The 140,358-nt window shown below is 49.6% G+C and overlaps 3 protein-coding genes across 7 annotated transcripts; 2 read left to right on the top strand and 1 right to left on the bottom strand.

The window, feature by feature from the left end:
- Positions 1 to 4,689: 4,689 nt before the first annotated feature.
- ARL3 (ADP ribosylation factor like GTPase 3) lies at positions 4,690 to 40,949 on the bottom strand. Of its 2 annotated transcripts, none has more exons than XM_062215291.1 (6): positions 40,741 to 40,779; positions 34,088 to 34,231; positions 27,439 to 27,555; positions 16,008 to 16,058; positions 14,013 to 14,198; positions 4,690 to 4,989 (listed from the first exon to the last, which is right to left on the bottom strand). In XM_062215291.1, exons 1-6 carry the CDS (start codon positions 40,762 to 40,764, stop codon positions 4,942 to 4,944), a joined length of 570 nt encoding a protein of 189 aa, XP_062071275.1. In that variant the 5' UTR covers positions 40,765 to 40,779; the 3' UTR covers positions 4,690 to 4,941. The 2 variants fall into 2 exon arrangements, with proteins under 2 accessions (XP_062071275.1, XP_062071276.1); XM_062215292.1 differs by lacking the exon at positions 40,741 to 40,779 and adding an exon at positions 40,862 to 40,949 and having other exon boundaries at positions 4,691 to 4,989.
- A 257-nt stretch (positions 40,950 to 41,206) lies between these two features.
- SFXN2 (sideroflexin 2) lies at positions 41,207 to 62,723 on the top strand. 3 transcript variants are annotated; one of them, XM_062215290.1, is made up of 12 exons: positions 41,207 to 41,291; positions 53,656 to 53,833; positions 53,993 to 54,163; positions 54,927 to 55,025; positions 55,595 to 55,670; positions 55,915 to 56,000; positions 57,087 to 57,147; positions 57,481 to 57,547; positions 58,061 to 58,110; positions 58,438 to 58,487; positions 60,165 to 60,212; positions 60,976 to 62,723. In XM_062215290.1, the coding sequence occupies exons 2-12, from the start codon at positions 53,673 to 53,675 to the stop codon at positions 61,073 to 61,075; spliced, it is 969 nt and encodes a 322-aa protein (XP_062071274.1). In that variant the 5' UTR covers positions 41,207 to 41,291; positions 53,656 to 53,672; the 3' UTR covers positions 61,076 to 62,723. The 3 variants fall into 3 exon arrangements, with proteins under 3 accessions (XP_062071274.1, XP_062071273.1, XP_062071272.1); XM_062215288.1 differs by lacking the exon at positions 41,207 to 41,291 and adding an exon at positions 41,848 to 42,034; XM_062215289.1 differs by lacking the exons at positions 41,207 to 41,291; positions 60,165 to 60,212 and adding an exon at positions 41,843 to 42,034.
- A 3,372-nt stretch (positions 62,724 to 66,095) lies between these two features.
- On the top strand, positions 66,096 to 139,668 carry WBP1L (WW domain binding protein 1 like). 2 transcript variants are annotated; one of them, XM_062214492.1, is made up of 4 exons: positions 66,096 to 66,295; positions 125,497 to 125,599; positions 136,053 to 136,214; positions 137,494 to 139,668. In XM_062214492.1, exons 1-4 carry the CDS (start codon positions 66,206 to 66,208, stop codon positions 138,234 to 138,236), a joined length of 1,098 nt encoding a protein of 365 aa, XP_062070476.1. In that variant the 5' UTR covers positions 66,096 to 66,205; the 3' UTR covers positions 138,237 to 139,668. The 2 variants fall into 2 exon arrangements, with proteins under 2 accessions (XP_062070476.1, XP_062070478.1); XM_062214494.1 differs by lacking the exon at positions 66,096 to 66,295 and adding an exon at positions 100,386 to 100,515.
- Positions 139,669 to 140,358: the final 690 nt, after the last annotated feature.

Raw genomic sequence — 140,358 nt, 5'->3', positions numbered from 1 at the left:
CAGCGCTGGCTCCTATACATAATCTTATCTGTTCCTCTGACAACTCCACGAGATGGTTATTAGCTCATTTTACAGGTCAGAGAAGGAGAACAGAGTGTTCCTACTATATGCTAGATACTGCCCTAGATTGGGGTAGTTTGTTTACATCTCTCTCTTACCTCACCCATTTCACAGATGAAAAGGTAGGACTCAGAGAGGGTAAGTGGCTTGCCCGCTGTCACAGAGCAGGGTTAGGGATGAGCAGGGATTGAACCCCAGATCTCTCTGGCTCCTAAGAAAACACTTCCTAATAGTGTTGTAGCATCCCTTAATTGAGCAGGGAGTCCTGGGTAGGGTTGTCAGATTTAGTGAAACAAAGAAGAACTAGGATGGCAAGTTAAATCTGAATTTCAGATAAACAATTGCTTAAAAAAAGATTTAGTTATTTGAAAGGCAAAGAGAGAGAGAGAATCTTCTGTCCTCTAGTTCACTCCCCAAATGTCTGTAACTATGGCATTGGGCTGGTCAAAGCCGGGAGCCAGGAACTCCAGAACTTCATCCGAGTCTCCCACGTGGGCGGCAGGAACCCAAGTACGTTCTGGGGACGCTATCTTCTGCCTCCCATGCACATTAGCAGGAAGCTGGAGTAGCTGGACATGGACTGGGCTCTCCAGCGTGGCATGCGGGCACCCGAAGCAGCTGCTTAACCCACTGGGCCACAATGTCCACCGTGAGGTTTTATTTATTTAGTTAGTATTATTAAGGATGTCCCAAATAATGCAGGGAATACGGTTGATTAAAACCTGCCGTTTATCTGAAATCCGAGGTAAGTGAATACTCTGCCACTTACCTGACCGGCCCAGACCTTCTTTCTCCTCCTGCCTGTAGCCTCCTCCAGCTCTGCCGATGGCTCTCGCCTTCAAGGTGGGCCTTGGTGCCGGCGGGCTGTTGTCTGTGCTCAGCCCAAGGGAGGCTGCTGTTGGGAGGAGGTTGCAATCTTCTGCTCCAGAGGGCAGAGCCGTGGGCTGCTGCCAACTCTGTCACCCACCGTGTGACCCTGGGTGAGTCTTTTCCCTCTCCAGCCAGAGGACCCGGTGTTAGGTGCCAGGTAACACGAGTCTCTCTGCCCGTCCCAACTTTTCCATCACGTCCTCCCCCATTTTCCCATCTGCGGGGCTGGCCCTGTGCCAAGGCTGGTACAAAAATCTACCGCTGCCCTGCTGGGAGGACAGAACACCCAGCTCTGGGACAGGGAGCCAGTGACGGTCAGAGGAGACCCCAGGCCAGAGGGGCGTAGCAGCAGGCCAGGCACTGCGTCTTGTTCAGAGACGAAGACCTGGGGTCCAGGCCCCAGCTGTGCTGACTAGTCCTGTGATCTTTTTTTTTGAAAGGCAGAGTAAATAGTGAGAGAGAAAAGTCTTCCTTTTTGCCATTGGTTCACCCTCCAATGGCCGCTGTGGCCAGCACATCATGCTGATCCGAAGGCAGGAGCCAGGTGCTTCTCCTGGTCTCCCATGCGGGTGCAGGGCCCAAGCACTTGGGCCATCCTCCACTGCACTCCCAGGCCATATCAGAGAGCTGGCCTGGAAGAGGGGCAACCAGGATAGAATCTGGCGTCCCAACCGGGACTAGAACCTGGGGTGCTGGCGCCGCAAGGCTGAGGATTAGCCTGTTAAGCCATGGCGCCGGCCTAGTCCTGTGATCTTCACCAAAGCCAAAGCCTCAGTTTCCCCACCTGCACAGTGGAGACAGCGTTGCCCCATGAGCACGCAGGGCGGGCGAGTAGGCGGGGCCTCAGAAAGGGTGACTGTCAGCGTGGCTGGTGGAGCCTTCCTGGAGGAAGCTGGCCCCTGCAGGCCCCTGGGAGCCTGGCCGGGCGCGCACACATTCCAGGCAGCCTTCGTCTCGGCTACATTTTATTTGTCGGGTTTTTGACAGACGGCTAAATTATACATTGAGTTTTCCACATGACCAAACACCACGTCCCTTCCTTTGATTATCATTTTCAAAAGGGACGATAAAAAAAGAACCTTTCGATGGATCACTCTGAACCCTGAAACCACATGGAGTGCAGAGCTAAAAATAAAAGGGAGTGAGGATGGGTCCCTGAGGAGAAAGGACAGCAGAATCGAGACAAACTCTGCCTGGCCTGGAGGGCCGAGCCTGGCCCGGTGACGTGGTGTCGCCCTCCAGGCCAGGCCGGATAAGGAGCGGCCAACAGGGAGGGTGGGGCGCCGAGCAGCACAAAAATAGCCAGCACTTCAGTCCAGAGGGGAATACAGAGATCTGTCCAGAGCCAGGAGCACGCGAAGGGGGCTGGAGGGAGGCCGGGGCTCCCAGCAGCCGAGGGGGCTGCGGGCTGCCGGACCTCGCACGCTGCTCACCGCCGGCATAATCGCCGGCTCTCAGCTGTGCACCGACATGTTCCCCCGCTCAGCCCACATCAATGACACCCTTGTTTCCATAGCAACCAAGGGAGAGTGAAGGGGAAAGGGTGCATCGCACTGGGCGTGCGGAATCCAGCCAAAAGCGGCCACACGGGGCGGGCCGGAGTTTTCCCACAAGTGCAGCTTGTTCCCATCGCGCCCGCCCTCCCCAGCCAGTGCCTGCCCTCTGCACCCCCCCACCCCGCACTTTCCGATGTGGTGGGCAGGGAGCCTCAGGCCAGCGGGAGGAGGGCCGAAGGGTTCTCCCCTGTCTAGCTTCAAATTCCGGCTTCTGGTCGTGGCCACAACGGGTAGGGGTGGCACTGGGGAGACCAAAGAGGACTTTGGAAGCATTTTGTTTTGACAAATGGGAGCTTTCAAATGCTGTGTTTTTCAGGCTTCTCTCTCTCTCTACCCCAAGCCTCCGGAGGGTCCCACAGGGCTCAAAGGGAAGATGACAGTGTGTGACTGTGATGTCCTCAGTGTCTCTGTCCCTTCAGCTGACACAAATGTGCACAACGTTTACAGAGGCAGTGGCTAGCAGAGGGCAGGTGGCTTCTGCCTGGGGACGGAGCCTTCCCCCTCAGAGCGGTTCTCTAAGTTGGTGGTAAAAAAAAACAAAAAACAAAAAACAAAAAACCTTTCGCAGACCACACACTGCCGGAGTCAGGGTCCCCTGCTGCAGGGATCCGGAACTGCCGTCCCCAAGGCAAGCATCCTGCCCTTCGGATAACACCCGCGGTGCCGATCTGGAAGGAAAAAAGATTTTCCAAGTTCGGAAGCCACACTTCCAGGCTGGAAGAAGGGTGGGCTCAGTGCCTCCTTCCCAGTCAGCTTTGCTGCTGTTCAAAGTCGGAGAGGCGCTTGGGGGAGCCAGAGCTGACAGTTGCACAGAGCAACCAGTTCAATGGTTTAAAGAAAGAAAGAAAAAACAAAAAGCCCTCACCTTCTTTTGTTTTGCAAGTCCTTACAGGCCTGTGCTCAGCAACCCCAGGGCACCTTTTTCCGGCTGGCTTTGTTAATGACTTTCACCCCAACCCGTCTTTGAAACAGGCCAGGCTGCAGTCTCTCCGTCGTAACTCTGGGCCAGAAAGCAGCTGGGCACTGAGTGGGCCCTTCTGCGGGCTCACAGCCGCCGTGGCGGGTCTGGGAAGGCCGCCTCCGAGGACCTACCAGGCACTGCACAGTCTTAGTCATTCCCTGAAAACCCCGGAGCTCAGGCACCGGAACAGAGTTTAATTCAGGAGTCAGGCGGGGCTCTGGCCTGCTTTAGCCATGTTTGAAGCTGGGGATTTCTTTCTGAAGGCTTAGGGAAGCCAGCTCTTTCTGGAATGTGGGGCAGGAGGAGGCTTCTGCCATCCCCCTCGGGTGAGTCCACGGAGGACACCTTGTGCCAGAGAGGCAGGGGTGAGTGGCTTTCCTGGCACGACTCCGGCCATCGCCCCCTCTCCCCCAACGAGCATCCCACCCCACCCCCGTTGCTGGCACTGTAAAAATTGATCTCTTCTAAAAATCGATCCGCCTGGCTTTTCTCAGTGGAGCAGCTTCACGGCAAAGCTGCATTTATTTTTAAAATCTGATAGCAGCAGCCTATTGTGATCATTTAAACACGGAATTCTTTGGGCTTTAGCAACCTCTTCCCTAGGACAGCTCGGGAGAAGCCAGCTAATCTCAGAGCCGGCTGCTCCCTGCTCCGCTGAGCTGGAGAAAGGCTGCACACCAGCCCGAGCCCTCGTGTGAGGGCTTTTTAAGGACCTTGTAATTTTTCTGGAATTAAACCTCCCACTTCTCCTTGCATTCCAGATGTCATTACAGTCAAAAGTCATAAGAATCTGCTTTCCCGTGTGGCGGGCTGAGGGGGCTGGGGAAGGGGTATGTTTCTGTAGCGACTTGTTTGCAAGAAAGGATTTTCTCCCCCTGTCCAAAGGGTGAGGATTACACACACAGTCTCCTACCTGCATGACAAGACAGTTTAATCATCTCCTATCCCTCTCCCCTCCCCCACTGGCCGCTTCCTGCCTCGCAGCCCGCGCTGAGCCTCAGTTGGTGATGGTAAAAGTCACTGACCAGCACCACCAGCACAGCTGCCTGTGGTTTCCAAGCCGTGGAGGGAACGTAAGGGGCAGGTCAGTAGAGGAATGAACTCAGCATATGCGGCTGCTTCCTCGTTTTCTTTTCTTCCTTTTTTTTTTTTTTTTTAAAACAAGAGCCCACTGGAATTGTCTAAACTGCAATGCAATCTCTTCCTCATTTAAAAGATCTCATTTGCTAATCATGTGCTTTGAGACATTTAATACTATTTCAATTATGCAGAGGAAATAATATAATTCCTTTATTTGAAAAATGATACTGAACCTCAGAGATCAGTTGAACCTACTGCTGGGACGGGTATTCTTTTTGAGCTGTGTTGTTCCCTCTCTTCTAACAGCTGTAGCTGTACACAGATGGAAAAACATTTGGTCAGAAAGCAGCAAATTAGTGTTTTCCAGGACCGAATTCGGCTCCCGCAGCTCCTGCGCCTCCATTCGTCTCGATTTTATTTCTTCTTTGCGTTGACATTTTTGCAGACCCAGTTCATGCCATCCTGGAGGGAAATGGGCAGAGAAAGGTGCTGTTAGCTGTAGGAAAGGCACACGGGCTCCAGCTGGGGTCGGGAGTGGGGGTGGGGGTGGGGTAGAGTCCTGGGTCTTCCTTCCCGCACCAGCAGCTCAGGGAAGTCGGCTAGCCTGGGGGCGGGGGGCACCTGGGTGACCAGGGCTGGTGACCTCCTGGGGGGGAAGGGGAGTGCCCAGAGCCTTGTCTGAACTTGAGATGGGTCCTCAGGAACTCCCTCTGAAAAAAGGAACACCTCTGGCTGCACCCAAGGCCGGACGCAAGGGCTATCAGGAAAGGGCCCAGCCAGCTCTGGCTTTTCCTGAGCTGACCTTTGCTAGGGCATTGCATGCAGTCAGCCACCCTTCTGCCGCCCCATTGTGTGTGCGGCGTGACCGTGGACACTCGGGTTAAGTTCAATTTCTTTTCGGAAAAACAAACCGACTGTTACTTGACACACACAAGGGCAATGTGCCTTTCTTTCCTGTCCTGCAGCACCACGGATAGATAGCCGTAGAAGGGACTGGCTGCTTCTCTTAGCCGTAAGCCCTACCAGCTACCAGGGACTGGGGAGAAGTTTCCCTTAAAAGCACAGTGACCTTGAAAGTGTCCTCTCTTAGAAGGCTGGAGGGAGGTACAGACCACACAGCCTTCCAGCCACCTGGCAGGTGGCATGCTTCCTCCCGGGTGCCAGGCCTGTCAGCCCCGACCTCCTTCCCAATCCCCTTTGGTGCCGTATCTGGATGCTCCCCCGGCACCACCACAGTCTCTGCGACCTTCAGGTGTGTGCACAGTGCCCTTGGAGGCCCAGAACAGACCCCACCAGAATCCATGCACAGTGACTCCCTTTCCCTGCCACGATGACCCCGCACTTCCTGTGGCTGTGGGTCTGGCTGCCGACCCCGAACAGCTGAGATGGCTTACAGTAATAAATATCAGCTGACTCCCTGGGCCACTCGGAACATTAATCCCACAAACAATACAGTGCTGCAGAACCGCCAGCAGGCACCTGAGTTCCCAGGGATTACAACCCCACCAGTTGCCATCACAGTGCTTGGGCAGGGGAACGTGCTAATCTGACATTGTCGGGGCAAACCTCACAGCCTCCGCCACGCCACGCCACGCCACGCCACGCCACGCCACGCCACGCCACGTCGAGGGCCAAGAGCCCCCAGGTGGAACACACCTGGCAGCAGCGGGGGCCGGGTGCGAGGTGCTGGAGTGGGCTGAGGGGGACTCCACACGCCTCCCCCAATACAACTGGGTCAGCGATGCACTCAGAAGAGCCAAGGCCAATTTTAAGACCATTTTATGAAAAGGATTAATTTAAGGAGAAGCATGTTTAATTTTAGCAGCTAATTGGTTTCCAAGAAAAAAAAAACATCACCTGTCAGTAGACAAAAAAGATTTTACAAATAAAAGAGGGATGAATAAGATAAGCATCTCTGCCTTCAGCTCAACAGCTCAGCACTTGTGTGGCTTCCCAGCTCCAGGAGCCCGCACAGCCACTCCGAGGGGCCGTCCCTGCCCGCCCTCCTCCGCACACTCGGGATGTTTCAGCAAACCGTCCACTCTGACGGCGGCTGGTTCTCACACCGTGCCAGCACCACTTGGTCTTTTTCCTTATTTTATGGCTGATTCAAGAGGGCTGTTCTTCCAGTACATGAAAGGGAACACAAATGCAGACGAGGAGATAGGGAAAATATTTACTCAGCTGCAGGATCCCAAAGCAGAGGGCAGCTTCTCCCTGGGTAGCTGGTATGGAGGCAGAGGGGGGCTGCAGGCTGAGGCCCTGCTGAGGGGCAGTGTCCTCCGATGTCTGAGGGCCCGCCCAGCCACTCACAGTCCTGCCGACAGAGGGCGCTCTGATGCCAGCACCCACCAGCTCAGCCCCAGCCTCGGCCCAGAGGGCTCATAGCTGGGCCTGCAACCTGAAGGTGCAGGAGAGCCTTAACGGGCATGGAGGCAAAGTCCTGGGCTGGGCCGCCTCGGACCCAAAGCATCTGGGGGGCTGGAGCCCTCTTGCTACCAAGAGGAGGACCTGAGCTGGAGGTGGGTGGGGGAAGCAACAGGACATGGTGTCAGTGGCACCTATATCTAATCACAGGCAGGCTTCGGCAGGCTTCCCTGGGAGGGAAAGAGGACGGTGTCAGCCAAGACCCCTGAGAGGAAGGCCCACGTTGGGCTTGTTCCTCCAGTCACAGAACCCAGCAGCACTACAGTCGATGCCATGGGTGTGGTTGTCTTTTACATCATTCCTGCTGGCGGCCCCGTGAACTGGGTACTGTTATCATTGCCATCTTACGAGGAAATGAAGGCAGAGTGGTGTGTAGTAGGCCATGAGGCCACGCAGCCCAGCTCCCGCATCGGTGCCCTTGACCCATTGGCCATTCCATGCACAAGGGCAGTGGCCAGGAAGGAGCTCAGCCTCCACTGAGAGCAGAGCCTGGGATCTCCCTGATGTCAGGAAAGGGAGCAATTCCAGTTGACTTCCTTATAATTTTTAAATTTTAAATGTTCCCTTGTCCTCTTCTTTTATTAAAAAACATTTTTTGAAAGGCAGAGAGAGGGAGTGCCCCTATCCACTGGGTTCACCTCCCAAATGCCTGAAGCTGGGAGCCAGGAACTCAGTCCAGGTCTCCCACGTGGGTGGCTGGGTCCCAGCTACTTAAGCCATCACCTGCTGCCTCCCAGGGTGTGCGTTAACAGGAAATTGGAACCAGGAGTTGAGCTGAGCCTGGAACCCGGGCATTCTGACACAGGACCCAAGTGTCCCAAGCAGCATCTTCATGGCTACGCTAAATGCCTGTCCCCAGTTCCAGTTAATTCGTCATGAGCAGCTCCCAGCCAAGTACCCTGCATGGCTCTGCCACAGCTCTGAAGGCGCCAGAGATTGTTTTTGGCTGGGCGCTCTCAAGATTCCTGGGCTGCCAGGTAGCCATGTGGAAGCTGCATGGTCCTGGCACATTAATGCTCCTCCAAGACACCACCTCCAGGGGCAAGCGTGGGAGGGGCAACCTCCTGCCTCCTCTGAGTGTGAGTGCCGCTCTACACACTCGCTGCTGTCTGGCAAGGCTCTGTTTTCTTAAAACACACAATGGAGACAAGGTGATCACTTACTCCAAGTACGTTGCTGCCCTGCCTCTAGACAAGGAAATGAACTCACAGGTTTGTTTAACGGTTGAACCTTTATTGTTAAGAACTGGTTTGACCAATTTTCTGCACATCTGATCTTCACTGCGGGAATGACAATCTTATGGTTTGTTCCTACTTTGTTCCTCCACTGCACCTCCCCCCGCCCATCTTGCTGAAACTGAATTGGAAGTGATTAGTTTCTGTTCAATAATAGAGACCGAAGAGAGAGACATGCACCCTCAAATACTGAGCTTTCTTTGGCCTTGTGCAGCACAAATACATTCCACCAGGTCCCTACCCTCACCACTGGGGGAGATCCATCCCCTCCCCACCGACACGCCTGGAAGCCTGCTGATCACAGAGCTCCATGCAGCAGGATTTAAGGTGCATGGAGTCTTTCTCTGGGAGGAGTGGTCTTTGGCTAAACTGTTCTTTTTAATCTGATCCCTGTCCAATGCACTCATCACTGCTCCATGCTCAGAAGAAAGCTGGTGGCAGCCATGCTTGGGCGGCCTTGGTGTTTAAAGCCATGTCGACTACGCAGCTCCTTCACTCATTGTTCTTTTTTTTTGACAGGCAGAGTTAGACAGTGAAAGAGATAGAGAGAAAGGTCTTCCTTCCGTTGGTTCACCCCCTAAATGGCTGCCACGGCCGGCGCGCAGCGCCGATCCAAAGCCAGGAGCCAGATGCTTCCTCCTGGTCTCCCATGTGGGTGCAGGGCCCAGTGACTTGGGCTATCCTCCACTGCCTTGCCGGGCCATAGCAGAGAGCTGGCCTGGAAGAGGAGCAACCGGGACAGAATCCGGTGCCCCGACCGGGACTAGAACCGTGGGTGCCGGCGCCGCAGGCAGAGGATTAGCCTAGTGAGCTGTGGCACCGGCCCATTCATTGTTCTAAGATGCTGTGGAACTCAGATCCTTGCTGAGCAATGTAGCCACTGGCCCCCGGGGTCAAGGAGCAGCTGGGTACGGGCTACATAAAATAGTGCTTGCGATGAACATTTCTCAGGTGACAAAGGCCACTGCAGCACACAGGGAGCCAAATCTGCATGTCCTGAGTTTGCTTTCTTAGTCCCAGGAAGGTTTGAACATTTAAAAATAAACTTGAGGACTGATTCACAAGTATGCAATTCCGTGTGTACCTGGAGTCAATAACAACTGGTACCAGGCCTCAGAACAAGTGGTAAATGACATTTAAAACATGTATTGAAATTCTATTGGCATACTCAGGCAAACTCCCAGGACAGAAGAAAATGAAGCAAAAGCTTAAGGAGCTGGGCTAGTGGTGTGCAGCTGCAAGGCTGATGCTCAAGTTCAGCTCACACCCCCACATTCAGACCACTGAAGGGAGGCAGCTACGTGACTGGACAAGGGAAGAGGGGCCACGTGGGATGGATGGAAGAGAAATTGGGGGGCATGAGATGGCGGCCTGGAGAGCAACAACCGGGGGACATCCTGGAAGCTCAAGGCACTGGTGCAGGCGGGTCTCTGTGAAGCCCAAGGCTAGAAGTCAGGTTAAAACTACCCATACTGGGGCCGGCTATGGCATCCCATATGGATGCCAGTTAGGTTCCAGCTGCTCCACTTCCCTTCCACCTCCCTGGTAATGTGCCTGAAAAAGCAGCAGATCAGATGGCCTAAGTCCTTGGACCCCTGCACCCACATGGGAGACTTGGAAGAAGCTCCAGGTTCTTGGTTTTGGTCTGGCCCAGTCCTGGTTATTGCAGCCATTAGGGGAGTGAAGCAGTGGATGGAGGATCTCTGTCTCTCCATCTCTCTAACTCTGACTTTCAAGTAAATAAATAAAACTTCAAAAACTGTCCATCTCTGCTTTGAATGGAAACCCACAGCTAGTGTAATTTTAACCACGCACACACCCCACACTATTTTAGGGAGGGGCAGGTATTTGTTAAGACGCGAGGCTGGGACACCCACACCCCTTATCGCAGAGCCTGGATTCGCGTCCTGGCTCTGCTCCTGATTCCAGCTTCCTGGGAGGCAGCCCGTGACCAAGTAGCTGGGGCCCTGCCACCCACGCGGGAGATGGAGATTGAGTTCACATCTCCTGGCTTCAGCTGCCCAGCACAGGCCCTGTGGGCGGGCCTTTGGGGGAGTGAACCAGCAGATGGCAGCTCTGTCTGTCTCTGTTTCCCAAGGAAATAAGCCAATCAAAGCAGAATATCAGAAGCTGCAACAAGCAGGAGAGCTATGGTCCGGGGCTCAGCCCTGCGTCTGTACCTTTCTCTGGCGCTAAGCCTGTTCTCTAGACACTCAAGGGAAAAGAACAGAACCAGGGTCCCAGTGCCATTGCTATGCCCTAGGAGAGGCCCAGCACCAGGCCCATCCCAGGGGCTCAGGGGCGGCTTCCGCCGTGCTTGTCGGGGGAGCTTTGGGCTGTCTCTCCCAGACAGTCTTCAGTTCCCGTCTGCCTTCATCCACTTGACATAACCGGGACTCCTGCGCTCCATCCGCACGGCGGCCTCTCGGCAATGGGGGTTTTCAAGCCTGCCATGCTCCTTCGGCTTCTCATGCCCCTTCCCTCTTCTCTGCTCCTCAGCTTCCCATGAAACCTGCTTTAACTGCAGGATGTGCTGGCCTCCTGGTCACCAGCGATCAGGGCGGAGGGATGTGGCCCAGTGCCCCCAAGCCCCTCGGAAGTCACCCTGCACACCCGTGGCCGTGGCTGCTAAACAACCCAGGGACTTAGTGGCTGTCCTGAAAGGACCACACAAAAGACCAGGTGCCACAGGCCCTGAAATCCACCGGCAGCCGCCAGCTCCCAGGAGCCGCCCTTCTGCTCTGGGGGAGTGACATGCCTGCCCTAGGTGGCCCACCCCGGGCGCGGGGCACAAACCAGCAGATCCGCGGAGGCTCCCCCAGCTCACCCACTTGGGGTGCCTGCTGTCCATGGGCACGAGACCAGTTTCTCAAACACAGTTTGATTAAACACAAGTCACAAGCATACTGCACAGAGGTGCTGTCTTCAGAGACCTGCCACGGGGACAGAAATCCCAGCTCTTTTTCTTTTTTAACCTTTGCGCATGTTCTCTCAGGGCCATTGGAGCTGTGCTGCCATGTTAGCTGGCCAACTCATTGAGCGCCTGATCATTCCGGTAGCTCTGCCTATCACTGGCCAGATTCTTGGGTGGGGTTAGGGGAGGGGGGGGTCAGGCTGGGGAGGGGAGGGTAAAGTAGGAATTCAGGGAATTGAAGCAATTATTACACAATATCCGTGTCTGAAAGTGAACCCCAAACACTTAGATCTTATTTGTGGACATTTTTTTCTGGTGAAGTCTTTCATTTTTAGGACTATGCTTAAGCCTTAATTAACATGAATCGTTAAAGGCCTGCCCTTCAACTAAGCAACTGTGGGAAGGAATTCTACACAGGTGAGTGTTCTTTAGGGCGAACACCAAGAAGCTGGCTGAGTGGACAGGAGCTCGGCCACACGGGTTCCCCGAGGGAGGGCCCTGGTCAACGAGGCCTCACGTGGGAAGTGTTTCCCCAGAGAAGCTCCGCGACCTTTTTCCCGTCCCCAAAGGTTACCACGAAAGGACAATAGGCAGCAGATTCTCTTCGTAATTAACATTTTTATTAAATAACCCATTTCAAATAATGGTTAAATTCTCTAAATTTATATCATTCTATTAACCATAATCTAATCTCATTAACCTTGAAATCCCAGTCTTAACTACCCAATTCTGTACACCATGGTACTATCTACTCAACTAATTAAGTGACCTTCAAACTATTTCTCCTCTATAGAAAATCATTTTTTTGCTCATGGGTTCTTTGCTAGCTTCCTCTCCCTGTCACTCGCCGTGGGTCTGGCTGCTGCAGCCCCCGCTCTGAGCTGTCCTACCGAAGGCCGCCACGCAGAAGCACCTCGCTCTGCTGAAACTGGCCTCTTCTGCAGCTGTCCCCTGGGTCCCCTCCCTGATGCGCTGCCTGCCTCTCTCGTGGCCTCAGCACCCTGCCTGTCACAGCTCACTCCTCACATCTCCCTCAGCGCGAGCTGGCGGGGTGCGTGTGTGCGTGTGCGTGTGTGTGGCGGGGCAGGGAAGACAATGACAGGCGCTCCTTCCGGCCCAGCATGCAGTGCGCTTGGCTTTGCCACCACTGCTACTGAGCTGACTCCAGGTCCCACGCTCCGCCCCAGCTTTCGCATCCCCGAGGCTCCTGAAGACACCAGACCCTGGCTGTTAGCTGGGCTTGGCTTTCCCTTCCTTTCAAAGTACTGGCCGAGTGGAAGAGGAGGGCGGAGCTGCGCTCCCACTTTCTCCTGAGTTTCTTTCCTCTAGCTCCGCCTCACGCCCCCATCCCGCCTCGGGGCGCTCTCCATTTCCCGAGTTTGCTGTGCGACCCCTCTGAAGGCTCCCACGGCACCCAGAGCCCTCCTGCTGCGGGGCTTGGTTTAAACCCAGGCCTTCTCCCGGGCCTCATGCACATCACGTGATAGGAAAAACCTATCGTTTAAAGAGTAGATTAGAACTAGAGAAAGCGAACAAAATAGCTGGAGTTCACCTCAGAAACACCAGGCTGTGCCGTGCGTGACGTGGGAGCAGTCTGTGAAGCGGGCTAGAAAACGCAGGTAAGGTGGCTCCCACAGAACAAGCACCACGCGATATCTCACGGCAGGCTCTCTAGAACAACAGAACTCCGCATGGGAGCCAGTGCAGTGTGGAATGGGGCTGGGGGAGAGGAAACAAGGTTTCACTTAGGATATGTCTATACAATTGTTTTATAAGCAGAATCGAGGAAGGAAGGAAATAAATACAACTTAAAACAACAACAAAACTTCCTTAAACCTAAACCTCAGAGACCCACAGGGCTCCTGAGGTCGCCGTGGAGCTGCAGCCAAGGCCACCTGTGGCTACTTAGGACGCCCACCACATACCCTTGCGGGCAGCAGTCCGAGGAAGGCCATCCTGCCGCCCTTAGCTCAGAGGCAGACACAGCAGCAGGCGCAGGCTGTTTGTGCAATGCGGAGGCAAACCCTGACAATTCCAGGAAGTGGTTATTTGCCCGGGGTAAGAGCAGTAAGGCCATTTGCAGAGAATGTCTCGGAAGAGAGGGAAGCCCAATACTAGAAGGGAGATGGAAAGAGGCCGCGAGACACTGACCCAGAATCCAACCTCAGGTCCACATCCTCATGTGCCAAGCTCAGAGGCAAGCAAGCCGGCTGTGCCATCAGAGACGCGAGCCATCTGGCAGCGAGGGTGCCCACCCCCTCAGTGGCCCTGGGTCCCAGCTCTGGCAGGTGCACCTGACATCTGAAACAAGGCAGGCGGAGAACGTTGGGGTACAGAGTGCCAAGTGGTCTCGGGGGATGCGGACCGGAGCTGAAACTGCTCATCGTTCTCGGAGCTGGCCTCCCGAGAGCCAGAGAGACAACCGTTTTCTGCCCTGAATGAATATTAAATGAGCGGCTCCTCTGACAGCAGCAGCTTCCCCGTGGGAAACCAGGAAACAGACACCACCCCGGAGGGCAGGGGAGATAGCGGAGACCTGGTATGTACCTAGCATGGTTAGTGATGGCTGTCACCTTGAGGGGACAGGTATTTAGCCGTCCCGACACCCAACCCAATCATCAAAGAATCCCAGAGTCAGCAGCAACATTCAGAGCCTTCTGCTCTGGCCCCCGCCCTAGCGGGGCCAGCACGCTGCCTGCATGGGGTGGTTCACCTGTGGCTTTGCTGGGACACTTCATGGTATCTGACTGGTTGCTAATTAGGAGAGAGCCAGACTCCTCCTCCGTGCCCTTCACGTCCTGCAGCAGGTCATCTGCCAATCAAAGGCTATCTGTTGTGTATCTTTTTTCCTACCCAGATCAGCCCGAACAAGGAGACAGGCAGGTGACCGGGCCTTCCTGTAGTCTCACCTGAATGCCCTCTCCTGTGAGAGCTGAGCAGGACTGGATCTGCCAGACTCGGTCACGGATGGTGTGCAGGTTCAGTCCCTCTGCAATTTCAGAGGCTGGGGCCGCCGTGAGCAGGTCCTGCTTGTTAGCGAAGATGAGCACTGGCACACAGCTTAGCTTTTCTTCTTCCAGTAATTCAGCTAGTTCCTGGATGGGGGGCAGGGGCAGGGGGAAAGCGCCGATACTGAACCATGTGCGTCTGATTAGAGAAAACAGTTACAGGATCAATTAGCAAGCTCCAGGAGTCTCATGCCCCAGCCTAGGGAAGAATCCCCTTGGCAGATTCTTGGGCCCAGCTCAGGGAAGCTGCTTTGAGAAGGCTGAGCCAGGGCTCAGCAATCTGCATTTCTGACACTCTTGGGAGAGTCTGCCATAGGTGACCCATAGATCACACTTTGAGAACCAGCCCAAGGGAGAATCTAAGCAGCAGCTAGAGATTTTACATTTACTCAAGGTTATTATCTGCATCTAACTTTTAATGCATATATATATATGCAGGTGTATATATATAATTTAAACTGAAAATGACAATTACTTTGAGACTATAACTCTGCTTTGTCTCTCTAAAACATGCATGTATATGGATTATATTTCATCAAACTATATCCTAAAATAAGTTTATAGTCCATCTGACAAGGTCTTTGATCTTTTTAAAAATATATATATATTTTTTGAGAGACAGGAAGAGCTCCCATCTACTGGTTCACTAGCCACATGCCTACCATCAAAGGCTGGCGCTGGGCCAGGCTGGACAGGAACTGGAAAGTGAATGTGGGTCTCGCACGCAGGTAGCAGGAACCCAGTTACTTGAATCATCACTGCTGTCTCCCAGGTCTGCATTAGCAGGCAGCTGGGCAGGAGCTGGAGCTGGGATTGAACTCGGGCACTCTGATGTGGCAGGGGGCTCTGAACCAGCATCTTGACTTGGAGGCTAAATGCCTGCACCAAGGTCCTTGAATTTTATGTTACGGGCTGAGGTCAAAACTGAATGCTGACTTTGTCTGCAGTAAGAGGTGGTTCACATGTAGAAATGATAGGCCCCACCTGTTCCACCATTAAGTCTATATTTTAGCTACTTAATACACTTGTGTTCTCAAAGACAGCTGTAAGTTTCAGGAGGCAGACTATTTACGACCTTCTCTACCTCCCAAGGTCATGGTTAGCACTGGTTCACACAGGCAATGATCTCAGAACCATCAGGCATAGAAAGGAGATGGGTTGTCTCCAGGGCCCTGGAGTTCTCAACCTAATTTCCAAGAAAAAGCAACATAAACTAGGGGATTGCTACTCTTAGAAGACCACCTGTGGCAGTAGTCTAGGACACAGGCCAAGGACTCTGCCCTGAGAGCTAAGCCCACACCACCCTGGCTGCTTCCATCGGCGATCTACTCTGGCTAAGATGGCTATGCCCACTGCTCCTGTATGTAAGACCGTGTACACAAATCACATCATGTAATATGTTGACATATACCCTGCATCTGAAACCAAATTTGGATATTGGGTATATTTAATCTTCTGTCTTACAAATAAGAGGGGCTTAGCTTGGCTTGCACATTTCTTCCCATTCTGTCAAATTTGTCAGAGTTACCCCTCGGTCAGTAAAGTAGGTGTTGAGAAATACTACTAGAAATGGTAAGCGAATTGTTCCTCCGGGTTTACTTCTACAAGGCCTGGGAAGAAACTGGAGGAGTTTCTGGGTATGGTACAAAGTTGCATTTGCTGGAATAGTGTATACTCAATCTGATTAAAGCTAAAAGGCTTTAATCACAAAATTATTTAAAGGAGTCTCAACTAATTTCTTTTTTGACATCTGATATTTTTGCCTTCTTACCAGAATGACTATCTGGTTTGAACTGTAAAGGTTAAACTAAAAAATACCTGACCCTCACACATTTACAGGGTGGATTAATGAATACCCGAGTATGTGGAAACTGTCTCAACAGAAAAATTATTTACCTGACCCGTCTCTTCAAACCTTTTTCTGTCTGCACTGTCAATCACATATATCTGTAGGGGAAGAGAAGGAGGTTACTACAACAAGCAGCGTGCGTGAAGGCAGCAGGCGGGCAACCCCGGTCAGCAGACTTCGGATTAGCACTGGACCCCAAAAGTGACCTTGTCGATGGAGGCAAAATGAACATATAAACTAATTAATTAAATAAACAGGGGATGCCCCAAAAACACCTCCAAAGTCCCGGAAGTCAGGAAAGCCTCAAGTGGGATAAAAACGGTTACGTTTCACAGGCACTTGATGGGTCACTATGCATCCCTACGAGGCTTCTCTGTGAACCTGCGCTACAACTTGCTGGGACAGACTTCATTATTGTCCTGCTTTACACATGAATAGAAGTCCAAAGCTAAGTAACCGGCCCAGGCCACATCTGGAATTTGACAAAGCTGGGGTTTAGACTCAAGCCTACCAGACAGTTAAGGCCATGGCTGCACTTAACCATGTTGCCAGCGGCATCCCAAACTGCCAGAATGGAAGGGCTGGGCTGTGGGGCACTGCACTTGGGATCCCATGTTCTCCGAATGCTGTCACCCTGGAAGTAGGCAGCATTAACTACATGCTGACTTCAGGGGCTGAGGCATGAGGCACCGTGATCTCCTCCCAATCCCACCTTCCCTGGAGGCTTGAAGGTCAAGATCAAATACTGGAAACAGAAGGGCAAGGGCTTTGCCAGAAGAGAAATCTTGAGATTCAGCATAAATTATAAATCTCAAGCTTTCTCCCCCACCCCTGAATTTCAATTAATGAATAAACAACTTTCCATGACAATAAGAGAAATAAGGTAAGAAAAAAAGAAAAATCACCAAGTTATAGCATCCAAACACAATAACTACAATAATTTCCTGTGCAAAGTTCCTTTCTAGTCCTCCTTAAAATGAAAAAAAGAGAAAACTATAGAGATAATTTTATAGTTGTTTTCATTAAAAGTTATAGTAAATGTTTTCCCAGTTACTAATCTAAAATTATCAATTTTTAAACTTTCTTTAAATAATTTTAAATTGTTATTAAGTAGTCTAATAGAAATGCCACCTTCATTTAATATAGATGCAAAGATTTGTAAAATATTTATTTATTTGAAAGGCAGTGTTGTGTATGTGGGGGGAGAGCGAATATCTTCCATTAGCTGGTTCACTCCCTAAGTGCTTACAACAGTAGGGGCTGGGCCAGACTGAAGTCAGGAGCCAGGAACTCCACCTGGGTCTCCCATGAATGTGGCAGGGACCCAAGTACTTGGGCTACCATCTGCTGCTCCCAAGGCTCTTTAGCAGGAAAGCTGGATCAGAAGCTCAGACTTCTTTCTTTTTCATTTCTTTTTTTTAATATTTTTATTTATTTATTTGAAAGTCAGAGTTGTATAGAGGAAACAGAGAGAGACCTCCTATCCACTGGTTCACTCTTCAAAAGACTGCAACAACCAGGCTGGGGCCAGGATGAAGCCAGGAGCCAGGAGCTTCTTCTGAGTCTTCCACATGGGTGCAGGGGACAAGCACTTGGGCCATCCTCTGCTGCTTTGCCAGGCACATTAGCAGGGAGTTGGATCAGAAGTGGAGCAGCTGGGACTCGAACCAGAGCTCATGTGGGATACAGGCATGGCAAGCCATGGCTTTAAAAAAAAAAAAGATTTATTTATTTTATTTAAAAGAGTTGCAAAGAGAGAGAAGGAGAAGCAGAGAAAAGAGGTTTTTCCATCTGCTGGGTCACTCCTCAATTGGCTGCAATGGCCAGAGCCACGCCCATCTGAAGCCAGGAGCCAGGAGCTTCCTCCAGGTCTCCCATGTGGGTGCAGGGGCCCAAGACTTGGGCCATCTTCTACTGTTTTCCCAGACATAGCAGAGAGCTGGATTGGAAATAGAGCAGCCAGGACTTGAACCTGTGCCCCTATGGGATGCTGGCACTGCAGGTGGTGGCTTTACCTGCTATGCCACAGTGCCAGTCCCAGAGTTGAATCAGACTCTCCAAATGGGATATGGGTGATCCCATTGGTGGCTCAACCCATCGTTCCACAATGCCTACCTCACAAATATTCTCTTTTAAAAGAGCATATTCAATTGAAAACAAAGTTACAAGAAAACCCTTCACTGTACTCATTGTATATCTTAATCATAGAAGCTGATACACTGTGAAGCACAGAGGCATTTCTGGATGCAGGTCAAATTCTGTTACACTGAAAACTTGCTGTCTTGTGGAAAAAAATTAAACTGTATTTGCTTAATGCTTTGTATCTAGAGTCATTAGTGCTAAACATGGTACCAAGAACCACGGTCAGCTTTTTCTCTCAAGAATATCCTATGTTAGAGCGCCTGGGTTAAGTCCAGCTCTGCTCCGAATTCCAGCTTCCTGCTAGTGGAACCCTGGGAGACAGCTCAAATTAGCTTGGGTCCCTGCCACGGGGGAGACACAGATGAAGCTCCTTTCTCCTGACTTCAGCCTGGCCCAGCCCTGGCCACTGTGGGTATCTAAACAGAGAACTGGCAGATGGGAGCTCTTTCTTTGTGTCTCTCTGTGTACCACTCCGTTAAAGTAAAATTTTTTTACATTGAAAATTATTTTAATCTAAGAACAAGCTAATCAATCAAAAAAATTCTGGTCTTCAGTCAGAACGTATCAGAGACCAGTTAACATTTATTGAGCTTTTGATTGATCTTAAAACAGTGCAGACTTTCAAAAACCAAGTCATAAAATCCGCGACACTCAGAATGACGCTTTAGGCAAAGCCAATTCTGTTATCTGGCAGTTACTTTGAAATTCTTGTTTGGCAATAGAGGGAGGACTTGGAACAGCAGCTTTTTCTCGAGGGTGCTCTGGCCTCTGCCCCCAGACTGCTGTCCAGGGTGCACCAGGACTCTTTGTCTCTCGGCTTGCTGCTGCTCCCTCCTGCTGCCACCTTTTGGCCATTTCATTCCTAAGTATTTCTCCGTCAGATGGTAGGCAGCAGGGAGAGGACAGGACATTCAAGTGTGGCTTTTTACCCATGGCTTGAACAAAATTCTAAGAGGGACATGTAAGTGTTGGGATAACATGCAGTTTTCCAGTACATGTGCTCTCTCAATCCCCTTGCAGTATTGCTGCCAAGGGCTCAGCGACGCCGGGGAGAGAATACAGGACCACGCTGCCTTCTTTCCAGGGTTTGAGATCTATGTCACCTGATGTCCTACACTTTAGCTATGGGTGCGATAACAAAGTTATTTTGTTTAAATTCTGTTAAGTTCAAACACAAAGCTAATAATAAATAGAGTAACAGGAATATACCTTGAAAAACATTACATATTATTAAAAATTTATTTGAAAGGCAGAGAGAGAGAGAAAAGAGGGATTGGTAGGAAAGGGGGCGGGGAGGAGGAGACAGGAGAGAAGAGAGGGGAGGGGAGGAGACAGAAAGCTCCCATCTCCTGGTGGGGCTGGACCCGCAGCCAAAGTTGGGAGCCAGGACTTCAATGCAGGTCTCCCATGCAGGTGGGAGGAACTTTAGTGACTTGAGCCACAGGGTCCATGTTCGCAGGAAGCTGGAGTCAGGAACTGGAGCTGGGAGTTGAACCCAGGCCCTCTGACGGGGTGTGAAGGTGTCTTAACTGACACCAACTGCAAGGTACAGAGCCCTCCCCTGTGATATTTAACTTATCAAAAGGCTGTTCTTATTTCCTGCTCTGAAGAGAGCTGGAAGACGCACTGTCTCTATCACACTTCAGGTTTTCTTTCTTAGCCCCTTCCCTCAAACGAACAGAGCTGAAGTCAGATGCTCTCAGCATCGTCCTCTGTGAGAATAACCCTGGCCCTTTCCACTGCACCCTCTTTCCGCGCTCTGAAGCAAGGGCAGGGAGACGTCCTCTCGAAGGGGTCAGTGGTCAACGTCATAGGCTGCAGGCCCAGGCCAGCTCTTCCACAGTTGCTGACCTGTGCTGACAGGAAGAAAGCCCCCACCGAGAGCCTGCACACCAATGCGCACGGCTGTGCCCCCCCAGGACCTCACTCAAGGACACTGAAAGCTGGATTTCATATCATTTGCGCATTATGAAATATTCTTTTGATTTTTTTCCAACCACTCGGGAATGTAAAAGCCACTCTGAGCTCACAGGCTGCCTGGGAACAGGAGGCAGCTGGCTCAGGGTCGCCCGTGCTCTGAAGCAGTATTTACTGCGGCACTCTAGAGGTAATGAGAAGAGTTAACCAGGCAACTGTGTGTGCGGAGCCTCAAGCCCACTCTTCCAGGCAGCACCCAGTCTAGGGCAATAGGTCTTTTTCAACCAATAATGGAAGACTATTAAGCACAGACATACAAATATAGCCCATCAACCACTGCAGCCAAGCTGCTACAGAACAGGTGGACAGGGCCTTAGACTCTAACCCTGGGGACTCAGCTGCTTCCCCAAACTTGTTTGATCTCCAATGGCACTGGAAAATAATGAACAGCTGACTTTCAACCCAAAACGCTGTCTTGTGCTAGTGTCTGGCGTTGCTGGACAAACCTTCCTTAGAGCTGCTCTGGAACGATTTCTGCTGCATTGTTCATTAATTCCTGGGCGCTCTCACCTAGTGGGCGTGCAGAAGCCAGGGTCATATTACTGCCACCTTGCAGTCTGTCCTCAAGGTGGCAGGGCTTGGGACTTAAAGTCACCCTCACCTGTAGACCAGTTTCTGAGACCCCCTTTTGGCACCTCACAATCAATATCCTTGAAGATGGCTCCTCTGGGAGTTCTTCCGGGCACCTTAATCCAGCAGGTGAGCACACGGAAATGTTACTGCTCTCAGCCGCCTGCTTTTTCCCAACTCTTGGTTGAAAAAGGAAAAGGGAATCTAGAGCTTTTAAAAATTAATACACTTTTCTTTAGGTGTCGGTGCTGTGGCATAGTGGTCTAAGCCGCCATCTGCAGCCGGCATCCCATATGGGCACCAGTTCGAGTCCTGTTAGGTTTACAGAATAATTGCATGTATGGCACAGAGTTGCACATACTTACCCTACTCTCAACACCAACCCCTACATTATACCCCTAGTAATCTTGCTTTAGTGTGTGGTACATCTGTTAATAACAAGCTAATATTAATACACAAAGTTCATTCATTTAAGTTCTAAAGTTTAAAATAATTTTTTTAGATTTGAGAGGCAGAAAGACAGATGGACAGGGCTCCCACCCACTGTGACAACTGAGGAGCTGAAGTTCAGAGAACTCATCCAGGTCTCCCATATGGGTGGCAGGAACCCCTCTATCTTTTATTTTTTTAATTAATTTATTTGACAGAGTTATAGACGGTGAGAGAGACAGAGAGAAAGGTCTTCCTTCCGTTGGTTCATTTCCCTAATGGCTGCTACGGCCGGCGTGCTTCCTCCTGGTCTCCCATGCAGGTGCAGGGACCAAAGCACTCGGGCCATCCTCCCCTGCCTTCCCGGGCCACAGCAGAGAGCTGGACTGGAAGAGGAGCAACCGGGACTAGAACCTGGTACCCATATGGGATGCCAGCGCTGCAGGAGGAGGATTAACCGAGTGAGCCATGGCACCAGCCCCAGGGACCCCTCTATCTTAACCACCAAAACTACCTCCCAGGCTCTGCATCAGGAGGAAGCTAGAAGCAAGAGCTAGAGCTGGGTATCAAACACAGGTTCTCTGATGTGGGACCTGGCCTCCCAAATGGCATCTTAACCACCAGGCAAACGCCTGCCCCTTACAGTTTTGGGTTTTATATTTATGTCCAGGGCACATTTTGAGCTGATTTTTGTGAAAGGGGTACAGACTATGTCGAGATTTTTTTTTTTCTTTTTTAAGATTTAAAAGTAAGATTTATTTAAGTCAGAGACCTCCAGCCGGAGTGGCATGGAGGGGGGCTCCAAGAGAGACAACACTGCTACTTCTATTTTTTACATGTGAGTATCCCATTATTCCAGCATCATCTGCTGAAAAGATTATTCTTCATCCACGGAATTGTTTTACTTCTTTGTCATGTGGATTTGTTTTGGGGCTGTCAGTTCTGTTTGTTGATCAGTTTGTTTGTTCTTTGACAGCGGCCATCTTGGTTAGCTGAACAGTAAATCCGGAAGTTGGGAAGTGTCAATTCTTTGTCTTGTTCTCCATCAGTTCTGTTTGGCTACCTGGATCTCCTGCCTTTCCACACAAAATTTAGAACTAGTTTGTCAACATTCCCAAAATAATGTGCTGGGATTATACTCAATCTGTACACCACACTGGGTATAACTGCCATCGGAACAATATCGAGTCTTCCTCCTATTCATGAACATAGACTAATATCTCTCCATTTATTTAGATTTTCTTTGATATCTTCGATCAGCTTCTTTTAAATATTTCTTTCTTCTTTTGGAAGGTAGAGGGACACAGAGAGGGAGAAATGATGAGGGAGGAAGGGACTAAGGAGGGAAGGAAGGAGGGAGAGAATCTTCTATCTACTGCTTCATTCTCCAAATGGCTACAACAGCCAGGTTTGGGCTAGACCAAAGCCAGGAGCCAGGAACACCATCCTGGTCTCCCACATATATGGCAGGAGCCCAAATACTAGACTCATTTTCTGCTGCCTTCCCAGGCACATTGGCAGGAAGCTGGACTGGAAGTGGAGCAGCCAGGACTTAAATTGGTGCTGTGATACGGGATACTAGTGTTGACAGTGATAGCTTAACCCACTGTGCCACCAACAATGGCCCCTCTCTGATCAGTTTTTTTTTTTTTTTTAAGATTTTATTTATTTATTTGAGAGAGAGAGTTACAGAGAGAGAGGTCTTCCATCTGCAGGTTCACTCCCCAGATAGCTTTGGGCCAATCTGAAGCCAGGAGCCAGAGCTTTTTCTGGGTCCCTCACATGGGAGCAGGAGCCCAAGTACTCTGGCCATCTTCCACTGCTTTCCCAGGCCATAGCAGAGAGCTGGATTGGAAGAGGAGCAGCCAGGACATGAAACGGTGCCCATATAGGATGCCAGCATTCCAGGCAGAGGCTTAGCCTACTATGCCACAGTGCTGGCCCCTCTGATCAGTTCTGTATTTTTCTCAAACAGATCCTGTATATATTTTATTGAGTTTATGCTAGTTTTTTTTCTGGGGAGTTACATAGTATTTTTCTTCTAATTTTAAATTCCAGTTGTTCATTGCTAGCTTATATAAAGGAAAGCAATTGACTTTAAATAAAGATTTATTTTGAAAGGCAGAGTTGGGGCCGGCGCTGTGGTGTAGTGGGTAAAGCCGCTGCCTGCAGTGCCGGCATCCCTTATGGGTGCTGGTTTGAGTCTTGGCTGCTCCATTTCTGATCCAGCTCTCTACTGTGGCCTGAGCAAGCAGTGGAGGATGGCCCAGGTCCTTGGGCCTCTGAGCCCGTGTGAGAGGCCTGGAAGAAGCTCCTGGCTCCTGGCTTTGGATCGGCCCAGCTCCAGCCGTTGTCATTTGGGGAGTGAACCAGCGGATGGAAGATACCTCTCTCTCTCTCTCTGCCTCTCTGTAACTCTGCTTTTCAAATAAATAAATCTTAAAAAACATATATATAATATAATGCCTGGGATTTGCTTTAAAATACTCCAAAGAAAAGAATGGTGATAGAGAAAATTAAACTAGATTGCCAAAACAAATTAAGAAAACTGGGAGATCTGGAATTTCATACTATTTTTCTGACCTTTGTGTAAATATGAAATATCTAAAATTGGAAGTTTATATCTGTAGCATGGATACAGTAGCTGATATTCCAGAAGCTTCTTTCTGTCTTGGAGGGAAAATTTTTCTTTCTCCCCAGCACTTCTTGTCTGTTCTCCTAGAAGGTATATTGCAGAGTCTGAAGGAATGACTGGTGGAAAAGAGAAGTAAATGGATGGAAACGTGTATCTCATCATTTTCTTCTCATCTAATTAAATCCTGAAGCTGGCACCAGGAATAGACTGGAATTTACCTTCTCAGAGGGCCAGAAGTATGAGATGTGACCCACATCCCAGTCCCTCACAGGTGTTGGTTAATGACAGTATGATTTTATGTTTTGGTATTGTGGTCCATTTAAGGGTGATAGTGAGTAAATGAATTATCCTGCTTCTCACATAACTCCCTCCCCACAAAGTAAATGATCTCTCCATCTTATAGAAGGAACTGGCATACCCTGGGACTTGGCCACAACAATGCAGCATCGTCGAACCTCTGAGTTAGAAGGGAATGTAGAAGTTAGGAAATTCTACATTCTACCTAATGTTAGGATCCAACCATGACAATAATCAACTTCTTTCATTGGGTACTTTTCTAGCCAATGGAGACACAACAATTTGAAAAAATGTAAAGCTCCTATTTCTATGGGGCTTACATCCTAGGGGGGAGACTGGTAAGAAATAAAAATATGTCTGATGGGCATTGTGTTGTGACACAGTGGGACATCTGCTTCCTATATCAGAGTGCTGGGTTTGAGTCCAGGCTCCTCTCCTTCTTTTTTTTTTTTTTTTTTTTTTGGACAGAGTGGACAGTGAGAGAGAGAGAGAGAGACAGAGAGAAAGGTCATCCTTTGCCGTTGGTTCACCCTCCAATGGCCACTGCGGCCAGCACACCGCGCCGATGCAAAGGCAGGAGCCAGGTGCTTCTCCTGGTCTCCCATGGGGTGCAGGGCCCAAGCACTTGGACCATCCTCCACTGCCTTCCCGGGCCACAGCAGAGAGCTGGCCTGGAAGAGGGGCAACTGGGACAGAATCCGATGCCCCGACCAGGACTAGAACCCAGTGTGCCGGCGCCGCAAGGCGGAGGATTAGCCTATTGAGCCGTGGCGCCGGCCTCTCCTTCTGATCCAGCTTCCTGCTAATGTACTAGGTCTTGTCATCCACATGGGAGATCTAGATGAAGTTTCAGGCTCCTGGCTTTAGCCTGGCCCAGGCTGGCTGTTGTAGGCATTCGAGCAAGGAGCCAGGAATGGGAGACCTCTCTCTCTTTCAAATAAATGAAAATACATAAAATAACATAAAAATATATGCCTGGTGATACTAGATATTGATAGATCTGATGGAGGGAAAAAAGAACAGTAGGGAACAATCAGTGTCAGAAGTGTGCAGACAGTGGCTATGAACTTAAAATACATGGAACAGGGAAAGTCTCAGCGCGCAGACTTGAAGGAGGCGAAGGAGTAAGCCATGAGGCTCTCTCTAAGGAAGAGGGCATCTAGCAGTAGAAATAGCAACGGCAAGGCCCTGAGGTGGGATCTGCCTGTGTTCCAGGAACAGCAAAGAGGCTGGTGTGGTTGGAACCAAGTTAGAGAAGGGGGAGAGAAGTCAGAGGGTGAATGAGAATGTAGGGGACCGTGCAGGCCACTGTGAGAACCTTGACTTTGATTCTGACATGTGAAGCATTTGTACATTTTTAACATTTTATTTGAAAGGCTGAGTGACAGAGAAAGAGAGATCTTTCACCAGCTGGTTCACTTCCCAAATGCCTATAATAGCTGAGGTTGGGCCAGGCTGACGCCAGGAGCCCAGAATTCTACCCAGGTCTCTCAAGTGAATGGTTGGGACCCAAGCACTTGAACCATCACCTGCTGCCTCCCAGGGTGCACATTATCAGGGACGCTGGGATGGAGAGCGGAGCCAGGACTTGAACCCAGGCACTCTGATATGGGAGTACAGGTGTCCCAAGTGGTGGCTTAGCTGCTGCACCAAATCCTCACCTTGGAAAACTTATGTTTTAATGGGATTACTGCAGCTACAGGGTTGAGAGGAAACTTCAAAGAGACAGGGTGGAAGTTAGCCGACTAGTTAGGAGACCAGTTACGGGGCTACTGCAGACATCAAGGCAAGGTAGCAGGGGAGGTGGAGAGGAGCAGTCAGGAGCTAGAAGTATTTTGAAGGTAGACACAACAGGATTTGCTGGTGGATCAGATGTGGGGAGTGAGAGAAAAAGGAGCCAAGGATGACTCTAATATTTGGGGTGAATGGGATTGACATTTACTGAGGAGACTGTGGGAGGAGGTTAGGGTAGAAGTGGCTGAAGACAGGTTTTGGAGCCGGTGAGGCTGAGGGGCAATGTCAGCATGGAAGTGATGCTCTGAGGAGGACCTCCAGGCCAGTGATAACAGACTGGGACGCACCAGTGTGGAGGCGGTGACCAACGGCTGGAAACCAGATGAGGTTACCCACCCAGGGACTCAGAGAAGCTAAACACCAGGACTGAACTCAGGGGCACCCCAGGCTGGGAGGCTGGGAGGTAAGCAGGGGAGGAAAGGGAAGCCAGACAGTATCCCGGAAGCCACGGGAAGGCAGTATGGCAGCCACGCAAGTGTGCTGACGGGTGAAGGCAGCCCACCGTGCAGACCTGGGACTCAGCTTGGGGCAACACTGCCAAGCCTGACAGAGAACAGGCCGTGGAGACAGCAGCAGGCAAAACCCTGAAGGAGCCGTGCTGTACGGGGAAGCGAGAGGGGACGGGATCCGGAGGGGCAGCACCGTAAAGAGAAGAGGCTCCTTGTGTGTGTTTCTCCTTTCTGAACAACAGACTACAGGATGAATGCCTGCTGACAGCAACAGCTCAGGAGAGAGACACCCAGGAAGCTCTGTGACACGCGAGCTGATGCCTGTTGTGGGTGCTGCTACGGATTACGCTCTCTGGTCACGTTAGAGGTTAGTGAAAATAATAGGCCACTGCTTTCTCCATCCAAGTTTTAGGGCAGGATCAGGAGCGTGTGTGGCTGAGGCAGGGGAGCTGGGCCATCCGAAGAACGTGGGGGTGGGGGCAGACGGTGACGTCCCGAGCGTGCTGAAGCAGCCTTCGGAAAGCAACAGGGAGCTGCGGGCAGAAGTCCTGGCCTCTGCCCAAATGAACCACCGCGTGGGGAATCCCCCACCCACGTGGCAGCTTCTCCTGGACAATGAGAATGAGAGGAAACTTCTTCCTGACTCTGCGGTCCGTCCTGCCACCCTCACGCTCCCTGCGCTGCTCCTAGCTCAGCCCCTCAGAACTCTGCGGGGCGCGGTCACTCTGTGGATGGAAGTTCTGAGAGCAGAGGCTCCCGGGCCGCGCCCTCTTCCTAGGGAGAGCACCTTCAGCTGGTCGGCGGCTCCCGGGCTCATGCTCTCCCGCCTCTCACTCTCGCTTTCTCTTTGGGGTACGCACCTTACGTGGCCTTCCTTGGGGTGACAGACAGTGACACGCTCTTCTGCCTTCCCTTCTGCTATCCAAATCACTATGGTAATTCATAAACACTTTATTTCTCCAAGGTGGGTGAGGGCACAACACTGTTACTGGGCGACAGCAAAACATCATCTCTGAGTCATGGGGAGTCCCTTCTGTGCCTGTGCAGCCTCCCACGAGGCCTGCTGCATCCACAGTGATTCCCACTATGGCAATGCGACTGCTGACAGGAGGCACGGCACAGTGTCCCTGTTCCTGACACGTGGCAAAGAGGACTGTGAGTCAGTGCATCAGAAAAAGTACTTACGAGAATATCAGTATTTTCAAAATAATTCCTCCAGTATGGTCTGATTTTCCTCTGCCCACCGATGTCCCATACATTCAGTTTAAAACCTTGTGATTGTACACTTTTGATGTTAAAACCCTGAAACAGGCAAAAACATCAAGTTTTAGAAAGCTACAAGATCATAATTCTGACAATGTTACATGAAATATGCATATTTTTAAGTTCTGAGATACCCTGCCACATTGTTAATACTGAAAAAGGCTTGCTGTGACATGGAAGACACACATTTATTCATGCTTATTTCATTCGGGCCACACAGTCAGTGTTCCCAGAGTCTGGGTTAACATGACTTTTCCCATAAAAGAATAAAGTGCCCACCTAATCACTGAGGTAGCTTACTATGGGGATCATGCTGGTAATCAACAAACAGCACACCCTCCGATGAGTCCCCACGTCGGTAAAATTTAACAGAGCAGCACATGTAATGAACAGAGAACAAATGCTAAGTTTAAAAAGAGGCGAGAGCTACAAACCTGGGGGGTTAGATTCTCTGAAAATAAATATCTGCATCTGGAATAAGCAGGAAAAAGAGGGAGCCAAACTGAGGACAAGGTGGAGGGGGCTGAGGGCCTGGTCAAATTCTGACACAAAGCCTTCAGTTCTCCACAATGAAGGAGACGCTTAAACAGGTGCGCACCTGCCCCTGCTTTAACAGGTGTCTCTGATGAACCCCAAAAGTAGGTATTCATTGTTAAGGCAGTTACTTGAGGTGCTGCTTCAGGGCCAGGCAGAACTGCCAGCTGGGAGTTAGTGAGGAGGGAGAAACAAATTAACAAGGCCACTGGGGATTTGGAGAGAATGCATTTCATGAACAAGAATTAAAAAAAAAAAAAAAAAAAAGCTTGCAAGAATGATCTAGGGGAACCAGGAATGGAAAACTCCAATCAACCACTTGCTACCAGAGAAGAGACATTTCATCCTGAACACCTGGAGTAATGCGGGTCTGCCTCATCGGGCAGCCGGTAAGGACTCCTGCCCAGTGCAGGACGAGGCACTGTGCTATGCACAGGAACACGGCCACCCAACTGCCACTGGGAATAAGCCACTGGAGGACGCTGGGGGATAATGCTGACTACCACTCTGCCAGAACACCAATGACTGTAGAGTTCAAGAACTCTACAGGGAGACTAGCATTGTGGCACAGCAGGAGAAGCTGTCCCTTGTGACACAGGCATCTAATATCGGAGGGCTGGCTCAAGTCTGATCCAGCCCCCTGCTAATGGCATGGTGAGGCAGTGGATGATGACCCAAGAGCTTGAACCCCTGCCCCCTATGTGGGAGACCCAGATGGAGTTTGGGCTCCTGACTTCAGCCTAGCCAAACACCAGCCACAGCAGCCATTCAGGGAATTAACCAGTGGATGCAAGGTCTCTCTCTGTTACTCTGCCTTCCAAATATATAAATCTTAAGGAAAAGAAAAAAGGCAACTTCACTGGGACACACTGACAAAACTGCTTATGTGTATTTAAAAATTCAACACTCAAAAATGATATTACAAAGGAGCATTTATTCTGGGGGTTGAGACATCTGGGTCCCACTCCAGCTTCTTACCAGTGAAGACCCTGGGAAGCAGTGGTAATGGCTCAAGTGACTGGATTCCTGCCACCTTGTGGGAAAACTAGATTGTGTTCCTGGCTCCTGGCTCTGGCCCTGGACTAGCCTCAGCCATTGTGGGCTTTTGGGGAGTAAGCCAGCAGATGGGAGCTCTCTGTCTCCATGCCTCTCAAATAAAAAAATAATAATTTTTAAAAATTTACTTATTTATTTTGTAAGGCAGAGTACTGGGAGGGAGAGAGAGAGAGAGGAAAAGAGAGAGAGAAACCTTCCATTCTCTGGTTCACTCCTGAAATGGCCACAAGGCCCGGGGCTGGGCCAGGCTGAAGCTAGGAGCCTAGTACTCCATGTAGGTCTCCCCCATAGATTGCAGGGGCCAAGCACTTGGACCATCTTCTGCTGTCTTTTTTTTTAATTTTTAAAATTGTTTTTTAATAATTTATTTGAAAGAGTTAGAGAGAGAGGCAGAGCCAGAGCGAGAGAGAGAGAGAGAGAGAGAGAGAGCACTTCCATCCACCGGTCCACTCCCCAGACGGCCGCAATGGCAGGAGTTGCGCTGATCAGGAGCCAGGAGCTTCTTCCGGGTCTCCCACGCAGGTGCAGGGGCCCAAGGGGTTCGGCCATCTTCTACTGCTTTCCCAGGCCACAGCAGAGAGCTGGATTGGGAGAGGAGTAGCTGGGACTTGAACCAGCACCCACATGGGATGCTGGCACTGCAGGCTAGGGCTTTACCCACTGTGCCACAGCACCAGCCCCTCTTCTGCTGTCTTACCAGGCACATCAGCAGGGAGTTGGATCAAAACTGGAGTAGTCAGGACTTTTGAACCGGCCTTCATATGGGATGCTAGTATCACAGGCAGTGGTTTAACCTGCAGTGTCACAACACTGGTCCTCACTCCCCCCAAAAAACTTTTTTAAATGATGTTAAATGTCATACCCAATAATATCTGGTATTTTCTGGAATGAAGCAGGGAATAAATAGCAGTAAATTGTTTAAAGGGACCATGTGTATCAACTGCCTTGAACTTCTATGAGTTATCAGATCAAACAAATCTAGTAGGAAATTATTCTAGGGAGATACTACTATCATGTAGAGATACATTACACAACACATAGTGTAGGAAGAGGTTCATGACATGTTATTAAGTAAGCAAAAAGCTGATACAATACAGTGTATCTTTATGAGCCATTAAAATTTTTTAAATATACCCATCATAAAAATGCAAAGAAAATAAACCTGAATGGATAAATTCCTAAATGCAACAGCGGTTATGTCTGACGGGGCATTGTGATTTCTAGGTGGTTTTTTTTTTTTTTTTTTTTTTTTTTTTTTAATAGGCAGAGTGGACAGTGAGAGAGAGAGAGAGACAGAGAGAAAGGTCTTCCTTTACCATTGGTTCACCCTCCAATGGCCGCTGTGGCTGGCGCGCTACAGCCGGCGCACTACAGCCGACATACCACGCTGATCTGAAGCCAGGAGCCAGGTGCTTCTCCTGGTCTCCCATGCAGGCGCAGGGCCCAAGGACTTGGGCCATCCTCCACTGCACTCCCGGGCCACAGCAGAGAGCTGGACTGGAAGAGGAGCAACTGGAACAGAATCCGGCACCCCGACTGGGACTAGAACCTGGGGTGCCGGCACCGCAGGCGGAGGATTAGCCTAGTGGCTATGGCGCCGGCCTCTAGTTTTTCAATTTATTCATTTATGATTTCTAAATTTACTATAATGAACATCTATTACTTTTCTAATACAAAACAGAAACACAATACAGTGTGTTTTTAAAGAATAAACACAGGGGCGAGCGTTGTGGCACAGCAGGTTAAGCCACCTCCTTCAACACTGGGCTCCCATGTGGGTGCCACCAGTTGGAGTCCTGGCTGCTCCACTTCTGATCCAGTTCCTTGCTAATGTGTCTGGGAAAGCAGCAGGAGATGGCCCAAGTGCTTGGGCCCTTGCATCCACGTGGGAGACCTGGAAGAAGCTCCGGGCTCCTAGCCTTGGCCTTGCCCAACTCTGGCCGTTGTAGCCATCTGGGAATGGAACCAGCGGATGCAAGATCTCTCTCACTCTCTCTCTGCAACTCTGATTTCCAAATAAATAAATAAATCTTTAAAAAAAAAAGAATAAATATAAAACCCTGATATGAGTCACCAACATACATCCACAATAAAATTGGAACTTTGAGTTCATTCCTTGTCTATAGTGTGGAAATCTTCATTTTAGCATGCCTGAGACATGCAGGCCATTGCTAATACTAAAAACAAACAAAAAAAAAACTAACCCTTCTTTTTCTGGCAGAAATCCTGACACACTAATATGTGTTTTCAGCCCTTCTAGGCTAGACGGCTGTAATTTGCTCTTCCTTGGGCTATACATGAAATTTGTTCAGAAGCTGTAAAATTGCTCATTTGGTAGGAGTTGAAATGACTTTCCTACAAAGAGCTGAGAATCGGTACGATGCATAGGCCATGAAGTATACATACCCGCCGGGTTCAAACCTGACACTGAGGTCTCATTACGGTACAGCAACAGAAAATGCTAAATAACTCTGGTTTTGCTAAAACTTGTAACGCTCAAACACTTTCAAGTGACCAAGACCGATAGGCTATCCCTCCTGGCTTGGGCAAAGGCCACGCTTTCTCAGGATTCCCTAGTGGGAATGAGGTCCAAAGAAGCCTGCTGGGGTTCTTCCAATCACAGTCCATCTTTACCCCTCCTACTGGGAGCACAGCCACTGCTTTATCCTTTGTGTTTTGCTTGCATGGCCTTAGGAAAGAAGAATGTTGATGAAGCTATATTTTATAAGACAGTAATTGTTTTATATTTAAAAAATGGACAGGTATTTGTAAGTCTGAAAAAATATGCACTAAATATTGATTGTGCTTTTTATCAGAGTACTCTTTGGCTTTTTCCTTTCTACTTTCTCTGAATTTTCCCCAATACTAATTCAATAGTCAGAGAAGATAAAGCTATTTTTTGAAAGAATATATAGGTAATTACTTAGATCTGAATGAACTGTTTTTGCAACACACACACACACACGCATATGTATTCTCATTTATGGTGTTTTAAAAAGATTTATTTATTTATTTGAAAGGCAGAGTTACAGACAGAGACTGAGAGATAGAGCATCCATCTGCTGATTAACTCTCCAAATGGCCACAATGGCAAGGGCTGAGCAAAGCCAAAGCCAGAGACCTGGAACTCCACCTGGGTCTCCCACATGGGTGGCAGAGGTCTAAGCACTTGGGCCATTTTTTTTAGCTATTTTATGAAAAAAGGATTTATTTTATTTATTTGAAAGGCAGTTACAGAGAGGCAGAGGTGGAGAGAGAAGTCCTCCATCTGCTGGTTTATTCCCCAGTTGGCCAAAATGGCTGGAGATGGGCCTATCCGAAGCCAGGAGCCTGGAGCTTCTTCTGGGTCTCCCATGTGCATGCAGGGGCCCAAGGGCTTTGGCCATCCTCCACTGTTTTCCCAGGCACATTACAGGGAGCTGGATGGGAATGGAAAGAGTACTCATATGGGATGCCAGTATTGCAGGTGGCCACTTAACCCAATGTGCCACAATGCTGGCCCCTGAATTCTGATTTATGTATGAGGGTACTTCAAAGACTTTGTGAGGACCCAGCACAGTGGCGTAGCGGGTAAAGCCACCACCTGCAGTGCCAGCATCCCATATGGGTGCCAGTTTGAGTCTCAGTTGCTCCAGTTCCAATCTAGCTCTCTGCTTTGGCCTGGGAAAGCAGTAGAAGATGGCCCAAGTCCTTGGGCCTCTGCACCCATGTGGGAAACCCAGAAGAAGCTCTTGGCTCCTGGCTTCAGATTGGCTCAGCTCCAACCATTGAGGTCAAGTGGGGAGTAAACCAGTGGATGGAAAACCTCTCTCTCTGCTTTTCCTTCTCTCTGTGTAACTCTGCCTTTCAAATAAATAAATACATCTTTAAAAAAAGAAAACTTTGTGAAAAATGGAACTAAAAGGTAAGTTTGTTTTAGTGCAAAAGACCTCAGAAATCCATAAATATGAGGGGTCTTAGAAAGTTACACAAAATGTATATTATAAAAAACAAATGCATGGATTTCTTTATCTGCTCATTCACTCCCCAAATGTCCAGAACAATCAGGGCTGGGTCAAGCTGAAGCCAGGAGCCTGGAACTCAGTCTAGATCGCCGATGTGAGTGGCAGAGACCCGAGTACTTGAGTATCACCTGCTGTCTCCCAGGGTGCCCAGTAGCAGGAAGCTGGATGGGAATCATTGTGGGGATTCAAACTCAGGCACTGTGGTAAGGAGTACAGGTATCACTGCTGTAACACCTGCCCCATAAACTTCAATTTCATTTTTCCAAAAACTCTTTGAAGCATCCTTGTATGTAGGTATATATTTTTAAAATTATAGAATATACATAACATAAATGTGCTGTTTTAACCATTTAAAAGTGCACAGTTCAGTGGCATTAAGTGTATTCACATGGAGCTTTTTTTCATTTACAAAAATACAGAGCTGGTATTATCTCATAGCGGTATAACCTGGCATCCCATGTCACAGTGCTGATTTGAGTTCCCGCTGCTCCATTTGCAATCCAGCTTCCTGGTTATGTGCCTGGGAAGGCAGTGGAAGATGGCCCAAGTACCTGGGCCCCTGCACCATCACCTATGTGGGAGCCTGGGATGGAATTTTTGGTTCTGTTGCAGCCATCTTAGGAGTGAATCAGTGGATGGAAAATTTCTCTCTTTCTTCTCTCTCTGCTGCTCTGCCTTTCAAATAAATAAATCTTAAAAAAAAAAAAAAAAAGGCCTGTGTTTACTAAACAACACCTCCACATTCATAATTCTCCCCAGTGCCAGTAAGCCCCATACTAAACTAACTTTTCTATGAATATGGCCACTTGAAAACGTCATGTGAAGGGAATTTCTTGATGTATGTTTGAAATCTGATTAATCTTAGACTGTATAGACTTCTCTCAGAAACAGAGCATGGGGGTGGACAAAACTCTACTTTGCACGTGGTCTTCACACCTCGGTTAGCCTCACGGCACCTGGAGGCAGGCAGTGCTCACCTGCGTAGGTGTGATGTGGCTGATGTCCTCCGACGCAAGCTGCTTCAGAAGGGTGGTCTTGCCAGCATTATCCAAGCCCAGGAGAAGGATTCTCACCTCCTGGTCCGGTGCACTTTTCAATTTGCGCAAAATTGAGAGTAAGCCCTTAAACAACCATGAAGGAGACAGATTACTTTGGGGGGCACTGGTTTTGACATTACTGGACATCAGAATGACTTCTCCTTGAAAAACATTCTTGGTTATAGAATTTATGTCATTGTTTTCCACTCTAATGCCACTTATTTCATTTACTTCCTCCTTCCAAGTGTTGGCAGACACACTACGGTAAACTCAGCAAGTTAATAAGCAGCCTGGCTTATTCCTGCTCCTCCTCTTAATCCAGCTTAGCAGTCGCCCCGATTCTCCTGTGAGTGCGCACTGCTACCCACTCTGTTTTCCTGAAGACCTTTACTCTCCATAATTGATTTTGTATTCTTTCTTCTTCACTAGGGTGAAATTTCTCATGGGTAAGACTGACAGCTTCTGTCTTCCACAGCACGTGGCACTTACTAGACAGACAGCAGGTAACGGCTATCAAATTCAACACAATTACCCACCCGAGTCAAGGCAACATTTTCAAGCACTTAAAGATTGTAGCTGAGCTCTCTGTTTAAGACTATCTACTTCAGTTCATGTTTTAAGACTTCATTCAAAATACTCTATCATAGCCTAACTTTCACAAGAGCATTTCAGGCCACATACATGCTATACAGACGACCTGAGTTTTTCAGATGAAAAATCGGATACAACAGAGAAACTGAGGAATTGGAAAGAGCATTCACGAAGAGAAAAACATCAACATATAACCAGGGTATTTCTAGTCATCTAACATTTCTGTTGCTTTTTTATTTATTATTTTTATGGATGGAAATAACCCACGTTGCTTTTTAGCTAGCCACCGAGACAATTTTTACATGATAGTTATTTGTTTTGTCCTGCAGCTGACAGTCGAATGAGGCATGGCTGCAACCAGCATCAAAGAATCCCAGAGTTGAAAGGGCATATAATCTTATCTCCCGGCCAGAGCAGAAATTCCTTCACGCTGAGTCTAACAATATATAAAATGGCTGTATTTGTTATCCACATTGCAGCAGGCAACGATTCAAACCAGTTTGTTCACTAAGATCAAATAATACTTCTGTGAAAGAATCCTTAACAATTAGGTCTAGGGACAATGATATGCAAATACACATAATTATTAAGAACTCCTTTCTGCCTGGAGGCTCCTTGTTTAGCACTTGAACTACTGTATTTGTACTGACTTGCTGAGGACCGCATTAACCTCACCAGCCTTCAATCATTCCAGCAGCAAAATGAAAGGTTGAGTTTAAGATAGAAAGACAAATTCTATAGGGGAGGAGACTGGATGGATTGGAAACAAACACAAGATAGGCAGGGCTTTTTGTTTGTTTGTTGTTTTGCTTTTGTTTCCAATCTCCTCTATCCTTGAATACTTTGACACCATTCCTTCTTTTTTTTTTTTTTGACAGGCAGAGTGGATAGTGAGAGAGAGACAGAGAGAAAGGTCTTCCTTTTTGCCGTTGGTTCACCCTCCAATGGCTGCAGCGGCCGGCACATTGCGCCGATCCGAAGCCAGGAGCCAGGTGCTTCTCCTGGTCTCCCTTGCGGGTGCAGGGCCCAAGCACTTGGGCCATCCTCCACTGCCTTCCCGGGCCATAGCAGAGAGCTGGCCTGGAAGAGGGGCAACCGGGATAGAATCCGGCGCCACAACCGGGACTAGAACCCAGTGTGCCAGCGCCGCAAGGCGGATTAGTCTATTAAACCATGGGGCTGGCCGACACCATTCCTTCTTAAAACTGTATTTGTAGGCTGGTGCCACAGCTCACTAGGCTAATCTTCCCCACCTGCGGTGCCGGCACCCAGGGTTCTAGTCCTGGTTGGGGTGCCGGTTCTGTCCCGGTTGCTCCTCTTCCAGGCCAGCTCTCTGCTGTGGTCCGGGAAGGCAGTGAAGGATGGCCCGAGTCCTTGGGCCCTGCACCCGCATGGGAGACCAGGAGGAAGCACCTGGCTCCTGGCTTCGGATCGGCACAGTGCGCCGGCCATAGCAGCCATTTTGGGGGGTGAACCAACAGAAAGAAAGACCTTTCTCTGTCTCTCTCTTGCTCACTGTCTAAACTCTGTCAACAAACAAACAAACAAACAAACAAACAAAAAAACCCACTGTATTTGTAAGAAGTCTCCTGGGCGTCCATTTGCAATCATTCATTTATAATACCACCTCTCAGAACAGTTACAATTCTGAGATCTTCAGAATGATACAAAAAAAAAAAAAAAACAAAAAACCCACAATGCACTACTCATCCCGAGTGCCTGAATGGATGTGGAAAAAAAAGGGTCCCATTATCTCTTACAGTAAATCCCCAAACAACTGGGATGTATTAATACATTAAATGACATACAGGTAAAATCTTCTGAGTCACCCACGAGTGAAGACACTATGATGAAGATCTTCTTTCTTTCTTTTTTTTTTTTTTTTTGACAGGCAGAGTTAGACAGTGAGAGAGAGACAGAGAAAGGTCTTCCTTCCATTGGTTCACCCAGGTGCTTCTCCTGGTCTCCCATGCGGGTTCAGGGCCCAAGGACTTGGGCCATCCTCCACTGCACTCCCGGGCCACAGCAGAGAGCTGGACTGGAAGAGGAGCAACCAGGACAGAATCTGGCACCCCAACCAGGACTAGAACCCAGGGTGCCGGCGCTGCAAGGTGGAGGATTAGCCTATTGAGCAGCGGCGCCGGCCCTATATTCATCTTAAAAGAAAGGGAGAGAACACAACCCAGGGGAGAAAGCAATCATCCTGACTGCAGAGAAATTTTACTAACCTAATGGTCCAGAATACTATACGTCTTCATTTCTAATTGGGAAACAGAAAGTTTACGTGCTTCACCTATAGGTGAAATTACGGAGAAATGGAAAGTTCTGCTAATATTTTCTTGCAGCAAAATGCTAAGCGTCATGTCAAGCATGGCCTAGGGATGCACATGCAATGCAGCAGGCTGCTAATCCAGCTACGGAGGACAGGGGCACACGGGATTACCAGGTGTGCTAAATAGGGCTGAGGACATTTATAGATACCAGGGTTCTGTCTGCAAGGTACAGAGTAAGCTGATTCCAGAGAGGCTGGATGAAAGGGAGCAGAGAAAGTCTAGGAGCATTCTGCCCTTCCATCCATACACACCCATACTCTAGCTTAAATGTCCAACAAAGGGAGACAGCCATTAGAAATTAAATTTATCATTTGCCTGAGCTTTGTAGTATAAATACAATTAACTTTACAAGTTTTATTCTTGGTCAAAATATCCATTCATTATGGGTCATCCTATTAGACAGCCATAATGTACCCCAAGTACAACAGTGAGCAAAATGGACAGGACCTCTATGCAGGATCCACATTCCTACAACATTAAACAAAGGCAGTAAGAAAACAAGAATTTCAATTAATTGTACATTATGTGTCACTAGCATGGGTGTTTACAAGTTATCTGCACCCTGGTGGACGGAAGTGGTCTGACTCAGCCACAAAGCATTTAAACTAACTTTTCTACAAGAAAATCATGCCTCCAGACATTTTATCTGCCTTAAAGTCAGCTTAAACTCAGCTACTGGCAGAGACATGGTGCGCTGACCTAAAATGATGCTACAAACTAGGTCACTCAAAGAGACTGGAGTGGCGGAGGGGGACAGGGATGTGTTGGAGTATGGAAAATGAGCTAACATCTTACATATTGAAATTACAAAGCCAACTTTCAAAAATGGCCCCTCCCAATGACTAGCTTAAGTGGAACTGATTATTTTTACTTATTTATTCTTACTTCTTTCAACTTCTACAGCTTTGAAAGGGACAATCTCACTGACATTTTGTCATCTTTTTTATCACCACTCTACTAAATAAAAACACAAGGTTTCCCAGGCATCTCCTCAGCCAGGGTGGGCCTCACTAGGAGGTTCACGATTTCAGACTTGTCTTCATTCAACTTCCCTCTCCAAGCACACACAACCCGGGGCATCTTTTCATCTAGGAAATGGGAACAGCAGTAGTCACACCCCAGGAAAAATGCCAAGAGCATTAAATGAAGTAGCAGATAGAAAGCATGCCACATGGCAGGCACTCCCAACAGTAGTTGCGGGCTTTTTGTTCCTTAACTGACCATTTTCAGACCAGAAAACTTAGACACTGCTGGGAACAAACTTTCAGTGTTGAATAAGCTTGACAACTGCCCCAAGCTCCACAGGGGTGGAAAGCAATCCCCAAATAGCTACTGCATGGAGTCACACATTAAATAACAGTGATTAGTTATGTGCTAAGATTACTGTCATCTTGGTACTTCTTCAAGAACTTGGTATCATAAGGCAGGAGTAATGCAGCTGACTCTAAATGTTCACAGAAACCAATAATGGTTGCAGTAACCTTAATTTTTTAAAAAATATATCAGTTGATGCTGAAGTTTAAAAAAAGCTCAAAACCGGCTGGTGCCGTGGCTCACTTGGCTAATCCTCCCCCTGCAGCACCGGCACCCCAAGTTCTAGTCCTGGTTGAGGTGCCAGAATCTGTCCTGGTTGCCCCTCTTCCAGTCTAGCTCTCTGCTGTGGTTCGGGAAGGCAGTGGAGGAGGCCCAAGTCCTTGGGCCCCTGCACTCACATGGGAGACCAGGAGGAAGCACCTGGCTCCTGGCTTCGGATCGGTGCAGCGCGCCATCTGGGGGGGCTGAACCAATGGAAGGAAGACCTTTCTCTGTCTCTCTCTCACTGTCTAACTCTGCCTGTCAAAAAAAAAAAAAAAAAAAAAAAACAGCTCAAAACCTGGAACTCACTTTACAGTTGTACAGTGAAGCATGGGGGCTCCTGGGGATACCAGATGTGACATATTTAATTACACCACTGACCACTTAAATTCAGTGTTCTACTTCCAATCCTAAGAATAGCTCACTCTCTTAGAAATAGACAAAAAAAATGTATTTGGTGACCAGGTAAAGAATCCAGAATAATTTGTCCTACTTTCTTATTGTTCATTTTAAGAAAAAAGGAAGAGACAAATCCCCAATCTGTTTTGATTATTGACAACAGTTGTATACAACAGTGTTGTGTACACACCGTCAATTTGTATACAGTGCCAATGTGCACCTGGAAACATGAGCAGTGGTTAATTTATTGTGGCATGAAGTTATAAATTAAACAATCACCAAATTACACAGTCCACTTAATTGATAAATAAACTGGGAAAAGTTAGCCAATTCTCATGCAGTTCTCCTCAATAATGACAAATCTCACTCTGGTGGCTTGACATGCCTTTTTTTGTTTCGATTTTAGGAGTTTTCTGTGTAAATACTTATGTTTGCACTCATAGGTTGAGAAAAACCTAGCCTTCAAGTGGACTGCTCATGTATAAATGATTACTAAAAAGAAAACACTTGCAAAAATCTGTTTAGCCTGAGGTTTCAAAAGCTACAAATGTAGCAAGTGTGAAGTGTGATGGCAAGGTCAGATCAAGTAGCTCTGCTTCAGGGAGCAGAATGACAATGTTAAATCAATTGAGACTCTTTATTCCTATCAAAATTTACTCAGTGGATAATCGACCAAAGGGAAACATGTACTCTCTCCTCCCGGACATCTGGATTTTTCTTACTTCTTAAATTAATAGTAATGGTTCAACATTTTGAAAGGTCAGAAAGGAACAAGGGGGCAGGGTGGTAAGTTACTGCAAGTTTCCTTTACTGGGTTTTTTGCACTTGGTAAACCAACCAAGCTGCTCCGAAATCTTTAACAAATCGATTTTTCTACGACTAGCTCAAAAGTCACTCAGTGCCACCGCACAGAAATCAACAAGGAACTGTCAAATCCGTCACACAAAACGTGTGATTTGTCACAGCCTTAATTAGGGTTGACAGAGGGAAGATTCGCCCCACTCACACCTATTCTCCAGTTCTAGCTTCCCTCCCTCATTGCCGGAGGTGGGGTTGGAGACCCCACGTGGGGATCAAGACCTGGGGGCCCAGTGTGGCCACATGCAAAACGGGGTTGCAACAGGTTTCGAAGGAGATGCTAGGGGCCGGGAAGCCAATTTGTTTCCATCCACACAGATTAAGGACTGAACGAGTCGTCGGTCATCAGCAACCGGATCTTGTGGAACTCTGAGCAAATAAATAAAATAGCTCGGGATTGCAGAAGCGCCCCCGTCACGCAGCCGCCGAGACTGCGTGGAACCCACCAGGCATCCCTTCCAACCGCACCTCGTTGTGTCCTGGGTATCGGACCCCGGGGGCCCAAGCCCGGCTGCCGTCCCCCAGCGCCGCGGGCCCACCTTCTCCCCGCTGCGGGCCCGGACCCCGGTCCCGCAGCGCGAGGAGGCCGAGTCCGGGGGAGATCCAAGCCTGCGTGCGGAGGCGGCTGCTCCGCAGCTCCCCGGATCTGCCCTCATCCCTGCCACCAGGGCACTGATGGAGCCTGGGCTCGGTACCCGGCCAGCCGCCAACTCTGCCAGCCCCTTCCCCAAGCCTCGGACCCGTCGCAAGCCCCGCCTTCCTCCCTAAGCCCAGGCCTCCCTTCTGGGCCCACCCTCGGGGCTTCCCGCCGCCCCCCAAAGCGAATCCAGAACCCACACTGCAGGCTGAGCGCCTTCCCATCTCCTCCTCGGCTTTAAGCGCGGGGCTCCGCCCTGGGCCTGGAGCGGGGAGGGGGGTGATCGGCCGGGTGCAGAGGGGCCCGGGTCCCCACACTCACCATCCTCCCGCCGAATCCCTCCTCCTCCTCCTCCTCCTCCTCCTCCTCCTCCTCCTCCTCCTACAGCCTCCCCCGTTACCAGGGGCAACTGCCGCGGCGCCGCCCCCGACGTCCCTCGCACGCACAGCGGAGGAGCAAAGCCGCCGTATGGGGCGGGGTCCGGCTCCGCTTTCTCCAAAGTGCGCAAGCGCGCCGAGGTGTCCGCCCCTGCGCGGGCGGGGTCGCTGCGGAGGGGGCTGGAGACCCAGGGAATGGCGAAAACTCGCCCACGTGGCTGGCGGGAGCCTCCCGGTGCCTGATTGGCCAGGAGGAGGGGCGTGGGCGGGCGAGAAGGCGGCCCCTTGGCCCCGGCAGGCGGAGCACCCGGTCCGGCTTGCAGCGGCTGGCTACATCTGGCGGCGGCTGTGTCAGGGCATCCCTCTGCGGCCAGGTAAGGGGTCTTGAGCGGAGGCTGCCCAGCGGTCTGCAGTCGCCACATCCCGGGAGGGCCGGGAGTTCTGTCCTGACTCCGCCTGCGCTGTGCTGCGGTGTGGGCTGGACGTCTACCTGCAGAAGCCACGTGGTTCGAGGAGTGGCCTAGAGCTGCTCGCAGATCCCACTGCTCGGACCCCAGCTGCCTTGGAGCGCCAGGCAGAAGGGTGGGGGGTTAGGGACTGTGCAACCGTCTCCACAGGGAGTCCCGGCGGGTGAAGGTTCCTGGTCGGAGGGCCAGGGGCAGCCTCCTGACCGCTCTAAACCCCCGAGCTGGAACCTGGAGGCGCGGGCCTGAACTTCCCTTCAGGGGGGAGAGAGACGGGTTCTGGGTGAGCTGGGAAGCGCCGCCCCCACCCGGTCCGTGTAAGTCCAGACTCAGCACGTGCATTAGTGGTAGGCCCGCATCTCGGCGCGCTGCGTGACAGTCTGCCCTCATGGAAATGTCACCTTTCCTAGAGAACTGCTTTTCACCGCACAACCCCAGAAATCGATTGCTGCAGATGGCGAGTCTGGACTTGGACCGACCTGGACACACTTGTTTACTTTGCTCCTAAACACAGTTGCTCAGGTGGGAGGGACACATCACAGATGGAAACAAGAGCCTTTCGAGAGCTGATGAAGTCTGGGGGGCAGATGATACATCTGGAAGCTTACTGATGTGCGTGTGTGTGCCTGTGACCTCAGCGGTTTCTAGTGAGGGTAATGTGAATTATGAATGTTATCTGTCAGATGCATAGAGCATTGCCTGCCGCAAAGGAAGCACTATCTAAGGGTTCACTTGGTTCACTCCCAGAATGCACAAGATGGCCCTGGGCTGATTGGAAGCCCAGAGCCAGGAACTCAATACAGGATTCTCACCTGAGAGCAAGCTGGAGTCGAAAGCAAGGGGCTGGTGCTATGGTGCAGTGGGTTAAAGCCCCAGCCTGCAGTGCTGGCATCCCATATGGGTACCTGTTCAAGTCCCAGCTGCTCCACTTCCCATCCAGCTCTCTGCTGTGGCCTGGGCAAGCAGTAGAAGATGGCCCAAGATCTTGGGCCCCTGCACCTGTGTGGGAGACCCAGAGAAAGCTGGCTTCGGATCAGCTCAGCTCTAGCCATTGCAGTCATTTGGGGAGTGAACCAGTGGATGGAAGATCTGTGTCTCTCTCTCTCCCTCTCTCTCTCTCTCTCTCTCTCTCTCTCTCTGGCTCTACCTCTCTCTGTAACTCTTTCAAATAAATAAAATAAAAAAGAAAGAAAGCCAGAGCTGGGAATTGAACCCATGCACTCTGATGTGGGATGCAGGCATCTCAGCCTCTGAGCTAAATGTCTGCCCTTGGGCTAGCTATCAATTTCATCTAGGGTTTTGGACTTTTTTTTTCCTACCAGCCGGATTTTATGTGTAGTTAAGATCATTAGAATGAAGATTTTTTTTCCTGAGTGGTCTTTAACTGTTTACACATTCAACTGCAGGTTGTTGTATTTTATTTATTTGTTTGTTTTATTTGAAGGCCAGAGAGAGAGAAGTCGTCCGCCTGTTGATTCACTCTCCAAACACCCTAACAGTTGGGGCTGGGCCAGGCTGAAGCCAGGAGCCTGGATTCAATCTAGGACCGCCATGTGAGTGACAGGGACCCAATACCTGAGCCATCCCCTGCTTCCTCCCAGGCTGCACATTCGTAGGAAGCTGGAATTGGAAGCAGAGCCAGGACTTGAACTCAGGTTCTAATATGGAATGCAGGCATCCCGATGATGGCTTAACCCCAGTGGCAAATATCCATTCCTAAAATATTTTTAAAACATCTGGGCCCCAGTGTTGTGGCGTACCAGGTAAAGCTGCCACCTACAACACCAGCATCCCATAATGGGCGCCAGTTAAGTCCTGGCTGCCCCACTTCTTATCCAGCTCCCTGCTAATGTGCCTGGGAAAGCAGAGGAAAATGGCCCAAGTGCTTGGGCCCCTTCCCACATGGGAGACACAGTGGAAGCTCCAGGCTCCTGGCTTCGTCCTGGCCTAGCCCCGGCTGTTGTGGCCATCTGGGGGAATGAACCAACAGTTGAAAGATCTCTTTCTGTCTGTGTTTTCCTTTCTCTCTCGGTGTAAATATGACTTTCAAAAAATGAATCATTTTTTAAAAATCAGCTATGTGTATACCAGCTTTAGATTTTTGGAGCAAAGACGCAGTTCAGAACCTTGACCCAGGAGGCCCAGATGAATGAGTGCTTTGGGGCATGCACCCCTATAACCCATCATTTTTAGGTGGCTGGCTTTTGTGAGAAAAGTGAGGCAGGTTTCTTTCAGGTTGTCAGGCGCCTAACATCACAGCAGCCTGGAGCCAGGTGAGTGTCGGCCAGCATTCCTGGGCCCACTCACGTCCGTCCATCAGGTTCTAGGAAACCTTGATAGGAATCCTCGTCCATCTCAGTGGCCTTTGGTCTGACTTCAGAGTCTGGCTGCCTCGCACCTTCTCTGATGTGAATTCCAACAGTGCTTTGTTTGGCTCCCTCCTTGGGGCTGCTGATGGGGGAGGGGATAGCTCCGAAAGGATCTGCAGACCGCTTCCCTGGGTGTCCATACTGTTGGGAGCATGACCTCAGGGGCGGTGTGAACGGGCTTCATTTCCTGACTTCTCTGCCCTGCCGTCCTTTCTTTCTTCCCCCCTTGCTGGGGAAGCCAAATAGACCATCCTGGAGAGAGGATCTTTCTGGGTGGCGCTGTCTGCCCCAAGTCCTTCATGCAGGGACACGTGTGCCACAGGGCTTACCATGCTGGCTCAGTCGGCGAGAACCTCTGTGGGCTTCAGGTTCCTCTCCTGTAAAGACATCATGGGTCCCCATGCCCTTCAGTTGTGACCTTCTCCAGTGCTACAGGGGAAATATTAGTTAATCGCTGTTTTCATTTCCACCTTGTTCCTAGTGGAGCTGTAATGCATCAGAAGTAGGGCTGTCCGGGACATAATGGTAACCTTTTCTTCCTTCCTTCTTTTCTTCCTCCCTCCCTCCCCTCTCTCTTTCTTTATTTCAAGATTTTTAAATATTATTTGAAAGGCAGAGTTACAGAGAGCAGAGGCACAGAGAGAGAGAGAGAGAGAGAGAGAGAGAAGGAGAGGTCTTCCATCTGCTGGTTCACTCCCCAGATGGACATAGGGCCAGAGCTGCGCTGATCTGAAGCCAGGAGCTTCTTCTGGGTCTCCCATGCAGGTGCAGGGACCCAAGGACTTGGGCCATCTTCCACTGCTTTCCTAGGCCGTAACAGAGAGCTGGATTGGAAGTAGAGCAGCTGGGATCTGAACTGGCGGCCATATGGATGCCAGCACTGCAGACAACAGCTTTACCTATTATGCCACAGCACTGACACCCTCTTTCTTTATTTTTTAAAAGATTTATTTTATTTATTTGAAAGACAGAGTTAAAGAGAGACAGAGAGAGAGCAAGGTCTTCCATACGGTGGTTCACTCTCCAAATGGCTGCAATGGCTGGAGCTGAGCCAATCTGAAGCTAGGAGCCAAGAACTTCTGGGTCTCCTACATGGGTGCAGGGGCCCAAGGACTTGGGCCATCCTCTGCTGCTTTCCCAGGCACATTTGCAGGGAGCTGGATTGGAAGTGGAACAGCTGGGACTTGGACCGGCATCCTTATGGGATGGCGAACCTTCAGGCCTGGGCATTAACCCGCTGTGCTACAGCGCCAGCCCCAATGGTAGCCTTTTTTAGGGAAGGCTAGATGTGACTTGTGCGGGAAGAGGGAGGGAAACTGTGTAAGAGAACTTAGAGGCCACACGTGCCTTCGTACAGGCAGGGTAGAATTTGCGGCTTCATGAAATAACCTGCTCTTCTTCTGAGCAAGGCAGTTCCCGAGTTTGACTTCAGAGAGGAGCCAGGAGAACCCAGGCCTCTGCTGGAGTGCATCTCAGGCAGGCAGTAAACGTTTGTAGAGGGCATATGAGAGATGCAGCAGGGAACGCTACAGACTTGGTCCTGATGCTCGTGATCTTTACAGTCTGTCGGGGAGGCCAGGTAAATGAGTGACTGTAAATGGCAGGGAGCCGACAGTGCTAACAGCCCAGCATGCTGCAAAGCTCCGGGTACCAGAGTACTTATCACAAGGACTTGATGTGCCCTGCAGGAGTCAGAGAACTGTTCCCGTTGGCGGACAGTGGATGTGGGGGGCTGTTCCAGACAAATAATCGAGTTGTCTTTTTGGTCTTGTGGTTTGTATAAAATAAGGACTGTTCTGTTTCCATCCTGACCTCAGTAAGGAGGGCAAAGATTCTTGCATCATTTAGCAAATGATTATCGTGGTAGGACTTCCATGTGGGAGACAGTGGACTTTGCAATGCTGAGTTGAGGTGTGTGTGTGTGTGTGTGTGTTGGGCGGAGCATAGCATTTGCTCAGTCAGGCTGTCCCCTGTGAGCCCAGGGCTGTGTAAGCCAAGGCATAGTGACTTGCTGGCCAGCCAGACTCCCAGCTTCACATAGAGTCCAGGGAATCTAATTCTTTACCTCTTCCCACTCCTGGTTCAGTTGGAACTGAGACCTATGCCTGAGTCTTTTTTTTGTTGTTGTTGTTAAGATTTATTGATTTATTTGAAAGGCAGAGTTACAGAGAAGCAGAGGCAAAGAGAGAAAGAGAAAGCGAGAGAGAGAGAGAGAGAGAAATCTTCTATCTGCTGGTTCACTCCCCAAATGGCTGCAACAGCTAGGGATGAGCCAGGCCAAAGCCAGGAGCCAAAAAGAATCCCCTTCCAGGTCTCCCATGTGGGTGCAGCAGCCCAAGCACTTGGGCCATCTTCTGCTGCTTTCCCTAGGCACATTAGCAGGGACCTGGATCAGAAGTGGAACATCTGGGACCTGAATCGGTGCCCATGTGAGTTGCTGGTGTCGCAGGTGGCAGCTTTACTTGCTATGCCAAAGCACTGGCCCTGGTAAGTCCCTTTTAAGAAAAAAGAACTGGGGCTGGCATTGTAGTGTAGTGGGTAAGGTCACTGCCTGTAGTGCCAGCATCCCATATGGGTGCTGGTTCGAGTCCCTGCTGCTCCACTTCTGATCCTGTTCTCTGCTGATGTGCCAGGGGAAAGCAGCGGAAGATGGTCCAAGTCCTTGGGCCCCTGTACCCATGTGGGAGACCCTGTAGAAGCTCCTGACTCCTAGCTTTGGCCGGGCCAAGCCCCAGCCGTTAATGGCCATTTGGGTAGTGGACCAGTGGCTAGGAGACCTCACTCTTTCTCTCTCTGCTTTTGTCTCTGGTTCTCTGTAACTCTGCCTTTCAAATAAATAAATAAATCTTAAAAAAAAAAAAAAAAATGGCCTACCCTCATCATATAAACTTCCTAAAGTCCCTTCCACCCTAACTAAACATCTAAAAGTAGGAGTGTGTGTTTACCCTTAGTGCTTCAAATGCCCATCTCCGTTCCCAGTTCCAGCTCCTGACTCCAGCTTCCTGCCTATGAAGACCTTGGGAGTTGGCAGTGGTGGTTCAAGTGCTTGGACCCCTGCCACTCACATGGGAGTCCAGGATGGAATTCGGGGCTCCTGGCTTCAGTCTGACCCAACTCCAGCTCTTGCAGGTGTTTGGGGAGTGAACCAGTAGATGGAATCTCTGTATCTGTTTCTCTGACCCTCAAGTTGATAAATGAATAAACCTAAAAAGTGACCACGGCTGTCTCCCCACTCTCTTTGGCTTTTCTTTCTCATCTTTTGGGCCTTGTTTTTCTGAGCTTGCCTCATTTGTAGTGAAAGTCAGAATATCCAATCGGGGGCCAGTGAGGTGGCATAGTTAATTAAGCCACAGCCCTACAACACCAGCATCCCATATAGACACAAGTTTGAATCTTAATGGCTTCACTTTTTTTTTCAAAGATTTATTTTATTTATTTGAAAAAGTTATAGAGAGAGGTAGAGACAGAGAGAGAGGTCTTCCATCCACTGGTTCACTCCCCAGGTGGCCACAACGGCCGGAGCTGTGCTGATCCGAAGCCAGGAACCAGAAGCTTCTTCCAGCTCTCCCATGTGGGTACAGGAGCCCAAGGACTTGGGCCGTTTTCTGCTTTCCCAGGTCAGAGCAGAGAGCTGGATCAGAAGTGGAGCAGCCGGGACTAGAACCGGCGCCTATATGAGATGCCCGTGCTTCAGGCCAGGGCTTTAACCCGCTGCGACATAGCACCGGTCCCAAGCTGCTCCACTTCTGATCCAGCTCCCTGCTAATGTACCTGGCAAAGCAGGGGAAGATGGTCGAAGTGCCTGGTTCCCTATACTCACATGGGAGACCAGGAAGAAGCTCCTGGCTCCTGGCTTTGGCCTGAACCAGCCCTGGCTATTGGGGAAGGAAAAATATCTGGCCAGGGAACAGTGTTTGGAAAGGGCTCAAGATGGTAGACAGCCTGTTCGATTTAAGAAAGTTCCGAGGAGCCTGAAATTCAATGAAGGGAAAATAAAGCTCATTGTGTTATCTCTTAGAGCCTATGTTTCTGTGCTCTGTCTCAGCACCCATTGCCCAAGTGAGAAGCCCTGGGCTTTACTCTACATACTTGTGATGTTTCCCCGTGGTTAGGCTAACGACTCCTAGGATTCCCTCTCTGGGGTGCTTCCGGGTACAGCACACAGGTACCTTATTCCTCAGACACGAATCTAGGTGTTGCTGTGCAGGGCCTTTGCAGATATAACTAACCCCCTAATTGGTTGATGTTAAGTTAATCAAAAAGGAGCTTATGCTGGGTGGCCTGGCTTACTCACACAGAAGCAAGCCCTTTCAATGAGGGCCAGGCCCCCCAAGTCTGAGACTCAACCCCGTGCGAAGCTCCCCTTCCCCCCAGGACTGTCTCTTCCTGGCTGCCCACCCTGCTGTTGTCAGGCCTGCTCAGCCAATTGTCACGATCGCATAAGCCTGTTCACCAAGTCCCTGTAGTGAGTGCATTCTAGATTTATGTGTGTAATAGGTGGAGATAGATACAATCTACTGATTCTGTGTCTGATCGAACCCTCACTGATACAGTACCAATGGCGTAGCAAGTTCCTGATTTAAAGGTTTTCTCAGCGAGCGGTGTTGTGGTGCAGCCAGTCAAACCACTGCCGTGACACCCGGCATCCCAGGTGGAGCACCAGTTTGAGTCCCAGCGACTCTGCTTCCACTCCAGCTCCCTGCTAATGAACCTAGGAAAGCAGTAGAAGGTGATCCAAGTGCTTGGGCTCCTGGCTTTGGCTTGGAGCAGCAGCAGCCATTGTAGCTATTTGGAGGGTGAACCAGTAGATGGAAGATCTCTCTCTCCCAAATAAGTAAATAAATAATTATAAAATAGGGGCCAGAGTTGTGGCATAGTGTATAATGCCGCTGTCTGTGGTGTCGGCATCCCATATGGGCACCGGTTCAAATCCTGGCTGCTCCACTTCCGATCCAGCTCTCTGCTATGGCCTGGGAAAGCAGTACAGCCTTGCCTTAGTCCTTCGGCCCCTGCACCTGCGTGGGAGACCCAGAAGAAGCTCCTGGCTCTTGGCTTCAGATTGGTGCAGCTCTGGCCGTTGTGGCTATCTGGGGAGTGAGCCAGCAGATGGAAGACCTCTCTCTCTCTCTCTCTGCCTCTCCTCTCTCTGTGTAACTCTGATTCAAATAAATAAATAAATCTTAAAAAAATTATAAAATAATGAAAGATTTTCTCAGGGGTAGGCATTTGGCATAGCAGTTAAGACATTGTTTGGGATGGCTACATCCCATGTCAGAATGCCTGATTCAAGTCCCAGCTTTGCTAATGCTCACCCAGGAGTTCTGGCTCTTGGCTTCAACCTGGCCCAGCCTTGGCTATTGCTGGCGTTAAGGGAGTCAGTCAGTGAGTACAAGATCTCTGTCTCTCTGCCTTTTAAGTTAAAAAGTTATTAAAAATGAAAATAAGTAAATAAAGTAAAAAAATTATATTAAAAGATTTTGATCCCTCCTCTGGGTTCATCTGGGTTCATTTAAGCCCCACCTTTTTTATTTTTATTTTTTTGACAGGCAGAGTGGACAGTGAGAGAGAGAGACAGAGAGAGAAAGGTCTTCCTTTGCCGTTGGTTCACCCTCCAATGGCCACTGAGGCCGACGCGCTGCGGCCAGCGCACCGCGCTGATCCGAAGGCAGGAGCCAGGTGCTTCTCCTGGTCTCCCATGGGGTATAGGGCCCAAGCACTTAGGCCATCCTCCACTGCACTCCCGGGCCACAGCAGAGAGCTGGCCTGGAAGAGGGGCAACCGGGACAGAATCCGGTGCCCCGACCGGGAGTAAAACCCGGTGTGCCGGTGCCGCTAGGTGGAGGATTAGCCTGTTGAGCTGCGGCGCCGGCCTATTTTCTTTCTTTTTAAAAGATTTATTTATTTAGGCTGGCGCCGCAGCTCAATAGGCTAATCCTCCGCCTTCGGTGTCAGCACACTGGGTTCTAGTCCCGGTAGGGGCGCCGGATTCTATCCCGGTTGCCCCTCTTCCAGGCCAGCTCTCTGCTATGGCCCGGGAAGGCAGTGGAGGATGGCCCAAGTGCTTGGGCCCTGCACCCCATGGGAGACCAGGAGAAGCACCTGGCTCCTGCCTTCGGATCAGCGTGGTGTGCCGGCTGCGGCGGCCACTGGAGGGTGAACCAACGGCAAAGGAAAACCTTTCTCTCTGTCTCTCTCTCTCTCACTGTCCACTCTGCATGTCAAAAAAAATTTAAAAAAAATATAAAAAAAAAGATTTATTTATTTGAAAGACAGTGATAGAGGGAGAGACAGAGAGAGAGAAAGAGCGCGATATCCATCCGCTGATGCACTCTCCAAATGCCAGGCTAGGGCTAAGCCAGGCCACATAGGCGGCAGGAACCCTAGTACTTGAGCCTTTACCTGCTGTCTCCCAAGTGCATTAGCAGGAAGCTGGATCAGATGCATGGAGTAGCCAGGACTTGAACCAGATACTCCTTTATGGGATATTAGCGTCCCAAGTGGTGGCCCGACCTGCTGCACCAGAACACCTGCCCTGAGCCTTACCTCTTGCTTGGATTTTTTGGATTTTCTTCCATCTGGTCTCCTGGCATCTCATGAGGTCCTGCCCCACCCTGTTTTTTCCTGTATGATTGCCCAGGGTGTTCCTTCTAAGCTATACATCTCATCTTGTTACTGGTCTTTTTGTTTTTTTTAATATATGAAAAGCAGAGAGAGGCAAAGACAGACAGAGAGAGATCTCCCCCAAGTAGCTGGAGCTGGGCCAGGCTGAAGTCAGGAACCCAGAACTCAGTCTGAGTCTCCCATGTGGATGGCAGAAACCCAAGTACTTGTGCCATCATCTGCTGCTTCTGGGGGTGTGTTAGTGAGAAGCGGGATCAGAAGCAGATATTTGATTCCAGGCACTCTGATACGGGAATGCAGGTGTCGCAAGCTGCAGCTTAACCCACAGTACCACAATACCTTTCCCATATAACCCTTAAAATCCTTTTATAACTTTCTGAGATTTTCAGAGAAAAATTCAAAAAGTTTAGCATTTTAAATTTTATATATGACTCATTTTCTCTCCTATATTAACATATCATTTATATATATATTTTTAAGGCTTATTGATTTTATTTGAAAGTCAGAGTTAGAGAGAGAGATCTATCCACTGGTTCACTCCCAAATGGCTGCAACAGCCAGAGCTGGGCCAGGCCAAAGCCAGGAGCCAGGAGCTTCATCTGGGTCTTCCACGTTTGTGCAGGGGCCCAAGGACTTGGACCATCTTCTGCTGCTCCCCCAGGGGCACTAGTACGAAGCTGGATTGGAAATGGAGCAGCTGGGACATAAGCTGGGGCCAATATGGGATGCTGGCATCACAGGCAGTGGCTTAACTCACTTCACCACAACACCAGGCTCTCATTTATACTTTTGAAAACATTTTTTTAGAGTTTGCCTTAGAGTTTGCAATAGACGTTTACAAGTAATCCAAGTCCACTTTCACTAACACTTGAGGGGTAGTGCAAGCACTTAGGGATATCCTCAGTTCCTCCCTTGCATCCTTTGTTTCGTTGCTGTCACTCATTTCCACCTCTCTGCTCTATCATCTATCTGTCCTTAGATTTGTTGTGCACTTTTTCCTTTGGAGTCCCTCGTGTGTTAGTCATGGTGATTTTAAATTCCAGGTCTGATAATTCCAATATCCCTGTCATACCTGAATCTGGCTTTGATGCTTGATCTGTTTCTTTTTTTTTAAATAATTTTTTAAAAGACTTATTTATTTGTTCAAGAGTTACAGATGGCCGGCGCCGTGGCTTAACAGGCTAATCCTCCGCCTTGTGGCGCCGGCACACCGGGTTCTAGTCCCGGTTGGGGCGCCGGATTCTATCCTGGTTGCCCCTCTTCCAGGCCAGCTCTCTGCTATGGCCCACGTCCTTGGGCCCTGCACCCCATGGGAGACCAGGAGAAGCACCTGGCTCCTGGCTTCGGATCAGCGCAATGAACCGGCCACAGCGGCCATTGGAGGGTGAACCAATGGCAAAAAGGAAGACCTTTCTCTCTGTCTCTCTCTCTCACTATCCACTCTGCCTGTCAAAAAAAAAAAAAAAAAAAAAAAAAAAAAAAAAAAAAAAAAGAGTTACAGACAAGCAGGAGGAGAGAAAGAGAGAGAGGTCTTGCATCTGTTGGTTCACTTCCCAATTGGCTGCAATGGTCAGAGCTGGGCCGATCCAAAGTCAGGAACCTGGAGCTTCTGCTGGGTCTCCCACACAGATGCGGGGCCCAAGCACTTGAACCATCTTCTACTGCTTTCCCAGGCCATAGCAGGGAGCTGGATCAGAAGTGGAGCAGATGGGACAGAAACCAGTGCCCATATGGGATGCCGGTGCCGCAGATGGAGGCCTAACCTACTACACCACAGAGCTGGCCCCTGGTCTGTTTCTTCAGTCTGTGTTTTCTTTTGGTAGGCCTTGTAATTTTTGTTGGCAGCCGGATGTGATGTACCCGGTGAGGGAAACTGAGGTAAATAGGCCTTGAGCACGTTTATCTGGCCAGGAGTTAGGCCACGTTTGCCATTTGCTGCCGCTGCTGTTTCAGAGGCTAACACTTCCTGCAGCGGCCTGGGTTTCCAGAGGCATCTGAGAGGGGCCCTGCTGTGCGGTGAGGTCAGGAGGCACGCGTCCTCCAGTCCTGTGATTAAGTCCCGTCTCTACTGAGCCTGTGCCCGGCACTTCCCCAGTGCTTCTCACTCTCCTCTCCCCCGTAGGTGAGGCAGGAAGGCTAGAGGGGCTGGGGTTCCCTTCCCCCAAATCAGTTAGGTTCTGCTAAAGCCCCAACTGGTTAGGCTCTGATAAAGTAGTTTCCTTTGAGGGCAGGCCTGGTTAAGAAGAGAGTGCTCTGGGTGTGTTTATTTTATTTTTAAAGATTTACTTATTTATTTGAAAGGAAGAGTTACAGAGAGGCAGAGAGAGAGAGAGAGAGAGAGAGAGAGAGAGAAAGGTATTCCATGTGCTGGTTCATTCCCCAAATGGCTGTAACAGCCGGAGCTGGGCCGATCTGGAGCCAGGACCAGGAGCTTTTTCTGGGTCTCCCACATAGGTGCAGGACTTAGGCCATCTTTTACTGCTTTCCCAGGCCATAACAGAGAGCTGGATCGGAATTGAGTAGCTGGGACTCGAACTGGCACCCATATGGGATGCCAGCACCACAGGCGGCAGCTTTACCTGCTATGCCATGGTGTTGTCTCCTGTATTTATTTTATAAAAGATTTATTCATTTGAAATGCAGAGCAGCAGAGAGATAGAGACAGAGAGAAAGAGAGACAAAGAAAGAGAATCTTCCATCTGCTGGTTCACTCCCCAAATGCTTGCAACAGCCAGGGCTGGGCTAAACCACAGCCAGGAACCAGGAGCTCCATCCAGGACTCCCTCATGGGTGCAGGGCCCAAACACTTGGGCCATCCTCCACTGCTTTCCCAGGCTCATTAGCAGGGAGCTGGATTGGAAGTGGAGCAGCTGGGACTTGAACCGGCGCTCCCCCATGTGATGAGGCATCACAAGCTGCAACTTAAGCCGCTGTGCCACAACGCTGGCCTTCTGGGTGTATTTAAAAATGGCTGCTTTCCCCGTCTCTCTGCCAAGGCACCAGGGACTATCATATATTACATATACTGCTCTTGTTCCCCAGACAGACCCTGAGCTCCCCAAGAACAGCCTTGGGTCGCTTTTCCTGGTTCTCCCAGTGTCATGCAGCACAGGCCTGGTCGGCAGCAGGCACTCGGGAAACACGAGTCGACACTCCGGCTCAGCCTGGAGAGCCGCGCCGGGAGACGCCTGTGGCTGGGGAAGTAGGCAGCCCAGAGCAGTGGAGCAGGGGCGGGCTTTGGCTGGGGGGTAAGCCCCTTCTTTCTCCATCCCTTCTGTCCTCAGTCTCGTGGGTGAGCACCATGAAGGCTGACCTGTCCGGCTTTAATATCGATGCCCCCCGCTGGGACCAGGGCACTTTCTTGGGAAGGGTGAAACACTTCTTCAACATCACGGACCCCCGCACCATCTTCCTACCGGAGCGGGAGCTGGACTGGGCCAAGGCGACGGTGGAAAAGAGCAGGTGAGTGATCAAGGGAGAGGAGGGGGAGGCGGTGGGTGACACTCACTGATGGGGTCCTCCAGGGAGGCGGCGGCAGTTGCGGCTGCGGGTGAACGAATAGACAGAGATCTCAGGCATGGGTCAGGCTGGTGGTAACTCCCTGCTGTCTTTGGGGGGCAGGATGGGGGTCGTGCCCCCAGGCACCCAGGTGGAGCAGCTGCTGTATGCCAAGAAGCTGTACGACTCGGCCTTCCACCCCGACACAGGGGAGAAGATGAACGTCATCGGGCGGATGTCCTTCCAGGTCCCTGGTGGCATGATCATCACGGGCTTCATGCTACAGTTCTACAGGTGGGCCCAGGGGCAAGGCGGTGGCAGGTGCAGCTGCCCGGGGCTGCGAGGCGGGGAGCCGTGTTAGGATGATGATGGATACTGGGAACCACGCTGAGTTCTTTGCGTGCATTGCCTCATCCCACCCTCTGAACACCCCGACACATGCACGCCTCTATCAGCTCCATGTCACGCATGAAGAACAGAGAAACTTGTCCAAGGAGATGTGGGCGCCTGGATCCTAACCGAAGTAGTCCGCTCCCGAGCGCTCAATAAGCCAGCTCTCCTGATCCCTGCTTTAAAGTTCTTCTCCTACAGTGCAATTTAACTTTTTTTTTTTTTTATCCGTAACATCCAAATAAAATACAAAGAGCCTTTTCCTCAGCCTAGCTGGGGAGAGGATTCCCTCTGGGTGGAGCTGCTAGATGTGTGACTCCCCTGCAGCCCGGCCACCTCCTGCCCCTTTGTCCGTTTGTTCATTTATGGGGCTGAGCCCGGGGCCTGGTGTTGGAAGTATGCACCAGTTTCACTGAGGAGCCCAAAAGTAAGGGCTAGACTGGGGGAGCAGGGAATGCTGAATGACTACCTCTGTCTCTGGAGGGGCAGCGCAGGTTCCAGAAAGTTCCAAGGGGGAAGTGGTCTCTTGCAGAGCAGGATCTTGCCATGGATGGGAGGAGGAGGGATACTCCAGGCATGGGAACTGCAGATAATGTGATTTGATGGGGGACCTCAGCCCTCCCTCCCTTCCTACGCCCCGTCCCTTCCTGGTCTCCCTTCCTGTTAGGACGATGCCGGCGGTGATCTTCTGGCAGTGGGTGAACCAGTCCTTCAATGCCTTAGTCAACTACACCAACAGGAATGCTGCTTGCCCCACATCCGTCAGGTAGGAGACCCGGGCCCCAGGCCATCCTCTTGCTTCCCCAGGGGCAGCCCCTGGGGGCGGGCAGGAGAGGAAGGCGGCCTTTGCCAGGGGTTGGAAGCATTTTCTGAGGCTCACTAGGAGAGTGTCTTCTAGACCCATTCAAAGTGCATCCATTCCTGCTTTCTACAAATGCTTCTTGACCGTTATGTGCTACGAGTGCTCTGGGTGCTGGTCCCTGTTCTGGTGGGGAAATCAAGCATAGTGATCCTGGATGGGGTTCACTGCCACTGAGGACAGTCTCGAGGTGACAGTCCAGAGAGCAGCAAGGGGGCAGCCATCTGCAGAGATGGCATGTCAGCTGGAAGCTTGGAGCCCAGGGAGGGATCCCCAGGCAGGAGCTGCAGACTGCACAGGTTCTGGGGTGGGAAAGAGCTGGCGCAAAGGCCAAGGGGGCGGGGACATCGTGAGTGAAGGGAGGAGGGTCCCAGAGGAGGCTGGGGGCAGATCACTGGTTTTTAGGCCTGGAGCCGCCTCACCGGGCTTTGTCCCAGCCAGCAGGGCACCGACTGAGCACCTCTCTCCTCCCCCAGGCAGATGGCCCTTGCCTACTTTACAGCTACAACCACCGCAGTGGCCACGGCTGTGGGCATGAACATGTTGACCAAGGTATGGTCTGGGGCTGCTGTGGGCCAGGTGGCCACTGGGGGGCAGCAAAGGCTAGGGGAAAATGGCAGGGCTGTTCCTGGTTGGGTCCTTCCTGGGCCTTTGCAAGGAGTTTGGGACTCCAGGCTGGATTTCCAGATCCATGGCAGTGGCCAGCTATAATGTCCTCTAATGATTTCTAGTCCCTAAGGCCCCTCTACCCCCAGCCTCCCAAGCCTAAACCACTCCCACTGTCCTTGCCTGGCAGAGAGCTCCACCCTTGGTGGGCCGCTGGGTGCCCTTTGCCGCCGTGGCCGCAGCCAACTGTGTCAACATCCCCATGATGCGCCAGCAGTGAGTACAGAGACCCCCTGCCCCCTGCACACCACCAGGTCAGCGGGGAAAGGACACAAGACCAAGGCCGGGGGTGGATCCTGGGGACCAAGCTGGGGGTGGGGGGAAGGGCTGCTCCCTGAGCTCCTGTGGTGTTGGTCCCAGGGGTGTGAGTGCCCTGGGCATCCTTTCTGGGGTGGTGGGTGGTGGGGGAGACAGGGCGGCCCTTCCAGTGAAACCGTGGTCGAGTCGAGACCTCTGCCTGTGTCTCAACCCCGGGTGCCGGGCACTGGCTTGCAGAGGGTAAGGGAGCAGAGCCGGAGCTGGGATAGCACAGAACTGAGGCTCTGAAGGAAGCCACAGGAGCGGGTGGATGCTTTCCAGGCGCCAGCACTGAGCTTTCCAGCACAAAAGAGGGAGACACACGTCTCCTGGGGCTTATTCCCTGACCAGAGAGAGCACAGGTGGTCCTCTGTCAGGAAGCTATGCTGATATGGTGGCTGCGACAAGTGCCACGCAGGGTGAGCAGCGTCTACACGTTTTCTCGGGACTACTCACGGTGGAGATTGATCGCGGCCTGTCTCGGAGAGAGCACCCACTCCACCCGCCTTGTCTCCCTCCCCACCACAGCGGCTCTTTCTCTGTGGATGAGTGCAGCCCGGCCGCCACCCTGGTCTCAGGCGCGTGCCGTCCAGAGCAGGCCTGGGCATAGCCACAGAGTAGCTACTGTTTGTGGAGGGGTCACTGTGTGTCCAGTGTCCCAGCAGCTGTTTTGCGGGCACCGTCTTGCTTCATCCTCACCAGATCCTATGAAGGAGGTACCAGGATGATCCCTGTTTAGGAGGGTGAAGGACCGTGCTGCAGGTCACACACGCGTCCAGGAATCACCCTGGGCAGTCTGGGCCCAGGGCCAGCTCTCTTAGTCACTGCCCTCGATTGCTTCTGAGATACCTCTCACTGGAGGGCAGAAGGAAGGTCAGCAGGCCAGCCCGCGGGAGGCGGCTTCCTGGTGCTGGAAAGCCTTGGCTTTGGGCCCTTGTGAGTCACGTGGCTGGCAGGCTTCTAGCGCCCCGTTCCCCACACCCAGCACCTCCTGTCTGTGTTTAGGGAACTCATCCAGGGCATCTCCGTGAAGGACAGGAGCCACAATGAGATCGGCCAGTCCCGGGTGAGCACAGGCCTCCCTCTGGGGTGGGAGGAGGGAATCCAGGCTCAGACCCTGTCGGCTCCGCAGTGAGCAAAGCAGGCCCAGGCGTGGTTAGAGGATTGAGGAGCCTTCTCTTTGAGCCTGTCCCGATTGCCCTTTGAGTTTACCCCACAGTTCTCTGTGCAAAGCAGGCCTCTGATGACCTCGCTCCATCATTTCTGGTCTGGCTGGGTGGGAGAGGGTTGGGTGAGGGTCCCATCCCCTTCACCAGCTCAGACTTGGCCGTGACCCTGACCTAGCCCTGCAGTGCACTAGATACGTTGTTCCTGACAGCTCGCTCCTTCCCGTCCTCAGAGAGCTGCGGCAGTGGGCATCACCCAGGTGGTTATCTCTCGGATCACCATGGCAGCTCCTGGCATGAGTAAGACGGGGAAGTCTTTCCATCCTGGGGGACCCTGGGCACCTAGTGCAGGTCCCAGCCACACTCAGCCGTGGGTGGGCGAGGGACCCCTGCCTCCGCAGCTGTGCTTCTCACACGGGCATGCTGAAAGCCCTAGAACATCAGTGAACCGGAACTTCACTGGGGTGCTGGAGAGACAGCGGGAGAGGGAGTAGACGCCCTGCCTTGGTTTGCTTCTCACAGGGGTGTATTCCAGAGGGTGTGCCCGAGAGGTGGCTTTGAGCTTTGGGAGGGACACTTTGGGCCTGATGGCTCATGTCCTGTGATTATTGCAGGTTACAGGTGTGCACAGTGGGGAGTTTGGGGGGACAGGCTGAGGGTGACCGTGCCTATGCAGTCTTCCATTCTTCCAAATGAAAGGGGTTTTCTGGGGCTTCTAGGGGAGGGGAGAATCACTCAGCCCCTGAAGTGGCTTCACAAAGGCTCTTGGGGAGATTCTTCCAGTCTTCCCTAGCTGCTCATGGTCTCTTCCAGTCTTGCTGCCAATTGTCATGGAGAGGCTGGAGAAGCTGCATTTCATGAAGGTAAATGGGGCCTCCCTTTGCATCTTCCCTGCCCAGAGCGCCCCCCCCCCAAGCCCCTGTACCTGGGACTCCTGACCTCCCTCCCTTCCCGCCAGCCAGCACCTCAAGCAGAGCCCATCCCTGTGCCTGCTGGCCTTCGGTCCTAGACATCATAGCGGGCTTCCCGACTGTTGCAGGGAGCAAGGAGAATCCCCCTGCCCCTCCCTCTCAGGGCGGGGAGATCCCTGCCTCTGGGCTCCTGTAGCTGGCGGATCTGTGGCGGGACAGGCGCGGGGTTCACCTCAAGGTCTAGGAGTCCCACGTGGTCTCTCTTTTGTTTCTGTGCAGAGAGTCAGGGTCCTGCACGCCCCATTGCAGGTCATGCTGTGCGGGTGCTTGTGAGTATCGTGCTGCGACGGTTTGGGTTCTGTGGTGGCTGGGGAACCTAAGTCCTGTCTTCTTGCAGCATTGGAGAACGTGTGCTCCTCTACCTGACTTTAAAAGTGGCCAAGCTCAGGAGTGGGCATTTGGCCTAGTGGTTAGGATGCCCATGTCCCGTATTAGAGGTCCTGGGTTCTATACCCTCCTCCGGCCCTGACTCCAGCTTCCTGCCTTTGCAGACCCTGGGAGGCAGTGGTGATGGCTCAAGTAATTGGGTTCCTGCCACCCACAAGGGAGACCTGCATTGAGTTCTGGGCTCCCAGCTTTGGCCTGGCCCAACCTGGGCTGTTGTGGGCATTTGGGGAGTGAACCAATGCATGAAAGATCTCTTTCTGTTTCTCTTTCTCTCTCTCTCTCTCTCTCTCTCTCTCTCTGCCTCTCCAGTACATTTTAAAATATAAGCAATTTTGTAAATGGCCAAGCTCAGAATACCTGTGGCCCATTCGCAGAGCTCACACCCGTCTTTTGTAAAGGCACGCGGCTAGCGAGGCTGTGTGCACGCATTCATGTGGAAAACAAAGTGATCTCCTGTCCCTCTGACGGCAAATCTGGACCCGTGTTAGAGACGAGACAAGAACGATGAGGTATAGCTCTGTCTGAGGCTGTCGGCCAGGCGTCCCAGCCTTGCAAGGAGGAAGAAGCCGCAAGTTGTGGCAGCATCCTCAGGTGCCTGCCTCCGGCCAGACGTGTTCCCAGCATGAATCACGCCCGGCAAGGCCGCGGGGCTAATGCTGACAGCAGTAACAGCTGGCGTCCATTCAGGGTCTTCTGCGTCCCTGCCGAGTGAACGCTTCGTGTCTGTGCTTTCACTTGGCACCGTCTGCCCTGGCGGCATGTGTGTGTCCTGTTAGCATCTCCTACAAATGAAGAAACTGAGGCTTACATTAAAAAAAATCGCCCCGGGGTGTATGGCTGGTGATTGCTGAAGCTGAGATTTGATCTTCAGTGGTCCAACACCGCGCTGTACTAACTCCTGCTCATTGCCGGCCTGGCGCTTTGCGGAGTCTCACCGACTCCTCCCAGTAGCCCTGCCCAGCGGGCACCGCTGCCCTTCCTCTGCTGGCTCAGAGGTTATTTGCTCAAGATTGCGCAGCTTGCAGGTGGCAAAGCTGGGATACAAAGGCAGGTCTGTTAGACTCCCACATCTTGTAATTTGCATCCCCAACTCAGGCCTGTCTGAGAACTTGCTGGAAATAACAACCGTTGAGTCCTTCCCTGGACCTCCTGAGTCAGCCGCACGGACCCACGAGCTCCTCCAGCCACCTGTGGGTGCCGAGAAGGTGCTTAGTCTCCACCCCTTGGTGGGCGCTAGCAGCCAAAGGAGCTGGGCCCTAGGATTCACGCCATCGCCCCTCGCCCTGCATGTCTGCTGTGTGCTGTCGCTCCTGCCCCTCCTCCCTGCATTCTCTCTTCATCTGCTGGAACCCGGGGCTGTGGGATGGGAGTGGAGGGGGTTCTGGTTTTGTCCCCATAGCAGGATGAGTTTCCCAGCACTCAGAGGCCAGGGAAGGCACTGGAGGAAGGGGGCTCTGGGGCTACCTGGGAGGACAGGCCTGGTGCACAGGCATCGAGGGTGGGATGTGAGGGGCCACGGGGAGGTGCACCCTGACACCTTGGTTTCTCTTTCCTCGCAGCCTCATCTTCATGGTGCCAGTGGCGTGTGGGCTCTTCCCACAGGAATGGTATCAGCCTTTCACCGAACAGCCTGCCTGGGCGCGCCCTGACCTGCCTGTTGTCCAGGAGGGGAGAGGGAGGGGACAGCAGGGGCAGTGTTTGTCCAAGGCCAAGTGCCCAGCAGCTTAAGCTTGGGGCCTCTTAATGTGGGGAAGGGCCAACAGAAACAGATGGCCCGGGGCCAGAGGAGGCCGGAGGAGCAAGGGCTGCCCGGAGAGGAGCGGCAGCAGGAAGCATTCTCCCACTGCCGGCCGGGTTGGTAGGAAGGGCTCCCTAGCTGAAGCTGCTCTTTCAAGTTAAACAAGGGCCCTGGTGCTTATTCTGACTTGGGTTTGCCAGAGGGTTGGCAACTTGAACCTCACCACTTGCTTTGTGTGTCCTTGTTGGGGTCGGTGGGGGAGGGGGAGGGGTGGGGAGCATCAGGCCAGGCACTGGAGGAGGAGGCCTGGCTTGATCAGATGCTGAGAGAGGCGCGGGTCTCTGCTGCCTCAGTGCTGCAGCTCAGGACCAGTTCTGCGGTCACCTGCTAGACATGGTGTCCTGAGCACCACGCTTGTCACCTTGTGAGAAGGTGAGAAATTTAAACCAGGGAGAATGGAGTTGGGCCTGAGTAGAGGTAAAAGCAACATATTGTGAGGTCAATAACCGTTCTGGCTGGACAAATCAGGAAGGTCTTCTTGGAGGTGGCGTTTGGGTTGGACTTTATCTGAGGATAACTCGCTGCTTGTCCCAACTAGCATGCCCATCACCTGCTTCTTGTTCTCGTTCCAGTGAATTGCCAGCTTCCTACCTCGAACCAGAGCTCCGAGACACCATCAAGGCCAAGTACGGAGAACTCATGCCTCACGTCTACTTTAATAAGGGTCTCTAAGCGCCCCACCCCAGCCAGGACCAGTGGAAACCCCTGTCCACCAGCTCCGCCTTAGCCACCATTTCTCAGGCCTGCGGCTGGGGTGGGTGGGTGGGAGGATGCCTCACCTGGACTGTTGGACTCCTCTAGGGTGTACAGATGAAAAGAGGGGAGCAGAGACCCAAGCCCTCGCTCTGCTTTCTCCTTAACCCTCGGCCCCTGGAGACCAGTGCTGAGGTCCTCACAGGGAGAAGTTGCTGGGCCTGGGGCAGGCAGTCATCTGGAGAAGTCATCTGGAGAAATGAGGAAACCTCTAGGATTCTGGCTGTAGCCAGGCCTGGGGAAGAGCCCTCAGGGCCTCCCTTCCTCCTCGTCCTCTCCCAAGTGATGGGACCGCTCGCCCGGGCCATTCCAGCCTGACTGAGGAGGCAGGGAGGACATCCGAGTCCGCCTGGAGCCCACCGTCCTCGTGCTCCTCCCCACTGCCCAGAGCCGGAGAGCCGCCTCGGGGGAGCTGCTACGCCTGAGCCTGGCAGGCCCCCGGCAGTTCGGGGCCGCGGGTTCCATGGTGCGCCACGCCCTGTCTGTCGGCACCGGCTGTTCCGTCTTAACATCGTGCCTGCATCTTTCCTTGGCGTCTTTTTCCATCGCCGTGGAAGTTCTCTTTCTTCACCGCCTCCGGCCTCTGTTTTAAAAGATAAACCCACTCGCCGTGAGTGACGAGGACGGAGGGAAGCGTTAATCACACATTTCCATGGGGGTCATTTCCTGGCTGCCTCCTTTCCTCAGAGAAGGACCACTGTGTCCGGATGGGAAGGGGAAGTTTTACTTGGACACCTCTAGGAGGACGTCGGCCAGGACCAGGGAGCCTCACAGACCAGGCGCAGGGCACAGCCGCTTCCCTTCTGCTGCGGGGCCGCTGGCGCTTACCTGGGGTCGGTGTGGGTGTGTTCTGTCCGGTAGGACCTGCTGACTCTGTCCCGAGGACGTCACTGTGACCTGAATAAATCATTTGAGAGAGCACGGGAGATTGGTCCCCAGACCAAGTTAATAAAGCCTCCGTGGGAAGCGGGAGCTGGGCTTGCCTGGTGCTGGCTCCTCAGACCCAGGCTCTCAACTCTGAGGGGAACCTGTGCCTGCCTCGAGGCTGCTGTCTGCTTCCTTGATGAAAGCGGACGAATCTGCCTGTCCCGGAAGCGCCAGAGGTTTCCCAGAATGGGAGCAGGGCTCGGCGGACTGAGGCCCAGGGCCAACACCTGCTACCTGCGTTTGTCCACCTAGGAACTCAGTATTTGCATCCTGTTAAAAACAGACTGGGACCGTGTGGCCGAGACCCTACATAGGTGACGTGCAAAGCCTGCGACATTTGCTGTGTGGCCCTTTACACAAAAGGCGTGCACACGCTGCCCCTGAGCGGTGGTTTTTACAAATGTGCATCAGATTCACCCCAGGACCTGTTAGAACGTGGGTCCCAGGGCCGGCCCCTGGTGTCCCTGCCATAGGTCTTGGGGGGAGCCTGAGGATGTGCTCTGCTACTTCCTGGTGCGGAGTTTTGTCTGCAGCCCACACTTGGGGGAATTGTGCTCCAACGGGAAAGAGCCCCCTCCTTGATGGCAAGATCCTGGCTACAACTTGATCCACCCTTCCCCCACCGATTAAAAAAATTGTAATCCACATATCATAAAATTTAACTTTTATTTTTAAAAGAGGTTTATTCACATATTTGAAAGATTTACAGAAAGAGGGAGAGTTAGAAGGAGAGATCTTCCATCTGCTGGTTCACTCCCGGATGGCCACAATGGCCAGGCCTGGGCCAGGCTGAAGACAGGAGCCAGGAACTCTATCCCGGTTTCCTGAGCTCAGGGGCCAGGCACTTGCACCATTTTCCTCTGTTTCTCAGGCATCTTAGCAGGGAGCTGGGTGGGAAGGCAGAGCGGCCAGGAATCGGTACTCAGGCTTGGGGTGCCAGCATCCCAGTGGCAGCTTAGCCCACTGCGCCACAAGGTCAGCCCCACACATGCAGCCTTTGTGTGTGGCTTGGTTCACTGTGTGCAATGTGATTTTAGCTGGTGTCTGAGCAGAGGAGTCCGTTTGAGTAGCTTCCTATGACAGGAGACTCGTTTGCTGCAACTGCTTTTCTGCCTCATTTTACAGCAGCTCTGTCTTCATCGAGGTGAATCCTGTGGGGTGTTGACAGGGAGGGGCCTAAGGTGACGAAAAGGCCTCGGTGTGGGAAGTGCTGATACAGACTGCACGGTTTAATATTTGTCCTGTCTGGTAGCTCCCTCTCAGGTAAAAGGAGAGGAGGAAGTTCTGACAGAATCCTGTGTTTGCCAAAAATTGGGGTTTCCTGATATGATGATACCTGGCCTTTCTGTGCAGCACTTATAACTCCCTGAGGCCAGGATTGGGAGACCCTGTGCCGTGAAGATAGTTCGGCTCTTGCCTATCATCTTTATTTCTCCCCGGGGGAGTTTGATTTGTGGGACAAATGGATTTCTGAGAATCCAGAGATGGGCAGATACACTGGGCACCTCTTGTAGTCCTTGGGAATGCAGGATCGAGAGAGAGGCAAAACTGTGGATACTGTGAAACTGGGACAAAATGGATTCTTTCACTCTTACCTGTTTTCCATTTTACCCACATTTAAGCTAAGGATGGCTTGCTTTGGGCTCAATTATGGGCTAGATTGGGCCAGGCTAAAAATCCTTTTGGCAGGTTTTGGGGAGAATTTGGTTGCTAGAGGCAGCTGGCTTTTCTGCCATGGTCCTCATTTGTCATTTACTTTACCAACATTTATTGAATTCATGGTTGACCCCTGTTTGGGATGTTCTGGAGATGCTTTTTTTTTTAAAAAATTTTTTTTTTTTGACAGGCAGAGTGGACAGTCAGAGAGAGAGAGAGAGAGACAGAGAGAAAGGTCTTCCATTGCCATTGGTTCACCCTCCAATGGCCACTGCGGCTGACGCGCTGCGGCCGGCGCACCGCGCTGATCCGATGGCAGGAGCCAGGTGCTTCTCCTGGGTCTCCCATGGGGTGCAGGGCCCAAGGACTTGGGCCATCCTCCACTGCACTCCCAGGCCACAGCAGAGAGCTGGCCTGGAAGAGGGGCAACCAGGACAGAATCCGGCGCCCCGACCGGGACTAGAACCCGGTGTGCCGGCGCCGCTAGGCGGAGGATTAGCCTAGTGAGCCGCGGCGCCGGCCCTTTTTTTTTTTTTTTTTTAAAGATTTATTTTATTTATTTGAAAGACAGTTACAGAGAGAGAGAGATGGAGAGAGAGAGATCTTCCATGCGCTGGTTCACTCCCCAGATGGCTGCAACAGCCGGAGCTGCGCTGATCTGAAGCCAAGAACCAGGAGCTTCTTTTGGATCTCCCACGTGGGTTCAGGGGCCCAAGGACTTGGGCCATCTTCTACTGCTTTCCCAGGCCACAGCAGAGAGCTGGATCAGAAGTGGAGTAGCCAGGTCTTGGAGCCGGGTCTCAAACCGGTGCCCATATGGGATGCTGGTGCTTCAGGCCAGGGCTTTAATGTGCTGCACCACAGCACCGGCCCCACTTACCTTTTTTTTTTTAAGAATAAAATCTAGGGGCTGGCCCTGTGGCGCAGTGGGTTAAAGCCCTGGCCTGAAGCACCGGCATCCTATATGGGCACCAGTTTGAGACCCGGCTGCTCTACTTCCATTCCAGCTCTCTGCTATGGCCTAGGAAAGCAGTAGAAGATGGCCCAAGTCCTTGGGCCCCTGCACCCATGTGGGAGATCTGGAAGAAGCCCCTGGCTGCTGGCTTCGAATCGGTGCAGCTCTGACCTTTGCGGCCATCTAGGGAGTGGACCAATGGATGGAAGACCTCTCTCTCTCTCTACCTCTCTCTGTAACTCTGTCTTTCAAATAAATAAATTAAAAAAAAAAAGAATAAAATCTAGTGTGCTGTAAAAAAGCTACACATCAGGTGGACATATGTGGATTACACTGTGTGGCAAAGTGTTGTGTGAATCCAGAAGAAACAAGGGGTTGGAGCTGTGGGCTTGAAAAGGGGGCACTCACTGGGAGTGTGAGGTGTAAGTGAAGCTATTGGACATTTAAGTGCTCACCGTGAGTGGACTGTGTGGGAAAACGTGGTGGGAAGAGAGAAGTAGGTAGGAACCAGGTCCTAGAACCAGTGAGGCCACTGAGAAGTTTGGACGACATATCCTGTAGGTAGTTGAAGTATTTTTACAGAATAATGCTGTTTTTATGTGGCGTGGCTAATGCCCCGATGTGTGGGAGGGATCTGAGAGGGAAGAGTGGGTGACCCCGCAGAGCAGCAGGGAGGTCATTTGTATTCAGCAGGAAGAGCCGTGGATGGAAGTAATGAGGGGTGGGTGGGTGGGTTTCGGAGCTTTTCTTCGGAGAGTCACTAGAATTTTGTCCCTGAAGCTGGAGGTGACAAAGCACTACGGCTCAGATGGACGTATCTCATGGAGAATTCAAGTGAACTGAGCTGCTGTTTGGGCAATTTTGAGAAGGGAAGAGGGACCCTGGTAGTGGGGCTGTGCTTCAAGACAAAAGACATCCAAAAAGAGTGTTAAATTGCAGTTGTTTTCCTCGTTAGGAGAGTCCATTACTTTCTAGAAATAATATATTGTAATACCCTTTGGAATTATCATACCTCTTTTTGTGTTACACTGTGGAAACCTAGTACTTCCGCCACACTCAGGATGGGTGCATCCGACGTAGACTTTTCAGTACCCTCCCTGGGTGGCCCCGCCCCTATGGAAACCATTTCCGCCACACTGTGCAAGGTGGGACGGATTTTACACTGTCTCTCAGCACGCAAGATGGCCCGGTTCCTCCTACTTTTCATTGGTCGACTCACTCGGGTCTTCCTCGTGAGGGGCGGGGCTTACATTTGATCGACGACTACTCCGGTCAATGGGCGAAGAGCAGGGACCAATGAGGCCCTGGAACTGGAGCCCCTTCCCCGTGGTTGGGCGGGTGTTTTGCGTGGGGCGGGGTGGAGCAGAGCCGGAAGCGGGAGGGGAGAGTGAAACAGGAAAAGAAGGGAAGAAGGAAGAAGAGGGAAGAGAAGGAGAGGGAGGAGGAGGAGGAGGAGGGAGGTGGCGGCGCCGTGGCGGAGGAGCAGGAGCAGGAGCAGGAGCAGGAGGGGGATGGAGAGGAGTAGGCTCCTGGGTGGCATGGCGCTCCTGCTCCTCCAGGCGCTGCCCAGCCCCCTGTCAGCCAGGGCTGAACCCCCGCAGGTAAGGGGGAGGGGGCGTCCGGGCCAGGCTGGGGGCCTGGGAGTCGTCGAGGCCTGGCTGGAGAGGTCTGGAGGAGTGTTGCTGTTAAGAGTTGAGGGGTCCCGAGAGGGGCGCCAATGCCTGGCGTGCACAGGATCTGAGGGGGCGTCGGCGTTCAGCTGAGCGATACCTGTGACGGTTTTGGGTTAGGAAGGTGGCAGAGGCGTGTTGCCAAGCGTCCGAGGAGCCTCTGAGATGTGGCAGTTAGGTGAGGGGCTCTGTGGGAGTGGCTGGTGATGCCGAGCTGGGGCCTCGGGCTCATTTGTGCCCCCCGGTGGCGCAGGTGGCCAGGAGGGCAGTGCTATGAGCCCGACTGTGTGGGTAGGGGTACACAGGCTGTCCTGGGGAGAGGAGGGCCTTTCAGGCTGGACAGGGAGAAAATTCTGTGTTTCATTTTGGCCCCATTTTTCGAGGCGTGAGTCAAGGTTCTGTTGGTGGCAGGTTGTTGGTAGCAGGGATCTTGAAAGGCGCTTGGTTTTAAGGAGCGCATGCTGTTAGGCCGGTGGTCCCTGGAGGGCAACCAGTGATGCTGATCTGAACCTGCTCAGGGCTTTTGAGCAAAGGATAGTTCTGATGCCAATATGGGCAGCAAATGGAGCACCCTCGCTTTTCTTGCTGGGTGGCTTGCTCTGTGTCCAGGCAGAGCTTGTACTGGCATTTCGAAACCATGCTGGGAGTGTTACTCCTGGTGCCAAGTTGGGTGGGGTGCACGGGGGGGGGGGGAATCACCCCTCCTTTCCTGCTCTGGCAAAGCTTTAACCTTCATTTTCTTGGTTTTCTCTTCCCTTCCCTGTCTTCTGAGAGAAGCGAGCACCCACACACAGACAGCATGGTGGCAAAGTCTGTTAACTTAGCACTTGTGGTCAAGAGCAGAAACAGCATGCCTGCAAAAAATATTCCCCAGGGGGTTTGAATGCTGTCTTTTCATATATGCAAATGGCTCTCCACATTAGTATCCTCTATTTAAAACGAATGTTTGGTGTGTTGAAGTCCCTTTAATAAGCCATTTTCAAGTGAACAATTCAGCAGTGCAACCATCATCCCTATCTAGTTTGAAAACACTTTCACCTCCCTGAAAGAAAACTCCATCCCCATTAAATACTGGCTCCCTTTTCTCCCCTGTCCCCAGCCCTTGGCAGCCACCAGTCTGTCTTCTGTTTACATGGATTTTTGTATTCCAGATATTTCATATAAATGGAATCATATGATACTCATATGTGGTCTTTTGTGTCTGGCTTCTTAACAGTGTTTTCAAGGTTCACTCACACTGTAGCATGCACCAGTACTTTGTTCCTTTTTATGGCTGAATAGCATTCTATTGTGTGTATATACCACAATTTGTTTATTCATTTATCTGTCTCAAAGTATCTAATTTTTCCTCAGAATATATTTGTGTGTGTTGTAAATACCATGTTGAAAGGGATAGAGCTCATTTTCTGGCCTAGAGCATTCTCTTTTCCAAGGCTGGCACCCTTCAGTTTAGCCTTGTTGGAGTTTTTTCTTTTCCTAGTTAAAAATACCCTGGGTGGTGGTTGGGGGGGGGGAGTGGGGGAGCAGCAGTCCTGTGGTGTAGTGTGTAAATCCGCCTGTGACGCCGGCATCCCATGTGGACACCGGTTCGTGTCCTGGCTGCTCCACTTCCAATCCAGCTCTCTGCTAATGGCCTGGGAAAAGCAATGGAGGATGACCCAAAGTTTGGGCCCCTTCCACTCTCGTGGGAGATCTGGATGAAGCTCCTAGCTTTGGCTTGGCTCAGCCCTGGCCGTTGCAGCCACTTAGAGAGTGAACCAGCAGATAGAAGATCTCTTTTTCTTCTTTGTCTGTAACTCTGATTTTCAAAAAAATAAGTCTTTTATTTATTTTTTTTAAGATTTATTTATTTATCTGAAAGGCAGAGTTACAGAGAGAGAGAAAGATCTTCCCATTCAGTAGTTCACCGCCTAAGTGGCTGCAATGGCCAGGGCTGGGCCATGCAAAAGCCAGGAGCCAGGAGCTTCATCCAGATTGCCTATGTGGGTGCGGGAACCCAAGAACTTAAGCCATCCTCCACTGCTTTCCCAGATGCGTTAGCAGGGATCTGGGTTGGAAGTGGAGCAGACTGGACTCAAACCGGCATCTCTATGGAATGCTAACATTGCAGGCGGCAGTTTAACCCATTAAGCCACAATGCCGGCCCCTAAGTAAGTCTTTAAAAAAAAAAAATACACTGGCAGGAGAAATACATTTTTTTTTTCTGCTAGAACATCTAAAACCCTCAGAATTGGTAAAGTTAGAAATGCATTGACAACACAATGTAGAGTGAACTTACTTATGCTTTGCACATGTCTATTTGTCTAAGTGTCTTAAAGGCTGTTCCCAATAACCAATAAATACTATTGCTAAAGGGCTGATTTGGGGTACCAGAGGTTCTGAAGGGGTGGCTGGTGATAGGAACGGGTTGCTGTTCTTCTGCAAGTGTAAGGATAGAAAGTGGGGTTCCTGCCAGGTCTTAACCCTGGGAGGTGGTGAGGAGAGGGGAAGGGCCGCACTCCAGTTGCAGTTTGTCAGTCAAATCTGCTGTCACCATGGCTCTGACACTTCAGAACTTTTTGGGGACAGGCTGGCATCTGTACTTGGATCCATCTGGGTGGATGCTAGCATCAAACAGCTGTGATGTGGTTCCGGTTCCTGCAGAGGAGGGAGCGGCTGTGTGAGGCACAGCAGCCCTCTTCCTAACAGCTCCTGGTTCCCTCACCGCCCACACCCTCCATCCACTCCGCCCCCACCTCACACCCTTGTTTCTTTCCATCTGGGAGTGCTAGATATCCCAGTCAGATTTGAGTTCTAACCTTTGGAATGGAAGTTACTATATAACTGCTGTGAGTTCACCACAGTTTAGTCCATTTAGGTGTTTTTGTTTCCTGGCCTGTTCAAATCAGTAAGAGGGGAAAAAAATTCTAGAGACCGTGTTGGCATGAAACATAACTCAGGTCCTCCCTGTGGTTGATTTCAGCACTGACTCCAGCTGACTCTGAATTGGGCGGGCTTGTGCTGCTCATTCTGTATCGAATCACATCCTGCTCCCCACCCAAGGATCTGCTAAATATACTCTTTAAAAAAAACCACATTTATTTATTTATTTGAAAGGGAGAACAACAAAGGGCGGGGGGAGTGGAGAAGAGAGAGGGATCCTGGTTCATTCCCCCAAATGAACGCAGCAGCCAGGTCTAGACCAAGTGGAAGCCAGGAGCCAGGAACTCCATCCTGGTCTTCCACATGGATGGCAGGGGCCAAAGCACCCGGGCCATTGTCTGCTGCCTTCCAAGGTGCATTGGCAGGATGATGGGACTCAAACTGGTACTCCAGTATGGGATTTGGGCATTATGAGCTGCTGTTAACCCATGTACTATAATACCCACCCTACAACTTTTTTCTTAAGATTTATTTTAGTTACTTGAAAAAGCAGAGTGACAGAGAGAGGAATAGATCTTCTGTACACTGGTTCACTCCCCAAACGACCCCCAACGACCGGGGCTGGGCCAGGCTGGATCCAGGAGCTTGGAAGTTGATCCTGGTGCATTAGCAGGGAGCTGGATCACCAGTGCAGCAGCTGGGACTCAAACCAGTGCTCCGATATGGGATGCCAGTGTTAGAGGCGGCGGCTTAAGCTGCGCCACAGTGCTGGCCCCCCTGTAATCCTTTTTATGTATACATTCTATATCAGACATACACCCTTTTAAGCATTGTGGTTTTGCTGTTAACCAGCTCTGATCTGAAATAGCCTTGTTTTGCCACGTAGGCCCGGGAACGTTCATCCACCTTGCTCACCTCTGTGATTAGGGACTTTGATTGATTGCTATAGGTCACTGTGACTCACAGATGTGATTCCTTGAATCTATAAAGAGTAAGAAAAGCAGTTTTCAAACAGGAGGACCTTGGCATTTGTTCCTTCCAGTTAAATTATGATTAAGATATGGAGGGTTTGTGTTGTTATTTAGATGTAACCAGAGTGTTTGACTATTATTTACAGTAAAGTTTGCTGTAAGGTGAGCGAGCCAGTGGTCTGGACAGATCTCTAGAGCTGCAGGCCTTTCCTCCCTGCCACGCTCACATGGGCCCCGTGTCTACTGTGTCCCCACAGTACCCTCCCCACAGTAGTCGGCTCTGGCCCTCTGCCCGCACCTCACCTCTGCTCACCTCCAGTGCCCTGTCTTCAGTCTGGAAGCCCTGCTCCAATCCCCTTCTTAAAGCAACTTCCGTTGCTCTTGCCATCAGTCCTGCTCATCGCCTTTTCTCATTTACTTAAACTGTTTGCTATCCCAGAGTGAGTATTTGTCAAAGATCAGTACTTCAGTTTCTGAGAATCCTTGCAGTGAAATTTGGTCGAACTCAAAAAATGGGCATTTACTGAAATCTCCACTCTTTCTTTTTTTAATAAAAGATTTATTTCTATTTATTTGAAAGGCAGAGTTAACAGAGAGAGGTAGAAGCAGAATTCTTCCAACCACTGGCTCATTCCCCAAATGGCCACAACAACCAGGGCTGGACCAGGCCAGAGCCAGGAGCCAGGAGCCAGGAGCTTCTTCTTCTTCTTCTTTTTTTTTTTTTCTAGAAAAGCTAGTTTTTTTTTTTTTTTTTTTTTTTAAGATTTATTTATTCATTTGAAAGTCAGAGTTACACAGAGAGAGAAGGAGTCGCAGAGAGAGAAATCTTCTACCCGCTGGTTCACTCCCCAATTGGCTGTAATGGCTGGAGCTGTGCTGATCCAAAGCCAGGAGCCAGGAGCTTCTTCCAGGTCTCCCACGTGGGTGCAGGGGCCCAAGCACAAGTCTTCTACTGCTTTCCCAGGCCACAGCAGAGAGCTGGATCAGAAGTGGAGCAGCCGGGACATGAACTGGCGCCCATATAGGATGCTGGTACTGCAGGCGACAGCTTTAATCGCTATGCCGCAGCGCTGGCCCTGACCAGGAACTTCTTCCAGGTTTCTCATGTGGGTGCAGGGGCCCAAGGACTCTGCTTTCCCAGGTGCATCAGCAGGGAGCTGGTTTGGAGATGGAGCAGCTGGGCTTCAAACTGGAGCCCATATGGGATACCGCACTGCAGGCAGTGGCTTTGCCCACTATGCTGCAACGCCAGCCCTTGAAGTGTCCACTCTGTAGCAGTCCGTTACAATTTGACTCTGGGATCTGTCAGGTGACTGTCACAATGCGTGTCCTCAAGGAGCTGGTCATCTTGTGGGAGGACAGAGAACACATACAGTGAAGTGTAATTCAGAGGGATCGGTGCTGTGACAGACCTGCAAGCAAAGGACCATGGGAGTAAGTGATTCTGCTAGGGCAAGAAGAAGATGGGCAACAGGGAAAGCTTCCTTGAGGGTATGCATTTGGACTTGGCTTTCAGTGAAGATCATTGAGGAGGAGCAGGCTAGCATGGGCTAGGAAGAGGAAAAGGTGTCTTCTGGGGTAGAAGAGTGAAAATGGAGGAGGTGTTTGGAGGTGGCAGGTAGTGTGCGGCAGAGGCTGTGTGTGTGGGTGCGTAGGCATGTGTGGGGCTGTGGGCAGATGGGAAAGAGGCCTTTCATCCATCATCTGAGGTTGCACTGTCCTATAGAACGTTCTGTGGAGCTAGAAATGATCGCTGTATGTCACTGTATGTGCTGTTCATTTCAAGTAGCTCTTAGCTGCCTGTGGCTGCTGAGCACTTGAAATGTAGCGAGGTAACTAAGTAACTGAGGTGCTTTTTCATCAACCTCTTGGAATTTTTCTTTTTCTTTTTTAAATTTGTTTGGTTGAAAGGCAGAGCAACAGAGAAAAAGAGAAAGAGAGAGAGACAGACAGACAGACAGGTATCTTCCATCTGCCAGTTTACTCCCCAAATGCCCGCAACATTCAGTTCTGGGCCAGGCTGAAACCAGGAGCCTGGAACTCCATCTGTGTCTCTCACAGGGTGACAGGGACTCAAGTACCTGAGCCATCATCTGCGGAATGTTTAGCTTTGTTTAATTTTTATATCAACTTTATTGAGCTATCATTCACATGCCAAAAATTCATCCTTTTAGACTGTACCTAGATATCTTTCTTAGTATGGTCATGCAACCACCATTGGTATCTAATTTTATTGTTTGTTTTAAAATTTTTATTTATTTGAGGGACTGGCGCTACGGCATAGTAAGCTAAGCCTCTGCCTGCAGTGCTGGCGTTCTGTATGGGTGCCAGTTCATGTCCTGGCGGCTGCTCTTCCGATCCAGCTCTCTGCTTATGGCCTGAGAAAGCAGTGGAAGATGGCCCAAGTACTTGGGCCCCTGCACCCATGTGGGAGACCTGGATGAAGCTCCTGGCTTTGGATGGGCCCAGCTCTGGCCATTGCGGCCATTTGGGAGAGTGAACCAGCAGATGGAAGATCTCTCTTGTGTCTCTCCTTCTCTCTCTAACTTTGTCTTTCAAATTAATTAATTAAAATTTTTAAAAATTTATTTGAAAGGCAGAGAGATAGACACAGATGTCTCCCAACTGCCAGTTCACTCTCCTTCAACTGCCTGCCACTGTCAGGACTGGGGACATGAAAACTAGGGGCCTGGCACTCCATACAGCTCTCTCAGATGGGTGACAGGGACGCAATACTTGAGCCATCAGCCGTCACCTGCTGCCTTGCAGGGTGCACCTTATCCTGAAGCTAGAATCAGAAACTGAACCAGAACTAGAACCCATCTAATATGGGATGCAAGTGTTCCAGGCAAAGTCTTAACTACTATACCTAATGCTAACTCTTATCTAATTTTAGAATAATTTCATCATCCCCCCAAAAAACCCCATAAACATTAGCAGGCACTACTCATTCCACTCCCTCTCTGCCAGCCTGTCCCAACCACTAATTCACTTTGTTTCTATGGATTTACCTCTTCTTGACATTTCCTAGAAAAGGAATCATACACTGTGGTCCTTTGTGACTGGTTTGTTTGTTTGTTTGTTTGTTTTTCCTTTTTTAAAGATTTATTTATTTATTTGAAAGGCAGAGTTATAGAGAGGCAGAGGCAGAGAGAGAGAGAGATGGATCTTCCATCCGCTGGTTCATGCCCCAAATGACCGCAATGGCTAGAGCTGTACGGATCCGAAACCAGGAGCTTAGAGCTTCTTCTGGGTCTCCCACATGGGTGCAGGGACCCAAGGACTTGGCCATCTTCAACTGCTTTCCCAAGCATTAGCAAAGAGCTGGATCAGAAGTGGAGCAGCCAGGACTTGAACAGGTACCCATATGGGATGCTGGCACTGCAGACTGCGTCTTTATCCTCTATGCTACAGTGCTGGCCCTGTGACTGGTTTCTTTCACTTAACATAATGTGTTTAAAGTTCATCCTTGTTCCAGCATTGTATCAGTACTTCATTCCTTTTTATGGCCAATAACTATTCTGTTGTGTGCATTTACCATGTTGTATTTACACATTCGTCAATTGGACATGTGGGCTGTTACCAATTTTTGGATATTATGAATAGTGCTGTTAACGTGGAGTACAGGTTTTTGAGAGGATGTGTTTTTGGTTGAGTATACCTAACAGTAGAATTGCTAAGTTGCATGGTAACTCTTTGTGTAACCTTTTTAGGAACTTCCAAACTGTTTTCCAAAGTGGTGTGATAGTCAACTTAAGTAGTACGTGTGCTGGTGACTACCTGCTGATCTAGCAGCTTCCCAGTATGGTGGTTTGATACAGTATAACAGTGGTTCAGTCGTGGTCTCTGGGGTCAGTCCACTGGAGTTCCAGACCTGACACATAACTATCCTGGAGCCAGTTTCATAACCTCTTTTTGCCTCATTTTCCTCGTCTACAAAATGGGAATAGTACTAGTACATATCATAGGGTTGTCTGGGGTGAAAGATAAATGTAAAGCTTTTGGGATATACTTAGTGATTAAGAATGACAGTAATTGTCAGCATTGTTATTGGTTGTCCTCAGTGCATTGTGGTAGGCCTGTCAGGGTCAGCTCCGAAACTAAGTTTGGAAACAGATCGGGGAGTTTGCAAGTACCTCCTCGCTTCTCTTCCGTACTGGAGTTTAGATTTGTCCCTGTGTTCTTTTTTTTGCCTCCTCCAGAGGACATTTGTCAGTGTATGGAAGTATTTTTGGTTGTTACCACTTGGGAATGCTGCTGGCATCTGGTGGGTGAAGGCCAAGGATGCTGCTACACATGCCGCACGGCTCAGGACAGCTCCCCTACCCCCACCCGCCGCCACCCGCCGCACGCGAGCAGGGAGCTGTGAGAGCCTGGCTGCCAGCGGTGCCGACGTGGAGAAACTCTGGTTTACTGGCCCCTGCTATCGCCTTTCCGACTCTTGCTCAACATGTCGGAGTCTGAGGTCCGCCTTCCCACGGAGGGAGCGTAGCATTCAGAATTGCGTGACGTAACCCCTGACAGCAGTGCTGGGGGGACAGTTGAAAGCTTTCATGTGCTGACGCCTGATGACGCTCAGGTTTGTTGACGCAGGATACCGGTCAGCTCTGTTTTGTCTGCCAGCACCTAACTTTTTTGGAGAGGCACTTTTTAAATCTGTGGTTCGTCAGCAGGTGAGCCTGTCTTACTCACCCATCTTGAACTTTTCTTTGCTCTTCCTTTGATCTGCCCTGTGGTTTCATTCTGAGAACTTGATTTGTTCTGTCCCAGTGAAAGCCTGATGACCGGTTTCTCCTTTCTCCGTGTCCTCCATGATCCCGTAGCCAATCTGAGTCATGTTTTTAGAACTTTTTCCTTTTCTCATTCCAAGTCTTGGCCCTTTCATTTCCGGCCCCAGGAACCTTGTTTTGTTCTCAGATACCCTTAGCCTGGGAAACCAGTCCGTGTTCTCAGGGTCACCCACAGGAAGGCCAACCTCCTGTGCCTCGGGCTGGGTTTGTCTGGAGACCCTTTTCTGGGTATTCGGCACTAGCAGGCAAGTCTTTGTGTGGCTGTGTGTGTCTTGGACAGCAGTGCCAACTGCCCTTTGAGTGCCTGGCCATCCATACCCCTGAGAGGGCCTCTTGCCCCTTGCCACCTTCAGTTGGACTTAATACTTGAGGGGCCATCAGGACCTGGGTAGTCCCTACAAGCTGTCATAGATACCCGGGGGCCACTGTTCCTGCACGGGCAGTAAGAGCAGCCACTGAGTGGCAGGCAGCAGTGAAGGCAGGTCTTGGTGACCTGTCTGCTCACATAATATACAAGCTGAGGTCTGGCATGTGGGCACCTCCCTTGTGGACCATCCTTGGCAGTTCCACTAGGTGGAGCAAAGTCTGGCCTAGAAACTGCATGGCCATGTAGAAACCACAAACAGAAACATAAATAAATCCCGAGCATTGCCATCTGGGAGGTCAAGAAAAGGAAAACAGATCCAGTCCTGTCGCATTCTAAGGCTTGTCACTGCAGTTCTGGGCTTTCCTAACGTGGGGATTAAAGTAGGTCATCCTCAGACTTGTGGATCACCAGTCTTGCTTGGAGTGGGTTTTTGAGATATTCTTGCTTACTCAGTTACATTCCCATAGCTCTGCTTTATTTACTTTTGGTTTTCCTCTTGCCGCATTTCCTACTGTGGGAAAATAGATGAGATGTGTAACTTCTCGTGGTGCCATCTTGGTCCTCATTGTGTCAAGGCTAAGGTTTGAGTCAAGATCTCAGATTTTTTTTTTTTTTTGACTGGCAGAGCTGATAGTGAGAGAGAGAGACAGAGAGGAAGGTCTTCCTTTTTGCCATTGGTTCACCCTCCAATGGCTGCTGTGGCTGGCGCATCTCGCTGATCCGAAGCCAGGAGCCAGGTGCTTCTCCTGGTCTCCCTTGCGGGTGCAGGGCCCGAGCACTTGGGCCATCCTCCACTGCCTTCCCGGGCCATAGCAGAGAGCTGGCCTGGAAGTGGGGCAACCAGGATAGAGTCCGGCACCCCAACCGGGACTAGAACCCGGTGTGCCGGCACCGCAAGGCGGAGGATTAGCCTGTTAAGCCACGGTGCCGGCCAAGATCTCAGATGTTTTAAAGAGTTAAGCTTTCCCTCTCTGTATAACTCTGACTTTTAAATAAATAAATAAATCTTTAAAAAAAAATCTTAAAAAGGGGGAGGGGGGTAAGCACGCTGTGGTGTAGCCGGTGGAGCCGCTGCCTGCGGTGCCGACATCCCAGATGGGTGCCAGTTCAAGACCCAGCTGCTCCAATTCTGATCCAGCTCTCTGCTATGGTCTGGGAGAGCAGTAGAAGATGGCCCAAGTCCTTGGGCCCCTGCACCCACGTGGGAGACCCGGAAGAGGCTCCTGGCTCCGGATGGGCGCAGCTCTAGCCATTGCGGCTAATTGGGGAGTGAACCAGCAGATGGAAGACACCCCCCCCCCCCTCTTTTTGTAACTCTGTCTTTCAAATAAATAAATAAATCTTTTAAAAGAATTAAGCTTGTTTTGGAAGAGATGAAAATAAAGTAAGAAGTTGCAAAAGTATTTGTGGCTTGGAAGGGTGGGTCCTGGAGTGAAATGTTACGTAAACAAGTCTGTTTTGATTTTTAAGTATCTAGCAAGACAAATCTTATGTTGTAACACTGTTTTATTATACATTCTTTCACATCAGTGGCATGCATTCATGGAGAAAATACTCATGTTTTTCAAAATTCTGCATGCTGCACTTTGGTTTGCCACTTGCTAATTTATCCTCCTCATCTAAACTTCACCTGGCAGTTTCACGGAACAAAGATATAACAACAACAAAAACCCATAGCTTAGTTTATTAATCAGATCTAAGTATTTTCTCTCTTGGTGGTTCATATGGGAGAGGAAGTTAATACTTATCTTTCTAAACCAGAATATTAGATTATCGTAGGTTTTTGGGACTTGAATATGCAATTGAATAGTGGGTTCTGGCATTGTGGCACAAAGGATTAAGCTACTACTTGCCATGTATGGAGCACTGTTTCAAGTCCCTGCTGCTCTGCTTCTGATCCAGCTCTCTGTTAATGTACCTGGGAAAGAAGCAGAAAAGAGCCCAAAAGTTTGGGCCCTTGCCACCCATGAGGGAGGCCTGGATGGAGTTCCAGGCTCCTGGCTTCATCCTGGCCTGCCCCTGGCTGTTTATGGGCATTTGAGGGGTGAACAGGGGTGGAAGATCTCTGTCACTTATTCTCTCTCTATCACTGTGCCTTTCAAATAAATAAAAATACATCTTTTTTAAAAAAGGAGTTGGTGGGCCTGGTGCTGTGGCATAGCAGGAAAAGCCACCGCCTGCAGTGCCAGCATCCCATATGGGCGCTGATTCGAGTCCTGGCTGCTCCACTTCTGATCCAGCTCTGTGGTATGGCCTGGGAGAGCAGTAAAGAATGGCCCAAGTCCTTAGGTCCCTGCACCCACATGGGAAACCCGGAAGTTCCTGGCTCCTGGTTTCGGATCGGCATAGCTCCTGCCATTGTGGCCAACTGGGGAGTGAACCAGCAGATGGAAGACGTCTCTCTCTGTCTCTCCTTCTCTCTCTATGTAACTCTGACTTTCAAATAAATAAATAAATCTTTTTTTTTTTTTGAGATTTTTAAAGAATTTATTTATTGGGGCCGGCGCTTCAGGCTAGGGCATTAACCCACTGCACCACAGCGCCGGCCCCAATAAATAAATCTTAAAAAAAAGGAGTTGAATATTGTGACAAGTCAATCCTGCTCATTCCTTTAAGTTTGCAAATTCCCTTGCTATTTTGTGGGGACAGAGAACCTGCTCCATTCTGATCTGACACAAGGTCCACTGTGACTGTCTTCCCATTTTCCTTTCTCAGAGCTGATTGATAGTTTTCTTTGAGTGATAAATAATAGAGAATTACAAAAATATATAAAAAGTGAAAGTTTCTGTTTTGCTATATACCTTTGGTGGTTTCTCTGCTAATGTTGCACTTTCATGGATATAATAATACAAGAGAGGCTTCAAAACTTCATGGAAAAATGGAATTAAAAGATAACGCATAGGGTGGGTGTTTAGTGGCTGTGATGCTGGCTAAGGCACCTGTGTCTCACACCAGAGTACCTAGGTTTGATACCTGGCTCCAGTTCCTGACTCCAGCATCCTATTAATGCAGACCCTGTGAAGTAGCAGTGGTGACTCAGCTGGCTGGGTTCCTACCACCCATGTGGGAGACCTGAATTGAGTTCCCAGCCCCCACCTCACCCCAAGCCCAAACTTGGCCATTTACAGCACGAAGTAGTGCCTGTTGGCTAAGATCAAGTGTGGCACCTTGCTCTGTCTCTCTCTGCCCCCCCCCCCAAAAAAAAAAAACCTGAAAGATAATGCATATTTTCCATGAACTTGTTGAAGCTCCCCTCATGTAATTTACAAATATAAACAAATATTAAATCATTGGTGTTCTTTTTTTAAAAACAAAAATTAGATGTTTTATATGTAGTATTTTATAACATGCCTTTTTTTTTTTTTTTTTTAAAGATTTTACTTATTTACTTGAGAGGTAGCGTTATAGACAGAGAGAGGGGAAGACAGAGAGAAAGGTCTTCCATTCACTGGTTCACTCCCCAAATGGCCACAACAACCAGAGCTGGGCCATTTGGAAGCCAGGAGCCAGGAGCTTCTTCCAGGTCTCCCACGCGGGTGCAGGGGCCCAAGGACTTGGACCATCGTCCACAGTTTTCCCAGGCCATAGCAGAGAGCTGGATCAGAAGAGGAGCAGCCAGGACACAAACTGGCACCCTTATGAGATTCTGGCACTGCAGATAGAGGCTTAGCCCACTATGCCACAACACTGGGCCTACAACTTGCTTTTTTAGCCTTCACAATATATTGTGTACTAATTTCTGTATCACATATATATGACTGATTTATTTAAGTGCCTATATGCTATTGCTATTTACCATGATTTATTTAACCTCTCCTCTATAAGCAGACCTGTTCGCGTCCAGGTTTTTGCTATTTTCCACATTGTACTACAGTGAGCATGGCTGCTCCTGTTTCTCAGATCCTAGGTGTGGAATTGATATGGCATGCAAGTCGAATTGTGTGCTTGACCAACTGCCTTTCCGTGACTAGTGTTCATCACAGGAGCAGGGGCTCTTGAAGGACTAGTTGCTGGGAGTGCAGACTCAGGAGCCTGCCTGCGTCTGAGGCCTGGCTCTGACCGCGGTATCTCTGTAACATGGGGCTAGTTGGCTGCCTCGCTTTCTCAACTGTCAGGCGGGGATCATAGTACTTTTAGGGTTATCCTGAAGGTTAATTGAGTTAATATTTAAAACAGAACACTGCCTGCTGTAAGTTTGTATGTATGTATTTCTAGAAGCTTTAGGGCTTGCCTATTCTCTGATTCAGACTTGATTCCAGTAGAGAAACTTAAAAATCCATTTCTATTAATTCCTAGTTCAGAAGGTGTGTGGATCTCTTCCTATCATCAGTCTTGGCAGTGAGATGTAAGGTGTTTTCTTTTTTTTATGACAGAGAGGTCTTTCATCTGTTGGTTCACTCTCCAGATGGCTGCAACAGCCAAGGCTGGGCCAGGCCGAAGACAGGAACCAGGAGAGTCCTCCAGCCTCACAGGTGGGGGGGGGGCAGGGGCCCAAGCACTCAGGTAATCAGCAGGGAGCTGGATTGGAAGTGGAGCAGCTGGGACTTGAACTGACGCCCATATGGGATGCCAGCGCCAAGGGTGGAGGCTTTACCTTCTATGCCACAACACCAGCCGCCGCCCCCACCCCCGAGCAATAAAGTATGAGATTGTTTGTCTTCTCGGGGTGGGTAGGAGGGAACATAATGCTGTTATTTTTGCTTGTGCTTTGGTGTGCCCTCTGGAGTGAGGAGGAAGGCAGGTGCCATGTCAGGTGTGGGAGTGAGGTCCCTCGACGCTTCTGAAATGTGCTCCATGTGGTCCCTGTCTGTCCTGAGCACGCTGTGCGCTGTGGTGAGGGTGCTCCCCAGGGCTTCGGAACTCCTGTCCCCGACCTCCATTTGGCACTTCAGAGCTGAGGATGTTTCTGGAGCTTTTCTTTTCTTTTCTTTTCTTTTCTTTTTTTTTTGCCAGGCAGAGTGGATAGTGAGAGAGAGAGAGACAGAGAGAAAGGTCTTCCTTTTTGCCGTTGGTTCACCCTCCAATGGCTGCTGCAGCCGGCACATCTCGCTGATCCGAAGCCAGGAGCCAGGTGCTTCTGGTCTCCCATGCGGGTGCAGGGCCCAAGGACTTGGACCATCCTCCACTGCCTTCCCGGGCCATAGCAGAGAGCTGGCCTGGAAGAGGGGCAAGCGGGATAGAATCCGGCGCCCCAACCGGGACTAGAACCCGGTGTGCTGGCACCACAAGGCGGAGGATTAGCCTGTTAAGCCACGGCGCCGGCCTCTGGAGCTTTTCTTTGGGATGGTGGGGGAGGGGGTTTACAACAGTTTTATTGAGATAATTTACAGACTATGAAATCTACCCTTTTGAAGGATACAGCTCAGTGATTTTTAGTATACTCACAAGGTTGGGCTACTATTGCCACTGTATTTATTGCAGAACATTTTTATCACCCCAGAAAGCAACCCCATTGGCATTCATTCCCCTTCTCCTCCTCCCAGACCCTGACAGCTACTTGTCGACTTTCTGTTTCTATGGATTTGTGTGTTCTGGACATTTTGAACTCAAATACACCAAGTGCCCTTTTTTGACTGGTTTCTTTCTTTCTTTCTTTTTTTTCTTTTTAATTTTTTTTGACAGGCAGAGTGGACAGTGAGAGAGAGAGATACAGAGAGAAAGGTCTTCCTTTGCCGTTGGTTCACCCTCCAATGGCCGCCTCGGCCGGCGCGCTGTGGCCGGCGCACCGCGCTGATCTGATGGCAGGAGCCAGGTGCTTCTCCTGGTCTCCCATGGGGTGCAGGGCCCAAGGACTTGGACCATCCTCCACTGCACTCCCTGGCCACAGCAGAAAGCTGGCCTGGAAGAGGGGCAACCGGGACAGAATCCGGCGCCCCAACCAGGATTAGAACCCCGTGTGCCGGTGCCACAAGGCAGAGGATTAGCCTAGTGAGCCGCGGCGCCGGCCTATGGTTTCTTTTATTTAGTATAAAGTTTTCAAGGTTCATCTCTGTTATAGTGTATATCAATACTTCATTCCTTTTTCTTTTTTTTTTTTAAAGATATATTTATTGGGGTTGGTGCTGAGGTGTAGCAGGTAGAGCCACCACCTGCGGTGCCGGCATCCCATATGGGCACAGGTTTGTGACTCAGTTGCTCCATTTCCTATCCAGCTATCTGCTATGGCCAGGGAAGGCAGTAGACAATGGCCCAAGTCCTTGGCCCCTGCACCCACGTGGGAGCCCTAGAAGAAACTCCTGGCTCCTGGCTTTGGATCCGCACAGCTCAAGCCGTTGTGGCCAATTGGGGAGTGAACCAGCAGATGGAAGACGTCTCTCTGTCTCTCTCTCTGCCTCTCCTTCTCTCTTTTTGTAACTCTGCCTTTCAAATTAAAAAAAATTAAATAAGTAAATAAGATATATTTATTTTATTTGAAAGGCAGAGTTACAAAAAGGCAGAAAGAGAGAAAGAGACGTCTTCCATCTGCTGGTTCACTCCCCAGATAGCCACAATAGCTGGAGCTGCACCAATCCAAAGCCAGGAGACAGGAGCTTCTTCTGGGTCTCCCACCTGGGTACAGGGGCCCAAGGACTTGGGCCATCTTTTACTGCTTTCCCTGGCCATAGCAGAGGGCTGGATCGGAAGTGGAGCAGCCAGGACTCAAACCGGCGCCCGTATGGGTTGCCGGCACTGTAGGCAGTGGCTATACCCACTACACCACAACACTGGCCCCCGTTCTTTTTTCTTAATAATAAAAATAATTATTTGATAGAGAAAAAATATTTATTTGTTTGACAGGGAGAGAGACAAGGAATATCGAGAGAGCTGCCATCCACTGTTTCATTTCCAAATGTCTGGGAGCTAATAAGTCAGTGCAGATCTCCCGCATGGGTGGCAGGGACCCAACCACTTGAGCCATCAGGTAGCCTCCCAAGGTGAGCATTAGCAATAACCTGGAATCAGGAACAGAATTGGGAATTGAACCCAAGCACTGTAATATGGGATGCTAGTATCTCAATTGGTATTTTTAAAAAAGATTTATTTTATTTATTTGAAAGACAGAATTAGAGAGGTAGAGACAGAGAGAGAGGTCTTCCATCTGCTGGTTTACTCCCTAGATGGCCACAATGGCCAGAGCTGTGCCGATCTGAAGCCAGGAGCCAGGAGCTTCTTCCAGGTCTCCCACGTGGGTACAGGAGCCCAAGGACTTGGGCCATTGTCTACTGCCTTCCCAGGCCATAGCAGAGAGCTGGATCGGAAAAGGAGCAGCTAGGACTAGAACCGGTGCCCATATGGGATGCCGGCACTTCAGGCCAGGGCTTTAACCTGCTGTGCCACAGTGCTGGCCCTGGCATTTTTTTTTTTTTTAAAGATGTATTTATTTACTTGAAAGAGTTACACAGAGAGGAGAGGCAGAGAAAGAAAGGGGGGGTGGGGGGTTGGAGAGGGAGGCCTTCCATCTGCTGGTTCATTCCCCAGTGGGCTGAAATGGCCGGGACTGTGCCAATCCAGAGCCAGGAGCTTCTTCTGGGTTTCCCACATGGGTACAGAGGCCCAAAAACTTGGGCCATCTTCTGCTGCTTTCCTAAGCCATAGCAGAGAGACAGGTTGGAAGTGGAGGAGCCAGGACTCGAACCAGCGCCCATATGGGATGCTGGCATTGCAGGTGGTGGCTTTACCTGCTATGCCACAGCACCGGCCCCTCAATTGGCATCCTCACTGCTGTGCCAAATGCCTGACCCCCATTCCTTTTTATGGCCAATTAATATTCTGTTGTATACATATACCACATTTTATTTATCAGTTCATTAATTGAAGGACTTTTGGGCAGTTATGAATAATGCTTCCGTAAACAAGTTTTTATGTGAACATATACTTTCAGTCCTCTTGGGTACATGACTAGGAGTGGGATTGCAGGGTCGTGTGGTGATTACACATTTAGCTTTTTGATAGTCTGCCAGACTGTTTTCTGAAGCATCTGCACCATTTCACACCCTGCCAGCAATGTTTGAGGGTTCTGATCTCTCTCTCTCTTTGTTTTTTAAAGATTTATTTATTTATTTGAAAGGCAGAGTTACAGAGAGGCAGAGGCAGAGAGAGAGAGGTCCTTCATCCGCTGGTTCATTCCCCAGATGGCCACAACTGCAGGTGCTATGCTGATTCAAAGCCAAGATCCGGGAGATTCTTCTGGGTCTCTCATAACTGCAGGGGCTCAAGGACTTGGGCCATCTTCTACTGCTTTCCCAGGCCATAACAGAGAGCTGGATCGAAAGTGGAGCGGTCGGGACTAAAACCGGTGTCCATATGGGATGCTGGTGCTGCAGGCAGTGGCTTTTACCCATTACACCACAGCACCAACCCCATTATTATCTTTTTTATGACAGTCATGTTAGTGAGTGTGAAGTATTTTTTTTTGATATGCATTTTCTTAATGACTAGTGATGGTGAACACTTTTTCATATTCTTTTTGACCATTTGTGTATCCTTGGAGAAATAGTGATTTAATTCCTTGCCCATTTTAAAGGCCCTTACCTGATAGAAGGAACAAAGATCATTCTCTGGAACTCCAGTGAGTGATGCCCAGGGAGAGATTTTCCATTAAAGTAGACTTTCAGGGTTGTGGCATCTCAGACCTGGCCAGGCCACCACCTATTGTGGCCCTGGGTTGGTGAACCCCTTTGAGCCTTCCTTGTTACTGTCAGCATTTCTCAAAAATAGTGCCAAGGCCTGCCATTCCTGTGGTAAGAGACCCATGTGGCCAAAGAAGTGGACTATCTTGTTTGGTGAGTCACAATTAACCTGTTTACGTTTAAGGAATCTGTAGGAGTCTCTTATCAGACATATAAGTTGCAAATACTTATTCCTGTTCCATGCTGTTTTCCCACCTATTTTCTTGGTGTGTCCTTTGAAACATGGCCATTTTTTTTGGACAGGCAGAGTGGACAGTGAGAGAGAGAGAGACAGAGAGAAAGGTCTTCCTTCCGTTGGTTCATCCCTCAATGGCTGCTGCGGCTGGCACACCACGCCGATCCGAAGCCAGGAGCCAGGTGCTTCTGGTCTCCCGTGCGGGTGCAGGGCCCAAGGACTTGGGCCATCCTCCACTGCACTCCCGGGCCACAGCAGAGAGCTGGACTGGAAGAGGAGCGACCGGGACAGAATCCGGCACCCTGACCGGGACTAGAACCTGGTGTACCAGCGCCACAGGCAGAGGATTAGCCTATTGAGCCGCTGTGCCGGCCTATGGCCAAATTATTTTAAAAATCATTTGTTTGAAAGATGGAGAGAGAGATCTCCCATCTCTTGGTCCACTCCCCAAATGCCTGCAACAGCTAGGGCTGGGCTGGTCAGGTTAAAGCCAGGAGCCCAGAAAACAATCTGGGTCTCCCATGTGGTGGCAGGGACCAACTTACAGCCATCACCTGCAGCCTCCCAGGGTGTGCATTGGCAGGAAACTGGAATCAAGAATGGAGCAGGGATTGGAGCTCAGACAGTCATGTGGAATGTGGGTGTCACTAGCAGTGTCTTAACCACTGGTGCCGAATGCCTGCCCTGATTTTTAGTTTTTATGAAATCCAGTTTATTTTTCCTTTTCTTGCTATTGCTTTTGGTGTTCGTTAGTTCTTTTAAAGACTCAGAAAAGTGGAACCAGTTTTGTGGTACAGAGAGCTGAGTTCTATTTCTGTGATGCCAGCATCCCATATCAGAGCACTGGTTCCTATCCCAATTGCTCTGCTTCCAATCCACCTCCCTCCCTACTAATGTTCCTGGGAAGGCAGCAGAGGATGGCCCAAATACTTGGGCCACTGCCACACATGTGAGAGACCTGGATGAAGCTCTGGCTTTGAACTGGACCAGCTCTGGCCATTGAGGCTATTTGGGGAGTGAACCGGTAGATGGAAGAGCTTGCTCTCTCTCTCTCTCTCTTTTTCAAATAAACAAATACATACATAAATCTTTTTTTAAAAGTAGACTCCGAAAAGCTTCATATTATTTTTTTGGGTCAATAATGAACATTATTTAGAATGTGTAGAATCCTTTATTTTTTTTTTACTCTAAAAATTTAATACAAGTTCAGAAATAAAGAGAAAGAGAATGGTATGATGAACTCCTGTGTATGAATTACTCAGTTTCAGCAGTGAGTGTATCAGGTCATGGCCAGTCTTGTTTTAACTCTGTCCATATTCACTTCCATTTGTTCTCAGAGAAATTATTTTGAAGCAAATTGAAGGTTCCATATCATTCCAACTATAGTCAGGTTTGAATCTCTAAAAGAAAAGGAATCTGTTCTTTCAACATACCCATCATACCATATCACGTCCTGAAAAATTGACACTAATTTGCTAATGTTGTGAGATAAGATCTTGCATGTATGAATTTAAATAAGATACCAGGGCAAAAATATTATTAGAACACTGAGCTAATTATGACAGTTCTTCAGTTTTCATAAGTAATTAAACCTAAGTTTTCCTCTCTCTCTTTTTTTCAATTTGTTATTTACTCCCAAGCAGTTTCCTGCGATTCCAAGTATCAGAAATGTTCTTTTGATAGAGCAGTGAAGACACTCGTAAGCTTGCATCCCATATAGGAGTTCATGGGTTTAAGTTCTGGCTCGGCTTCTGATTCCAGCTTCCTGCTGATGAGCACCTTGTGTGAGGGAGCAGGTGATGGCTCTAGTACTTGGGTTCATGCCTGAGTTCACGGCTCCTGGTTTTGGCCTGGCCTAGGCTGTTTTGGGCATTTGGGGAGTAAACCAAGGTCTTTCTGCATTTCTGTCTCTTTCCCTCTCTCTGCCTAGTGTTCTTTCAACCCGGCTTTCTCATTTTTACGTGAACAGGAAGAACCTGTTATTTTTCTCTGACCCACATATCCATTTTTAACCTTTGCCTAGTGTGTAAAGTAAAAGATTAAAAGATTAACTTAGGACTTTTGCACTCAGTTTCTAGTTTAGAGAGAATTTTTGGAAAAACTCCTGAGATTACACAAATGTTCAGAGGAACATGGGACAATGAAAAAACTCTGTCAGCGTATTTTTTCCTGTTTCAGCTCCCAGGGGTGGCTGTGTGTCCCCAGCCCATGCCTGGCTGACTGTGCCTGCTCTTACGGCAGGCACAGTATTGGGTGTTTCATGGCAGTTGAGCTTCACTGCTGAGGGAGAAAAGGAACATGGAATTTGGAGGCTGAAAGACACCAGTGAGATAATGATGCTATGAACAGATGTTCAGTAAGAAAGGGGGTCTGTGCTGCTCAGAGTGCGAGAGATTGGGAGTTGGACAGGCTTCTGACTGTGGCACTCTTCAGAGGCTTAACTGCAGGTGTGTGCATTGTGACTCCCCAGATGAGACTGTAGACTTATGTGACCACATGGGCCTCTTATCACAGAAATGGCTGGCCTCAGACCAGGCTCTGGGCAGTGCTGATAAAAGTAAGGCAGGCTCAGCAAGGTTAAGTAATCAACCCAAGGTCATAAGACTGGTGGTGGCATGGTCACATCTAGGATGCCAGAGCCATAACAGAGTCGAGTTGAAAGGAAAATCTCCCGCAGGCAACACTCCTTAGGGAAGGACTATGCCTTCAGAAACCTGGGCAGAGCTAAGTCATTTCACATCTTGAGATCTTCGGGGTCCTGGTCTGGCAAGTGGGGTCAGTAATACCTTGATACCAGCTGGTGTAAGGGACAGCTAACGTGGATGTGAACGTAGTGTAAACCTTCAGTTCTGATTTTACTGAATTATCTCTGCATTTATTTGAAAGACAGAACAACAGACAGAAGGAGACATACACATGTGAGCATGCGCATGCAGACACACACGCATACACGCGCGCACACACACACACGTCTTCCATTTACTGGTTCATTCCCCAAATAGCCACAACAGCCAGACATGGACCAGTCTGAAGCCAGGGGCCAGGAGCTCCATCTGGGTTTCCCACATGGGTGGCAGAGGTCCAAGTATTTAAGCCATCCACCTCTGCTTTCCCAGGTGTATTAATAGGAAACTGAATCAGAAGCAGAGTAGCCCAGTTAGGCAACTGCTTGGGATGCCTGCATGCCATATTGGAGCATTGGTTCAAGTTCTGGCTCTTCTGCTTCCAGTCTAGCTTCCTGCTAATGGGCATGGGAAGGCAGTAGATGATGGCCCAAGTAGCTGAGTTCCTGCCACCCGTGAGACCCAGATGGAGTGTCAGACTCCTGACGTCAGCCTGACCCAGCCCCAGCTGTTGTAGGCACTTAGAGGAGCGAACCAGCAGATCAATGACTTGTGCACGGTAGCGGCTACTCTCTGATAGGCACTGTGAGCTTTTCTTCTTCAGCTCTAGGTAGTAGATTGTTCCCATTCCTTCTCCTGGCTCATGATTTGGACCCTGGATTAAGGTGGTTTTTGAAGAAAGTTTCCTACTGCCATCATGCTGCATTGTGTCATGCCTGTGGCGTGGAGGTGTGACTGTGGCTGGGCATTCCAGGACAAAAGGCTCAGCGTCCTCTGCATCTGATGTGCTACCTTCTCGAGTTCTGTGACCTTTAGTCATCATTTCCCAGGAGGTGTGGACACTTGTGATAAGTTGTCTAATGTTTTCTTCTGGTGTTTTTGACCATGAAATCTCAGACCTGGAGTAGATTGTGTTATCAAATAGCCAAAGGAGGGAGGATGTAATATTTGATTTACATAATATCCAGGAAATGAGGGAAGGCATGATGCCATTAGCTGTGTTTCTGGTCAGACTTAGGAAGTTTCACAATCGTTTATTCAAAAAAGAACAAGGCAACTTGCAGGTGTTGCTGATGGAGTTAGTTATTTGCTGAATAGGAGACAAAACCAGGAGCAGCTTTGTTTATTCTTCATAGTTGTAAAGCCGTTACTAGGGAGTTAGGTCATGTCCCCCCTTTACCTTGCGAAAGGGAATTTTTCTCCTGAGGTGGTTTCAGTGCTTTAAATTCCTCGGCTGAAATTGGAGACTCACAGATAGATGAGACATATAGAAGGCTTCCCAGTCCCTGCTTCCAGCCTCATGAACCCAGGGTTCCATGGCCAGGAACATGTCACCAGCACTGATGTTTAGGGGTTCAGCTAATTAGCTTCATTTTTTTTTTTTGACAGGCAGAGTGGATAGTGAGAGAGAGAGAGAGAGAGAAAGGTCTTCCTTTGCCCTCCAGTGGCTGCTGTGGCCGGCGTGCTGCGCTGATCCAAAGGCAGGAGCCAGGTGCTTATTCTGGTTTCCCGTGGGGTGCAGGGCACAAGGACTTGGGCCATCCTCCACTGCACTCCTGGGCCACAGCAGAGAGCTGGCCTGGAAGAGGGGCAACCGGGACAGAATCCGGCACTCCGACCGGGACTAGAACCCGGTGTGCCAGCGCCGCAGGTGGAGGATTAGCCTATTGAGCCGTGGCGCCGGCCCAATTAGCTTCATTTTTATGATCACTTCTTTAGTCACCAAGTCTTTTTCTCTTTGTCCATTTATCTCTCTCTCTCTTTCTCTCTCAAAGTTTATTTACTTGAAAGGTAGAGTTGTACAGACAGAGATGACAGAGTTGCAGATGTAGAGAGAGATCCATCTGCTGGTTCACTCCCCAAATGGTCCCAATGGTGTGGCCAGGAGCCAGGAGCTTCATCCTGGTCTCCCACGTGGGTGCAGGGGCCCAAGCACTTGGACCATCTTCTGCTGCTTTCCAGGCGCATTAGCAAGGAGTTGGATCAGAAGTGGAGCAGCCAGGACTCAACCCAGTGCCCGTATGGGATGCTGGTGCTGCAGGTGGTAGTTTAACCTGCACACTACAACGCCAGCCCCAGTGCTATTTTTTTTTTTTTTAAGATTTGTTTATTTGAAAGGCAGAGTCAGGAAGAGCAGAGGCAGAGAGAGAAAGAGAAAGAGAAAGAGAGAGAGGAAGAGAGAGAGAGAGAGAGAGAGGTTCTCTATCTGTTGGCTCACTCCCCAGATGGCCACAGTGGCTGGAGCTGGGCTGATCCAAAGCCAGGAGCCTCTTCTGGGTCTCCCACCAGGTGCAGGGGCCCAAGGACTTGGGCCATCGTCCACTGCTTTCCAAGGCCACAGCAGAGAGCTGGATCAGAAATGGAGCAGTCAGGACTCAAACCAGCACCCATATGAGATGCTGGTGCTGCAGGCGGCAGTTTAACCTGCATACCACACCACCAACCCCAACACTATCTTGAAGGTCTGCTTTACTTGGTTCTGTGAGGGACCTGGAAGTGAAAGTTACACATCTTGCCACCAAGTTGCTTATACTTTTTTTTTTTTTTTAAGACTTGTTTATTTATTTGAAAGGCAGAGTTAAAAAGAGGGAGGCATACACACACATAGGAATCGTCCATCCACTTGTTCACTTCCCAAATGGCCACAATAGGCTGGACCAGGACAACACTAGAAACCTGCAACTCCATCCTAGTTTCCATGTGGGTGACAGAGGCCCAACCAAGCACTTGGGCCATCATCTGCTGCTTTCCCAGGTGCATTAGTGGGAATGCGGGATCGGAAGTAGAGAAGGGGCTGGCGCTGTGATATAGTGGGTAAAGCTGCCAGCATCCCATATAGGCACCAGTTCAGGTCCTGGCTGCTCCACTTCTGATCCAGCTCTCTGCTATGGCCTTGGAAGGCAGTAGAAGATGGCCCAAGTCCTTGGTCCCCTGTACCAGTGTGGGAGACCCGGAAGAAACTCCTGGGTCCTTGCTTCATGTTGGTGCAGCTCTGGCCGTTGCAGCCAATTGGGGAGTGAACCAGTGGTTGGAAGATCTTTCTTTCTGCCTCTCCTTCTCTTTCTATGTAACTTTGACTTTCAAATAAAATAATAAATCTTTTAAAAAAAGATTTATTAAAAAAAAAAAAAAAAGTAGAGCATCTGGCACTTGAACCAGTGCTCATATAGGACGCCAGTGTGGCAGGCGGTGGCTTAACCTGCTGTGCCACAACATTGTCTGCTTATACTTTAGAAGAGGAGGTATGCCTGAGTATAAACAATCAAAACAAAGTATAAAATGTCTTTGCTGAGTTTATGAGGCACATACAAGTGCATAAATTCTCCTATGGAAAACAGGCAAGATGGTTTTTCTCTGGGAAATGAGAATGACTGCTCTGATGATCTTGAACTCAGAGCACTCAGAGCCACTTCCAGGGACTGAGTCGAGGTGCCTATAGTAAAACGACCCTGCTGTTAGCCCTCTCCTTGGGTAAGCCACCATGCACCTACATTTCCACTGAAAATAGACCACATCTCTCTTTATCTTGCCCAAAGTTTAGATCAAAGTGAAAAATGAAGTGAGATTTGGTAGAGACCTTAGAGCCCAGTTTTCCTAATGGAGTTCTCGTTCCAGGTTGCGTGTGGGTGTGCAGTTGGTGAGACTTACATCCTTCCTTTTGCTCTGATTCTAATAATCTCTGATTTAGAGAGTTGATGAGGAGGCATGAGCTGTGTCTGGGATCAGCCCAGAGGTATAGACTGCTGATTTTCATGTAATTCTTGGTTACTTGCCAGTTTGGTTGGGGTTAAGCTGTTTCCAGGGTAGGAAAAACAAACTTAGCATTTTGGTACAAAAACAAAGAAGGTTGCTTTGTACTTGGTGAAGCTCAAATTGCAGATCCAGTGAGAGCCCATTAATCTTCAGTGGTAAGTTTCAGAGACCTCTGTACTCTCTTGAGATGGAGTGACTTCTCTTTCATGAAAGTAAGACGTATTTGTGGAGTAATTGTCAACTCCAAAAGGATTTTCTTGTTGGGAGACAAAATAAGAGGCAGAAACCTTAGGAGCACTGTAAACTGGTTTTAGCTTCTGCTACTTTTATTTCTCTCCTTCTAAAAGACTCGACTGTACCGTTGATACAGATACCTTTCCTCCATCGCCCCTAATCTCTGCAGTAGAACAAGATCCATTCCAAGAGGGCCAGCATTGTGGCACAGTGGGGTAAGCTGCCTCCTGCAAGGATGCCAGCTGGCATCCCATACTGGAGTGATGCTTGACTCCTGCTGCTCTGCTTCCAAATCAGCCCTCTGCTAATGCGCCTGGGAGTGCAGTAGATGATGGCCCAAATGATTAGACCCCTGCCACCTGCATAGGAGATCCAGATGGAGTTGCAGACTTCTGGCTTCGGCCTGGCCCAGTCCTGGCTGCTGTAGCCATTTGGCGAATGAACCAGCAGATGAAAGATCTTTTTCTCTGTCTCTCCCTCTCCTTCTTTCTGTGTCATTCTGCCTTCCAAGAAAATAAATAAATATTCAAAATCTAATCCAAGATTTATCATATTTTAGCAGTAAACCAGACAAGCAAAATGAGGGCCTAAGACCCATAGTAAAATAGAAACTCCTGTTTTTGCTTGTTATTAATGATACCATACTCATCAGAGGGAAAACGATGCCCATCAGAGGCACTCAGTAAACACATGAAGGTGGAGGGCCTGGCCTCTACATTCCACCACCCACTGATTTTTTTTTTCCCAAGATTTATTTTATTTGAAAGGCACAGTTAGAGGGTGAGACAGATCTTCCATCCACCATAGGCTGCCAGTGTTTGTTTCTGTGTGTTCATTCCCCAAATGGCCACAATGGCTAGGGTTGGATCAGACCAAAGCCAGGAGCTAGGAGCTTCTTCTGGGTCTCCAGAAGTGGGAGTGCAGGAACCCAAGCACTAGGGCCATCCTCTGCTGCTTTCCCAGGTGCATTAGCAGGGAGCTGGATTGTAAGTGGAGCAGCCGGGACTCGAACCAGAATCTCTATGGGATGCCAGCATCACAGGTGTCAGCTCTCCCTGCTATGCCACATTGTTGGTACCCCCTCCTGCCCCCTTCTTTGATTTGTTGCTCCCTTTTCATGTGTCCTTGTTGCCATGCTTTTATCCCCGCTTGGCCCTGCTGTGGCTGTGTTCCCTGCCCAAATCCTGCCTATTGTTTTAGTTCCCATATGTTGATCAGGGCTTTTTTGGCCGCACTTTTCCTCAGCAGTGTCCCTTCTTTACACTCTTCTTGTGTTACTGTCTCCATTCCTGCTCTCCATATTTGTCACAGGCTGCCAGTGCCTGTTTCTGTGTGTGCTCATCTCTCCTCCCAAACTGGGTAACTAAATAAACCAATCCTGTAGAACAAGACTGATTCGTCCAAAAGTACGTCTTTGTCACCCCCACCATACATCCTGGGTGTTGGGTGTAACTGTGAAGGTCAGATCACAGACGAATGTTTAAGCCGTTTTGGAGCCACACAGTCCAGTTGAAATGCTGACTCCGCTGCCACCTAGGTGTGTGTCCCTGAGTGAGTGACCTAATTTCACTGAACCTCAAGTTTTTCATCTGTAAAATGTAAGATACCAACACCCGCTGGACTCTTCCTTCCCTGCAGTGTGGCATTTGCTGTTGAACACGTGATTGCTTGCTGCAGTTCAGGACTGTTTGCCCAGCCTTTCTTCCCTGAAATACTCAAAAGTAGGAAAGCAACCACAAAGCTTTTATGGATATCTTGCTGCAGAAGTAAGCCCTGTGACTGGCAGAAAACTGTGTCCTGCTCAGAAACCAGGAGAGGTGTGTGTGCTTGTCCCAGCAGGCCTGCTACATGTCAGCCTTTGAGCCCAGGACACAGATCAGCTGGTGTTGCTGGTTTCTGGCAGCTGAGCAATTCTTAGCATTTCTGTGGCAAAGTACTGCCAGTCTTCATTTTGGATTTGGAGCTCATCCCATGGCATCCCCCAAAATACTTACTCCAGGATCCTTTTACTGCTGGCCAGTCTCACATTCATGACGTACAGATGTCTCTGTTATATTTTTACTGTGGCACTCGTGTTGGTTTGGGGTCTGAGTTAATATCCACTTCTCTTTATGTTTGAGTCAGAACTCTAAGGCGTTTCAGTAGGTCTGTGCCCAAACCTGAGGAAGGTAAGAAGCATCGTTTGTCTTAAATGTTCCCAGTCTCCTTTAGCAGCCTCTGCTCAAAGCTCCTGGAAGTAAAGTGGTCATCAATCTAGAGGCTGTCGTCTGCGCTAGGAGCCTGGCAGTTGCTGTCCTGTTGTGACAAAACCCCCTTTTCAGATTTTTTGATTGTGAAATAAGATACTACAGCTCTCCTTCAGCCAAATGACATGGGTGTGAGAACAGTGCACCAGGCTACCTGAGAGCCAAGGCCTGGGAGGGTCTTTAGCTTGCACCCTGTGTGGGGATCTAACATGTGTTGGGAGCAGATGGGAGCCTCAGTTCTTTCTCGTTGTTTGCCTTCAAGAGCTCTACTGTTCACATGGGTCTGAATGAGAGTCATGGACCTGGGGGCCCTGGCTCCACACCCCAGAGCACCTCTTTCACAGGTGGCTGTCTTCTAAACAGTTCTGTAGAACACTGGTCAGGAATCTGCATATCTGCTAGGATTCTTCTGGACCCCCAGTTCTGGTTTTTGTGGTTTGTTTTTTCCTTCTTCTTTTAAAGAAATGGCATAGATAGATAGATAGATAGATAGATTTATTTATTTTTATTTGAGAGGCAGAGTTATAGAAAGAGAGGGAGACAGAGAGAAATATCTTTGATCTGCTGGATCACTTCCCAAATGGCCATAACGGCCAGAGTTGGGTTGCTCTGGAGGCAGGAGCTTCTTCAGAGTCTCCCATATGCATGGCAGGGGCCTGCTTCCCCAGGCATATTTGCAGGGAGCTGGATTAGAAGTGGAGCAACCAGGACTGGAATAGGTACCCACATAGAATGCCAGTGTCACAGGAGGCAGCTTTACCCACTATGCTGGGTAATACACTGGCCCTTGTATTTTCCCTCTTGATATCTTTTTTTTTTTTTTTTAGGATTTTTTATTTATTTATTTGAAAGTCAGAGTTAGACAGAGGAGAGGCAGACAGAGACAAAGAGAGAAAGGTCTTCCATCCTATGGTTCACTCCCCAATTGGCTGCAATGGCTCGAACTGTGCTGATCCGAAGCTAGGAGCCAGGAGCTTCTTCCGGTCTCCCACATGGGGGCAGGGGCCCAAGGACTTGGGCCATCCTCCACTGCCTTCCCAGGCCATAGCAGAGAGCTGAATTGGAAGTGGAGCAGACAGGTCTCGAACTGGCACCCAGGCCAGGGCATTAACCTGCTGTGCCACAGCGCTGGCCCCAACTCTTGATAATTTTTGATTTAGTATCTGAGTGCTCTGTCATTGGATGGAGCCTTTGGAGCCAGAGACTGCGTTCACATTACTTGCTGTGCCACAGCCAGTGGTGTGACCTTGGGCAAGTTACAGAGCAGCCCTGTGCCTTGGTTTGTGCAACTGAACAAGTAGGGATGGTGATGGTTAAATCACAGAGTTGTTGTGGTGTTAAGTGAGATGTTGGTTAGATGGAGTTCCTAGCACACAGTGGCTCATGGTCAACCAAATAACTACCCTTTTTTGCTTCTATCCAAGAATGTAAAGATTACAAGGATATAGAGATTGCCAAGAAAAGTGTAGCCAAAAGATACTGAGATTGACAGTATCAAAAGAATGAATTCTACTAGTCATGAGCATATATGCTGTAGCATGTCTTAAATGAGAAATTAATCAGAATCTAAAGGATATTTTTGGTGGCACTGTCTTGGGGGGAGGTTCTGAATAACAATGGTTAACCAGCAATGTTCTTTTTAAAATATTTAATTTTTAATCTACTTGAGAGGCAGAGCGACAGAGAGATCTTCCATCTGCTGGTTCTCTCTTTTTGAAATTTATTTTTTAAAAAGATTTATTTGTTTATTTGAAAGGCAGAGTTACAGAGAAAGAGATCTTTTATCTGCCAATTTACTCCCCAAATGGCCACAAAGACCAGAGCTGGGCCGGTCCAAAGCCAAGAGCTTCTTCCAGGTCTCTGATGTGGGTTCAGGGGGCAAGTACTTGGGTCATCCTCTGTTGCTTTCCCAGGCTATTAACAGGGAGCTGGATTGGAAGGGAGCAGTCAGGATTTGAACTGGGATCCTGACTTTGTAGGTGGAGGCTCCACCCACCATACGATAGCACCGATCCCTGCTGGTTCACCATCTAACTGCCCACAACACCCAGAGCTGGGCCAGACCAAAGCCAGGAACCTGAAACTATATTGAGGTCCCTCACATTGGTGGCATGGCCTAAGCACTTGGGCCATCAGCTGTTGCCTCCTAGAATGCATTAGCAGGAAGCTGGATCTGTTCTGGGACCCAAACTGGTACTCCAGTATAGAATGTGGATATCCCAGCAGTAGCCACAACACCAACCCAAACCTGTGGGATTTTGACAATATAATCCTGTTTAATTCTAGTTTAGTGTGACTCCCTCCCCCCCCCCTTTTTTTTTAAAGATTTATTTATTTATTTGAAAGGCAGAGGCAGAGAGAGAGAGGCCATCTTCCATCTGCTGGTTCACTCCCCAGATGGCTGCAATGGCTGGAGCTGTGCTGATCCGATGCCAGGAGCCAGGAGCTTCTTCCAGGTCTCTCACACGGGTGCTTCCCAGGATACAGCAGAGAACTGGATTGGTGGAAGTGGAGCAGCCAGGACTCGAACCAGCACCCATATGGGATGCTGGCACTGCAAGTGGTGGCTTTACCTGCTACGTCACAACACCAGCCCCTTCTTTATTTTTTTATTTTAAAGATTTTTATTTATTTATTTGACAGAGTTACAGACAGTAAGAGAGAGAAAGAGACAGAGAGAAAGGTCTTCCTTCTGTTGGTTCATTTCCCAAATGGCTGCAATGGCTGGAGCTGCGCCAATCCAAAGCCAGGAGCCAGGTGCTTTCTCCTGGTCTCCCATGCAGGTGCAGGGGCCCAAGGACTTGGGCCATCTTCTACTGCTTTCCCAGGCGACAGCAGAGAGCCTGACTGGAAGAGGAGCAGCCAGGACACGAACCTGCGCCCAAATGGGATGCCGGTGCTGCAGGCGGAGAATTAACCTAGTGCGCCATGGTGCTGGCCCCGGCCCCTTCTTTTTTAAAGTTAGTGAATTCAATATTGAGCTTAGTTCTACATTGGGAGGTAGATAGCTTTTTTTTTTTTTTTTTTTTTAAGATTTATTTATTTATGTGAGAAGCAGTGTTACAGAGACAGAGACAGGAGAAAGAGATCTTCAATCTGCTGGTTCACTTCCCAAATGGCTGTAGTGGCCAGAGCTGGCCCTATTTGAAGCTGGGAGTCAGGAGCTTCTTTCGGGTCTCCTATGTGGGTGCAAGGGCCCAAGCACTTGGGCCATCTTCTACTGTTTTTCCAGGCCATTAGCTAAAAGAATCATTTTTGTTGTTCAGGCTAGCAGAAACAGCTAATGATTATCTTGCGTCTTAAATCCCAAAGCTGACTATTTTATCAGTAGATTTTAGTGGTATTTGTTGAGTATGGTAGAAAGTAAACTCACTTTCCTGGAAATCCCTGAATTTGTCAGTTCAGCTTCTTTTTCTCCTTACTCCTAGATCTCAGTGCTCATTGAGGGTAGTCCCAAGGGGCTGCAGACACGACGTGGGTTAGTGAGATAGAATCCATTGTCATAACCAACTTTTTCAGAGCATATGTTATGTGTTAATGCTGCCTTGCACACAGGAATTTATCATCTTTTTTCCCCTTAAGTGTTTGTTTTCAATTACTGAAAAGGCAGAGTGAAGAGGGGAGTGCATGAGGAGATATCTTCCATCTACTGGTTCACTCCCCAAATGACTGCGGCAGCCAGGCTGGGCCAGGCTGAAGCCAGGAGTCGGCAGCTCCATCCTGGTCTGCCATATGAGTGCACTTGAGCCATCATCTGCTATTTCCAGGATGCATTATCAGGAACCTGGATCAGAAGCAGAGTAGCTGGAACTTGAGCCAACACTTTGGTATGGGATGCGGCATCCCAAACAAAAATGTAACCTTCTGTGCCACAACCTCTGCCCCAGGAATTTATAATCTGTATTATTATTATTTTTATTTTTGACAGATAGAGATAGACAGAGAGAGAGACAGAGAGAAAGGTCTTCCTTCCGTTGGTTCACCCCTCAAATGGCTGCTACACCTGGAGCTGCGCCGATCCGAAGCCAGGAGCCAGGCGCTTCCTCCTGGTCTCCCATGCGGGTGCAGGGCCCAAGCACTTGGGCCATCCTCCACTGCACTCCCGGGCCACAGCAGAGAGCTGGACTGGAAGAGGAGCAACCGGGACTAGAACCTGGCACCCATATGGGATGCTGGCGCCGTAAGTGGAGGATTAACCAAGGGAGCCACGGTGCCTGCCCCAGGAATTTATAATCTTATAAGGAAATAAAAGCAGACAAATGCTGATGAGAAACACTGTCTTGAGTAGCATCCATAAAAGGATGCCTCATTTTGGGGAGACCTGGAAGTCTAAGGTGCAAATATGATCATTTGGATTGAATTTTTATAGTTTTAAAAAAACAATTCTGGTAATTTTGCAATTCCAGTTCTTCTACGATTGTCACTGATGAATATTGTTTAAAATGTGGTATGCATCCATAACCCACCAATGAAAGGTTTTGTCATGATGGCATGCCCAGGGCTAAGAACAGTGCCTGGCCTGCTGAAGGCATTCAGTGGGCGTGGAATGAATGGGTGCACTTGCGCCATGGTACTCTTGCTGGGGAAGTGCAGGTTCTAGTCTGTCTTGTTAGTGCAGTGCTGAACAGAGTTGCCCACAAGGGGCTAAGGATACTCTTTCCTCTAGTTTGATTGCCAAAGTTGATAGTGCTGCGTGTGTTTTGTGGTTCTTGGTAGTTGCCAGGCTGCTGAGGAGGGAGTTGGAAGCAGCCTCAGGGCTCTTCCCGAGGTTGGGGGTTGGGGCTGTGCCTTGAAATCCAGCATTTTGGCCTGTTTGTGAGGGTATGGGATAGAATGTGTTGCCCTGTCTTGAGAATACATTTTGTACTGAAGAATGGCTTTCCAGTCTCCAAACACCTGCAGCAGCAGAAGCTGCTTCTCTCGCACATCAGCCTCTGCTCTGCTCCATAGCAATGAGGCTATAATCCATTCTTCCATGAGCCTCGAGGAAATGGCTCAGCTGGCTTGGCACATTCATTTTCTAGTCAGGAAAGTCAATGTGACCTTGACCATCAGTGGGGACCTGCAGCAGGCACATTGTGTGTCTGGCTGGATTCTAATGATCAAAAAGTACTTTTGGTACCTCATGGTGCTGTAGTGTTGTGTAATTCTAATTTATTGTCCTGGGTGGGGGTTACAGATACTAATTGGCAAGAATCATTTCTGATTCACATGAGTCACGTACAACACAGTGCCCCCTGCCATGGAGGCCTTTGACAAATGTCACTGGAAGAAAATGGTTGCAGAAATTAAAAGGAAAGGTGAGATATACTTGCTTTGAGTCATGGAAAATATAATTAATTTGCAGCCTCAGAAGTTATTAGTGGGGTGAGTGTTTGGCCTAGCAGTTAAGACACAGGTTAGGATGCCCGGACCCAAAATCACAGTGTCTGGGTTTGATGTCTGGCTCTGCCTCCTGATTCCCACTTGCTCCTGGTACAGACTCTGAAAGACAGCAGTGATGGTTCAGGCGGTTGGGTTCCTGTCACCCACATGGGAGACCTGGCTTGAGTTCCTGGCTCCTGGCTGGCCATTGTGGGCATTTGGGGAGTGAGCCAGCAAATGGGAGCTTGCTCTCTCTCAAATAAATATATATTTTTTTAAGTTATTAGAAAGTAGCTTTGAATGTATGCAATTCCTCTGAAGATTTTTCTCCTCAGGAGTCATTTTAGTAAATCGCAATGCAGACATGGCTGGCTGTTGGCCTTTAGGACCCGGGGAAAGCTGCTGTTTAAGGGAGGGCACTAGAGGAGATTGACTCACACTACAGACTAGTGGAAAGTCAGAGAAAGAATCCGACCTCAGCACTGGGCATTTGGCACAGCAGTTAAGCCACTGTTTGGACGTTCACTTCCTGTATCTGAGTGTTTGGGTTCTAGTCCTGGCTCCGGTCCTGAATCCCACCTTCCTGCTAGTGCACACCCTGGTGGAGGGGGGCAGGCAGCAGGTGATGGCTCAAGAACCTGGGTTTGTGCCACCTATGTGGGAGACCTGGATAGAGTTCCAGGCTCCTGGCTGCTGGCTTCAGCCTGGCCTGGCCCCAGTTGTTCCAGGCATTTGGAAAGTGAACCAGTGAATGGAAAGGTCTGTCTGTCTCTGTGTAGGTATGTCTCTCACTGCTTTTCAGATAAAATGAAAATTAGTAAATAAAAAATAAAAAGAGACTTTAGCCCCAGGACCTTTGCTTTTTGTTTAAAGCTTGCTGTTGAAGAAGGCTTTTTCTCCATGAGCTGAACTTAGCAAAAGAATCTCAACAAACCTAAGGTGGTGAACTTTCCCGAAGCAGAGTTGGTTTAAATATAGATGATCTGCTTTACTGGCAACTTGGAGGCTGCGGTGGGACTTGCTGTACCTTTTATAAGACAAGTGAGGAAAGATGTTGGCACCTGTACACTCAAAGTTTGTTTATGAAATATAAACTCTCCTGTAGAAGCAAGAGCTTGAGAGGTCAGTGTCCAAGGTAGCGCGTTCTACCTCAGCCGGGGAAAGGTGTCTGCAGATTGCCTCCTTTCCTGGAGGAAGTTGGGGCAGCCAGGCTTGATATGCTGCTGTTACTCATTAAGCACCCAGCATGGCAGCAGTAGGGGAGGAAAAATTTCTATGAAACTGACAGTTACTGCGCTTGATTTTCTTTCCCAGGGAGGAGAAACATTACCTTGTGAGCCAGAGAGTCAGTCCTTATTCAGAGAAATGTAGCTCTTTTTCAGCTTTCAAGACTCGATTTACGACTGCTCCTTGCCGAGGGCAGCTGATAGGAGCAGGCAGGAGGCTTTCCAGCGCTCCCCATTGCAGGCTCCGGCTGCCGTGGGTCCGGGCTCGGCATCGTGGGTTTGCAGCACATCCTCAGTATTCCACAGCAGCTGTCTGAAGTTTTTTTCTGCTGTGCCTGAACTGATGTCATTTCCCCCTTGGCAGACAGCTTCAGCTTTGCTGCGTCTGAGATATGTCACGAGAAGGTGGGGGTGGGTCGGAGCCAGGCGGGGGGAGTAGTGAGGAGAGCAGGAGGGAGCTGCCTGCTCGGTCCCAGGACTGTTGACTTTCTCTTCTTTGCTCAGGAGGTCTAGTTAACTGGGAGCACGGAGCACACAGGCCCACCAGGGGCCATGCTCCTTGCAAGACCTTAACTTTTCAGAACCCTGTGTTCCAAACGTTAGTGTGGACGATGCTCTTGCAGGATGCCTTTCCTTTGGGGTCTTAGACAGGTAATTGAACTGGTTCTGCATGAATCGTGTTTGGGAGGGGAAGCGGGGTGTGGGGGGGAGTTTGCTTATTGCCTTGCTGCTTTGGGTGGAGGGAATATTTTACAAAGTGTCTCTCAGTTGTAACAGGCCAGCTCCTACAGAGAAATTTCTAGCCTTCCCTTCTTGTTTGCTAGTTGCTCCTGACTTCCAGAGCCACTGTATTCTTAAGCTCTTTTTCAGCCCTGAGGTTTTTTAAGGGTTGTCCAGTTCAGATTTTCTTTTAGACATTAAAATGTTTTTCAAAGTTTTATGGAGGAAACAGTTTAGGGTGAGGCTGGGGAGGGGAAAGACAAAGCGGGATCTCTGGTGAAAACACTTACTCCTCCGTTTTGGTTTGGCTGGTCAGCAGAGAGTGCTTCCCAGGCTGCTGGTTCTGAAGGAACACGGGATGGGGGTTCTGTTTTAAGAGGAAGCTCTCCCAAAGGCCTTGTTCCTTTGAAGCTTGTGGTCAGGGGGGTGCATGGCTGAGGATCGTCATGGACACTTCAGGGGGACAGGGTGTGGAGTTGATCCCCTTTTGACCTTACTGATCAGTTTTTCAAGGCCAGCAGACCCCTGTGGCAGAGACTTGATTGCCTGGCCGTTGCTGATTACCTGGTGATTGGTGATCGGCTTATTGAAGCAGGGGCCCTTAAATCAGTCAGCAGCCCAGTGTGGAATAAGAGTGCAGTAGCAAGGGACCAACTGCTGTCTGCCTAGAACACAGCTGCTGCCAACTATTTGTTCCAGGGCTTCAGAGTCGGCTCCCACCCCTGCCACCCCCGTTTGGCCTGAGCGGCATGTCTGTAGGGGAATGAGTAACTGTAACCAGCAGAGGCTGGTGGAGCTTTAAGAGGCATGGGGACAACACACAGCTCCTCTGCTGCCATTCCCCGGGTGAGAAAAAGCCACAGAGGAGCTCAGACCAGAGCCTTTAAGGGGAGTGAGAAAAGTGCTAGGTGAGCAAATCTCTCTTGGGTTGCCTGAAATTCTTCTAAAAGTAAGCTTTTCAGAAAAGCCCTGCTATTCCATTACTGTCCTTGTTTATCTTCAGTCTTCCTTTGACGTAACTGATAAGCAGTGTTGTGACTGTATTATGACAGTGTTGCCACCCCTGTCCTTTTGCCCATGGAGAGGATTTTGAGCAGTGTGGCTTTAGGGTGGAGGAAGCAGCCGGTGCTGTGTCAGCAGGCAGGAGAGGGGGACAGCTGGAAAGAGGGGGACAGTGGACCGAGCCGGGCCGGGGAGCAGGAAGACCTGCTCACATCTTGGCTCCCCTTGGGTGGGGGTGGGGGTGTACCCACTTATGGGACTGCTGAGTCTCCTCTTTGAAATGGAGATAATAGTATGTACTTAAAGGTCTCTCAAAAGAATGTATGCAAAACATTAGCACCTTGGGTGCCAGAGAGTAGAGTTGAGTAAACACTTTTGTTTCTGTCTGCACATTCCTAAAGCATGCAAGACTGCAGGGCATAGGGAACTAGAAGGGAGAGCACCACAGCCTTTGCACTGGTGGAGGCATGGCGGGCTTTTGCGTTCAGTACCACCGTGGATTTAGGGATCCTGTCTCTTACTGTAAAAAACATACTGTTAATCTTACATACTGAGGAAGGCTAGGACCTGTGTCCACTAACCCCCGTTGGATTCAGAGAGAGAGAGAATGAAGTGGTGGGTAGCATCATTAAAACCTTCTAGGAGCATGGATAGTTGTCCTGGAGAGCATCTTGGAGTCCCACAGCAGGTGAATCCAGCTCTTGTTTCTGAACAGTTTCCTGGTAGAAAACTGAACGGAAAACTTCTTACAGACTTCCCTTCCTGAAATTCTGTGATTCTAACCTTGCCTTTACAAGCTGGGAGTCTTTTGTTACATAATTTTCTACATTTCTAACTTTTCTGCTTCTGACTTGTTCTTTGTTGGAGCTATGTAAAAGCCAGCCTTCTAAATGTTACTTGGTGATAATTCCGTTTTTAAAAAATGATACAAAAATGTATATACTATTAGACTCTATTGTACATAGTATGTCTGTATTTTCATTTCATTTTTCTCCTTATTCCATATGGTAACGCTTTGTCTTGTGTGGCAGTGTTACTCAGTTTGTATAGAGATGCATGCTAAGGCTTATAGAAGTTAAGCCACTTGCCCAGAGTTGCTCAGTTAGCTAGAGAAATGTGTTTTGGTTTGTTTGTTTTGTTTTTAGAACCATTTTTCCCAAGTCCTGGGCCCTCCAACCCCCACCCCACTATTTAGACTGCATTGCCCAGTGTCTTTGGGGGCATATTTATTTCCAGCTAGCCCAGGTAAGATATTGCTTGCCTCTTTGCCATTTACGTTTTACTCTGTAGCAAAAGCTGACAGGCTTGCATCATCTACTAGAGATACCACTGTGTGAGATTTTGACCACTTACTGGATGTGAAATCGGACATGACCCCCTGAAATTTACACCAAAAATGTGGCCCTTTACAGTTCCCCAGAAGTGCTAATCTGGGGCGCCACATATGCTACTGGAATTTGGGGTGCCATCTGATTTCACCATGAGCCTATTAATAAATCCCTAATATTAAGCCCGAGAGGGTATTTGTCTACTATTTAGAGAAGAATTCTAAATGCCAGCACAGATAAACAAGGCAGCATGGTACTTTTTTTTTTTTTTTTTTTTTTTTTTGAGAGGTAGAGTTACAGGTAGTGAGAGGGAGAGACAGAAAAGTCTTCCTTCTGTTGGTTCACCCCCCCGAAATGGCCGCTGTGGCCGGAGCTATGCCAATCCAAAGCCAGGAGCCAGGCAGTTCTTCCTGGTCTCCCACACGGGTGCAGGCACCCAAGCACTTGGGCCATCCTCCCCTGCCTTCCTGGGCCACAGCAGAGAGCTAGACTGGAAGAGCAACCAGGACTAGAACCTGGTGCCCATATGGGATTCCGGCACCACAGGCGGAGGATTAGCCAAGTGAGCCACGGTGCCGGCCCCCAGTTTTAAGCTTTTATTTAGTGAGAAAGATGCATAGGAGAGTGAGAACTTTATTTAAGAGAGAGAGGTAAATAGGGGTTCATACTGAGCACCCAGAGCCAGCCACGTGAAGGAGCATCTAGGCCTGGAAGCCTAGAGCACATGGTCTGAAGGCCATGTGCCCTGGAGGCGCAGGGCTACAGCAAGCCCCTCTGGCAGGAGGCCAGGAAAAGAGCTGGGCCGGGCCACACGGTGTCCCGGCTTTTAACCCACTTCCAAAAGTGGAGTGGTTAATTAACCTGATTGACTGGTGGGCACCCAGGTGTGGCCAGGTAGGGAGATGTGGTTACACAGGGGCGTGGTGAAGGTATTAGGTAGGGCGTGAAGTCACACAGGGGCATGGTGAAGGCGTGGTCTTCCAGTTCACAAATCTAATCAATTTTCGCCTGTATGCCTGCCTACTTTAGATGTATGTGGCCTGGCACAAAGGATGCAGGGATACAAATCCTTACTTCCAAGGAGCTTACGCTCTAACGAAGTAGTTCTCAAAATCATGCAAGTCAACTGGGAGTGGGCTTTTGAAAATGTAGATTCTTGGGGCTGGGTCCAGGAATATGCATTTCTATTACGTTTCCTGGGTGTTTCTGGCTTCTGGGTTTAGTGGCTTGGAAAAAATGACAAGAGAGTGTGCTGAGACTACTACAGAGCAACGCCCAGGGACCAAGATAGCAGAGGGCGGGGAACTATCTAAATCAGGCTGGGGTTGCCGGTGAATGCGACTGGCTTTCCTGGGAAGGTGGTATCTGATCCCAGGCTTGAAGGATGAGTAGTTTACCAGACATCTGAGCAGGGGTGCTGGGAGGGGCATTCCAGACAGATCAGGCTGGGGGGGTTGTTTTTGTTTTCTCCTGCAGATGAGAAGGGAAACTGGCATTCCTCTGTGAGTCTCAGTGTTGAGTTAGCCTGGGGCAAAACTGGGACTTGGCTCACCAGGCATTGATGTGCTTCTGGACACATAGGAGGAAGACGGTAGGGCCCTTCAGTTTAATGAGTGGCATGATTCGGTGTCTGTAAAGGGCAGGTAGGCCACAGGGTGCCTTCGTTCCTTCCTGTGAGGGACAGCTAAGACAACTCTTTGAAGGAAGCCACAGTGTTGACTAAAGAATAGTCTTTGTCATTAGGAGAGCTGAAGGTCAGGAGAGAGCCGCTGTAGACCAAACTATAGATGCAACACAGTTAGATGCGCTGTCCCTTCATTCCTTGACAAGAGCAGAAAATAGGCCTTCTGGGTAAGAGTCCCTAGAGCTAGAAGGGTTACTGATTTTCAAAGAACAAGATTGCAACCAAATGTTCTAAGTCTCCTGCTCCAAGTAGGTTCTATTGAATGTTTGATTCCGATGGCATTGATTTGCTGATGCTGGAGTACTCTTGTGATCAACATTTTGTCTCTAAGATGTGTTGTGCTCCTGTTCAACCACGTTGTGGGTACAAAGAGTTATAAACTCTATCCTGCCCTCAAGGGGTTTGCAGTCAGGGAAAATGGGATAAGTGCATGGGTGACTGGAACATTCAGCAGGTGGTGGCAAATGACATTAGAGGGGAGCAAAACGCCCAGGAGCTCATAGGTGTGAAGAGACGACCCTTGTTCAGATGGACCTTCTGCGGTAGCTGTCAGGTGTGTGGAAAGACCAGTTGGTGGAACATAGACTCGATTCATCAAGATAGCCATTGACGTCTTGTACCTCAGAATGTTGCCTTTCTCTGTGACAGGGGCCTCCTGTCCCCAGATTATCCACGCCAGTGAGGTTCAGTGATTGGTGATGCTGGAAATGAGTACCAAGAAAAAACTGCTGTAGGTCTAGGGTCCTTTTAGTCTCCCTTGTCCATGTTGGGTTTTGTCATGGAAAGAGGCACAAGGGCCAATTCCTAGCCTAAGGACCTGTTTATTTTTGAAAGGGTGAGTCTTCTTTGGCCTGATGCTGAATGTGACAAAGCAATAAGAATGTTGGGCAACAGTTATTCCCCAGGCATCAAAAGTAGTTTTAGGGCACCACAAGAACAGCACTAAGAAAGTTCTGATGATGAGCAGCCCAGGGTGGGTGGGGGAGCCTTGACTGGGAATAGGGAAGAGGGAATTTGTCAGCTTCCATTTTCACCTCTAATCTGCTGAATAATAGCAAACGCTTACTTGGGGGTGTTTGTTTCACCACCACAGCCACCATAAGGGAGGAGGTCTTATCTCGTCTTTACTAGAAGGCCGCTGGAACCCAAGGAGAAGCTGCCTTGGCTGATGGGCGGCTGTGTTGGAGCTGGAGTGTGGGTCCTGTGTTGTCTTTTGCTCTTGCATGTGGCTCTGGCTTTGTACTCACACCAAAGCCTGCTGCAGAGGACTGGCAAAATGGACTCCCGGTCACTGTGAGCCTTTGGTGCCGGGTTCAGGACAAATTAAGCGAGCTTCTACTTGAAAGGGCTAGCTGCGTACAATGTGGCAAACAGGAAGGTGATGCTTGTTTGTGCTAGGAAAGGTTGAAGCCAGAATCCTTATTGGAACTAATTTTTAAAACTGTAATGACAGCACCACATGACACCTCAATTCCCTACCGTCGCTTATAGGTGAGAAAGGTGGTGCTTACCCAAGCCCTTTGAGGTAAATTTTTGACTCCCACCCATTTGTGTTCAAAGAAGCTGCTTTTTTAGAAGAGTGTGGCTTGTTTTTCATCACTTCTCTGTTAGCAAAGCAAAGAGAAAGCCATGGACTGGACAGGAACTTAATGGAAAAGAGAACTGTGTCTGCAGATTTTGAAACTTTTATTTAGGATTGAGCCAAAGAAAACAGCCGCTTCCTCCAGTGATATCCCATGAGTTTGACCCACCCCCTTCCCACCCCCTTTTTCTTGAAGAGGTAAATTTTAGTTCACAGAAACAAACTAATTTGGGGGCCTGTTTTATTTTTTTTAAGGTGAGTTTTTTAAAAGATTTATTTATTATTTATTTGAAATGCGGAGTTACTGTTAGGAAAATAGTTGCAGACGGGTGCCTCCTCACACGGGGCACCAAAATGTTAGGAAAAGAGTGGTAGAATAGAGGAGACAGTGCACAAATTTACAGCCAGACTGAATTTATTCAGAGAAAATAAATCCACAGAGGTGGATGACCAGCTGCCTGCATGTACAAGATGGAGCATATGGCAGAAGGCCCTGGCCCCTGGGGCTCCCGGCCTTTTTAAGGAGGGCTAGGGCTGGGGTTCAAGTGGGAGGCAGCAGGGAGGGGAATTCCAGGAACTGGGCGAGGGTGGGGAGGGCTTGGGAACCTGGAAAATAATGCAGGGTGGGGTATGAAGGCAATAGGGTATGAGACCCAATTGAGTTTCAAGGGCAAGGAATACTTCCAAAGTTTATCTCCTTTGGGCAATGAGGGAGAATGGCTGAGGCTTATGTCCTTGTTCCATCAGTTACTTAGAGGCAGAGAGAGATCTTCCATCCGATGGTTCATTCCCCAAATGGCTGCAACAGCCAGAGCTGGGCTGATCTAAAGCCAGGAACCAGGAGCTTCTTCCAGGTCTCCCACATGGGTGCAGGGGCCCAAGCACTTGGGTCATCTACTGCTTTCCCAGGCCATAGCAGAGAGCTGGATCGGAAGTGGAGCAGCCAGGTCTCGAATCGGCACCCACGTGGGATGCTTTACCCACTACACCCGAGTGCCGGTCCCTGGGGGCTGTTTTAAAAACTGCTATAAAATTCCTTCTGCTGCTGTAGTTTCCTAGCATGCAGATGCTGGTTTCTCAACTATCCCTCTAGCGCTTGGTGTTCTTGCTTGCCAACTTGTAGCAACAGTGAGTTCAGATAGCCCTGAATGTTGACCTGCCTTAGTCATGTCTGTGCCCTTTGTAGGCATTGCTTCTTTGGGCAGAGCTCACCTGAACTTGAACCCTGGGCCTCCCTGGAGGCGTCTATAGCAGGTTGCTGGAAATGGTGATTTAAATATTGAGAGGAGATGTACTCTCACCTGCTCTTTGAGAGGATTGTGGCTATAAGAATGGCTTGACTTATTTTCCTGAGGGTGGCCTATGGTTTACTGGTACCCTGTTGAACATAAGACATTGGCTCCCTTGGGCTTTGCATCCAGAGGGTCCCAGGTATTTATTATTGTTTGGTTCTCGTGCTTAACGCAGATGATTCCTGGAGCTCCTACTGAGCTGTGACGCATGCTGTCAGTCACGGTGTCAGATACTGCCCAGCGTGTCTTGTGGTTTCCACTGAGGGTTTAGAAATCCCTAGTTACCCCCCAGACAGTGGTGTGAATACCTGTGACCTCTTGCTCTCCTGGGTGTGACTCTGGAGTAAAATGGGAAGGCCCATGGCAGCTTGGGGCAGGCTGCCAGTAAAAATAGAATCTGCAGTCACTCGACCATCTGTGTGTGAAGCTCTGAATTTATGGGCCAGGCACAGACTGCACTGGGTGACTGACCACGTCATGGCCTGGGAGCCCTGCGTTGGTCTCTCACCAGTCATACAGAAATCATATCCGCACAGTCTGGGTGTAACTTTTGGAGGGCCACTCTTGCTGCAGCTGGTCTTGCTGCTGCTTCCAAGGTGTAGCTAAGAGACACAGGAGCCTTGGGGATGGCAGTTGTTTGACTCTGTAGTCTTTTAGGTTCAGGACTTTCTGAAGGTTTTTTCCTTTGGTGAGACTGGCATCAGACCTGCTCTTAGAGAATTTGGAGTGGGGAACCCATTAGAGTTTAAGACTGGACAGAAGACAATTCTGCAAGAAATTTTATGGTGTAGTTTGGCTAGAGCAATGTTCTAAACTAGGGCCAGCTTTATGCACCCCCTTGCTGGGATATTTGGCAATGTCTTGATGTTGTTGGTTGTCACAGCTGGGGGTGGAGTGGGTGGTTGCTGCTGGCATCTCTTGAGTAGAGGCCAGGGATGCTATTAAACATCCTGAAATGCACAAGAGAGCCCCCTGCAAAGAATCATCATCCCACTCCAAATGTCAGTAGTGGGCAAGTGCAGAAACCCTGGGGTAGAAACTGCCCTCAGCTGGCTGCTTCGCTTAGGAAGCCTGAGTCTAGGGCCTGAGGGAAGGGGGCGAGTTGTTTCCACTAAGGGGAAGCAGGTCTTTTCTGCTGCGGTCTAAGCAGTCTGTGTTAATTGGTTGCCGATGTTTAGAATCTTGACTTCTTGGTCATTGCTTTAACCAGAAGGTATTGTGTCTTAACAAAAAACATAGTCATGTTGTTTGTGTGAGTCGGTAGATAAAGACAAAGCCTTTTTGGACCTGAGATTTCACTTGAATAATAATCTAGACAGCCACCCCCTAGAAGGCAGGATCTCAGTAGCACTCAAATAACTTTATACAGCACGAAGTACGATTAGGCCGCAGTTGATTAGTGTCAGGCCAGATTTCAAGCCAGGCACCTATTGCTGTGGCTTGGATTTGTTGTAATCCATTTCTGATAACTTGGCAACGCCCCCTTGTTTAAATCATCCGAAGTCTGTTTTCATCTTTAAGAGCAAGGCCTTAGACTTGAGAATGTTCTTTCAAGTTTTCCATAGTCTTTTGGGCACAAAACCTTTGGATTTTGAAGACTTTTCATCTAGTCTGTTAATAATGGCATCATTATTAATGTGACCTGTTGTCAGAGGTAGAAGTGTACTGTCTCCTTGAACAGTGTTGAGCTTTTGCTGGCAATAAATCTCTAGTACCGGTCTCTAGACAGTCACACAAAGCGAGTTCCATTAAGATCCATCCCCTTTGCTCCCAGCAGAAGCCCGCTGCAGCGGTGAGATGGAACTGCTAAGTGAAAAATGGGACTAAATTTGGACCTAGACTTAAACTAAGGAAAGAGACACAACTTGTGCTTTTCACTGCCACATAAAACTGTGCTAAATCTCTTTTAAGAATCATATCAATAGCAAATTAAATTGTTTCTTCAATATTTCAGATCTTTCTAAAAACTGTACCTCTTTCTTCCTTCTGGGCAGAGAGGTGGTATTTTATATGAACAAGAACCATTTGCAAGATATAATAAAAATGTTGATGAGCTAGAACCTAGTCATAGAAAGAGTAAAGAACCAAAATTCAGAAGCCCAGGGTTTTGACAGTCCTGATTCTGTAATCTGTAACCTTAGTCTAAGGGTCACTCTTCCTGCCTGTAATGTAGGTTGGGGGTGGGGTGGCACCTCTGCTGACCTCTTGCAGAACGCAGCTGGCAGGCTCAGATGAAAGGCTGGTTGTTAAAGAGCCTTGAAAAGCTTGAGAGTTCTAAGTAAATGTGTACTGTAGATATTATATATGTGCATTTCTCTGTGTGTGTGCATATCATCATTGCTCCAAGTGATGACTCTGAGGGTCTTGCCACATTATTAATCATTTTTAAAATAATGTATTCTATTAAAAAATGTATTCTATGGATTAGATTGTATTTAAAAAGGGACAGATGTACTTCAACATTGTAGGAAGCTTTATTAGCAACAACAATTGAAACAAACTTTTTTTTTCTTTAGCCTAACAGTCGAGTTATTACAAAATGCCTCAAAGGCAAAGTCCTTGCCTTATCTGCTGTTTTTGTGCCTGTCAGCATCTAGTATGAATGGTTAGTATAATCCCTAAGCATTAAACTCTCTCCACTAAAATTTGGCCTCTGGATACAGAAAACTTTTTGTAGCTGTGTGATTGCTGCACCTCTCAGTGTTGCGTCCTGTGAAAAGGGGAGTAAGTCACGCAGGCAAGAACACCCTGCACAGTCACTGGGCAGGTTGGGTTCCCTTCCTGTGCGGTTGTGGCAGGAGGTTTTCCTGGTTACCAAGAGGTGTTCCCCTCATGCTGCAGGGAGGGGCCCCTCTTCCTGGCCAGGTACCCCCGTTTGACAGGTGTGTGTAAAGCACTGCTCGAGCCTCTCTGTAATGAATTCACATGTCAGCAGCTTACCTGAGTGGTTAGGCCGCTGTAGACTGCCTTAACTTCAGGTGAGATGGTGAGCAATCTACTAAAATTCGGAGTAGGGAGAATCAGGTGCCCGCAGGAGCCAGGAATCATCACGACTGAGTTGAGCACATGGGGGATAGTGCAGGGTAGGGGTGCGGTGGGTGGCGGAGGAGCCACGGAGGCCGAGTTGGAGCTGGAGCCCTGCCCCATCCTCTAATGGCTCTGTGGGAATGTAGGCCTTCATTTTTCAAAAGAAACCAGAAATCTGGATTTTTATATGAATTACTCTCATTTTAAAATGTTGACAGTTAATTCTACTCTTTTTAGAAAGTTGAAAAGCAAAGATAGTATGTGGGCCTAAACCTGCCTCTGGGGACCAGCTCTGGACAGATGACAGGCGGCTGAACGCTCTCCTGCTGTCACCCTGCCACCTGCTGCTTCTCTCCTCCACTGCGTGCTCTCTGCACCGACCGTTGTGAAGAAACCATGCTTCCCAGTGGATTTACTTGGTGGCTGGTTAATGAAGGACTGCTGGGAATACCTCGAGGCAGAACTGCCTTTCCTTTTCATAGTGTCTGAGCGTGAGAGTGGTACTCTGGCCCAGTGTGCCATGCAGCTGCAGCCGGCCGGACATCGGCAAATCTGCACACACTAGGACTTTGGCAAGTGGACCTTCGCAAAACCACGGGATATGTTGCAACTTCTGATTTTTTTCTCTGGGATTTTCCTACCAGAGTCAGGAAACTTTTTCTGAATTTGTTATTGAGGTTCCTAATAGCAACACAGGAAATGGATTTTAATTTCTTTGCTGGCCTCTCTGTTTGGGGGCTGTTTAATGAGGATCCAGTTGTAGTGTAGCTTTGGCAGTAACAGTACTGGTGAGGATGGGAGTCTACTAACATGTCACATCTTTTTAAAATGTACTTGTATGATCTATTGTGTTTATTTTTTTAATGGAACGAGGCAGAGAGACTATAAATAATTTAATGTGCCTTGATTCTAAGTAGATACTCTTGGAAGGAACTGTGTTGGGATATGTTTGGGATTCTAGGAAAAGATACTGGTCTATTCTGTTTTTAGGGAGCAAGAACTGTTTATTGTATGTTTGTTATAGATCCAGGGCAGTACTCAAACGTGAATATATGTGAGCGTAGCCAGGAGAAAATATTTATTTGTAATTTATATATATATGTATATATATATATATTTTTTTTTTTTTGACAGGCAGAGTTAGACAGTGAGAGAGAGAGAGAGACAGAAAGAAAGGTCTTCCTTTTTCCGTTGGTTCACCCCTCAAATGGCTGCCATGGCCGGTGCACCGCGCTGATCCGAAGCCAGGAGCCAGGTGCTTCCTTCTGGTCTCCCATGCGGGGGCAGGGCCCAAGCACTTGGGCCATCCTCCACTGCACTCTCGGGCCACAGCAGAGAGCTGGCCTGGAAGAGGGGCAACCAGGCAACCGGGACAGAATCCGGCGCCCCAACCAGGACTAGAACCCGAGGTGCCGGCGCTACAGGCGGAGGATTAGCCAAGTGAGCTGCAGCGCCGGCCTGTAATTTATATTTTTTAACATGGTGTTTATTTGAAAGGCAGAAAGAGAGAGAGACAGATAACAGTCTTCCCTCTGATGGTTCACTCTGCACATGCCCACAACAGCCTCAGGTTGGCTAGGCTGAAGCCAGGAACCTGAGTTTCCCTTGTGAGTGGCAGGGACCCAAGTACGTGAGCTGTCACTTGCTATCTCCCAGGGTGTGCATTAGCTGGAAACTGGAATCAGAAGCAGAGCCAGGAAACCAGCCTAGGTACTGTGATAAGGGATACAAGCACCATCTTAACTGCTGTGCCCCAGAAGGAAGGGTATTTAAAAAGGTTAATTTGGGGTGTGTTTGGCCTAGTGTTTAAGATGTTAATTAAACTGCTTCTGATGCACTGTGGTGGTAAAGCCACACCAGCTGCCTGCAATGCCAGCATCCCAAATGGGTGCTGGTTGGAGACCCGGATGCTCCACTTCCAATCCAACTCTCTGCTGTGGCCTGGGAAAGCAGTAGAGGGTGACCCAAGTCTTTGAGCCCCTGCACCATGTGGGAGACCTGGATGCTCCTGACTCCTGGCATCAGATCGGCACAGCTCCGGCCATTGCTACCATCTGGGAAGTGAACTAGTGAATGGAAGTCCTCTCTCTCTCTCTTTCTCTCTCTCTCTCTCTCTCTTCCTTCCTCGCTTCCTCCCTCCCTCTCTCTCTCTCCCTCTCTCTCTCTCTCTCTCTCTGCCTCTCTGTAACTCTGCCTTTCAAATAAAATAACTCCTTAAAAATAAACAAATAATAAAAAAACAAATAAATAAACTGCATCTGCATCCCATATCAGAATGTTTGGGTTTGATTCCTGGTTCTCTCTCTCTCTTTGTGCTATACAGACCCTGGGAGGCAGCAGGTGATGGCTCAAGTGGTTGGGTCCCTGCCACCCACATGGGAGACTCAGATTGGATTCCCAGCTGCTGGCTCCAGCTGTGGTCCAGCCTTGGCCATTGTGGGCATTTGGGGAGTAAACTGGCAGTGTGAGCTCTTTGTATCTTTCTGTCTTTCTGCCTCTCTAATTAAAAAAGAAAGAAAGAAGAGGCGAGGTACAAAATGTCAGTTGCTGCCCATAGGTCCTGCATTTTTTTTTAATGATTGCTTTTTTTTTAAGATTTGTTTATTTTATTTGAAAGTCAGAGTTACACAGAGAGGGAAGGAGAAACAGAGAGAGAGAGAGAGAGGTCTTCCATCTGCTGGTTCACTCCCCAATTGGCCGCAACTGCTGGAGCTGCGCTGATCTGAAGCCAGGAGCCAGGAGCTTCTTCTGGGTCTCCCACATGGGTGTAGGGGCCCAAGGACTTGGGCATCTTCTACTGCTTTCCCAGGTCACAGCAGAGAGCTGGATTAGAAGTGGAGCTTCCGGGTCTCTAACTGGCGCCCATATGGGATGCCGGCGCCTTGGGCCAGGGTGTTAACCCATTGCATCATAGCACTGGACCCTACATTTTTTTTTTTTAAAGATTTTTTTAAATTTGAAAGGCAGAGTTATAGAGAGAGGTGAGACAGAGACATAGAGGTCTTCCATTCACTGATTCAGCCCCCAAAATGGACGCAACAACCAGGGCTGGGCCAGGCCAAAACCAGGAGCTTCTGGGTCTCCCAGGTGGGTGCAGGGGCCCAAGGACTTGGGCCATCCTCTTCTGCTTTCCCAGGAGCACCAGCAGGAAGCTAGATAGGAAGTGGAGCAGTCGGGACTTGAACCGGTGCCCATATGGGATGCTGGCATTGCAGGCCAGGGCTTTAACCCCTTGAGCCACAGCGCTGACCCCAGGTTCTACATTCTTAACAGATTTTTATTTTGGATCTGTGGACCTAAATAAAACACAGCTCTATTTTGTTGGCATTTGCTATCTAACTGTATACATTGTTTGGAAGCAAATTCACTTATTTGTAAGCTGCCCTGGTTTGTTCTGATTTGCTGTGGAGCCCTTTGTTTTCTTGGAGAATATCAGTTGTGTCAGGAAGCACTCATGGGGGTCTCAGGGACTCCCCCTTAGTAGAGCACACTGCCGACACCTCTAGCAGCAGCAGCCACCTCTTGTGGTTGTAGGCGTTTCTCAGGTGCTTTAGCCTTACTTACTCTGCAGCTAGAGCATGGGACTGGGTGTTTCTGAGCCAGAGCTCGTGAAGGGTCACATCTGACAGATGAGGTTGAATCTTATCAGATAAGATTTACTGGCTTTGTTAGGGAAACCTGCCGTCTAGCTAGGCTTTTTGTTCTTTTGGAAAAGTACTGAACTCAGCCAAACAGCATAAAAGCTCATTCTTAATATCCTGGTGTATAACAGGCAGTCTTGTTAATGTCTTAGCAGTGGCTTGCCCTTTGTCAGAACGGGTGAAATTGAACTCTTTTAGCTATCAAAGCTGAAGGAGTAATTGTCAAGTATGGTATATATTGTGAAGAATGTAAAAGTAGTATATGACAATCTCATCCCATCAAATAAGGGACATTAGACTAACACATTGGAGACAGGAGGCTAGCATTCTTGCTGGTCACTCCTCAACCTGAATATAGTTTTATTTGTCCACAACTCTTCCATAACCTCCTTATACCCAATTCAGAATTTTATTTATTTTCCCTCAGCTCTTTGAATAATCTTAAAAACTATTAGTGTTAGGGAGAATGTGATCCTGACTGCCTGAGTATATCAATTTTATAAATAAATACATGAAGCTTTAGAAAATATTTTTTCCTGACCACTACATAGGTCCTTATCTGAGGACCTGGACCGGAAAGTGCTGCATTTTCAAAACTTGAAGAGTCTGTCTAGGCTAGGACAAAGATAGCTGATTGTAAATTAAAGTTGCTTTTACTCTCCTCATTTAGGCATTTCAAATTTGTCTTGTTTATGAAGACTTATCTACAGAGCATTACCAAAAACAACTGTTCTCTAATAAATGTTTAGTGCCATTCCTGGTTCAAGAATAGAAGCAAAGTTTATTTATTTAATTTTTTAAGATTTATTTACTGGTCGGGGGCAGTGCTGTGACGTAGTGGGTAAAACCACCACCTGTGGCACTGGCATCCCATTTGGTGCTGGTTCAAATCCCAGCTGCTCCACTTCCAATCCAGCTCCCTTCTAGTGCACCTGAAAAGCAATGGAGGATGAGCCAAGTACTTGGGCCCCTGTATCCACATGGGAGTCCCAGAAGAAGCTTCTGGTTCCTGGTTCAGCTAGGCCCAGCTCCAGCTGTTGTAGCTATTTGAGGAGTAAACCAGTGATTGAAAGATTCTCCCCCCCTTCCTCTCTCTCTCCCTCTCTCTTCTCTTCTCTTCTCTTCTCTCTCTCTCTCTCTCTCTCTCTCTCTCTCTGTCATTCCTTCTTTCTCTGTAACTCTGCCTTCCAAATAAAATAAGTGAATCTTCTTTTTAAAAGGCAGAGATACAGAGAGAGAAGGAGAGACAGAGAAAGAGAGATCTTTCATCCACTAGTTTCATTCCCCAAGTGGCCACAACAGCCAGGACTAGGCCAGGCCAAAGCTAGGAGCCTGGAACTCCATCCAGGTTTCCCACATTGGTGGCAGAGGCCCAAGTTTGGGCCTTCTTCTGCTGCTTTCCCAGGCACATTAGCAGGGTGCTGGATTAGAAGTGGAGCAGCTGGGACAAGCCAGAGCCCAAATGGGATGCCAGCATTACAGATGACAGCCTAACCCATTGCACCAGAATGTCAGCCCCAGGAGTTTATTTTTTAGTTACTCTGCTTTAGCAGTCACATGGATGGAGCAAAAAAAAAGGGACCAAGTTGAAAAATAAATATGGGAATTACAGAAATCTTTTTATTAAAATCTGCACCACAGCCTAAGGGAAAAGCTAACTCAAGGCGATAATGGATTTACAGATTCTATTTTAACTGTTTTATGAAGCATGGCCTCTTCTGGATTCTCAGCTGTCCCTTCACAAAACTCTCCCTCGAATCCCTGTTCTCAACTACACACACTTCTTGACATTCCTGGAGCACACAAGCTCGTCCCTGTCTCGGTGTCTTTGTAGGCGCCTGATGTGCCCTCTGTCTGGAGCACGGTTCCCAAAGATCTGCTTGATTAAGCAGATGAGGGGCTCAGCTCCAATGCTGTCTTCTTAGAGAGGCCTTTCCTGATCACCCATCTGAAGCCCTTTGTCTCCCCCTTGCCCCTGAAGGACCCTAATCCCCGCTGGGTCCTTTAGATCGCGACCCCAGACTCAAAAATCCTCAGACCAGAGGATGCAAATGCAAGAGGCGGCTTTATTTACATTTTGTGCAAAACGGACCCCTCCCTCCTGAGAGAGTGAGGTCCTGGACAAGGGTTACAGGCAGTATTTAAAGGCAAAACCCACAAAGTTATCTTAAGCAAGTGAATACAAAGGGGAAGGGGATTTTTGTTTACAGTAATTTCACTTATCTTAGTATACAGCATTCCTGCTTATCTCAGTACACATCAGTTTTACTTATCTTAACCATTGCACAAGGGGGGTTTCCAAACTGCTATTCCCTGTTATCTGCTAAGTTGCAGTTTCCCAGAAACTAACTGACCTTTCTTGAAACTTCCTAGTTTTTTTAGCAGGTAAATTTTCAGAAGTCCTTCACCCCTTGTGGGGTTTTATTGTTTTTTTTTTTTTTTTTTTTTTTTACAGGCAGAGTGGACAGTGAGAGAAAGAAACTGGGAGAAAGGTCTTCGTTTACCATTGGTTTACCCTCCAATGGCCGCTGCGGCTGGCACATCTCGCTGATCCGAAGCCAGGAGCCAGGTGCTTCTCCTGGTCTCCCTTGCGGGTGCAGGGCCCGAGCACTTGGGCCATCCTCCACTGCCTTCCCGGGCCATAGCAGAGAGCTGGCCTGGAAGAGGGGCAACTGGGACCAGAACCCAATATGCCAGCGCCACAGGCGGAGGATTAGCCTATTGAGCGACGGCGCCGGCTGGGTTTTATTGTTCTTACGGTGCTTATTACTATCTAATTTCTGATTTCATTTGTTAATTGTCAGTCTTCCATACTAGAACATTAAGTAAGATCTTTTTGTTGTTTTGCCAAGAACCTAGGAATGAGTTTATTATTCTTACTTAATCTGTTCTGGAAATTTTTCAGTTAAACCTCTTTTTTTTTAATAGAAAACTTTTATTTAATAAATATAAATTTCAAAAGTACAACTTTTGGATTATAGCAGTTCTTCCCCCCATAATCACCCTCCCACCCACAAACCATCCCATCTCCTACTCCCTATCCCATCCCATTCTCATTAAGATTAATTTTTAATTATCTTTATATGCATTCAGTTACCTCTAAAAAAAAAGTTTGTTTACTTATTTATTTGAAAGGCAAAATGACAGAGAGAAAGAGATCTTCTATCTTCTGGTTTACCCCCTAAATGGCCAAAGTGACCACTGCTGGTCCAGGCAGAAGTCAGGACCTTGGACCTCCATCTGGGTCTCCCACTTGGATGGCAGTGTCTCAAGTACTTGGACCATCTTCTGTTGCCTTCCCAGGCATATTAGTAGGGAACTGGATCAGAAAACAAGCAGTTGGGATTCAAAGAAGCATTGCAATATGGGATGCTCAAGCTAGCAGCTTAACCTGCTGTACCACACCGCCGGTCCTCAGTTACCTCTTTAAGTATTGCCTATCTTTCATTCTCTTCTTTCCTTTGGGGCTTCTTTCTCATTTCCTGTGTCTGTTTTTGAAAAATTTTTGAGTATTTTTTATTCCTTTGAAAGGTAGAGAGAGAGAACTTCCATCTGCTGGTTCACTCCCCAGATGCCTGCAATATCTGGGGCTAGACCAGGCCAAAGTCAGGAGCCTGGAACTCAGTCCAGCTCTCCAAAGTGGATGACAGGGACCCAAGTATTCAAGCCATCACCTGCTGCCTCCTAGGGTGCACATTAGCCAGAAGCCGAAATGAAAAGTGGAGCCAGGACTCTAACCTAGGTACTTCCTAGGATGGGTACAACCATCCCAAACAGCATCTTAACCAGTACAACAAACACCAGCCCCCATGTTTTTTTCTTAATTGATAGAAGCATTTTACTGGAAAATTTCCTCAGATCTGTTATTCAGTTTACTAATCCTTCTCTATAACTTGAATTAATCTTATGTAACCCATTTGTTGAGTTTTTAATCCCAGTAACTACTTTTGTACAGGTTTTATTTTTACTTTTCTACCAAATCTACCAGGTCACTATCTCTTTTTTAGAAGTGTTCTTTTTTCAAGTTTTTAATTTCTTTTTTCTTAAGTTTTATATTTATTTGAAAGAGTTACAGAGGCAGAAGGAGATATCTTCCATCTGCTGGTTCACTTCCCAAATGGCTATAGTGATCGGGGCTGGGTGAGGCCAAAGTCAGGAGCTTAGAACTCTATCTAGGTTTCCCACATAGGTGCAGCAGCCCAAGGACTTGGGCCATCCTCCACTGCTTTCCCAGGCACGTTAGCAGGGAGTTGGATTGGAAGTGGAGCAGCTGGGACTTGAACTGGTACCATATGGGTTGCCAGTGTTGCAGGCAGCAGCTTAACCTGCTGCACTTCCACATGGGCTCCACCTACTTTATTTTTTGTTAATCATTTGAAATATGCTTATATCTTATAGTTTATATGATTATTAAAAATGTTAGGAGTTCTCATCCTGATATCTGTTGAATTTCCTGTTGGTTTTGATTTTAAAATTTATATATTTGAAAGGCGGAGTTACAGGGAGGGAGAGATGAGACAGAGAACTTCTATCCTCTGGTTCACTCCCCAGAAGGCCCTAATGGTTGGAGGTGGGCCATGCTGAAACCAGGGACCTGAAACTCCATCCTGATCTCCCAAGCACTTGGGCCATCTTCTGTTGGTTTCTCAGGTGCATTAGCAGGGAGTTGTATTAAAAGTAGAGCAGCTGAGACTTGACACTCAAACCAGTGGATGCCTGGGATCCACTGTGCGGTGGGCGGCAGAGGCGCAAGGCGAGCTTGAACCATCTTCTGCTTTTTCAGGCCATTAGCAGGGAACTGGATAAGAAGTGGAGCAGCCAGGACTGGAATTGGTGCCCATATGGGATGACAATGTTGCCGGCGGTGGCTTTGCACCCGCTATGCCACAACACTGACCCCCCCCACAATTTTTTTTTCTACTCTGTTATTTCCCTTTGAGGGTCTCAACTTTATACTGAAACTTGGTTCCAATCCTGTTTCAGGTGGGCCCAGGATGGACAAACTACCCCCACTTTACGGGGCAACTGAGAAGGCCTGAGCTCATTCCCTAATGTGGTTTTCTAGTTCTCCCTGCCATTTTTGGTTGATGGGCATTTTCCTTGCAAGCTCAACTATGTAATTAAGAGGATATTGTTATATAGCCAATAATGCTAGTGATTTTTTTTTTTTTTATGTTACGGAAGATTTTTTTAAAGTTACCTACCCAGCTGTATAGCCAGAAGCAGAAACACTCCTCTCCTCCTCCCAGAAATCTCTTGCTCATTGCTGTAGCTGTCCCATACTGACAATTGCCTGGCTCATGGTGGGGGTCAGTAGGTGTGTGTGGAGAGATCTGGGGGAGCCTAATGTTTCCATTAGGTATTGATTCTTCTCCTTGCAGAGGAAGCAAGAGGTGGTGCTCCATATTCATTCATGTCAGACAGTCAAGGTAGTTGGCATCCTGTGCTTTAGCTTCCTGTGAAGGACTTTGGTTTCCTATTTTTCACTCTTAAACTTTAAAACTCTAATGTTTTCCTAGATGAGGGGCCATTAGCCAGTTGCTAGCATAGTTTTCCAGCCCCATAAATTGACAAATTAAAACCATGCCTGGGGAACCATTACTGCCCAGTGTCTCTTTTTATGCTGGCACTTAGAAAGTTCATACACTGATTAAATTGACCTTTACAGTGGCTCTGCTAAGAATAGCAACTACAAGATGTGGAAACTGTTAAGGGAAATGTTGTTAGTCTCACAGTTTATGCCACCACCAAAGAGATGAGATAATTTTTTGCATATGTACAAAAGGCATACTGTTCATCCTTTTCCATTGTAAAAATGTTCTTTCCAGTTCGATGTTGGTCTTAATTTTTGTTTTCTTTGTTGCCTGTGTTCTATTTATTTATTTGAAAGATTTATTTATTTATTTGAAAGGCAGAGTTACAGAGAGGCAGAGAGAGAGAGAGAGATCTTTTGATGGTTCTGATGGTTCACTCCTCAGATAGCTGTGCCGATTCAAAGCCAGCAGCCAAGAGCCTCTTCAGGGTCTCCCACAGGGGTGCAGGGCCCAAGCACTTGGGCCATCTTCTACTGCTTTCCCAGGCCATAGCAGAGAGCTGAATCAGACGTAGAGCAGCTAGGACCGGCGCCTAAGGGGCAGCTTTACCTGCTACACCACAGCATCGGCCCCATGCCTGTGCTTTTTGTATGGTGATCATGTACACCACACCAGGACAGAAGGCATGTGCCTGTAACAAACAAGGATGCTAGTCAGCGCGCTGCGGCCGGCGCATCGCGCTGATCTGAAGGCAGGTGCTTCTCCTGGTCTCCCATGGGGTGCAGGGCCCAAGCACTTGGCCATCCTCCACTGCCTTCCCAGGCCATAGCAGAGAGCTGGCCTGGAAGAGGGGCAACCGGGACAGAATCTGGAGCCCCAACTGGGACTAGAACCCGGTGTGCCGGCGCCGCAAGGCGGAGGATTAGCCTAGTGAGCTCCAGCGCCGGCCGCTAGTCATCCTTGAGGCCAGAGGCCTCTACTAAGGGTGCTCATTCTTCACACAAAATTGCTTTTTTTTTTTTTTTTTTAAATTTATTTGAGAGGTGGGGGGAGGGGAAAGAGAGGGAGATAAACTATCAAGTTTGTCACTCCCCAAATGCCTGCAACAGTCTCTACCCAAGGTTGAAGCCTGAAGCTAGGAACTTAATCCAGATCTCATTTGTGGGTAGCAGGAACCCAATTACTTGAGCCATCACTGCTGCCTCTGAGGATATTAAGATTAGCAGGAAGCTAGAATCAGGAGCCAGGGCCAGGTATTGAACCCGGGCACTTAGAATCAGGACACAGGTATCCAATGCCTTTAACTGCTAGGCCAAATGCTTGTCCCAGAGTTCCTTTTTAACAAGTTCTGTAGCTCTGGCTTTTTTTTTTTTTTTTTTTTTTTTTGTCATGGAATTTTGTGCAAATGAAGACATTGCCTGGAAGAAGGTATATTTAAATGTAAATCTGGTCTTGTCAACTCCCTGCACTGTCTGGTTCCACCCTCACCACACACATACATACCCTCCCCTCCCTGCTTACTTAATTCCCATCCTATTTCTTCTTTTAAGTTTTAAGCTTTTTATTCAATGAGAGAAATGCACGGAGAGTGAGGGTCCTATGAAAGAAAGGGAAATCTGGATTCATACCGAGCAGCAGGAGCCAGCCACGTGGAGCATGTAGAGTTGGGGCGGGTGGCCCGAAGGCCACGCACCCCGAAGGTGCAGGGACTGCAAGTGGGTCCAGGGAAAAAGGGCTGGGCCCACCCTGTCCCAAGCCTTTAATCCACTTGCAAAGGGGAGTGGTTCATTACCCTGATTGGCAGGTGGGTACACAGGTGTGTCAGGTAGGGGCATGAGGTCACACAGGGGCGTGGTGAAGAGGTGGCCTGCCAGCTCACAACCTAATCAACTGTTTCCTTCTAGCCAAAGAGCTTCACTGGCACCATTTTCTCCGCCTGGAATGTTCTCCCCATCCCTCTTCTGGTTACCAACTCTCCAGCCATCTGGTAGCTTTGGGATGATGCCTGAGACATAGCAAGTGCTTGGCACACATGAGCTGTTCTTCACCTTGGCTCTCCTTGCCTACATGGAGGTCCTATGGTCATCATCTTCTAGCAGCATGGTGCCTATTCTGGGTGTGAGAGGGGATGGGAGATTAGCTCCTCTCCTTAGGGAGACCATGATTTGTTCTCTTATCATACTGTGAATAAAGGGGAAGTGGAAGGGATAGTTACTATTCACTGTTTAGCACTTTGCCTGAACAACATAATATGTGCAATGGGTTGAAGATGCTTAGAAGAAAAGCACAGGTTGGGCTGGCACTGTGGCATAGTCGGCTAAGTCTGCATCTGCAGTGCCAGCATCCACTGGTTCATGTCCCAGCTGCTCCTGTTCGGATCCAGCTCTCTGCTTATGGCCTGGGAAAGCAACACAAGATGGCCCAAGTGCTTGGGCCCCTTCACCTGTGTGGGAGACCTGAGGGAAGCTCCTGGCTTCTGGCATCAGATTGGCCCAGCTCCAGCTGTTATAGCCATTTGGGGAATGAACCAATGTGTGGAAGATCTTTCTGTCTCTCTCTATATATAACTCTGTGTCTCAAATAAATAAATAAAATCTTTTTTTTTTTTTTTAAAGCATAGGGTAATCATAAAGGATGCAAAGCACTTTCCCTATTTGACCTTTCCATTGTGTTCTCTCTGGTTTCCTCTTCTGTTCTCCTTCATGGTCTGGATCAGATACACTGAACATTATTGTTCTGAAATAGTTCTAAATGAAGGCACCAGTGCTGTTTGGATGATCTTTCATGCCCTCCAATTTTGGTTCACAAAATAATGTTGATAGTAGGAGCTCAGAAAAATTAGGGAATTTACCTAGGATCACAAAGTTAATAAGCCTAGTGTAAGAGCTGGGCTTTGAACCCAAATTTAGCTGACTCTTTTTTTTTAAAAAAATATTTACTTATTTATTTGACAGGCAGAGTTACAGACGAAAAGTGAGAGAGAAAGGTCTTCCATCAGCTGGTTCACTTCCTAAATGGACACAACAGCCAGAGCTGGGCAGACCCAAAGCCTGGAGCCTGGAGCCAGGAGCTTCTTCCAGGTCTCCTACATGGGTGCAGGGGCCCAAGCACTTGGGCCATCTTCTACTGCTTTCCCAGGCCATAAGCAGAGAGCTGGATCGGAAGAGGAATAGCCAGGATTAGAACCAGCGTCCAAATGGGATGCTGGTGCCGCAGGCGGAGGCATAACCCACAATGCCACATCGCAGGCCCCCCAGGTGACTCATAGCTCAGGACCCAGGACACTTAAGTGATTTGGAGGTCTTTGAAAGTCCTCTGAGTGATCCATGATTTGACTCCTTATACAAAGAACAGTGGAAAAGCACCAAGAAGTGTTTGCGTAGGCATCACAGTGTTTTTGTTGTTGGTTTTTTGAGTGAGAGGCCATACAGACTCATGAGCTCTTGCCATGACTTGAGGTTGCTGTGTCTGAGATGGGACGGAGGAGTAGGTAGGATAATACTGCCTTGGAGTTGAAGGGGATGTTAGAAATGGTCTTAACCAGCCTCAGGACCACTGAGTAACAGGTCCAAAGTCCCATTCCTTGATAGTAGCAGAGCTGCAGCTGAACTCACCACTCCTGGATTTGGCTGTCATCCCAGCAGGTCTCTCTGGAGGAGCTCACCTCACACATTTCACCATCCCCCAAACTGCTTTCTGCTGCTTCTGCACTGAAGGCCCACGAGCCAACTCTTTCCTTCTCCCTGAGGCAGTAAATGGCAGTCAGTGTAACCGAGCCCATGCCGGGTGCCGTGGGATCTGTAGCTGTAGGAAAGGGGGAGGGGCGCAGGGCATTAGCATATGGGGTTCAAACAGGGCAGATTAAATGCTGCAGCTACCGTTGTTCTTCCCCGGCAAGTGGAGGCATTCTCTGTTCAGTACAGCGGGGTCTGTTTATGCCAGGCCGCCGCGTCAGGGCACAGAAGAGTCGAGAGAAAAGCTGACCCCGGTCCCTGATGAGGATGCCCCTTGTTTTGATTTGAAACACGTTCCATCCCACGCCTCACTCAGCACCAGTTGGCTGCCCTGTGCTCAGAGCCTGGGCCTCATGTGGTGGGTTTTGCTGAAGCAGAGGTGTCATGGAGTCTTCATGCCCTGGGACGTGGGCAGTACAGCCTCTTTTAGAAACTATGTGGACACTTTGAACCGTGCTCTTGCAAGCTGGTGCCAGAAGAATGGCATTTGCAGGGCCTGGTAGACTCGGGAGAAGGTTTGTGATGTCCATATGAAGGGAGTGTTTTACTCTGAAATAAGAGAAGGTTGTATTCTAGCAAAAGCAGCAAGCACGCATCTGTTTTCTCTGTGTGCCATCAGAGGAGGCGGTGGCTGCACAGCCACTCACCCGCTCAGTGTCTCATTTTACTTGTGGTGGGCGTGGGAAGGTTAAGACAGGAAGAACACTTTTTGCAGTACTGTGAAACCTTCCTTATTACAGTTTATGTATGCCTTTTTCTGTGTTTCCTAAACTCCTCTGTCCCAGGGTGAGAGACTTTGAAAGACCAAGAAGCACCTGAGGATACGTGGTGGAAAGTTGGGCTCAGCGGGGATCTAGCTTGCAGCTGTGCCCTTCCTGCAGGTGCCTTTCCTCTTGCTGCCCAGCCGCTAGCCCTGCAGACAGTACTTTGTTTATACCGTTGGCCAAGCAGACAGTTTAGTAAAGCCAGGCCCGGAGAGAGGAACCTACCATGTGACTCAAGTTTCCACTGGCAGCCGTCCGCCCGGATGTGCACTGTGGGCAGGGTCAGCCTGAGTGGTAGCAAATACAATACTGTGGTTTGAGTTTCTTTGCCGAGCAGGGTTTTCTTCTTAACTCTGAGTTTCCTGAAGATAGAGACAATGTCTTATTCATCTTTGTATTCCTTGTGTCCAACACAATGCTTGGCATAAAGACAGCACCTGGTGTACGATTGTGTCAGTAATTTAGAATAAAGAAATATTGAAAGAGCAGATGGCTTATGTTTCATCAGATGCATAACAGCCCAGAGGGCATGTTAGGCTGAGGTTAAGGTTGCTTGGTAGGGTATTTCAAATGTGAAATATAGATAGAAAAAGCAAGTTCACCTTCATCAGGCCATTAGAGCTGCGAATAGAATTTGGCAACTGCTAGGTGGTTACTCAGCAGTGCCATTTATGTAGCTGTCCCCGATAAGGGACAGTACAAATCTAGGATCCAGTCAGGATTCTTAGGAGATCATCATTTGATAAGCAAAGTGATAAAGGAAATTGAAATTAGGCTGGGCCACCTGCTTACATGGTCCCTTTTCTGAAGAATGAGGAATTTTAATAGCATATTTTTTTAGTAGCGGATCCTTATTAATTTACACTGTAAACTAATCTTGGAGATCAAATGTTTTAAAGGAAGAATGGAATGATCCGACTAGATGCTAATCCTGGAGTACATGCCCCATTAATTATTCTGGGAAGTTTCACAGAAAAGCCGGTGTTACTTAAAACATACTGCTAATTACAGGAGAATTGTCACCTTCCTGCCAGCTAGCCCCAGAACACAATGCTGTGATGGAACTGAGGCAGCCCTTGCCTGTCCTGTATGAGGACAGCTCCGCAGTCACTGGCTGCCTCTGTGTGCCAAGCCCCCTCCCTACTCTCATAGACCACATTTCTTTCCTAAATTCTGCTGTTGTCTGGTTCTTTTTCACTTTTTATGTTAATGGAATAAACAGTGCTACAAACTGTTTGGAGGGTGGGTAGGTGGAGGGAGATGAGAAGAGAAGTACAAGTCCAAAGCTGCAGTCTCATTTGCTGCTGTGCTTTTTGACTTTTAGGATAAGGAAGCCTGTGTGGGCACCAACAATCAGAGCTACATCTGTGACACAGGACACTGCTGTGGACAGTCCCAGTGCTGCAACTACTACTATGAACTCTGGTGTAAGTCTTTGCCCAGGGGTTCTTGGCATCCTAGGGTCCAGGTTATTGCCTGTGCCTGGCAGGGAGCCAAGGACTGGCCAGCCCATTCCTGGTTTTCTTGAGGACAGTGTTTACAGGTTCCCCGAGCGAAGAAGAGTTCTGGTGCTCTCTGAAGCCTGGGGGTATGGGCTGAGCCTCTTCAGAGGCCTTGGTTGCCACCTCCTGCCTGAGGTTCTCCTTGATGCCCTCTCCATCGTGTGATAATCAGGTGATAACAACCTAGATGCCTTCTTGGGCCAGCCCAGCACAGGTCTGGCGGCTTCACGAGGAGAGATTGCTGCAGCCATGTCGCTTGCATGCCAGCCGAGCTCTAGAGGCCAGCGTGCCTGTAAGAACCTGTGAGAACCATGTGGTACTGTTTCTGAGGCCCACTCTTAAAGCAACAGTCTTTGCCTCGGTCCCTGGAGAAAAGGAAGTCTTGAGTTTTGTTTCTTCCTCATTTCCCAAACTGAAGCATCTGGAGGCTTCTCCAGTGCATGTAACCTGTTCCTGTCCCCTCAGTACCATGAGGAGACGGTCCTCGTCTTGCCACTGGCCTTGCTTGAGGCCAGGACCACTTGCATCTCCCAGAGTGGCACAGTGGTGGTGACATTGTAGTGGCTTTCTTTTTTTTTTTTTTTTTGACAGGCAGAGTGGATAGTGAGAGAGAGACAGAGAGAAAGGTCTTCCTTTTTGCCGTTGGTTCACCCTCCAATGGCCGCTGCAGCCAGCACATCGCGCTGATCTGAAGCCAGGAGCCAGGTGCTTCTCCTGCTCTCCCATGCGGGTGCAGGGCCCAAGGACTTGGGCCATCCTCCACTGCCTTCCCGGGCCATAGCAGAGAGCTGGCCTGAAAGAGGGGCAGCTGGGATAGAATCCAGCGGCCCAACCAGGACTAGAACCCGGTGTGCCGGCGCCGCAAGGCGGAGGATTAGCCTGTTGAGCCACGGCGCCGGCCTGTAGTGGCTTTCTGAGAGTGACCAGGGTTGCTGTAGCTAACGGGCTTTCTCCTGTGATCTGGGAGCTCAGATGGAACAGTTTCAGGTGCTTGACGAGGAGTGGGAGGATGAGGGTGTCCTTTGGACAGAGGGGCCCCAGGTGACTGACGTTGCAGTAGTTGCCACTGCAGGCTGTTTCCCCAGATCATTCTCAGCCCCCATCATTGCCTCCATTGGGAACCAGACGTGGGGCTGGTTTGCCCATCTGTCTATACGGCACCCCCATCACCCCTGCCATTTCCGCCTTTCTCATCTCCCCACTCCCCGCACCAAAGCTAGGATCAGGAAGCAGCCAGGACTGTTGTCCTGTCAGGGAAGGAAATCAGTCCCTCGGCTGAGGATTGTCTCTCTGAACTGCAGTCAGAGCTTGTAGCCGGCAAGAGGGGGTCCTCCGGGCGGGACCTCTCCCTCACCCTCACTTTTCCCTCTCAAGGACGGAGGAATGGCTCTTCTGTCTCTCTGAGGGGTAGTCTCCATGCAGGAGGGGAAGGGCACTGGGCCTCCTTGTAGATGAGCAGTGGCAGAGGGCACAGAATCGTTGCTATTTTAGAAGGGGTGGGGCTGAGAAAGTTACTGAAAACACCAAGTGCTGAGCAGGTGGATGGTAGACGGGTTGTGTTTAAATGTTTTAAAATGCAGATAACCAGAGGGTTCAAATGTTCCCTCCCACACCTTGTTAAAACTCAAGTCGAAGCTGAGGCTGCCAGAAGGCCCCAGAGCTGCAGTTTGTTTTTCTGGGGTCCTGCCCAGGCTGCATCAGTTCCAGAAAGGAACAGAGCTGCTGATGGCACCATCTCAGATTGACAGAGCCTCCTGGGCTGTCACAGAGCAGGTTCAGTAGCCACCAGAATTGGGTCATCAGGGGTGGGGTGGCAGGGACAGAGAGACCCAGATGGCAGAGAGGTAACCTAGGAAGCAGGTGCTTTACCCAGAGGCTTAAAGTTAGAGGAAGAGCTGCATGACTGGCTAATTATCTCTCCAGTTAAGATGGGGGGTAGGGACCAGCATTGGGGCGTAATAGATTAAGCCACCGCCTGGAGTGCTGGCATCCCATATGGGCGCTGGTTCAAGTCCTGGCTGCTCCACTGCTGATCCAGCTCCCTGCTAATGCTCCTGGGAAGGCAGCAGAAGATGGCCCAAGTCCTTGTACCCCTACACCCACATTGGAGACTCAGATGAAATTCCTGGCTCTGGCCTGGCTCAGACCTGGAGCAAACCAGTGGGTGGAAGATCTCTCTCTGTGTGTCTTATCTCTCTTACTATAACTCTTCCTTTTAAATAAATAAATTTAAAAGAAAAGGGGTGGGTGGGTGGATAGGGGAGTGAAGGGAAGCAAGCCAGACAGAGAGCAGTGTCTGGACTAGGAGAAAAAGACACATTCTCCAGGCTGGCACATGCTCTCCAAGTTCTGGAGGGACAGAGACTGTAGCAAAACATTAGTCTCATGTGCACCCTGCAGCGATGCCCAGTGTAGATTCTGGCACTCTCAGAGCTCCTGGTTTTCCTCCCTGATGTGTAGGAGTGAGGCTCAGTGTAGGAATGAGCCCTGGAAGTTCACATCAAAACAAAAAAAGCACGTTTTGTTACCTTAAGCCTTCTTCCCTCTAATTGTGCCTCTTCACTTTGTCTGAAATGCGAAAATTACCGGCTTTTCTTCAGTGTCCCACCCACCTCGCTTTGGAAGGAAAAGACTGCAGCCAGGAAGTCCTTGGCAGGGTTCTGCTCAGAAGGGTGCCTCTGTGACGGTGCTTGCCTCCAGGAAAGACTTCAAGGGGAAAATGCCGTTTTTACCAACCCTTTCACCTCTAAGCTGCCAAGTTTTCCAGTGCGCTGAACACTAACATACACATACTGCACCCGGCCCCTCGTGCACACACAGACCTGAACTTTGGCCAGTAGCCTTTCCCCCGTATCTCTGGTGTGCATGAGACAGGAACTAAGGTTCTGTTTTCCTAGTGCAGTGGTTGAGGCCATAAGGACCTGGTCATTGTTATTGTCTCCATACATTTTTATGGTGCTTGTATTTTAATTCATGATCATTTATTTATTCATCAAACCCTTATTCCCGTGATCTTCAACTTCAGTGAACATCAGAATTTCCTGGAGGGTGTTTGGCACTGTGGCACAGCGCATTAAGCTGCCACTTGAGATACCAGCATCCCATATTGGAGTGCTGGTTCCAGTCCTGACTGCTCTGCTTCTCATGCAACTTACTACTAATTAAGGCAGCTGGAGATGGCCCAAGGTTGCCTACAGGAGAGACCAGGGTGGAGTTCTGGCTTCTTGGGCCTGGCACAGGCCTGGCTTTTATAGTCTTTTGGGGAGAGAACCAGCAGATGGAAGTTCTCTCTCAACTCTGTCCTTCTCTGTCATTCTGCCTTTCAAATAAATCCTTTTTCTTGGAAATAAAAATTAAAAGGATTTTCTAGAAAAACAGATTTCTGGGCTCTGCTGCTATAGTTCTTGATCCAGCAGATGTGAGGTGGATCTGAGAATCTATAGTCCTAACAAGTTTCTGGTTGCTACTGTGGCCTCTTCTGTGCTGGAAACTGAGGGAGGGTGGGGTGGGAATGACAGACACAGTCCTGGCCATCAAATAGGTAATCTGGCAGAGAGAGGAGATAAGCCAAGATGTCTAACAATGATGTGTATGTGTTGGGGGTGGCAAAGGAGAATGTGTGTGCCAGGACTGCTGTGGATGTTCAAAGGGAGAGTTTGCTTTGACTGAATGGAATTCGGGAGGGCTGCATGGGTGAGGTGACATTTGGAATGAGCTTTAAAGGGTGCAGAGGATTTACGCATGTGGAGAAAGATAGAACACCGGCAGCCAAGGTCCCCTGGGAAAGAGCAGAGTATTCATCTTGTTAAGTGTTTCCCTGAGGCCGTGGGCTTGCCTGCAAAGAGATGGGAGATGAGGAAGGACCCTGGTGTGGACAGAACTCTTCCAAGTGCCAGGCAGTGTTAGGGTCTTTACCTCAGGAGCAGCCCTGGCAGGTACACACTTCATCTCCGTGTCTTGGGCTCAGGCCGTGAAGGTACCACTCAGTTGGTCACAGCTAAAAAGTCAGACTCACTCCAAAGCCACTCTCTTTCCAGCGTGTAAGCACCAGACTGTAAGGATGATGGGCCATGTTCACAGACGGTCTTGAATGCCAGGCTAAGCACCTTCTAGGCGCATGTTTAATCTCCACCTGAAGGCACCTTCATGGAACACATAAAGCAAAGGAGACATTGGGAGTCCAGCAACGAACTCAGCATCACAAACCCTGAAGCCAGATCTCCCAGTTCTCATCCGTGTGCTCTCCTCAGCTGTCAGCTACAGTGTCCAGGGGGAGGTTGAAGTTGGGAATGTCCTGGGATGATTTGGGAGAATTTCACTCAGTCGTTGGTTTTCCATGGTTTGGTCTTTAGTGGAAAGAAGGGAGTGTTTCTGGTTGGTGGAATTTCCCTGAGGTGACGTGAAACAGAATTAGCCAATCTAGTCAGTGCTGCAACTTGTTTTTTTCACCTGCTAATTTTTCTTGCTTGCTTGCTTGCTTTTTGAAAAGCAGAGCAACAGAGAGAGAGGGACAGATATCTTCCATCTGCCTATTAACTCCCCAAATGCCTACAATAGCCACAGCTGGGCTGAAGTCAGGAGCCAGGAGCTCCATCTGGAACTCTCATGTGGGTGGCAAGGATCCAACTACCTGAGCAATCACATGCTGCTTCCCAAGGTGCACATTGGCAGGAAACTGGATTGGAAGCAGAGGTGGGACTTTAGTTCATCTTAAGGTGCTCGCGGTCGACCTGCTGTCAGGAAAGGCCCACAGCATTTGCTATGCTGAGCTGACTGGCCAGCAGGGAGCTGCGATTTCCTTCTGCACCCCAGTTAGAACCCAGCTCCCCAGTGGTCCCGGGTTTCATCAGTAGTAGGGGCTCTAATACCAGCTGACATAGCACCTTGTTCAAGGTGGAGCTCAGTAAATAGGGGTTGACAGATTTTCCAGTGAATTTTGCCAAGGATAGACTAGATGCAAACTTTGGACTTATTCCTAACCCATGTTTTTGTGTTAATACTTTTTGAGGATTGAAAGTGAAATTTAAAGGAAACTCTTCCCATCTGTGGTTATGCCTGAAACAACAACAATAATAAAAAACTAGGGGCCGGCACTGTGGCGTGCGGGTAAAACTTCCGCCTGCAGTACCAGCGTCACATATGGGCGCCAGTTCGAGTCCCGGCTGCTCCATTTCTGATGCCACTCCCTGCTAATGGCCTGGGAAAGCAGGAGAAGATGGCCCAAGTGTTTGGGCCCCTGCACCCAAAAGGAAGACCTAGAAGAAGCTCCTGGCTTTGGATCAACCCTGCTTCGGCCGTTGTGGCCGTTTGGGGTTTGAACCAGCAGGTGGAAGACATCTCTCTCTCTCTCTCTGCCTCTCTGTAACTCTGCCTTGCAAATAAATAAATACATCTTAAATAAATAAATAAATAAATAGCTAGTGAATACCAAATGTCAGGCATGGTTCTTAGTAGTCTTCAGTATAATTCGTTTAGTTCTCAACGATAGTTGAGTAACGTAGATACCATTATTCTCCACATTTTACAGATGAAGTCACTGAGTTAGAAAATGGTTTTGTGGCCAGCGCCGTGGCTCACTAAGCTAATCCTCTGCCTGCGGCTCCAGCACCCCGGGTTCTAATCCCAGTTGGGGTGCCGGATTCTGTCCCAGTTGCTTCTCTTCCAGTCCAGCTCTCTGCTGTGGCCCGGGAGTGCAGTGGAGGATGGCCCAAGTGCTTGGGCCCTGTACCCGCATGGGAGACCAGGAGGAAGCACCTGGCTCCTGGCTTCGGATCGGCGCAACGTGCCGGCCATGGCGGCCATTTGGGGGGTGAACCAACGGAATAGGAAGACCTTTCTCTCTGTCTCTCTCTCACTGTCTAACTGCCTGTCAAAAAAAAAAAAAAAAAAAAAGGTTTTGTGGCCGGCGCCGCGGCTCAATAGGCTAATCCTCCACCTGCGGCGCCTGCACCCCGGGTTCTAGTCCTAGTCGGGGCGCCAGATTCTGTCCTGGTTGCCCCTCTTCCAGTCCTGCTCTCTGCTGTGGCCCAGGAAGGTGGTGGAGGATGGCCCAAGTCCTTGGGCCCTGTACCCGCACGGGAGACCAGGAGAAGCACCTGGCTCCCGGCTTCGGATTAGCGTGGTGCACCGGCCACAGTGGCCACTAGAGGGTAAACCAACGGAAAAGGAAAACCTTTCTCTCTCTCTCTCTCTCTCTCTCTCTCTCTCTCTCTCTCCACTCTGCCTTTAAAAAAAAAAAAAAGAAAGAAAATGGTTTTGTGAGTGGGGATCTGAACCCAGGCCATTGGCCCCTTCCAAATACGCAGTCATGGTTTTGGGAACATTGGCCAGATGAAGTCCCGAGTCCCTGAAGTCTTCATTTCCCAAGTTCAGGCCTTTGCTACAGTGACAGTGGCAGGTGCTGGCAGCGCTGAGAGCTGTGAAGAGCCAGGGAAGTCATGCCATTCGGGGTGGGGGTGCGGGTGCAGGTGGAAGGAGACTAACTTACAGCTGCTTGGCTTCCTAATGGGGAATTTCCTGCCAGTTCAGGAGTGGTATTTTCCCAAGTTTGTAGTGAACTCTGGGACACATGACTCAGTTCCTATAGTGGACTGCGATTGTTTTTAAAAACATGTTTTCCATTTTACTTAGCATGACATAGCAAGGGCACAGCTTGCCCAGTTGTCTTGAGGAAAGCACGTGTTTGAGGGACACAAGGCAAGAGGACTGTTGATTTGTATTTCTCTCCTGTGCATGTCTTTCATTAGGCCTTACTGTTTTAAACTCTCTCCTTTGGTTTTTAAATCTTAGCTAGAAGATTAAAATGTGGCCCATCTCCATAGGGACCGGTCTGAGTATTCTCCCTTCGGAAGGGGAAGGGACACAGTGGACTAGAGTGGCTCCTAGGAGACCCGGATTTGTGAGGTTCACGTCGGGTTGTCTCCTGCCTTACTTCCCATCAGGGGTCTTTTCTGTTCCTGTACTAACATCTTATCCGGCTACCACGTGTGTTCTGCTCTTGAATTGTTTTCACCCCGGTTTTGATATACACAAATGATTCCTTTGTGGATTTATGTTAGAAATAAAGAAGGGCCAGGACCAGCACCATGGTGCAGTAGGTTAATCCTCCACCTGCGGCACCGGCATCCCATATGGGTGCCAGTTCTAGTCCCGGCTGCTCCTCTTCCAATCCAGCTCTCTGCTATGGCCTGGGAAAGCAGTAGAGGATGGCCCAAGTCCTTGGGCCCCTGCACCTATGTGGGAGACCAGGAAGAAGCTCCTGGCTTCAGATTGGTGCAGCTCCAGCCATTGCAGCCATTTGGAGAGTGAACCAATGGAAGGAAGACCTTTCTCTCTGTCTCTTCCTCTCACTGTCTGTAACTCTACCTCTCAAATAAATAAATAAATAAATAAATCTTTAAAAGAAAGAAAGAAGGGGCCAACACTGTGGCATAGAAGGTTAAGCCTCCACCTGCAGTGTCAGCATCCATTTGGGCACTGGTTCAAGTCCCAGCTACTCTGCTTCCTATCCAGCTCCCTGATGGTGCACCTGGAAAAGCAGTGGAAGATGGGAAACCCGGAAGAAGCTCCTGGCTTCAACCTGACCAAACCCAGGCCATTGCGACCATTTGGGGAATGAACCAGTAGATGAAAGATCCTCTTTCTCTCCTCTTTGTATCTCTTTTTAAAAAAATTTTTTTTTAAGATTTTTTATTTATTTATTTGACAAGTAGAGTTACAGACAGTGAGAGAAAGAGAGAGAGGTCTTCCTTCCGTTAGTTCACTCCCCAACAACAACCGCAACAGCCGGAACTGCACCAATCCGAAGCCAGGAGCCAGGTGCTTCTTCCTGGTCTCCCATGCGGGTGCAGGGGCCCAAGCTCTTGGGCCATCCTCTACTGCTTTCCCAGGCCATAGCAGAGAGCTGGACGGGAAGAGGCGCAGCCGGGACTAGAAGCAGCGCCCATATGGGATGCCAGCGCCACAGGCAGAGTATTAACCTACTGCGCCATGGCGCCATCCCCATCTTTTTAAAAATTTTTTAAAAGATTTTATTTATTTATTTTGAGAGGTAAAGTTACAGACAGTGAGAGGGAGAGACAGAAAGAAAGGTTTCCATCCGCTGGTTCACTCCTTAGATGGCCGCAATGGCTGGAGCTGTGCTGATCCGAAGCCAGGAGCCAGGAGCTTCTTCCACATCACCCACACAGATGGGACTTGAGCCATCTTCTACTGCTGTCACAGGCCAGAGAGGAGAGCTGGATTGGAAAAGGAGTAGCTAGGTCTTGAACCAGCACCCATATTGGGATGCCAGCGACGCAAGCGGAGGATTAACCTACTGTGCCATAGCGCTGGCCCCCCCTTTTTTTTTTCTTTGACAGGCAGAGTTAGTAAGAGAGAGAGAGACAGAGAGAAAGGTCGTCCTTCCGTTGGTTCACCCCCAAAATGGCTGCCATGGTCGGCGCGCTGTGCCGATCTGAAGCCAGGAGCCAGGTGCTTCCTCCTGGTCTCCCATGCGGGTGCAGGGCCCAAGCACTTGGGCCATCCTCCACTGCCTTCCCGGGCTACAGCAGAGAGCTGGACTGGAAGAGGAGCAACCGGGACAGAACCCGGCGCCCTAAGTGGCACTAGAACCCGGGGTGCTGGCGCCGCAGGCGGAAGACTAGCTTAGTGAGCTGCGGCGCCGGCCCCGTTTTTTCTTTTTTTAAACAGTGTTAACTCATTGTGATAAGATGCATGCATGTGGAAATACTTCTTTAATATATTTTTTAAGATTTATTTATTTGAAAGAAGGAGAGATAGAGATAGAGCACTTCCATCTGCTGGTTCACTCCCCAAGTGGCCACAGAGGCTGGAGCTGGGCCAGTCCGAAGCCAGAAGCCAGGAGTGTCTTCTGGCTCTCCCACATGAGTTCAGGGACCCAAGTACTTGGGCCATTCTTGGCTGAATTCTCAGGCATGTAAGCAGGAAGTTGGATTCGAAGTTGAGCAGCCACGTCTTAAACTGGTGCCCATAGGGGATGCCGGTGCTGCAGGTGGCAGTTTCACCTGCTGTGCTACAATACTTTACCCGATTTCTTTCTTTCTTTCTTTTTTAAAATTTTATTTATTTAAAAGGCAGAGCTACAGAGAGAGAGAGAGACAGAGCTTTGATCCACTGGTTCATTCCCCAAATAGCAGCAACAGCTAGGGCTGGGCCAGACCAAAGCCAGGAGCCAGGAGCTTCTTCCAGGTCTTCCATGTGGGTGCAGGGGCCCAGGGACTTGGGCCCTCCTCCACTGCTTTCCCTGGTGCATTAGCAGGCAGCTGGATTGGAAGTGGAGCAGCTGGGACTTGAACTGGCGCACATATGGGATGCCGGTGTCGCAGGTGCCAGCTTTACCTGTTATGCCATAATGCTGGCCCCCTGATTTATTTCTTTATTTCAGAGGCAAAGTACAAAGAGAAAGATCTTCCTTCCACTGGTTCATTCCTCAGATGCCCCAGTGGCTACAGCTGGTCTGGGCTGAATTCAGCAGCCTGGAACGCCACCTGGGTCTCCCACATATGTGGCAAGGGTCCAAGTACTTGAACCATTTTCTGCTGCTTTCCCAGGGATGTTAGCAGGGAGCTAGATAAGAAGTGGAGCAGCCAAGACTCCAGCTGGCGCTCATATGGATTGCCAGTGTCACAGATGGTGGCTTAACTTAATGCGCCACAATGCCAGCCCTTGGAAATACTTTTTAAAAGTTAAGCACAGGACCACTGCAATGAGAAGAGGAAGAGCTATGGGGCTTCTTCCTCTCCCTACTCTCTCCCACTCGCCCCCGACTCTATCCACAGGGCAGAGAGGAATAAGGGAAGGCTGTTAATGGCCTACTGCAAGTACAGGCCAAAGAGAGTGGGAGCAGATTGTTTGTGGCAGTGGGAGATGGAATTGTACCAGATTATAGAGAGAGCGGAAGAAGTCATTTGCACTCTCCAGGGAAGAGATGGGCCTGAGGCAATTAGAATTTTCCACCTTCACTTTAGTGATTCTTTCATTACAGAGGCCTACAAGGCAGAGAAAGCCTCCAATCTTTTTGATGCTATCAGGAGAACCCTACAAATTCCATTGTCAGAGGCACCTCTGAAGCCCCTTGCGATTGTGAATCTTCTGAGTTGAGATTGTGGAGAGAGGGGAGATGGGTGCCAGGAAAACGTTAAGCATTTTCTCAGAAGCCTCTTCATAGAGGAAGAAGATGCTGTTTTAAGTGGCGAGCAGATTTAAATCTAACACATGGATTAAATGTAAATTAACTGGGTGAAGCCCGACAATGCCAGCTTCAACTGTGTGGGCAGTGTGTACTGCTTATTCTGAGAGCCACCCCCTCTGGCTGGTACTCAGTCCCTGTGTGCCTCTCCGCCTTGCCCCGCCCCAGGGTTCTGGCTGGTGTGGACCATCTTCATCCTCCTGAGCTGCTGCTGTGTCTGCCACCACCGCCGAGCCAAGCACCGCCTGCAGGCCCAGCAGCGGCAACAGGAAATCAACCTGATCGCCTACCGGGAAGCCCACAACTACTCAGCGCTGCCATTTTATTTCAGTACGTACCCCAAAGGCTGCCCCGCCCCCGCCTCGGTCCCCCAGGCCCAGACCATACGTTAGTGCCCAGAGCTGCTGTGGGCGTGGAGGATTTGCCCTCCATGCCCTACACAGAGCAGGAGCTCACAAGTGCTGGAACAAGGAGTCCTCCTTCAGCACAGGGGAGCAGGCGCGGGGGACGCAGCTCATGAAGCCACTGGACCATCCCAGAGCTCACAGTGGCTGGGTTCTGGCCAGGTCCCTGTTCCTTTAGAGGGTTGTTTTTGTTTGTGTTAAAGGAAGAGAGGGGGATGATGTGAGTGAATGGAGATTTGGAGTTCACTGGTCTGGCTTCCTCCCATTTTGCTTACTGCTGTGTGATACACTTGAGCAGAGATTGCCATGAAAGGGGCAGGTGTAGGGGTGACTTCCTAAGAACCCACCAACTTAGACGAGCACTCCTCAGACTTCCTGGACTCCAGTGGAGGCCCAGCTGGGCAGCTTGTCCAAAGCCATTCTGCAGTGTGTTCTGCATAATAAAATGGTCACAGTTACTTCAGTTCCACATCTAGGAGGGTTAAATGTACAGTGCCTGGCATATAGTAAGTGCTCAGTAAATGCTAGTGATTATTGCTGTGTTGTAATTAGGTCGTCTCTGCCTCCGGGCATTCCGTACCTTCAAAAGATAACTCTCCTGGTGTGTTATTAATAAGCCTTGAATGACAAAGGCCCCTCCTCTGTCACTGATAACCCTAGGTCTCTTGATCTGTTTGTCTTTCCAGACCACTTCTTGCCTCATAGAATGAGGAGCAACACAGATTGCTAACCTCCCGGAGGAAGTTCATGGCACACGTAGAAGGGTGGGGGAAATAAAAAAGTGGTGGGGAAGTCTGGGGTTAGGTCCCTGGCCCTGAGGCCTATGGGACACAGCGGGAGGACTCGGTCTAAGCAGAAACATGAGACTTGCTGTGCATATGGAAACAGGCCCACTCTGGGCAGAAGCTGTTTCTTGGCCTCCACTGCATTTGCATGACACTCTGCCTTAGCTCCAGACGGTCCTGAAGTCCTTGCTTAGGAAGCAGCTTTAGGGGATCTCAGATTTCAGGAAGCAGGATCAGGTAACTCCCCGCCTGCCCTCTTTATCGGCAGAGTCGCTCAGAGCCCTCTCCCCTGCCCGCGACCAGGAGCTGCGGCCATGCTGGAGTGGGAAGACATAGTACATGTGTTTGGTGTGAACTTTGCAACCTGTCTGAGGACAATTGCCAGTGTAGTAATTTCTCCTCCCTACCTCCCCCTTTTAGGGTTTTTGCCAAACTATTTACTACCTCCTTATGAGGAAGTGGTGAACCGACCTCCAACTCCTCCCCCGCCATACAGTGCCTTCCAGCTGCAGCAGCAGCAGCAGCTGCCTCCACAGTGCGGCCCTGCAGGTGGCAGCCCTGCGGGCCCTGACCCCACCAGGGGCTCCCCGGGGGCACAGAGCAGCCCCTTGTCTGGGCCCAGCAGAAGCAGCACAAGACCCCCAAGCATCGCTGACCCTGAGCCCTCCGACATGCCAGCTGACCAAGCAGCTCCCAAAGCCTCTCGAGTGGAGCCCAGCGGCTCTGTGGCCGGTCTCGGGGAGCTGGACCCAGCGGCCTTCCTGGACAAGGACTCAGAATGTAAGGAGGAGCTGCTGAAAGATGACAGCTCTGAGCATGGTAGTGCACTCCCCGACAGCAAAGACAAGACACCAGGCAGACACCGCCGCTTCACGGGCGACTCGGGCATTGAGGTGTGTGTGTGTAACCGGGGCCACCATGACGATGACCTCAAAGAGTTCAGCACACTCATCGATGATGCTCTGGATGGGCCTCTGGACTTCTGTGACAGCTGTCACGTACGGCCACCTGGTGACGAGGAGGAAGCGCTCTGCCAACCCTCCGAGGAGCAGGCGCGTGAGCCTGGGCACCCGCACCTGCCACGGCTGCCCGCCTGCCTGCTGCTGAACACCATCAATGAGCAGGACTCTCCCAACTCGCAGAGCAGCAGCTCCCCCAGCTAGAGCAGGCCCTGCCTCCACCCAGGAACTTGGCAGAGCACCCATGGTAGGGGAGAACCACGAGAGAAGCATTAATGACTTTCCGAGAGAGTAGCACGGCCACTTCGCTGTTCTTTCTTCTCTCCTGCGTTTTCCTACATTTCCAGGTACAGTTTGAGGTGTGGGTGCCTCTCCCCACAAGCACAGTGCTGCGGAGGACGGAGAAGCTGGTTCTGTGACTCATTCCTCTCACCCCACTCCGTCGTCCTCTGCTCCGTTTTCAAGTCACGTCTCACCTACCTGTCTGGGTCAGAGAGATGTGCGTTTTCAAAGCTGGGACTGTGCCCTAAGAGGATTCTTTCTGTGCTCTGGTTTTTCTTTAAGAGAACTTTGCTGTGTCTCAGTCCAGGAAAGGGAGCCCATCTCAGCACTGGGTAAAGAGGGAAGCTCACAGGTGCCCCAGGATTGCCACCCGTGGCTGCCAGCATCTGCAGAGCTGGGATTGGATTAGTCCTGGGGGGGGCAGGTTGGGAGGGGCTTGTTCTCAAATCCCAGGTGACATGATGGGTGCATTGCTGGGCATCCTCCACGCTTCCTCCCCCCGGCCTTTGGCTGGCTGCAGACTGGTATGCAAGATAACCCTGCCTGCTCTTCCTTTTTTTTAAAGAAACAGAATCCAGCTGAAAACAAGAAGCCTACCAGTGGGCAGGCAAGAATTATCTCCTAGGAGGAGGAAGTTTGTGGCTCTTTCCAAAGTGGCCTTCTGGGAACCCGGCCGCAGTAGAGCCAGGAGCTACTTTTTGTGCAGGCTTAGACTGGGGCTGTCTCTGGAAGCTCTGTGAGCACAAGGCCCTGGCCATGGTGGGCGTGCAGCTTCCGCATCTCTGTCCTTTGGCTGTGCCCACAGGACCAGTGCCCTCCTCCATCCCAGCACGGGGTCGGCTTCCATGTCTCCCTGTTCTTTGCGAGCTGACGGGCTGAGGAAGCTGTGGGTGCTGAGAAAGGGCAGCCCCGCCTCACGTGGTATTTTCTCTTTGATTCTGAATGGGGTTTTTTTGTTTTGTTTTGTTTGTTTTTTGTTTTGTTTTAAACTGACCACTTAGGAGAAATACCTTGGTTACCTGTGGTTTTCACACCCTGTCCCTGCCCCCAACTTTGTGTGGGGTGACTCCTTTCCCTGTAGCCGACATAAAGAGTCTGAGTGGCCGGAGGGGCAGGGGTTGGGGAGGGCAGCGTCCGGAAGGACCACAGCATCCTCTTGCTGCTGCTTGGCTCCAGGTGCCCGGTTGAACTTTGACAGTAAGCTGAGCAGAGACAGCAGACGGCCGAAACCGACGTTCCCTGCCCAGCCGCGTTCATGTGAAGAGTCTGGTTCTTCCCCCACTCTCAAACGATGATACTTAGTCTAAGCATTGATGTTATGGCAAGAGAGGAAATATATATATATATATATATATACACACACACACACACAAACACATATATGCATATATATATACACACACGGAAACAGACAAATCCAAGGCTGTGAGGTGAATGAACATCTCTGTTTGGATTCCACAAAACCAAAATCCATGTCGAACAAAATGACTTTTTGGATGATCTGTGTGTCTGTCCGTTGTATGTGAGCCCCGAGCCCTGTAGTCCTGTGAAGATGCTTTGAATGGCAGCCATTCTGCTCCCGTGTACTGCACGCCCGGAGCAGACGTGGCCCTCTCAAGGTAATTTATTTTACGCATTTACTGTTTACTGAACACATGTCTGACTGTGTACTCGGTGTATCCAGCAGCATTGTCGACGGCAGCCCCTGTGTTTGCCAGAGGTTCTGTGCTCAGGGTAGAGGTTTTACTCTGCCCATCACTGCGATTTGCACACTTCGTTCCGTGGCCCCTCGAGGCCTGTGTCCTGTCCCCCGTACGTGGAAACGCGCTCTGAACCTGTCTGCTTTCCTCAGCCGCCCCCAGCCCTCCGACTCAGTGCCTGGGAGGTGTCCACGACCACTTGGACAGAAGACAACAGTGGTGTTTCCGACAGACTCCTGATGGGACCTAGAGTGGCAAGCCTAGGCTCGAGGCTCTGGTGGGCGTCACGGTGCCACAGGGCTTACCTCCCCCAGCTGAGGCCCACAGGCGCGGCCGCAGTCCTC

The sequence above is a fragment of the Lepus europaeus genome, chromosome 17 (assembly GCF_033115175.1).
Source record: "Lepus europaeus isolate LE1 chromosome 17, mLepTim1.pri, whole genome shotgun sequence".
NCBI classification, from domain to species: domain Eukaryota; kingdom Metazoa; phylum Chordata; class Mammalia; order Lagomorpha; family Leporidae; genus Lepus; species Lepus europaeus.
The sequence above is the reverse complement of the archived record's forward strand: the minus strand, read 5'-3'. Positions and strand labels throughout refer to the sequence as shown.

What these genes read in the sequence shown, in the direction of transcription:
- ARL3 (XM_062215291.1), bottom strand. Translation starts at nt 40,764, where the DNA reads ATGGGAAGGCGCTCAGCCTGCAGT. An exon ending in GAAGGCGCTCAGCCTGCAGT is followed by an intron (nt 34,232 to 40,740) that starts GTGGGTTCTGGA and finishes TGGTTGTTTAAG; the next exon opens with GGCTTACTCTCAATTTTGCG. An exon ending in GGTTTGAAGAGACGGGTCAG is followed by an intron (nt 14,199 to 16,007) that starts GTAAATAATTTT and finishes CCCCCCATCCAG; the next exon opens with GAACTAGCTGAATTACTGGA.
- WBP1L (XM_062214492.1), top strand. Translation starts at nt 66,206, where the DNA reads ATGGAGAGGAGTAGGCTCCTGGGTGGCATGGCGCTCCTGCTCCTCCAG. An exon ending in CCAGGGCTGAACCCCCGCAG is followed by an intron (nt 66,296 to 125,496) that starts GTAAGGGGGAGG and finishes TTTGACTTTTAG; the next exon opens with GATAAGGAAGCCTGTGTGGG. An exon ending in AGCGCTGCCATTTTATTTCA is followed by an intron (nt 136,215 to 137,493) that starts GTACGTACCCCA and finishes TCCCCCTTTTAG; the next exon opens with GGTTTTTGCCAAACTATTTA.
- SFXN2 (XM_062215288.1), top strand. Translation starts at nt 41,992, where the DNA reads ATGTGCGTGTGTGTGCCTGTGACCTCAGCGGTTTCTAGTGAGG. An exon ending in CTCAGCGGTTTCTAGTGAGG is followed by an intron (nt 42,035 to 53,655) that starts GTAATGTGAATT and finishes TTCTGTCCTCAG; the next exon opens with TCTCGTGGGTGAGCACCATG. An exon ending in TTCATGCTACAGTTCTACAG is followed by an intron (nt 54,164 to 54,926) that starts GTGGGCCCAGGG and finishes CCTTCCTGTTAG; the next exon opens with GACGATGCCGGCGGTGATCT.